Source organism: Pseudonaja textilis, chromosome 7 (assembly GCF_049901715.1).
Source record: "Pseudonaja textilis isolate UNSWEBS1 chromosome 7, rPseTex1.2, whole genome shotgun sequence".
In the NCBI taxonomy this organism is placed as follows: Eukaryota; Metazoa; Chordata; class Lepidosauria; order Squamata; family Elapidae; genus Pseudonaja; species Pseudonaja textilis.
In genome coordinates, this window is record NC_141996.1 from 61089551 (window position 1) to 61216562 (window position 127012).

Here is a 127012-nt window from a genome sequence, read left to right on the forward strand (position 1 = left end):
AGTTTGCTGTCCTTCACCACTGCTGCTTTCTTTGTCCCAGTGCCTGAGTATCTAAGGGATACCCCCTCATCAGTCAGCTTGACTGATTGGATGTCAATGCTGAAAGCAACTTGGGATAATGGATAAGCCCTACACTGGGACCTAAGCTGCCAAAAGGCATTTGAAACACTGAAAGAACTGTTTGGAAAAGAACCAGTGCTGAAGCATCCCGACCCCGAACTTCGCGAAGATTGCCAAACCCATAGTGATCTAGTTCAGGGATCTCCAACCTTGGCAACTTTACAACTTGTGGACTTCAACTCCCAGAATTCCTCAGCCAGCTAGCTGAGGAATTCTGGGAGTTGAAGTCCACAAATCGTAAAGTTGCCAAGGTTAGAGGCCCCTGATCTAGTTCATGCCTTAGCTCTCTTTCCTGAAGACTGGTCAGTTCCAGCATCTGCAACCTAGAACAATTACATCACACATGCTAATGGTCCACAATCCTGAATCTCTCAGTCTACCCATTTAGAGACACATTGATAAAATAATATCAGTAACAATAAGAACCTCATCACAAGGAAAATTGCCAACTTTAAAATCCCATTATATATCTAACTGAAGTTTTTAGTCATTTTTTCTCTGTGTCAATATAGGATTGCAGTTTGGATATATGGGGTTACAGTTCATGGAAATACTGGTAAATACTTCAGACTGTTTCCCCTTTCTTTGTCCTAATCAGAGAAGTTAATTAAATCAGAAAAGTAGGGAAATCGTTTTATTTTATTTATTTTTTTTACAGAAAAAGGTTACATTCAACGAACCTTCTAGATCAGGGGTGTCAAACTTGCATTATCATGTGACATATCACGACTTTTCCCCTCTTTACTAAACCAGTCATGGGTGTGGCCAGCGCGTGACGCATGCAGCCTATGGGTCATGAGTTTGACAGCCCTTTTCTAGATGTTGGAATTGTAAGATCCAATTCCATACAGAGTCTACAAGTCAGTAAAATATTACCATCTGTTGAAAGACAAATTACATTTTGAACGTTTATGTATTTTGATTGCATCAAAAAAATTAGGTGACTTTTTATTATTTATAAATCTCATCATCATAGAATCTTAGTTATTAAAATGATTAAAATGATTTTGGAATACACCTAGAGAGCATAAACAAACAACAAAAGGTAATTCTTGTTATTTCATCTGCTGTGTTCTTGCAAAGCCTCAATTTCAAACACCTGATCAGAGCTGTGAGAACCAGCTGTAGACTATGAGACAGAGATTAAAAATTCCTATAGCAACAAGGTTTTTGCTTCAATCTTACTTTGAAAAATCTTGCATGTGTATGCTGAACAATTTCTTTGCAGTGCGTGAATGCAAAACCTATTTTCATCAGAATGACTGTTGGAAGTGACTCCCCTTTCTTCTCTTTTACATTGACAATGATAGTCAATAACCATTCCTATTTTAGAAATTTAAGATTTTCAATTATAATTGTACTCATTTTTACCCCTTTCTTTTTGTGGCATTTGTTTAATATTGGTTAAACTAAAGTATTGATAATGTATAACCTTTTAATTTATAACAGGAGATAACTGAGTAGCTATTTTTCTAGCCTTAAGATTCTGCTAATCCTATGAATATTTACATGGACTGGCTTTAAGAGAATAACAAACTAGATGGCTATCAAATGTATCAGATTCTATACAATGACTATGTGCATATGTAGCAAGTTGAACTCTCCAGGAATTTAGGAATTTATTTTAAAATGTATAGAGAGCTCAGATAATTTTATTTGAAACATAAAATGAATTCTAATTTTAATGCTTTCAAATGTATGTTTAAGAAGATTTTTTCTGTTTGTTCTTTATACTATTTTGCATATTCACTATTATTTTTCCAGCCAGTGTCTTAAACCAGTGCCAGATGCATTTACTAATTCTGAATAAATGTTGAAGGCTGTCCTGTGTTCCTGACACTGAGCAGTCTTTGGATTTGATGCTAAACTTCAGCTGCAAAGAAAAACATTTTAAAGCACTACCTTTGGAAGTCAGAAAGTATAAATTCACCTTCTGTACAACATAGTGTTGATCTCTAAAATGTGCTGAAGATATCAGCAGAATGAAATGAATAGAGGAAACAAATTTGCTTTTCCTTTGTTGATATATATATTAGTCACAGAGGTATCACCCATGCAAATCATAGCTTGTAAAAAAATACCCCAAATTAAACAAACAAGATAACAGACAACCAAAGTTTATCCCCTGGAATGGTTCAGTTAGATCTACCAAGATGAAAAGTATGTGTTCTTTGCTTCTGGGAGAGGGGGAACCTCATACAATATTCAGGAAAAAAAGTATGATTTATAAATCACATTTATAAGCCACCCAGCTCTTTAAAACTCTGACTCTTGTAAATGCCCATTGATTGCAATTTTTACTTGCGTTTGAAAAACTAGTATGCTACAAGAAAGGGTTTGAGTCATGTGCTGTTACTTTTTATTATTATTCAAATGTAATTTGATTTACATTTTACATGTATTTTGTACATTTTTGCCATATAAGTGTCTAAATGTAAACATGATTAGGTTCATGTTATAGTTCCTCTAATCAATTTAGAGCTTTCAGTGACATTTGTTATCATTGGCTATAGCATCCTTTTTGACCATCTATGACAGGGCTGTCAAACTCATGGCCCACAGGCCGGATGCGTCACACGCTGGCCTCACCAACACCCGGTTTAGCGAAGGGGGAAAAAGTCATGATACGTCACGTGATGGTGCCATGACGACACGAATTGGACACCCCTGATGTATGCCAATTGAGAATTGAGGCACTGCTGTGTCGTAATTCTGTTCCTTCCTAAGTGGGCAATTCCAATCAGTCAATGATGAAAGAGAGGTTGACACTTTGGGCAATTCAATGTCGGAAATACCAGGGCTCAGTCCTTTCTTCTGTTAGAAGTGGTTTACGTGAATATCATCACTATAAATCACCACCAATGAAATGGAAGCCTTGACCTTGTGTCAAAATGAGGGATCAAAGGAAGTAGAACCGACTAACTCTGAATACCAACAAGATGAAGTTGCTGTTAGGCCTCAGGTACCACATAGGTTCAATCTATTGCTTTTGATAAGATTGTGATTCCTCTGAAGAAGTAGATGCATAGTGTGTGCAATTTTGACTTGCAGCTCTTGGACTGGGAGGCATTGAAGACAGTGACTTAAGTCATTGAAATTTCCTAGTTAGATTTCTGAAATTTATTCTGTGTGTGGCTGCAATTGACAATGACACAAAAGCTACAACTGCATGGAATGTGGCTGCCAGTCTGACAACTGATTAACTGATTAAGAAGAGTTATATCTACACTGTAGAAATTACATTGCTTCTAGCTTCAATGCAAGATATAAACTGCTTCTTATAAATACCTTTAAGGCTTCTTTGGGATTGCAAGACAATAGGTTCAAGTCAAGATGAAATGTCAGAAAGGATTTTATTGAAAAACATCAAGAGAGTTACAGAAAAAGAAATGGATATCAATACATATTTCTTCAGTTTCCAGAAATCCCAGAAAGGAGAGCACAGACCACCTAGACCCGTGATGGCTGACTATGGCACACGTGCCAGAGGTGGTACACAGAGCCCTCTCTGCGGGCTCAGTTCCACCGCACTTGTGCATGTGCCTCCTTCTGGCCAGCTGGTCTTCGTGTCTCTGCCGTGTATGCACCGGGATGCTCGGCATGCGCAGGGAGTGTAGTGCATGCGCGAGGATGCACCCGCATTGCATTTTGGGGGTTTGCATGAGCGCACTTTGGGCACTCGGTGCCGAAAAGGTTAGCCATCACTACCCTAAACCCAGCAATTGTGCAGCACCTTTTTTTAAAGATCTATACCAAGGTTCAACTTTCTTAGGGACTTGCTACTTTTTAATATGTTTCCAAAGTCAGGGTATATAAACATGGAAATGATTTGGTAGCCCACTTTTCCACTAACTTGGTTGAAACTTGAGACCTTTGACTTTCTGACAGAGATATTTTTAAGTAAAGCAATGCCCCTAAGCAAACTAAAGCAAAACGAAGTTGATGATAGTCCACTGATATATCTTGACAAAAAAAACTGGGAAATCAAACTTTGCAAACAAATTTGTTACATCCAAATTGCCTCAACTGGCTTAATACCCCTTTCTATATCCTATATGTCCAAAGGGAAAAAGGGCTCCACAACACTATCTTGCTATTCTTTCTCAATGCCAGAGTGGTCCTCATGAGGAAATTAGCAGGTAGAGAGCCAGAGGAAGGCCTTTTCAACAAAAGCCAGGTGACTTTGGAAGCCCAGGTCCCCTAGAAGCCAGGAAGACTGCCACCCTGTCAAAATTTTTATAGACGTTAGAAAGTCTATAAAAATGGGGGTCTTTTGTAAGCTTTCAATGTGAAGAACATCAATTAGGCAGAGTACAGAGGTGGAATTTTGAGTGTACTTTTAACTAATTACTGTTATTATGTTTTTATAAATGTAAGTTTTCTAGAATGCCACAAAAGGCAGCATGCAAATGGCTGCACAAATAATACATTGTCCATGTATCAAATTCACTGAATGGAAACCAATTAGACAAGGAATGATCTGCATTTGGTTGGTTAAATAAATGTCCTAGGAATTCCAAAATGAAATTATTTCACAATAGAGGGTGCATCTTTTCATGGTCTTGGTGGGGGTCTACTGCTTTATTATCTATAAAGATTACTTCAAGTCAACTTCTTGTCAAAAAGGTAATCAATTCACCATTGATTTTTCTGTCCATTTAGGAAGCTTGTATGGCCTTTTTCCAGCTGCAATGTTCTATTATTTCTACCGTTCCAATAAGCATGTTGGCTTATCTGAGATGAGTTATTCTGGACCTCTCTGCAGTTTTTATGAGCACAAACCAAATACCAGGCCCAAGTGCCTTTTTGGATTTTTCCACAAAATGTAAAATCAGTGAATCTTCTGCACGCGTTTTGGCCCCCTCATAACTAAAAAAAGTGCAAGAAGACATTCTGTCTATGATGATGCCTCTACAATTCTTTTCTAAGAAGAAATATTCTAGAGGCATCTCCAGAGGTAGACTGCGGTTTTGATAGCTAGAAATAGAATTTTGAAAGGAATTTTTAAAAAATAAAATTGAATTAATAAATGTAAGGGGATAATTGCAGGATAATTTCTCTGCCGGGGGTTAGACTAATCCAACTATACTATCTCTTACCTTTCTCTGGCAAAAATAGAGAACTTTTGCCCTTCATGTGCTGTACAGCTTTTAATTTTGTTCAGCTTTAGATTCCATAAAACTTGTTGATTTTTCTGTGGCTAGAAATAACCTTAATTGGCTTCTTGGGGCTTTTAATGTAGAAGTCATTTGCAATGCATGGTAACATACCCTGGGAAAATACTTCATTTCATTGTTCCTCTGCCAATATGATCTAATAATAATAATAGTTGTACCTCCCACCTTAAAGAGAGTGCTTTTATGGACTACTCCAAAGTGGCTTCTGTGGTAGGTTTATTAAGCTCTTCTTTGCCAGTAAACAATATTTGAAATAAATTACTCTTGACTTGAAAGTCTTTCCAGCACTGAGTAATACAAAAACCAGCTAACAAACCTGAAAAACAAAGCTATTTTCAGAGAAAACTGAAGATTCTTCTTGCTAAGGAAATTCTAGAACACTTGGTTATTTCTACAAACATCTTAAAGGCCAAAAACAGTCAATGCATGCAGACCTTTTTGCACAAAAAAATAATGCTGGAGCAATTGTTTCAGTATTTGTGCTGAGGAAAAGAAAGACAACTTATTCAAATGGCAACAGTTGGGAATAGGAGCTTTTCTTGACCAAATGAGAAATTAAGCTTTTAAAAACATATTTTATTTCCACTTATATTCTGCATTTACTATGAAGCATTCTTGATTCTTTTCCAAAAGTAACCTTATAGCTGCCATTTGAGAAAGGTGAATGATAGCTGATCCAAAATCTGGGATTTATTTTTAGGAGAAGAAATGGATTAAGAATTTAATAGAGTCTACATATTAAAAAAAATATTTGAAAAAAACCCCACATGTTTTACTGAGTAATTCCCAGACTGGAAGCAAGCACTCCAGGGCAGTATAAAAGGTATAATGAACCAGATTCAATTCTGAAGCTTGTAGGAAGAATCCCAGAAATAGTAGCTACTACACATATTAGCTGCTGTTTCATGAAGCTAGTAAGAATTTTTTTCACCTACATAATGGCAGTTCTATCCTCATAGCAACTTGGTTAGACATTTATAGTACAAGATTTATTAACCTGTAAATATTTGATGTCTTAGCTGGATCTATTTTAGTGTTAAATGTGTTTGTACTGCCCTAAAATAAAGCTGTCTTATAAGGGAACACAAGGGAACTTAGAATAAGTTTTTAAATGCTAGCCTAGCATAGCAAATACATCTAGTTACCTGGAGGGTAGGAATGACTTAAAAACAAATCAGTATCACCTATTAAATAATCCAAATACTGTATCTCATTTATAATGTTTATGGAAGTTCATATAGCCTGTTCTCATCCTGCTATTCTTTAAAGGTTGATTTTGTGTCTTAAATGGTTGGCATTTCATTTGACATTAGTCCACCTAAAGGAGAAACAAATACCAATAGAACATGTTAATCACGATGCTCTTAGATCCATTGTTTCTGCAGAAATTCATTTACTAATTAACTGTGTTTTGTTCAGGGTTCAAGGTGAAGCACATAGTGCTGTTTCTTGCTGTTTTGTACATCAAGATATGAAGATATGGGTAGATAAAAGATGGATTTACATGGTCCAGAGATTGAAGGAAGCATGAAAAAGAAATTCAAATCCATTCTACTTTTGTTTACTATGAGGTGGGACAAAGAAAAACTAGGATAGACTTTTAAGTTTCTGTTACAATAATAAAGCAGCATCCTTGGAATCCCTGAAATGTTTGTTTCTTGATATGGCCTATCTCAAAAGGCAGACATGTAGATTGGACTAACTGACCAACGTCACCCAGTGAACTTCTTGTGGCTCAGAGTGAATTGTAACTTTGTCTCTCTACTCCTAGTCCAACACCTACTATAAATCACTACACCAAATTGCCTTAGGATCTGTGAATTGAACATACAAATTATTGTGGAAATTTACTGCAGTCTTTTAGGCCAATCATCACTTCTTCAATACAAATTTTAGCTAGAGCGTTATCATTTGCATTATAAAAATATTAGGTAGGAAAGATATATTTAAAAGTATAATATGAAGAAGAAAAGATGGATATATTTTTCTCTTAAAAATTGGAATCTGGAATTATCAAATGAATTCGTTGATTCATGACAAATAAAATGTTTCTCAATGTCTTATTGATTTGCAACATTTGTGTCAACTACTATATCTAAAAATGTGTGTAATGTGGTCCTAAAGAATACAGCTGATTAGACAACTTCCGGTTTGAAGGGCTTAGGTGACAGACAGAAATCCGAGATCATGCATGGTTTCTGTCTGGGCTCGCTGATGGAGCGCCCCGAGCCAGCTGGTTTCGGGGCTAAGCCACCCTGTAGAGGTGGTGAAGAGGGGGGAGACTGCCAGCAGGGTTGAGGAGAGCTGCATCTCTCCTCCTCAACTGGCCATTACTCCCTTTCCCGAAGGCAGTTGCAGCGGTGGTCAGAAATGGCCACCACAAAGGAGAACTCGACCGGAAAAGAATGTGCAGGAGGAAGATAAGAAGTGAAAGTTTTGGCTGACCGGGTTAAATTGTAAAAGCAACAACTAAGGTACCCTGGAATTTAAACTTACAAAAAATAACATCACTCCCAAAGAAGAGTCGGAAGCAGCAAAGGAAAGTGAAAAGGAAAAGGAAGGGAGAGAAAAAGAATAAGGGCAGGATCTGGAAGAGGAGGAGACTGCCTGGAATTAAAAAGAATCTACAGTAAAACTTCAACAAGACTTCTAAAAGATACATTTTAACTGAAACTTTGCAACTAAATAGTAACCCCAGGAAGAGAAAGTGAAAAAAAAGAGCAAAAAAGAAACAGCTTGCATGTATTTGGATTATCTGGTGATCTTTGGATTCTTGGTTATTATATTTGAATGACTAAAACCAATCGGGTGGTTGTTTAAAAATTTATACAATGGCACCACTTCTGGATGAATTGAAAATGGAACCTAAAAAGTACAAAGAAGATGCACAAGAAGGGAAGGGTTCTTTTGGCTTCGTTTTCCAATTCTTAGAAATGGAGATTTGGAACTATGAGAAACAACAAGAAACGACTGCAAAACAAGAAGACTGGGACAAAGAAGAAGCCATCTTTAATGAACAAGCAATTTTATGTGGGGAAGAAAAAGGAAAGGGGGAAAAGAGAATGGAGAATTTAAGACTTAAAAAAACAACCAAAGAAAAGAAAAATAATTCAAAAAATAAATATAATACTGGAAAGCAACAGAAAAGGGGAATACAGAAGAGAGAAATAGAGGTAGAGAGACAAGGGGGTAAAAAGGAGAGAGAGAGATGAAGAGAGGGAAGAAGGAAAGGAAAAGAAGTTACAAAGGACCAGAGCAAGATATAGAGAAACAGGACCTATTTAGAGATAATGGGTGAAAATCTAACGGAAAAAGGGATTCTGTAAAGGTACATAAGATTGTATAGTTATATTAGTAATAGAAATAACTTTAGAAAATTGTAAACAACGTATGATTAAAATGAGGGATAAAATAGTGTAATTTAGTGAAATGTTTGTGAATAAAATAAGTGAAATAAAATAAATGAGAAAATTGAATTAGGAAGGAACGGGAACATTTTAATTAGTTAATGTTTTATAAAATATATGTGAAGGGGGGGAATTAACTATGGAAAGCTTATAATTGTTCCCATAGAAGTATGATATTTAATTGAAAAGTAATGTTAAAGATGTTAAGACTTTAATGAATATTAATATTAATGATAGAATTGAATTGGAATTGAATGTTGTTTTAATTACATACATTTATAATTTTTTCTTTTTTTAAGAATACAGTGTGTATTTTAAGAATACCAAGCAGAATCCGAATGGAAGTTATGTATTATATTGAATGTTACAACTTTAGGGAAAAGATATAAAGGCGTCATACTCCAATCAGTAACTACAGGAGAAATTTTGTTTAATGAGAAAAGATAATAGATAATTGAAACAGGACAGACAAAAAATATAAATACAATGATTTGAATTGAGATGAGATAATTAAAATAAAATTGAGAAAATTAAAAGAGGGGAGAAGCTATGCAGAAAATGTAAAATAGTAATAAGATATGGAATAGAATATAAAAATGAGCATGAACCTGAATTTGTGTCTGTACGAAGAAATGTAACCCGGGATTACCCTACTTTCAAAAAAGATGTTTTATTTGTATTTTTTTTTCTCTGTGTGAAAACTCAAATAAAAAAAAAATACAGCTGATTATGAAATTTCTTGAGATGCATTTCTTGAAATGCAATCGTTTGAGATGATTTTGTACAGTGTGCTATGATGGAACCATTTTAGATACAGATAAACTCTATAGAAATTCATCTTTACATAAAATACATACTCTAAAATGTAATTATAGATTATTATCTAATTTTAACCAAACATAGTTGCTTCCAAATCTACTTCAACCGAATGCTTGTGCTTATAAAGTCCTAAGTACCTTATAATGTACTTAAACTAGTAAAAGTAACAGTTGCCAGTTTCTAGGGAAAGAAAGATTTTTTAACAATTTACAATGGCACAAAGAGTAGGAAGAGAAATTGTGTGTAGAAAATTATAACAAATTCAGAATTCTATTTGTCCAACTTTTATAACATATATCATTTTAATTTATAGTTGTAAACCAACTTAAGAAATATTGAAATTCAGCACAATACATATTAAAAAGAATGTCACCTCTTAATACCCTAGTATCAGCAAGGTTCAAGATTAAGACAGTAAAAGTACTATTGAATCAGTACTATTGAATCAATTTGATAGGATGCTCCCAATCTTGACCATTTGTTGTCTGTTTGACAGGAATGCTTCTATCCAGTTATGCAGGTGTCCAGAGATACCATAGGATTTTAGTTTTAGCAGTAGTTTGTCATGTACCACTAAATCAAAGGCTTTACAGAAGTCCATGTAGATTGCGTCTATTGCTTTGCCCTGATCGAGTTGTGTAGTCCATATGTTTTTGCAGTGTACGAGTTGCAGATTATATGATAGTTTTTTCCTGAAACCAAATTGTTTATCAGAGAGTAGGTTGTTTGTCTCTAAGTGGAGGATAATGGATTGGTTAATAATTGATTCCATGACTTTACAGGTGACACAGCATAACGAAATTGGTCTGTAATTTTCAACTAGGCTGGGGTCTCCCTTTTTGAAGATGGGGATGACCATGTCTTGTGACCATAGGTTAGGAAGGGAGCTGGTCCTGAAAGATTTTTCAAAGATTATGCTTAGAGGTTCAGCTATGGCAGTGGATAGTTTTTTTTAATAAGTAGGCACATATTCTGTCCGGTCCAATAGATAGAGATGGTTTTAGATTGCGTAGTGCTTTTTCAACATTGTCTTCTGTAAAATCAATATGCATTAGATCATTGTAGTTGTCTGTGGTTTGACTAGGAAATAGTGGGCATGATCCATTGCTGTTTACAAACACTGAGCCAAAGAATGTGTTAAAGAGGTTGGCTTTAATGATGTCATCGTTGCAGTCTTTACCATTTGGTCCTTTCAGGGGTGGGATGGACCTTGAGTCTTTTAGTTTGTTATTTACAAAATTGTAGAAAGCGCAGGTAGAATTTACTTTTCTCTTTCTGCCATCAACCAACCCAGTTCTTGCTGATCTGACCCAGTGATTACAAAACCTTTTGATATTAGATTGAGGGCTTCATGAAATACTGCTTTATGATGTATATTTTTCTAATCATAATAATTGTGGAATTAATACTGAATTTGAGAAGAAATCATTATGTTTCAAGGAAACAGCAATCCATCTCGGAAAGCAGATACAGTAAGTAGGAACTACCTTAATTTTCTCATTCATCCCTGAAGCCCATTCTACCAACCCTCTGGATATGGTGAATCTCAGCAATAGTGAGTAATATAAGCAAAGAAAAACTTTACTTTTGAAGCTGATACTGAAAAGATCCTCCTTGTCTAAAAATAAATATACTGAAACCTAGGACAACTTTAATTACACCTTAGAGGATCTGCAGTCTTTGGCTTGATGATGTATTTATTCATCAGGAGAACTAGGAGGAAAACAACAAAAAGGAAATGAAGGGAAGCTGTTAGGGGAAAATGTGTTAAGACCAATTTACTCAAATAGCGTCTATAGCAGGCAAGAAACTTCCTGGAAAAAGAAAAAGAAAACTCAGGAGAGCATTAACTTTGCCTTTAAGCTACATCTCTTGGCATAATTAGTTTGTTTGTTTGCTGGCCATAATATGAGCAGTTACTTTTTTAAAAAATGGAAATCTTTATGTCAGAAGTTCAAAATTAAAACTGAATTCACTCATATAGCTAATTCAGACATAAACATTACTAGATATTTAAAGCATGTCAGTTTTATACTCTTCCCTATTTATATATTTGAAATCTAAAATTTTCTATATCCTATTCAAAAGAAAATGTACAGATTTTGAAAAAAATCTTGGTTAAATAACAGGCTCCCTCCCCTTCCAAATCCTCAACCAACTAAATCAGCTAGGAAAAAAACCATGCAGCACATGTTTGCCAGCCATTACAAATAAATTAGAACTTTATCAGGAAAACAAAAATGGCAATCCAAATTTAGCATCACAGAAATATGATTTAACAGACAGGGATTCAGAGTACTCATTTATGAGCCCAGCACTGACAGTCTAGATGGACAATTATTGCTTTCTCACCATTTTAATCTTTTACTCTCAAATTCTTTATTTTCCATTTACTGTATAGAATAATCTCTACATTTTTTTGAATTTTTCTTAAAAAACAGACCAAACTACTTATTATATATATATATATATATATATATATATATATATATATATATATATATATATATATATATATATATATATATATATATATATATATATATCTGTACTCACAACTAAGTATAAATTACTGTGCATCAGATGAAATGAGATGAGGCCGGCAAATGAAATTAGCCAAGATAGTTGGCTTCTTTACAATTTAAGTTGACTGGTCATCAGGTAATTTTGTTTACTAAATATTAGATCTCTGTTTACTGAATCAACACAATAAAAAAAATAAAAATAAAACATTGAAAACTACAATGAAAAATAAAACAAAAAAAGGTGTGATATAGAAACCTTTCAAATGCCATAAAGACGTATTTTAAGTTGCTTGCATTCCTAAGAACTGAAATGGCTATAGAGAGAAGGCTCAGTCCCATACTGAGTGAAACCCAATCTTCCAAGTCATATAGAGCTGCTGCAGTTTCATTCATAAAGGTGTAATGTGATGCTTTTTTTTTTGTTCTTCCAGGATTCACCTGTCTTCTGAGCTATGTGCGGATTAGCTATAAAGGCAATACACACAGAGTCCATTATAATACCCAACTGGTAGTTTAGAGTAAGATAAGTTTCTTCCAAGGAGTTCAGTTCACAAATAAATGGAAGTTGATAGAAAGCACTCCAGGCCACTTCTCAATCTGGGAACCCAAAAATACATTTTTAATTCCAAAGCATCCATGAATAATATTCATCTCCTTCTGGGAGAGTTTGGTTCTGTTCAGAACAGAGAGACTTGTTAGTTCTTTGGAACTGTGATTATTAACAGTGAGAATTTTTGAGCAATCTGGTTTCTAGTTCATATTATTAGTCATCTATTTATGTAGTCACTAAAAGTTGATATGGACTTGATGGCACATAATCAATCAATCAAACAAACAATCAATCAAGACATTACTAATCTCAGGCAAGCAAGCAGAAGATCCCACCATTATCTAAAAATGTTACAGAGAAATAAAGTGTGTGTCATCAGCATACTAATAATCTCCAGCTACACATATACTGATAATCTCCATCTGTGGTTTCATGGAGATATTGAAAATCACTAAAGATAGAATGGACCAACTCAAATAACAAATATGTCCAGAAATATCATATACTGTAGTTCAGCAGTTCGATTCTCAGCTCAAAGTTGACTCAGACTTCCATCCTTTCAAGGTTGGTAAAATGAGGACCCAGATTGTTGGGGGGCAATATGCTGATTCTGTAAACTGCTTAGAGAGGGCACTGTGAAGTGGTATATAAAACTAAGTGCTATTGTTTATTGCTATATTTGAGAAATACAGTAGGAATGGAATCACTGCAAAGGTATACCTCCTGTTCCCAGACCTCTTACATGGCCTAGAAGAATATCACAACAGATGGTATCAAAAGTCACAAAAAGTTATAAAATAATAAAATCATGCTTTTCCCAGCTTCCAAACCAAGAAAAACAATTTACCCATCTAACACAGTCTTAATCTCATTACCCTGTCTGGATCCCACTCCGGAGTCCAAATGATTTGAGATATTGTTTAAAAATAGAACTTAAACATATAAACATTTTTGTTCAACTTATTGTCTCAATCTCACCACTGTATATCGGAATTACAATAATAAACAAAAATGTATACATATTTGCAGGGAAGTTAAAGGACATCTTCAAACTTTACAGCCTGAATTGGGTCATTTTTCCCTCCTAAATTTCTGGATGATAGCAAGGGAGGGGAAGATGGCACAAGTCAGTTGTAACTATTGGTTGCCTCTGCTGTGAGGCACATCCTATTTCAAACAGTTCCTCACAATTTAATGGTAAAACAGAGTTGCTTTGGAGAACAAGAAAATAGACGGGTTTTATGGCATTATCATTTATATAGAGATATTTTGGGCTGTGTGAGTAATAATGCTAGGCATAATAATGCTCACCTAGTATTATTATGCCTAGCATTATTACTCACACAGTAATAAGTGTGTAATAATAGTGACCATCACCCCCATCCTTTGGAATATTCTCCCCCCAGAGTTGAGATGGGTCCCCCTTTTCCTGGCCTTTGGGAACCGTCTGAAGACCTGGCTCTGCCAACGCACCTGAGGCTTGCAGAGGCATGCACAGCCTTGGAATTGATTAGCCCCCCACCCCCCTCAACCTTTTAAGCTAATTATCCTAGTCTTGTTTTAACTGCCTCTTGGGGGGATACAATATTTATATGGTTTTTAAGTGTTTATGTTTTTAATTGTATGCTGCCCCGAACCAATCTGTGAATCAGATGGGTAGCTTCTAAATTTGATTCGTAAATAAATAATGCTAGACATTTTTCTGTAACATTTTTAGATAGTGGTGGGATCTCCAGAATGCTTTCCAAAAGGCAATTATCTCATTGGCCAAATCCTGTTGAGTGATTATGAAAGCTGATGTGCAGCACAACTACAAGGCCTGAGGTTATGGCAGGCTGTGCTGGAACAGTTGTGATCTCTAACAGCTACCTTTGATGTTAAAAAAGGGATGCCCTGTATAGAGCATTATTTTCAGTGAGTCGTGGACATGTACATCTTTCCTTCTTTTAGAAGGACAGGTAACATAATATTCAATTGTCTTATTGCTAATAGATGGAATGAAGTGAGGGACAAAAATAGTATCAGGAGCTCTTTCAGGGCAAACATAATACACAATGAATTTGATAACTATGGCAATGATATTTACAGAGGCTAATGACCTACTTGGATTCCTTCACATTTTATACTTTTCTCACTCAGTATCAAGATACTAACATTTAAGTTATGTATTGCAATGCTCTAGTCGAGGGGTATCCAACCTTGGCACAAGTCCACAAAGTCTTAAAGTTGTCAAGGTTGGGCACCCCTGCTCTAGTCTATAACATGCTTCTGCAATGCACTAAAACATTTTTAAACACTGTAATAGATTCTTATTTCGTAACTGATGAGGACATTTTGCCTTTTCCTCTTAATTCAATATGTTTGCCTTTGGAATATATTATTTTATATGCAGAGGAAATGACCTTCAGTCGCCAGGGTTATTCAACCATGGACCACTATTTGCAGCTGGCGGTATGCCTCAGTCCACATGTTTTTGCATCAGCTGCCCACTTACAGCCCCCACAGCGAAGCTTGAATTATTCCTGATGGATATTGATGTTGCTGAAGTAGATGGTTGGTGAGAAATGATGTTTCCAAATCATATATTGCTTGCTTCATCACAAAAATATTTCTAGCCTGATAACAAACTGACTCAAAACAACAAAATTTATCAAAACCTCTTCCCACACCCCTTCACCAGTCCCTTCCATGCTGGTAGTAAAAATAATTATTCTTTTCACGCAAACAACTTTATTTAATTTTAGCAACTGCTATAGCACATTGCTCAAAAATGGGAATTGATCATTTTGAATTCAGGTTTGGGGGCTCAGTTCATTTACTTATCTATGAACTGAGCATTTTCGGATACATCTTCAGTTATGGACAATCACTTTTCTTGAGTCTTGAAAAGACCACTTCCCTCAGGTTCAAAGGAGGGCAGTGAATGAATAATGCATGCCGTTGTCATCTACAGTACTTATCAGCATATACATACTGGAAATGAGCACGAAGAGCCAGATGGAGCATCAATCTTTTGAATGCTTAGAAAAGTTCTAACTAGCAGTTTTCCATTCTATTAAACATCTAATGTACTGGGCTACATCTCTTCTCATTTCTCCTCCAACCATCTAGAGGGAAATAGACTAATGACAAGGGAATGGAAATACTCTTTGTATGCAGTACATATTCCCTGAGTAAGCAAATACCAGGTTAGCAAAATCTACTTTTTATTATTATGGTTGCTTGCACGGTCAGCCAGATGTTTAAACTGGATTTGGCATTTTGGCCACCTATCAAATCCTTCTCAAGGGTCTGGGATGGCACATGAGATTATCTGATGGTGTTAAAGGTATCATCTCAGGGTTTAAACTGTTCCAAGTAAAACTGCCTTTTGCAGTTGACCTATGGCGATTTTATCAATGCCAATAGTATTCATGTAGTACACTAGATATTATATAACCTGGAGTACCTATTACTATTGGTACAATCTTTGCTTCTTTGCCACAATTCTTCTTCTATTTGCAGGTCTTTATATGTTGCTTCTTTTGCCACAATTCTTCTTCTTCTATTTGCAGGTCTTTCTGTTATACTTTGCAGACTCCAAGTACTGCCACATCCACTATCCAGACTTTTTTTTTTGTCTTTCCTATCAATAATTGTTAATTCTGGGTTGTTATGTGGCAGGTGCCTGTCTGTATTATAAAGTCTCAGAACACTTTAGCGTCTTCATTTTCTATTATACTGTCCATTTTGTTATTCCATCAGTTCTTGTTTGGAGACAAATGGTATTTCTTGTACATTTTCCAACACATCACTGCTGCTACTTTGTCATGTTGTTTTTTGTAATCAATCCATATGGTCTTCTTGCAGCAGTTGATTGGGGTGTTTCTTCTGCTTCTTTGCAGAGACCTCATTTGTTCTTTGTTGCTTTCTTCTCAATTCTGACTTTACATGCATCTGTTCTCAGTACTTGATCTTGTGAACCAAAATTAGCCCCTCAATTTTTTTCTTCAACTTTTCTGTGCTTGCCAGATCTTGTTACAGTAGAACCTCTGGTTATGTATGTTTCTGATCACAACCAAATCGCCTTCCCACCCAAAAATTCACAATTTTTTTTCATGGCCGAATTCTCCTTCCACACCATTTTTTTTGTCAGTGCCAAAATTCCAAAATTAGGTTCGGGTCACAACCAAATCGGGTTGTGACCAAAGTTATGGAACAAACTGTAGTCATGACCAGAGGTTCTACTGTATTTCATTCACCTCCTAATTTATTTATATACTGGCCATGTAATATTTTCCGTGTTAGTCTTCATTTTGTGTTTCTTATAGGCCATTGTTTTTCTGTTTGATATAGTACAGTGATCGTCAACCAGTGGGCCAGGGACCACTGGTGATCTACAAGAAAATTTGGGTGGTTCACAGAGAAATGTCACCCCCAAAGCACCCCCCAAAGCAATTAATCTAGGCTGCATGGGAACACAAGGCTGTGCTGCCCACATGGCCCATGGAACACAAGGCTTGCATCGCTTGCATTGCAAACAACATAAGGTAGTGAGGAGAGGGGGGAAAGGCCCGAAGGGGGAACTTGCCCCACTCACCCCACATACCTTACCTGGCCACCGGGCTGCTTCTTTCCACTTCTTTCTTCTGCTTTTGGCTGCACGCAAAGAAAGCAGCAAAAGTCTTTTTTTTCTGTCTCCCAAACTCCTCCAGAAATGAGTCTTTGGGACCCTGCAAAGGATCCTGCTCCAAGAGGCTGCGCTGGCATGACAAGTCTCACAAAGACTCGGGAATGTTCTTTCTGCACCAACTCAGAAAGCTCAAACTGCCCAAGGAGCTGCTGATACAGTTCTACAGAGGAATCATTGAGTCTGTCATCTGCACCTCTATAACTGTCCGGTTGGGTTCTGCAACACAACAGGACAGACACAGACTTCAGAGGATAATTAGGACTGAAGAAAAACAATTACTACTCACCTGCTTTTAATCGAGGACCTGTATACTGCACAAGTCAAAAAGAGGGCTGTGAAAATATTTATAGACCTCTCACATCCCGGATATAAACTGTTTCAAGTCCTTCCCTAAAAATGACGCTATACAGCATTGCACACCAAAACAACTAGACACAAGAACAGTTTTTTCCCGAAAGCAATCACTCTGCTAAACAAATAATTCCCTCAATACTGTCCAGCTATTTATAAAGTCTGCACTACTATTACTGTTAATCTTCTCATCACTCCCTATCGCCCATCCCCTCCCACTTGTGACTGTATGACTGTAACTTTGTCACTTGTATACTTACGATTTATATTGACTGTTTCCTAGTATGATTTGATTGCTTATTGTACCCTATGACTATCATTAAGTGTCGGACCTTATGACTGTCGACTCTTGATGAATGTATCTTTTCTTTTATGTATACTGAGAGTATTTACACCAAGACAAATTCCTTGTGTGCCCAATCACATTTGGCCAATAAAGTATTCTATCTATCTATCTATTTCTGGTAGTTTGGGGGAGAGAAAGAAAGACTTCTGCTGCTTCTACTGCTTTCCTTGCATGAAGCCAAAAGTCTCTCTCTCTCTCTCTCCCTCCCCCGAGAATGGAGCTGGAGACAGTATCCTGCGATCCCAAATAAAGAATGATTGATTGGTAGGAAAATGGGGTGGGAAATTTTCCTGCAGATGTTTTTTGGGGATTTTCCCAGGGTTTTGCTGCTTTCTGCAGAGATCTTGGGAAAATGTCAGCAAGCCACCGTCAGTCAAAATTCATATTAGTGGTCTGCGGGATTTAAAATTAGGAGTTTGGTGGTTCCTGAGGTACAAAATGTTGGCAACCTCTGATAATAGTATACTTTCCAGATATACCTTCAATGCTTTTTTAAAATTCTTTTTCAGCCTTCTGGTGTACTCAGAGCATTCCATGGCCATCTCCTTAGTAAATAGAGTCTTCAGTGTGAATGAAGAGCATGCTTCATTGTCATTATTTGTCTTCCTATTTTTCTTTTCACAATTTTCCCCTTTTGATTGTGAGAATGGCACATTTATCCAGACCAAACTGCATGTATATTCTGAGTTTTAAACAGTATTTCCATCTCAAATGGTGTTTTTTCCAAAGGTAAGATAGCCTGACTGGTGGGGTTTTGAGTTGATCAGTACCTGGTGTTGATTAGTTCTTTCTTCCTTGCCCTTTTCCCACCATTTCTGCTATTGTTAGAAGTTCTTTCATTTCAGCTTCTTTTTTTTCTACCTTCCTTGTCCAAGCTACATTCTTGCTGGATTGTCCCATATCTGTGCCCAGAACTGCACTGTTTCTTCTTTGTTGGCTGGTTCATTACAGTTTGTCCATTGATGGATGGGTAGAAACATTTTTGATTCCAATGAAGGTGGGAATTCTGCCTGTAGTGTGCAATTTGAATTTTGTATCTGGTGATTTTCCTGGCCTTGGCTGTTATTTGTATTATTTTCACTCCTCCCTTGATTTTCCTTGGGTCTAGCTGATATTTTTTTTATCTTTGGTCTTTTTGTTTTTCAGCTTCTTTTCTTTCATCTGTTCTAGTTTGCTTGCATGTGATCTTATTTTCCAACCCAATTTTGGTGGTGCAGTATTCAGTTTTTGTTTTTCCCTCCTTTCTTGTTGATTTTGCATCCAAGGTTTTCAGTTGTAACTGCAGCCATGTTGTACATCAACTGGTTTGCTTCTTGCAGTGAGCTGGTACTTATATTCACTATTACACTATTGGCATCTTTTAATTCCTGTGCTAGCTTTTTTTTTTCCCTACAAGCTTCAGTCCAGGCAAACTTATCTGTAGCATCATGGGGCTTCCAATGTTCTGGAAAGCAAAGTGTGTATAGGGTTTCCTCACAAGATGCAAGCGGGAAGATTTCCAGTTGGCTGGAACTTTCAGTCACCCTACCTCTGGGATTTTGTTTCTTTTTACAGAGGCCAAAGCTGAAGAAGAGCTTTATTATTCCACAAAAGTGGCCAGATTCCCTCTTCTCTGGTTGTAAAAAGTTAGCATGGCAGGATAAAGAGTGAGAAATTGTTACCTCTGTGTTTTGGGTTCTTTCACTGATTGGCTGGAGAGAATGAGAGTTGGCTTCAAACTTTGAAGAACATTGCATGAGAATACTTCTACTATATGTCACTGAATAGTAAAGTTGGTGGTATAGAAACTGATGTCTTTTGTGGTAACAGCTTCCTTTGCCAGCATCTGTAAATGATAAAGAACTACTCTATACCACCTTCAAGCCATTTTAAAAAAATAGTGATCAATGTCAAACTGTCTAACATTCTTCTTACCTCCACCCCTTCAATCTAATGCAGGTCATTAATGAACACTTATGAGTTCAGCTGCTTATCCAGCTGGTAATCCTCTTAACAGTGGTAACATTCAGCCCATTGTAATATTCTTGGTTACAGGGATAAAATGTGAGGCTTCAACAAAATTAATCTACAAAGTATATTGTTTTTTTTAATCTTCATATATCTGGATGGCCCAAATGTGTTTTTATTTTCTCCTAAGGGAATTCCAACATAAGGAGTGTAGGGCATATGTGTGGGGGGACGATTTGTTTTAAAGACAGAGATACCTGGACTACAATTACATAACACCCCAAGACCATTTATTTGGAACAGAGTTATCTCTTTTTATTTTACCTTGCAGTTGGAAGCATGTCTTATTTTCATTATTTTTCTTTATGAATTTTTAATATATAATGTAGTTTGATGTATGATTTGAATAGTAAAAACATACAGCATTTGACTTATCTCCAAAGAAAGCACTGTGACAAGAAGGTATATATTTTTTATTGCTTTCATCAGTTTTTCCAAATAAAGCAGCCACCTTAGTAAATTTTCTTCTTTTTCAGAAACAACACAAAAAGGCACTTGTATCAGTTTGGCAGAATTATGGAAACCCTTATTTAGAATATCACAGATTGATTTTTTGTTCAGACTCCACCAACAAATATTATTTGTTGTTGTGTCTGTTAAATCAAGGTTTTATTACAAACAACATCTTTTATATCAATGACATAGTTATATAAATGAGGCAAGTTGGAGGAAATAAATTTGAATTTAATAAATGATTAGATTTAATGGAGAATCCATCACATTGAATGTATGTATGAGTGTATGAAGTCAATGCTTTCTTTTATAGCTACCTATGTAGCATGGTAAGAATTTATGCTCATTTTAGATACGTAAAAGCCTTCAGTGTAATTTAGAATTCCCTGATATCTTCTCGCTAAAAATCAGATTGAATCCACTAGTGAATTTGCCTGAAAGCATTGTTCCCAAACCTGGACAAATTCCAGTTTTATGAATTTCCCAGATTTTTTTCAAATAGCATAGCTACAACAGGAGTTAGTCAGCACAATTGGAAATTGCCTAAGGTGGAAAATACTGCTGTAGAGGAAAGCATATCTATGTAGACAAACATAGGATTGGCATTGTTTGAAGGCCCTGAAAAGCTGTCATCAATTTTGTTTTTTGTTTCTCCAGAAATTTTGGCTAGAAATTAGGAGAAAGGTGTTAAAAGTATATTCAAGAAAACTGGTGAGCTTTTCTTTTTGTGAATGGTCTCAAGTATAGTATGGACAGCAATTTATTCCGGATATTCTAGTCCTTAATTTCCTGAATGATCAATTGGTTAGACTAATGTCCTACACATATGATTCCCTTCCACAATTGTTCTTGTTTCTGATCTTTGCTATAGGTGCTTTTCCAAAAGACAACTGAACTTTCTTGTTTTTTTTCCTTTCTTTTAAAAACAGTTCACATCTCATCTAAGAAACTTTGTCAGTTATTCAGAATTGAAGAAGCTTTTTGGATGAGAAGCAAAATGTTTTCAAAGAAAAAAAACAAGAAAGTCCAGTTGCCTTTTGGGAAAAGCATCTTTGGGACAACCATGACCTAGATGATTGAGAATCTCCATAAGACTGACCTATGGAGTCTCCTCTTGTCATATCCCTACCTTGCCTTCACAACGCTGTTGCAAGGGACTAGAGTATCTTATACAACTGAGTAGGGTATCATCTGAAAGGCAGCAGCAGGTATAGGATAGTCCAAAAGACTTCCCACTAAAATAAAATTCTAGTTCTATTTAAGAAATGTGGATTTCTTTTCATACAAACCATCACAATGAAGAAAATAATGCCTGCATCTATGGCATGCAAATTACATGAGAGATAGAGAGACAGAGAGAGAGATGAAATAACCTACAGCACTGACATAATAATCTGTTCATATGCAGAAGTTATCATGTCTCTTGCAATTAAGCATCTCCATGGAAGATTTTGGGGGAAGAAATTGTAGTTATAATCTAGATAAAGAAGCATTACTATGCGTGCTATTCATCCACATTCAAACTGGGTAAGGTTATAGAACAGTGATGGCTAGCCTTTTTGTCGTTGTGTGCTGAAAGTGCGCATGCGTGCATGCCTGCACCCAAAATGCAATGTGTGCACAATCCCCTGCCCCTGCACATGCACACACAATGCCCCCCCCCAGTGCATGCATGGGAGATACCCAACAATTAGCTGGCTGGCAAAGGTCGTGCATGTCTTTGCGCATGTGTGGGTGACCCCCCCGCATGCACCCCACCCCTCTGCATGTGTGTATGCGTCTCCCCCCATGCATGCACAGCAGATACCTGACAATTAGCTGGCTGGTGGGGGGACACACATGCGCAATGGGTCAGTTCCGGGCGACGGCTTGCGTGCTGGCAGAAATGACTGTGCCTGCCACTTCCAGCACACATGCTATAGGTTTGCCATCACGGTTATAGAGGAATCATTTGGGTTAGAGTAGCAGTGATGTGATTTAAATTTTTTGCTTTAGGAAAACTCTACTTGGTTTGCAAATTTGAACAACACACAACGTTTTGCTTAGTTGTTAGCTAAAAACATAAACCACAGATCAAGGAGGATCAATAGTAGAAATAAAAGCCATTTGCTTTTTCAAAGCAATCTTAGCTGCTGACAATTTTTTTTTCTCTTTCTTCTGAAAGTCAGCAGAAGTTGGCAAAGAAAGCAAAGTAAGATCATTCACTTGTTGAATGACAGACTTTCTGCCTTGTTTTTCTGGCAGGAAGCTAAAGGACTATGTTAGTCCCCTTGGTCATCCCTTATCTGTTTTCTCACCTTGATGTGGTGATGTTCTGCCAAGTATATCCAGTCTTCTAGGAGAGAAATGGCAACTTGGATGATATCTGCTGAGCAGTACCCAGGTGTTGGATGCAGCGTTGCTGACTAGTGCTCTGGAAAGTTTCTCATAGAACCCCAATAGCTACATCAGGAACTACAGAATGGAAAGTTTGCAACTCAAAGGTCTAACAACAAATAACGATATTTTGCCATCTCCCAGTATGTCTCCAGAGAACAGAAAGACAAATTTGGCAATGCTAGTACATTTTCCACATTTAAATTCACATTCACAACTTTTGGAGGCAAGTTGTTCCACTGATTAATTGTTCTAGCTGTCAAGAAATTTCTCCTTAGTTCCAGGTTGCTTCCCTCAATTAGTTTCCATCCATTGCTTTTTGCCCTGCCCTCAGGTTCTCTGAAGAAAAACTTGACTCCCTATTCTTTGTGGCAACTTCTGAGATATTGGAACACTGCTATCATGTCATCCTGGTTGTTCTTTTCATTAAACTACACATACGCAATTCCAGCAACCATTCTTTATAAGTTTTAGCCTCCAGTCCCCTAATGATCTTTGTTGCTCTTCTCTGCACTCTTTCTAGAGTATTCCAAGTGTGGCCTTAGCAAGGCATTATAAAGTGGTATTAACACTTCACGTGATCTTGATTCTTTCCCTCTGTTTATGCAGCCTAGAACTGTGTTGGCTTTTTTTGGCAGCTGCAGCACACTGCCGGCTCATATTTAAATGGTTGTCCACTAGGACTCCAAGATCCCTTTCACGGTTACTACTACTGAGTGATTTCATTTCTTTTTCAGCCTCAGTATTCTGATCAAAAAGTATCCATGCAGAATTTGAGTGCCTCTATGAGAATTCTGATTCTGAAACATTTTAAAGTTCAAAGAGGTTTTATAATTCTTGGGTTGTATCTTCATAGTGAAATCTATGGTACTACCACGTGAACTGCAGCCACTATTTACTTGCAAGAAGAACAATCAACTCTGGTTCATGTGGAATGGTAGAAGAGCAGCACAAGGAATGCAGATGGAAAAAATAAAGAAAAATATTAGAAAAATTAAACTTTCTTTTTGTTCATGATATCAAGTAACATCTGAATTCCTTGAATGACATGTCATCAAATAAAAAACGGAGTCGGTAGGATTTTGTTTGGGTGTTCAGCAATGCAAGAAGACCAAATGATTCAATCATTTAAGTTCAGAGGAAGCAGTAGGATTAGTCTTCAACTATCTTTTACTTCTCCAAGGGTATCTGAAGTAAGCATTTCCAAAATATGTATTACAACTGCAATGAATTCATCCAATGAATTTCTAGCTGGTAGCTTTGAAGAATTCTCATTAACATAATATCTAACTTGTTTTTCTCCATAATGTTGGTGTTAAATTAGTATTTTCTGATAATAAAAAACTTTCTTTCAAAATCCTATTTTTTCTAAGCATTTTATAAACAAAATCTGAGTTAGTTTATTTATTAACTCACTTTTGGAGAGGACAGCTATCCTACCAAGGATGGTAATTGGATTTGTGATCCGATTGCCATAAGTCTTGATTGAACTATTTCCTCTTTATTTAAACAACATATTATTTTGTCCTCATTTTAACAACTAAGAGTCACATCACTTTTTACCTAAAAAAAAAGGATGACCACAATGATGTCCAAAGAATTCTAAGTGGCAGAAAAAGCTCATAAATTTGGCACGTTGTTTTAGCATTTATTCTGATGAGATACATCCTCTCTTCTACAATGTGCCTTGTTGTTGTTTTGCAAAATCAATATGGCGGCAAGTCTGTTTGAAATCATTAGAATTTAACACTGTGTTAAAACCCTATTGATTTCTACAAGCCTGGCACTTTGATCTCAAACATATAATATGAAACATTCCATTGATTTGAACACCACCAATTATGGCCATAGTGATTTTATATATTACAGATAATGATCCCTTAAAGTTGTATATGTACAAAAGCTTGAAGAGGAGAAAAAAAAGCTTTACATAAGTGAAAGGAGCATTTCATGTGAACATAAAGCCTTTGTTCATAAACGAATGAGTGCTGAAAGTATTGAAATTAGTGCAATAAGATATGTATAAGTGAATAGGCCCAAACTAACTCCAGTATAAACTGTCTTTGTTTGCTTTTCTGGATCATCAAACAACAGAATTTTTTTTAAAAAATAACAAACTTAGTCCTTAAGAATATATCATCATCAACACCATTTAGGCATTGTCTATCCACTGCAGAGTGAAGGTCTCTTGGCCAAAGGATCTCAATGGAAGGTGATATAATAAAGTTAAATAAAGTCGAGTGGTATGTTAAATGTGGTTGGTAGGCATTTGGCAAGCTGTGCATAATTTCTAAGAACAACCTCCCTCTATGCCTGAAAAGTTTTTGACCAGTGTGTGTTACCTGCTTAAACATACACTAGTGAAACATGGACACTAACCCAGGGGTATGCTTCAAAAATTTCAGCAACCGGTTCTCTGCCCAGTTGCTGGGTGGGTGTGGCCATGGTGGGCATGGCCTAGTCAGTTTCCTGCACCATGGTGTGTGGGGGGGTTGCCTTCCCCAGACTCCAGAGGCTTTCCTTGAGCCTTGGGAGGGTGAAAATGGCCTTCCCCAGGCTCCAGAGGCCCTCCTGAGGCCTGTTTTTTGCTCTCACTGAACCTCTGCGTGGGCCCTGCACTTACCTCGCATCCAAAACAGGCCACATGGAGACTCCTGGGAGGGATGGAGCAAGGTGGGAGGAGAGGGGTGGGTGTGGCCAGCCAGGTGTGGGATTTGGCAGTTCACCAAACTGGCTATAACATTAGTTACGGATTCATCCAAACCCAGGCGATCCCATAGCAGCCCACCCCTGCACTAACCTCACAATCGACACAAAAGCTATAGAAAGATACATGCTCAACATTATAAGACAAGATGGAAAGATTAGAGAATTGGATTAGGGAACAAACAAAAGTATATCATATCATCAAGAGAGTAAAAGAATTGAAATGGAAATGAGCTGGTCACATAGAGAGAAGAACTGGTGGCGGGGGACCAAGGCAGTCATAGAATGTATACCACTTGATAAAAAGCATCCATAAAGAGACCTAAAACAAGATGGATCGATGACATCAGCAAGTATTGTGGCCCAATTGGCAAAAGTGAGTTCAGGACCATATTGGCTGGAAGAATATATAATACAGCCATTTTAAGAGTAGCTTAATTAAGCCCCCTTGGGAGACACGGTAGTTCAGCAGCTAAAGATGCTGAGCTTGTCAGCTTTCCAGTTTTCAAAACCTGAGTGCTTCATGACTGGGTGAACTCCCATGATTTGCCCTAGTACCGGTAGGTTAATGGTTACTTAGTGGTTGAGAGTATGCAAATGTGAGTAAATAAACATGTACCACTTTGATGGGAAGATAACAGCATTCCATGTGCCTCAGTGTATAGTCATGCTGGCCACATGGCCACAGAAATGTCTTTGGACAACGCTGGCTTCCTTGGCTAAGAAACAAAGATGAGCACTGCCCCCTCAAGTCAGACATTACACACCAAGGTTATCAGATTGATAAAATCCGGATGTTTGTTAGATCTCAGCAAAGCTAGTAAGTATATAGATCATGGTTGAATGGGGAATTCTGGGAGTTGAAGTCCACACATCTTGCCAAATCTAAAAAACACTTATCTAGGCCAGAGGTGGTATTCTACCAGTTCGCACTGGTTCGGGAGAACTAGTAGTGGTGATTCGCCATGGGTCGCCGAACCAGTAGTAACTTCTGGTTGGCCATGCCCCCAAACCAGTTCCCTGGTCACCAGTTGCTCAGTTGCCCTGCCCACCCGATGTTCACACACTCATGCAGCTCACCCACCCACCATTCGCCCCACCCAGTCACTCCTCCCTTCCTATGTGGCACGCTAGGCCCTTGTGGCTTGCCTAATCTGACTTCCACACGTGGTGCCTGCACTCCAACTGAGCAGCCCTGATCTGCCTGCTCACAGATAAGCCTGCAAGTCATGCTAGGCCCTTGCCCACTGCCTGGGGCCTTTCTGGGCCTCCCACCACCACCTGGGGACCTTCCAGGCCTCTGCCCCTCCACCCAGGACCTTTCTGGATGGGAAGAGGCCAAGGTGGGGTGCCATTTTCGGGCCAGTCCAGAGGATGGGTGGGTGGCAGCAGTGGCAGCAGCGCAGCTATGGAAAGCAGTACCAGGAGTTCCTGGCCTCCATTTCGGGGCACCTCCGCTACCCCTCTCAGCCCCAGCAGAGCCGAGAAAGTGAACAGCTTTCCATTCACTTTCTCCCTCCCTTTCGGGGCAACTCCACCACCACTCCCAGCCCCAGCAGAGCAGAGAAAGCGAACAGCTGATATAATAGTCTTATGCTAACCAAGCTCAACAATGCTTACCTTCCAAGCTCAGTCAAGATAGACCAACTGCTGTTACAAGTTGAGAATGGGATAATTTGATAAACCTCATGGCATCTTTTACTGTAAGGATGGAGACAGTGTACTGAGTTTGGATGGAGATCCTTACAGACCAATAAGATAGGATAAGATAATAAGGTGAGAATAACAAAAAGTAGGACTAAGACTAGAAATTGTGTTTTCCTCCATTTCCCTTTCCATGCATTATATAGTTTTGGTAGAACTTCAATTTACGTCTATCATGTGTTGCAGTCTCCATAAGTCTAAAAGAGCTGGTCTTCCCCTCTACCTCCTATGTTGTATGGTTTTCCCATCCCAAAAGGAGTATATTTGTTTATTTAGTGTATGACATATCATACATAGATAGTAATATGTATTACTATTTTACCTAGATTAGAAAAGCACACAAATATTAATGGTAAAAAGATCTATGTTCAAATATCTTGGCCATCTAACCATTGAAGCACAGCATCATTTATATATATATAAAATCAGATACTGGACCACTATATGTCCTCAGCTTACAGCCAGCCTCAATGTGATCCACAGCTTAATGTGAGACCCCACAGTCAGATTTTATACAGAGAATCCTGGCAGATGCCATGTGAGCTACGAATTCTATTCAGGATTGTCTATTGCTGATATGTCTGGCATCTTTTTTGTGGGGTCATTTACATGTCTTCCTATGTCTGGGCATTCAGGAACCCATTTGATTTTCTATTGGGAGTCAATATTAAAGTTGTTGGGCAGTTGTTGTGCTAGTGGGGCTTTCTGGATTTGAGTTTTCTGATTGATAAATGAGGAAGGTCGACATACAACCAGGGGTGAGATTCAAATTTTTTAACAACTGGTTCTGTGGGCGTGGCTTAGGTGGTGGGCCTGGCTTAGTGGTCATGTAACTGGGTGGACATGGCTTGGTGGTCAAGTTATTGGCTGGGCGTGGCCAACTCAATATCACTCACATCGAGGCACTCATCTCCTCACCTGGCCTCTCATGACTGTGGGGATGCTGCAACAGTCGTAAGTGTAAAAAATGGTCATGTCACATTTTTCAGTGCCATTGTAACTTTAAATGGTCACTCCACACAAGCAAAGTACCAGCAAAGGAAGGAAAAAAAAACTCCAGAGAAGTTCCTGAGACAGGAAGTCTAGTCCTGCCAAGAATGTAATAAGGGTTAATGGAGAAGCAGTTTCTGTAAGCAACACCAGAATGTTTCCTTTCTGCCTTCCTTACAGGATTAGGCTAGTAATTTCTTCTATCAACTGGTTCTCCGAACTGCTTAGACTGTTAACAACTGGTTCTAGCAAATAGGTGCGAACTGGTAGAATCCCACCCCTGCATACACTGGTAGGAGTGGTTCATAATTTTTCTGTATTCTCTCACTAGTGCATCTTGCCTTTGTAAAGCTGATGGTGCTATATGGCTCTGAACAGGAAGCCAGCAAGTCAGAGTGGTTTTAATACATCTGCTTATAATCCTGATGGTGTTGTTGAGTCTGGCATCTAGCTTACTAATATGGAAGCTGTTAAGCCTACAGGAGCACAGTATTCTGCTGCAGAAGAGGATGAGGAGTCGGCATATCTTATAGAACTCTGTATAACTATAAACACTGTACATGCCAAACTCCAGGTCGTATTGAAGCTTGTGTGTTTGGCTATCTATTATGGATGCATAGATCAGCCAAGATCCACCTCAGATTGGATATGTAAAGGATACAAGATTTCATACAAATTTATGCCTTTAAATTTAAAGTAACAAGAGTCATTTCTACCAGATTTAAGCTTCAATTAATTAATTATGTAACTGTAGGAACCATTAAAATGCTTGCAACTGCTTTTTTATGTGCCTTACAGCTATCTCAGAATGACTAGTGAGGAGCTTACAGAGAGTGTTAGAAGTGTTAGATCTGGGAGGATGGTTCAAGAACAGAGGCAAGACTCAGATAGCAACAACAGCTCTTTATTAGTGACTTCAGATCTGAGCAAAATATCCCAGCCGCAGCAGCCCCTTATATAGGGCTGGCTGCGGCTAGGCAGCCAATGAAGGCGATTTGAGTTTGCCACTCTTGGCAGGGCCAATCACGGCAGCCTGTTTACTGGCCAATCGCATCAGTCTATGGCGACCAATCACGATCGGCTATTCGCGGGCCAATCAGAGTTGCAGGCTTTCGAGCCTGCTAGTCCGGAACACCCCTCCCCTCTCGGTTCCGTTTAAGGGGTGGAGTAATATAGTCTCGCAGGTAGGCAGGTCTTTGCACCTGTCTACCTGACTTATGCAATTCCAATCGTCCATGTTCAAATTCGGGTTCAGATGGACTGTTTTCTGGATCTAGTTTTCTGGATCTAACCATGACCTGGTGCCATGGTTAGGGCTCTCCTCTGATAGAGTCTTCAGCTTCGTTGCTACTGCTATGGCTCCCCGGGCTCGCTGAACCTGCTTGGTTGCTGCTTCTCAGTGAAGTGTTCGTCTGCCCAGGTTCAACTACAGCTGGTGAGTATTGCAAGCTATGGTGTGGTGATCTCGGTGTTAGTTCAGAATAAACAGGTGTTGGTTCTATTTCTGGGCTCACAGCTTCCTCTCCCCCCCTGGTGTAAGTTAGGGTCAGGGGTGGAAGTTGTGGTCAGTCTGGAGCGTAGCTGGTCAATATGGCGTTTCCATGCTCTGCTATCAGTGGAGAGTAGACGGTAGGAGCGGGGACCCGTAACTTGAGTTACTTGAGCAGGAATCCAGAGGGGATCCCCAGAAATTTTTTTTGCAAATACAAGGTCTCCTACCTTAAAGGCACAGTGCTTGCTACTGGAACCCAGGGGCTTTTCCAGGGTGTAGGCAGGGTGCAAGCGGTCTAGAGGCGATCTGAATTTCCTGGCCATCAGGAGTTCAGCTGGGCTCTTGTTGGTCGTGCTGTTTGGTGTGATGTGTTGAAGGAGCAGCATTCTAGTGACTTTGTCGTGGATGTTACCTTGTTCCATTTTCTGCAGGGTTTTCTTTGTGAACTGAACCATTCGTTCAGCCCTACCATTCGCCACTGGATGAGCCGGCGATGTGAGCGCGTGTCGGATGCCCCGTTCCGCTAAATATTGTTCAAAGGCTAAGGCAGTAAATTGGAGACCATTGTCAGAGACCAGGACATCTGGTAGATGTGTGTGGCAAAGAGTCTGTTCAGTTTTTTGATGACTGCCTCAGTAGTGGTTGCTTTCATTTTATTGACCTCAAGCCAGTTAGAATACGCATCTACAGTTATTAGGAAAGTGTGGCCTCTAGTAGGTCCCGCAAAGTCAATATGAATGCAAGACCAGGGACCCCTGGGTGTTTCCCATTCTGCTGGTGGAGCTTTTGGTGGGGCTGAGTGGTTTTCTTGGCATCTGTTACAAGAGGCGTCCCAGGTTTCGATTTGTTTGTCCATACCTGGCCACCAGGCGTAACTTCTTGCCAGCGCTTTCATACGCACGATGCCCGGGTGTCCATCATGTAGCATTTGCAGGACTTTTTTTTGTAGCTTAGTTGGTATAATAACTCGGTCTCCCCATAAAATGCACCCTCTTTGTGAGAAAAGCTCTGTTTGTCTGTTTTTAAATGGCTTAAATGTTTCCTTAGGGTCGTAGTCTGGCCATCCCCTCTCCACCCAGCCAAGAACTCATGCCAAACAAGAGTCTTTTTTTTGTTTCAAAGGCGATGTCCTGGGCCGTTAGTGGAGGTGAGGGAATTGTCTCGATTTGAAGTACCGGGAGCATGGGAGCTGGGTCTTCCTGTGGCTCGGTTAGTGGCGAGCGGCTCAAGGCATCTGCGTGAGGAATAGATTTCCCCGGGCAATACTTTAATTGATAGTCGTAGGCAGCTAGAAATTCCGACCATCGCGTCATTCTGGGGGAGAGAATGTGTGGAGTAGGTTTGTCGCCCGCCAGAATGCCAAGTAGTGGCTTATGATCCGTGATAATAGAAAATGGTCTCTCATAAACATATTCATGAAACCTTTTAATTGCAGAGACAATAGCGAGGGCATCCTTATCTAAGTGGCTATAGTTTCTTTCAGTTTTTGATAGAGTTCTTGAAAAAAATGCAATTGGTGCCTCTGAGCCGTTTGGTAGGATGTGGCTCAGGATGGCCCCCACCCCAAATGGTGAGGCATCACAAGTAACAGTCAAGGGGAGTGTCTCGTTATATTGAATTAGTACTGCATCAGAGGTCTTTTACTTGCTGGAAGGCGTGTTCCTCCCGACATCCCCAAATCCAGGAGGCCCTTTTATCAAGTAGTCTATGAAGGGGCTCAGCAACAGTCACCTTCTGGGGTAGGAAGATGTTATAAAAGTTAATAAGTCCCAGGAAGGCTTGGAGGTCAGTTTTGTTTTTGGGTCTTGGGGCATTTTTGATAGCTGCCAATTTCTTTTCTGTAGGGTGGATTCCTTGTTTGTCAAGGAGGTAGCCAAGAAACTCCACCCTTTCTGTGCAAAGCTGGCACTTTTCCTTCTTAACCTTGAGGCCAGCATCTTTGAACCTTTGTAGGACAGTTCTGAGGCATTTTTCTAGTTGACTTTTTGTGGGTGCTGCTATTAATACGTCATCAAAATAGGGCACGACCCCTTTTATACCTTGTAATAGTCTCTCCATCAGGCTTTGAAAGATGCCTGGGGCTACGTTTACACCAAACTGGAGCCTGTTGCATTTGAATGCACCACGATGTGTGACTATAGTTTGGGCTTCTTCAGTCTCGGGATCAACTGGCAGCTGTTGATACGCTTGGGCCAGATCTAATTTTGAGAATATTTTGCCACCCCCAAGTGAATGCAGGAGATGTTGAACAACTGGTACTGGGTAGGCGCTCTGCTGTAGCGCGTGATTGAGGGTGGCCTTGTAGTCACCGTAGATTCTTATGGACCCGTCAGGCTTTATGGGGGTGACAATTGGTGTCTCCCATCGGGCATGGTCAATAGGTTCTAACACGCCTTGCGCAATTAATTTGTCCAGTTGCTCGTCAATTTTGGATTTAAGAGCAAAGGGAACTCGGCGTGGCTTTAGGCGAATGGGTGCTATGTCGGGGCGAAGATTAAATGAAATAGGGGACCCTTTGTACTTGCCTAGGCTTTCGTTGAACACTTCTTGGAAATCGTGGACGAGAGCCGCCTCCCAGTCATTGTCTTCAGTATGATGGATGCCAGCCATTCCGATTCCTAATGGCGCGAACCACTGAAGACCCAATAGACTTGGCCGGTCTCTGTCTACGATGGTGAGTGGTAGAACTGCATTATGTCCCTTGAAAGAGACCTGGAAATGGTGGGTACCTGTGACTGGAATTTGGTTGCCTTGATAATCTTTTAGTATGAGTCTCTGACTGCTGAGGTCTTGGTGTCAGATGTTGGGAATCAGCTGCTTGAGTGTTTTCTAGGATACCATGGATAGTGATGACCCAGAGTCGACTTCCATGATGCATGGTTTATTTTCAATGGTGACCTTTACACGGATTTTTTTAGCGTCAAGTGATGAAGCGTGGCCGATGGTGATGGTTTGATGAGCTTCCTCTCTTCTGGGTGTGCCGTTAAACCTTCGGGGTCTGCTGTACTGGCTCCACTGGTTGCTAGGGCAGTCCCTCTGTGTGGTGGAGTTGTCATCATTCCTCTTTGGGCTGCTCCCTCTCCATCTGGGGCTGGAATTTCTCTTGTTTCTGCATACCTTCGCAATATGTCCTTGTTTCTCACAAAAATGACACATGGCATCTAAAAATCTGCATTCGGATCGGGGATGGTTTCCCTCGCATCTGGCGCATTGGTAGTTGGATTTGCGACCCCACTGGTCCCGTTGCTCACGTTCTGACCGGAGCCTGTGGACTTCTTCTTCCTCGCTGTCGGAGGATGACTCGACATCTTCGTGATGGGTGGTCGATGTGTACTTGTCTGAAGGTTTCCCAGCATCGTTGGTGGGTTGGCAGTTGGTTCCGCTGGTTCGACGCATTCGTGCTGCTGATTTACGAATGGCTTCAGCTGCGGTGGCGTCTGCTATGGCATCTGCAAGCGAGATGTCTCCCTTAGTCATGATCTTGCTCTGGACAGTTGGGTCTCTAAGGCCAAGGACGATTCGGTCTCTCATGGCTTCTTCGAGATTGGCGAAACCACATAAACTACCCAGGTTCCTCAGGTCTGCCACGAAATCCCCAACGCTCTCACCTTCACGCTGGCCCCTCTGATAGAACTCGTGTCTGCGAATGAGAGTTGGTACTGCTGGGGCGTAGTGGTTGCGCAGGATGGGAGCAAGGGTGTCCCAATCCATGGTTTTAACTTCAGCTGGCTTGGCTAAGGCTTTAGCCATCTTAAAAACGGCTGGACCACAATGGGTTAGAAAAACGGCTCGTTTCTTGCTGGGCGTGGCATCTTTGAGGTTGTTGGACTCTAGGAACATTTGAAATCTGTCCATATATGAGTCCCAGTCCTTGCTAGCTGGATCAAATGGTGCGGGTAGTATAGCGCTGCTGGCCATGTCGCCGTCGTTGCGCTCTGTCAGCCACGTGCTCCTTCAGCTAGTTCAAATCAGTAGACTTCGTTGCCTCCGCATCCCATCCTCGTCGCCAGTGTTAGATCTGGGAGGATGGTTCAAGAACAGAGGCAAGACTCAGATAGCAACAACAGCTCTTTATTAGTGACTTCAGATCTGAGCAAAATATCCCAGCCACAGCAGCCCCTTATATAGGGCTGGCTGCGGCTAGGCAGCCAATGAAGGCGATTTGAGTTTGCCGCTCTTGGCAGGGCCAATCGCGGCAGCCCATTTACTGGCCAATCGCATCAGTCTATGGCGACCAATCACGATCGGCTATTCACGGGCCAATCAGAGTTGCAGGCTTTTGAGCCTGCTAGTCCAGAACAGAGAGGTTATGCTGATTCAACACAGAAGGTATTCTGCCCCAAACACTGTTTTAAAAATAAGCTTTTACTGAAGTCCATCATTCTTTAACCAGTTCTTTTTCTGGGCTACAATGCCAGGCCACACACAGAGATTTCAACATTCCTGCTATACATGGTGAGAAGGACTGAAGTACTCCCTTAGTATTAGTGCCAACTGAGTTGCAATTGCAATTTCTTTCTTAGCACTTATACTGATATAGTGACTGAAAACAAAAAAGCAGAAAATGAAAAGAAAATTTCCAATAATATTGCCCATAAAATTGCAAAAGTAATTTGCTGAAGTAATGAAGGCCTGGAGTTAAGAAGAAAAGCTTTTCATGAAAAAATGTGCTGTACAAAGTAGCAGATAAAACGAAAGAAGTAGATTGTTGAAGTAATTCAGCTTTTAACTGTCAGTCAGTTGCCTTTTAGGGATGGTTTGGGATTTGAAAAATTAGAATAGATACTTTTCACAGATATACCAACTTCTACAAAGAGATATAAAAATTACAGGAAACAACAACAATGCTGCTTGCAAATGCTAAATACACAAGCTGTAAATCCCAAAGTGAAATAACTCATAGCTAAAGCACTTTTGTAACAGATTATGGAACAAATCAATAAAAGTATTTATTTAGTTTTGTTAACTGATGAAACTAGAGATGAGCAAAGTGTTGAAGATTAGAAATTGTTCGCCTGGAAACTTGTAAACATGAAGATTTGTTGCTATGTTTTAAGTTTCTTTCACAAATTGCCTTATTCTTTCAGTAAGGACATTACTAGAACATTGAAATCAGATGAATTTATCCTACATCCTGCAGAATTAAAGACAAAAATATTATTTACTAAAAAATTATCCTGCTGCAATTGCTTAATGAGAAATGTTACAGTTATTATTACATTAAGTGTTCTTTAACTAAATATATTAGTTTAAAATTGTATGCAATATAGCCATATAGTGAGAGACTTGATCCCATTATTATTTTATAAAATGGATTTAATAATATTGGCTTTCCCCAAAAGCTTGACTCTTCTTTCATCACTAAAACTTTGCACTAAACTTCAACTAGCAAAATATTTGGCCTCAAGAATTGCACAAGTTGGCAGATTTGAAATACGAAACTGCAAAAAAATTGCACCTCCTCATACACAAAGGTAAATCAGCATATACCCAGCTCAAATGACTCCTTTTCTTCCTGCTCTCAACAATCCACTAGAAGTACCTGGTTACTTACTTCCATTAAGGGCAGGAAAACAAAGGAGATTGAACTGCATTGGGGATCAGTTCCTTCCACCTCCTGCTACTAATAGCAGCAGTAGTCCGCTTCATGCTAGCCCACAGATCACATTATGAGGGATGTTGTCGTGTTGCCTTAGCACCCCTCTTGCTACAAATTAAAGCACATCAGTACGTGCAAGTTATACTACCGTATCGACCAATATCAGGATACACCTGTTGATGGTGCTGCGTGGAAAGTGCATGTTGGCAGCTGCAGATGTTTTCCTTCCCTTCCCCCAGATTTTGAGTCTGGTTCCTGGCAGCTATAGTACATTTACCAGCTGGATTTAAGCCAGCTGGTATATAGGAGTATTCTGAACAGTTTGGGTAACTGGATAGATTGGAATTAGAAAAGATACATAGGTTGCTTGCATAGCAGGTTTTTCATCAGGCCTGTTTACAGAAAGATTTCCAAGTAGCTACTGTATAATCTGCTTCAGAAGGAAGTACATCAATTTGGTTACAGCTTTGAATTTGATCCAAAATATCTGGACTGTCTAAACACAGCAATATAAACCTGTTAGTGGACATATTAACAGGAATTATGAATTGGGGAGAAGATGGTGAAAGAAAATAGTTTGAGTGAAAATAAAAAGATTTAGCATTTGCTCACCAGATCCACTGAATATAGAGATAATTATGATATTCTCCCAAATGGTCCCAACAATAAAATTGTTTATTATTGTAGAACTCAGTAGTTAAATTTGTAGTTGTGAGGAGCCAAGTTAATGGTCTGTACATCTTAAAAGGACCATGGGATAAGAGTGAAATCATAGGAAAAAAGTCCTTTGGTTTAAAACAAGGGAAGCAGCTATTTTGTTTGGAATTATTGTGGTAAAAGGTGGTTTTCCACATTCAGCTGATTTATATTTTGAGCAGGATCTACCTACAGCTAAATCAGCTTTCTTTCATCTTTCTCTTTCCAAAGTGTTGGAATGATAATTGTCCTGTTAGCTGACAGTTCCAAGAATTGTTCTCTCCACACCAAAGGAAAGCACTTTCAGAAAATGCGAATAAAATTTGAATGAGTAAGGCCTATGCCCTCTGGATATACAAAGCTAAGTCTCAAATCCTGATCCTGGGAATGAGTAGTACCATTACATTCATTGCAGCTCTCAATTAGATAAAAATTTTAGGAGTGTATTAATCATGTCACAGTTCAGGTTTAGCCAACCACATATAATTTTAATTCTAAATGATTTTTCACTTAGGGTTAATATGCAAAGCCCATATGTTTTTTGATGAAAAATTTCTCATTAAAATTATAGAGAATGGGATTATTTCTGCACTGTGAATGTAGTTTACCAAAATGTAAGTTGTGAATTGGGATCCTAACCGCCATTTTTCAGAGTTGCACTTCTCATATAAGGGAAGATCAAAGAGTGGGAACACAATCTTATAATGTGTCTATTGAATTTGTGGACTAAAAGCCACCTTAACCTACCTATTCCTGTACACAGTGGGAGTCCCTTCTGAATAATGTGAACTGTATTTTGCAAATTTTAGACAGCAGTCTTGCAAATTTTAGACAGCAGTGTAGATATCACTCAGTAAAACATCACGTAGCAAATAGATCAAGCAACCTTGTGGTCCCCCAGTATCCAGTATCATCTTCCATTCATTTTGATGAGCAGGACAGGGCAGTCCAGCATAATAAAGATCAAGTTTGTTCTATATTAGTTCATTGATCCACTCAGGGTATGAACATAGATTCAGACTTCAAGATCACAACAGAATGATTCCTCAGGTCTTAAATCTATTGACAGCAGAAGTAAGGAAATTGAAAATGGGAATTACATGTATGCTGCACCTATACTCTGTCCTTGCCATTGATAAAATCCCTTCCCATGCATGAGGATAAACTAATGCTATGAATAGGGAATAGCAGGTTTAAGAGTGGATGTAAAATGTTTTTGCTTTGTGGATGGAAAAAATCTAGAACATTTAGAAACATCTAGACATGAGTAAAGTAATTAAATATGAGCCAGCAGTGTGCAGTGGCAGCCAAAAAAGCCAATGCAATCCTAAATTGTATTAACAGAGTGATACAATCAAGATCAAGTGAGGTACTAATACCACTCTATAAAGCCTTAGTAAGACCACACCTAGAGTACTGCATCCAGTTTTGGTCACCGCACTATAAAAAAGAATGTTGAGACTCTAGAAAAAGTGCAGAGAAGAGCAACCAGGAAGATTAGGGGAGTGGAGGCTAAAACATACAATGAATGGTTGCAGGAACTGGGCATGGCTAGTCGTCTAGTGAAGAGAAGAAGCAGGGGAGACATGGTAGCAGTGTTCCAATATTTGAGGGGCTGCCACAGAGAGGAAGGGGTCAAGCTATTTTCCAAGGCACCTGAAGGCCAGACAAGGAATAATGAATGGAAACTGAACAAGGAGAGATTCAACCTAGAAATAAGGAGAATTTTTCTGACACTGAGAACAATCAACCAATGGAACAGCTTGCCTTCAGAAGTTGTGGGCGCTTCATCACTGAAGGCTTTCAAGAAGAAACTGGCCTGCCATTTGTCACCCCTTGGGCAGGGAGTTGGACTAGATGACCTACAAGGTCCCTTCCAACTCAATCTGTATCTATCTAAGATACAGATTCTCTCTGATGTTTGGTGAAGTAATTGAACTGATTTTTCACCAAGGGGAGGGGATAGTCAGCAGAAGGGAAATGAAGTTAGGGAATTAATCAATTACTTTCCTTAATTTATCCTGGAATACTATAGCACTCAGACATTGGGACAGTACACTTTATGATGGCAAACTTTTCTACCAACTCAGAAAAGGAGAAGCGATTGTTAATATGGCTTTCTGACTGTGTCCTAAGTGTCTGGTGGAGAAGCAACCTAGGCCTAAATCTATGGCACAGCATTACAAATGCAGGAGGCAAATTTAAACATAAGCATAACCATTTCAAATCCAATGGGATAAGTTTTTTGCTTTTTTCCTTCAAAGCTAGATTGCTACATCCATCTACATAAGGTATCCTGAGTAACAGGTCATTTGAAGATGCACCCACAATAGCTGAATAATTTTGTATGTATAATTTGATTTGTGTGCACCTGCGTGGGAGGAAATGAGGTAATAAATATTGCTTTCAGATATCCTCAGCCTTTTCTAGAAGACACACAAAATATCTTCATGTGTAAGGAACTGAAGTTGCCAATATTTTCTGATTTGACTAAGTAAGCAAGATATTTAGGAAGTAAAGCTACCTGAAAAGTTGCAGATAAAAGCCTACAGGTGAAACTCAAAAAATTAGAATATTGTGCAAAAGTTCATTTATTTCAGTAACACAACTTAAAAGGTGAACCTAATATATGAGATAGACTCATTACATGCAAAGCAAGAAAGTTCAAGCCGTGATGTGGCATAATTGAAATGATTATGGCTTATAGCTCATGAAAACCCCAAATCCACAATCTCGGAAAATTAGAATATTGTGAAAAGGTTCAATATTCTAGGCTCAAAGTGTCCCACTCTAATCAGCTAATTAAGCCATTGTTAAGTTTGAGCAATGAGAGGCTGAACCAGAGCATGAGTGCAACAATACTTTATTATAACAATAAAGGGCTGACCGTGCTTGCCATGCCAGGAACTGGCTCGCAGCAATCAGCGACTGGTTGGACCCCGCAGCCTGCTTTTATAGCTGGCTGCTGGGGAGAACCAGCCAATGAGGAAAGGGGAAGAACGCCCACTCAAAGTGAGTGGACCTGAGTGAGAACTCCTAGAGTTCTCAGGACATAACACCCCTTCCCCCCAGATGCGAACATGCATAGTCTTTGAGGTAGGCAGGAGGTTTATGTTGGCGCCCGGAACGGCGTAGCTCAGGAACATCGTCTGTCTGTCCGGGGTCTGCCTGGGAAGGCAGAGTCGGCAAAGTGTCACCAGTGTCCCCCTCGGTTTGAGCCTGCCCAGGGCTCGTAGGGTTGATCACTGGGGATGTGCTCTCGAAGGCTGGATCGGGCTGGCTAACTGTCTGGGCGCCGCTGTCTGTGTTCGGGCTTTCGGAACCGGCTGCAGGTGTGAACTGATCGCCGGGCGTGATGTGGATGTGAGGCTGAGGATGAAGCCTCCCCTCGTCTAGTGCCTCTGGGTCCCTGCTGGCGATGGTGCTGAGGCGTCTGCGCAGTTGGTCTATGTGCCTTCTCCAGACGCGGCCATCCTCCAGTCTGACCCGATACGACCGCTGCCCGGTGATAAGCTACGATCTCGCCCGGGATCCACAGGGGGTCTCCAGCGAAGTTCCTCGCGAAAACTGGCTCCTGTAAGATAAAATGTCTAACCCCCGATGAGGAAGCGAGGGGAGAGTCAGGGCAGTATTGTGGGTGTAGTCTGTCCAATACAGTCCTCAGACGCCTGCCCATCAGGAGCTCCGCTGGGGACTTATTGGTGACTGAACAAGGAGTTGAGTGCTGGCTCATCAGGAACCGCGAGAGTTTGTGGTGCCAGTCATCCTTGTTGAACCTTGCCAGGGCTTCCTTAGTGGTCCTGACGGCCCTTTCAGCCAACCCGTTACTGGCAGGGTGAAATGGCGCTGTGAAAATGTGGCGGATACCCAGGTTGGCAGCGAAGCGGCTGAACTCAGTCGATGCGAACTGTGGGCCATTATCGGAGACAATGGAGTCGGGTAGCCTGTGCGTAACGAACAGGCGTGTTAACACGTTGGTGATTGCTAGTGTGGTGGTCGTGGATAGCTGTGCTACGTCAATCCATTTGGAATAGGCGTCCACGACCACTAGGAACATCTTCCCATGCAGAGGGCCCGCTAGGTCGATGTGAATTCTGGACCAAGGAGCGCTGGCATTTTCCCATCTAGTAGGGGTGGCAATGGGGGGAGCAGGACGGGATTCCTGGCAAATGTTGCAGGAACTTACCCAATTGACAATGTCCTCGTCTAGACCCGGCCACCACACGTAGCTGCGTGCTAACGCCTTCATTCTCACGATGCCCGGATGTCCCTCGTGCAATGCTTCCAAAACTCGGGTACGCAGTGAGGCCGGGATGACCACTCGAGTGCCCCATAGTAGACAGCCCTGCAGACTTGACAATTCCTGCATGCGAGTCTTAAAAGGTGTGAATTTGTTATCAACATTGCCACCCGGCCACCCCCTCCTCACCCAGTCGAGCACCTGGGCGAGTGTTCGGTCTGTCTTGGTTTTAGCAGCAATGTCCAGGGCAGTGATGGGTAGGTCCAACTGGGTGATCTCGAAAATAGTGTGGACAGGAGCAGGGTCTTCAGCCGGGGCAGGTAAGGGGCAGCGACTGAGGGCGTCAGCGTGGGACAGTGTTTTACCCGGGCGGTGTATAAGTCTGTAGGAGTAGGCTGCTAGAAAGAGAGTCCACCTTGTCATCCTAGGGGAGAGGACTTGAGGGGTCTGCTTGTCCCCGGCTAGGAGGCCCAGGAGGGGTTTGTGGTCCGTGACCAGCTCGAAAAAATGGCCAAAAAGGAATTCGTGAAATTTTTTCACGGCTGCAACAGCTGCTAGGGCTTCCTTATCGATCTGGCTGTAATTGCGCTCCGTAGCAGAGAGCGTTCTTGAGAAAAAGGCGATGGGAGCCTTGGCGCCATTGGGAAGCCTGTGACTTAGTACCGCCCCAATTCCAAAAGGGGAGGCGTCTGCTGCCAGTACTAAAGGGAGGTTAGGGTCGAATTGAATAAGTACCGCCTCTGACGTGAGTAGTGATTTGACGGTGTTAAAGGCATGGTCTTCCTTGTGCCCCCAGTGCCATGGTGACTTTTTATCCAGTAATCTGTGTAGGGGTTCAGCTACTGATGCTTTATGGGGCAGAAAGGATGCATAAAAGTTCAATAGCCCCAAGAACGCCTGTAGTTCAGTTTTGGAGGTTGGAGTGGGTGCCTCGTGGATTGCCTTAACCTTGGACTCCAGGGGGTGAATGCCAGAGGCGTCAATTTTATAACCCAGAAAGTCCACCTGTCTAGTGACAATGGCACATTTTTCTTTTTTCAACTTGAGGCCATGCTGTCTGAACCTCTCTAACACAGCTCGAACTCTTTGGAAGAGTTGGGGTCTGTCCCTGGCCGAGACTAAGATGTCATCGAGTAGGGTACTACACCAGGAGGCCCTGCAAAATCCGCTCCATGAGGGATTGAAAAATACCGGGCAACACTTACGCCAAATTGGAGACGCTTGCATCGGAAGGCACCCCTGTGAGTGACAATTGTCTGGAGTTCCGCTGTTTGGTTATCTACAGGGAACTGTTGATATGCTTGAGACATGTCCAATTTAGCAAAAATGCTGCCTGGTTCGAATGTGTGTAATAAGTGCTGGATGACGGGCACAGGATAAGCGCTAACTTGTAGAAATTTATTGATTGTCGTCTTGTAGTCCGAGCAAATTCTCAGGCTACCATCTTTTTGAGGGTGTGACAATGGGCGTCTCCCACTTGGCGAAATCTGTTGGCTCAATGACCCCTTGTTTTAATAGTTTATCCAATTCTGCATCTAGTTTTGGCCGAATAGCAAATGGAACCCTACGCGGTTTTAGCCTGATTGGTACTGCTTGGGGGTCAACTGAGAATGAGATGGGGGTACCGTTATAACACCCCAGCTCTTCGCTGAATACATCTAAGTAATCAGCGAATAAGGAGTCAGTGTCTGAGGTTGAGACAGCATGGACTCCTGTTAGCCCTAGGCCGAGATGGGGAAACCAATCGAGCCCCAATAAGGTGGGTAGATTGCCGTTAACTACCACTAGAGGTAGGTGACCTTTAAAAGCTTTAAAACTGACAAGAAACTTGCCTCTGCCGATTACAGGAATGGTCTTCCCTGGTAGTCCTTCAGGCCAAACTGGCATCTCTGGAGCCGGCTAGTGGATAGGCTTGGTTGGAGCCTCTTAAGGGTGTTCCACGAGATAATTGAGAGCGCTGACCCTGTGTCAACCTCCATGCGGCACGGTTTACCTTCTAGGGAGACGGAGAGAGAAATTTTACTAACAGTGTGGCAAGTGTGCTTGGCAAGGTGATGCGTGCGACAGTTCAATACTTGCCTCTGTGGTCCCGAGTGCGAGGGAGGGTGCCTTTGTGCCGCGCTTTGGGGGGCTTGGCAGACTCTCACGATGTGTCCCCTTTTATGGCAGTTATTGCAGGTGGCTCCTTTAAACTTGCAGGTGGTCCTCTGATGAGATCCCCCACAGGCTAGGCACAGGGTGATGTGCTTGGGTGGACCGATGTTTTCTTGTTTGGCTCCTACCTGCGGCCGTCTGTCGTTGGACAGGCGGTGGACTTCGCTTTCATCACTGATGGTTTCCTCTGTTACCACCTCCTCGGAGTGGACTGGAAGTGATGTCAGCTTGGCACTTGGGCCCTGGATTTCGGTGGCTGAGTTTGTTGCCAGCTCAGCTGCCAAGGCTTCCTCGACTGCTTGTGCGAGGTTGAGGTCTTTTTTTGCGAGAAGGCACCTTTGCAGGTGGAGGTCCTTGACCCCGCAGACTAATTGATCGAGGAGCATGTCCTCCAGGTAGGTTCCAAACCCACAATGCAGTGCTGCTGTTCTGAGAGGGGCCATATATTGATTGATGGTCTCCTTGCTCGATTGCTTCCTCATACGGAAGGTGAATCTCCTGGCAATCTGTGAGGGCCTGGGAGAATAGTGGTTAGTGAGAATTTCAAGTAACTCAGACCACGGAACGTTTTTCAACTCACGAGGAGCCACGAGCGCTGCGGCAGTATCGTAGACGGTGGCTCCGCAGTAGATTAGGAAATACGATTTTTTCCGATGCTCCCCCGCATCCGCCAGGCCAACTGCATCGATATAATGATTAAAGCGGTTCTTATACGATTCCCACTTCTCCTCGTCTGGCTTGAATGCCGGGAAGACTGGATTGGAACTCATGGTGCTGGGACCGGTTGAACAACCTGAGGAAAAAATCTCTCTGGGGCAGCAGACAATGTTTTAGTGCCCGTGGTGGGCAAGTGATTTCAGCTCGGGAGAGGCTGTTTGCAATCCTCTCTTTTCTCTCTGGGTTAACCACGTTAGGCTGTTAGCCGTTGATGGCGTTTGGATTCGTGCCTGAGTGGGCGTCAGTGACTGGCTACAGCGCTGTGCTGTACCTTTTGGGTTTGAAATTCAAATGACAACCGTTTGAATTTCGCGCCTGATACTGAGCGGCTGCGGCTCGCAGCGCTTCACTTTCCCTGTAGCTGGGCTAACAAGCGGCTACAGACGCTTCTAACTCTCGATTCTGACCGCTCTCTCTGGCTGCGGATCAGCGTTCGCTTCTTATCGCTTGCTGGCCGCTTTCTCTGTCAGCGGATCAGCGTTTGCTCTTTTTGTTTGCTCTTTTTGTTGGCTGACCGCTCTCTCTGGCTGCGGATCAGCGTTTCTCTTATCGCCGGCCGATCGCTCTCTCTGGGCTGCGGATTGGCGGCTAGTGACTCAGCGGTTGCATGGTGCTTCTGGTAGCCATCCCATCCTTGTCGCCAGTGTTAAGTTTGAGCAATGAGAGGCTGAACCAGAGCATGAGTGCAACAATACTTTATTATAACATTAAAGGGCTGACCGTGCTTGCCACGCCTGGAAACTGGCTCGCAGCAATCAGCGACTGGTTGGACCCTGCAGCCTGCTTTTATAGCTGGCTGCTGGGGAGAACCAGCCAATGAGGAAAGGGGAAGAACGCCCACTCAAAGTGAGTGGACCTGAGTGAGAACTCCTAGAGTTCTCAGGACATAACAGCCATAACACCTGCAAAGGGTTCCCAAGCCTTTAAATGGTCTCTCGGTCTGGTTCAGTAGGAATCACAATCATGGGAAAGACTGCTGACGTGACAGCTGTGCAGAAAACCATCATTGCTTACTTACTCAGTATCTATCATCTTGCTTACTTAGTCAAATCATTACCCTCCATAGAGAGGGAAAGCCTCAAAAGGTTATTGCAAAAGAAGTTGGATGTTCCCAACGTGCTGTATCAAAGCACATTAATAGAAAGTTATGCGGAAGGGAAAAGTGTGGAAGAAAAAGCTGCACAAGCAGCAGGGATGACCACAGCCTGGAGAGGATTATCAGGAAAAGGACATTCAAAAGTGTTGGGGACTTTCACAAGGAGTGGACTGAGGCTGGAGTCAGTGTATCAAGAGCCACCACACACAGACGGATCCTGGACATGGGCTTCAAATATCATATTCCTCTTGTCAGGCTGCTCCTGAACAACAAACAAGGTCAGAAGCGTCTTATCTGGGCTAAAGAAAAACAGAATTGGTCTGTTGCTCAGTGGTCCAAAGTCCTCTTTTCTGATGAGAGAAACTTTTGCATCTCATTTGGAAACCAAGGACCCAGAGTCTGGAGGAAGAATTGAGAGGCACACACTGCAAGATGCTTGAAGTCCAGTGTGAAGTTTCCACAGTCTGTGTTGATTTGGGGAGCCATGTCATCTGCTGGTGTTGGTCCACTGTGCTTCATTAAGTCCAGGGTCAACACAGCCGTCTACCAGGAGATTTTGGAGCACTTCATGCTTCCTTCCGCAGACGAGCTTTATGGGGATGCTGACTTCATTTTCCAGCAGGACTTGGCACCTGCCCACACTGCCAAAAGCACCAAAACCTGGTTCAATGACAGTGAGATTACTGTGCTTGATTGGCCAGCAAACTCCTGACCTGAACCCCATAGAGAATCGATGGGGCATTGCCAAGAGAAAGATGAGAGACATGAGACCGAACAATGCAGAAGAGCTGAAGGCCGCTATTGAAGCATCTTGGTCTTCCATAACACCTCAGCAGTGCCACAGGCTGATAGCTTCCATGCCACGCCGCATTGAGGCAATAATTGCTGCGAAAGGGGCCAAAACCAAGTACTGAGTACATATGCATGCTTATACTTTTCAGAGGTCCAATATTGTTCTATGTACAATTCTTGTTTTATTGATTGCATGTAATATTCTAATTTTCTGAGATTGTGGATTTGGGGTTTTCATGAGCTGTAAGCCATAATCATCAAAATTATGACAAATCACGGCTTGAACTATCTTGCTTTGCATGTAATGAGTCTATCTCATATATTAGTTTCACCTTTTAAGTTGCATTACTGAAATAAATGAACTTTGGCACGATATTCTAATTTTTTGAGTTTCACCTATAGATTAGAAATGCCTACGATACATATTTACAAATGCAAGGATATGCAATAATATTTTACTGCCTCCTCAAAAATTAAGTAATAGACAAACAGTTATGATACAAGTGTTGTGTTTTTCCCCACAGATTGGCAGAAATGTTCATCTATGTTTATGAGATGTCAGAGTTAAATTCATTCAGGGTTAAATTAAATGACTGCAGTGAGAGGGAAATTAAGCATTTTTTTCTCTCCTGCAAATAATATTTAATTTCACCATTTTTTTCTTGCTAGTAGTGAACATCATGGACTAAAAAGAAAATTTCTATATGTTCCAGGTTTATTGCTACTGTAATAGTTTGTTTTCTGTAATTAGTTGGTGTTTTCTTATTGTGTGGTGCAACTTTTAACAAGGAGTTTATCTCTGCAGTGTTGGTATGTTGAATGAAGTAGCTTAAGTGTACATTAAGATTAGTTTGGAAGCTGTGCCTTCTCATCTTTCAAATCCTACCTCCTCATGCTTTTGTACCCAACAATATGAGCTCTTCCACACACAGTACACATTCTTAAAAGTACCCAAGGAGAACAGGGAGTCCTCAATTTATGACCATAATTGAAGCCAAAATGTATGTTGCTAAGTGAGACATTTAAGTCAATTTTGCCCCATTTATGACCTTTCTTGCCACATTTGCTAAGTGAATCACTACAGTTAAGTTAGTAACACGTTGTTAAGTGAATTTGGCTCCCTCCCTGACTTTGCTTGCCAGAAAGTCACAAATGTGATCACATGACCCAAGAACACTGCAACCATCATAAATATGAGTCAGTTGCCAAGCATCTGAATTTTGATCATGTGACCATCTGGATGGTTTTAAGTGTGAAAAGCAGTCATGAGCCACTTTTTGAGTGCAATTGTAACTTGGAATGGCCACTAAACAAACTGTTGTAAGTTGAGGACTGTCTGTAGTTCATAAATGAGGGATCAAACAAAGCACATTCTACTGAAGAAGGAAATTGTAGGACAGTATTCCACCCAAAACCTAGCATGGATACTTGTATTCAGGACAATATCTATGTGATAGTGGAAGATCAGTTTTTCAGGTCCGAAGGTAGCTAAGGAGCTGTTAGGGAAAAAGAGACTTACTTCTAAGTCCAATTCCCTATTCCGGACAGAAATCTCCATACCATACCATCCCAGACAAATGACTATCCAAACTGCTTGAAAATCTCCAGTGACTGAGCACCTACACCTACAGAAGGTAGACTATTCTGCTGTGTAATTTCTCTTACAGACCTGAAATTTCCCCTTATTTCAAATTCAGATCTCCCTCTATAAAATTTCCATTCACTGGTACTTGTTCTACCCTTGGGAACTATGGGGAATAAAATTATCTTCCCTGTGACAACAAGTTGAGGAAGATCCTTTTGAAACATGAACCCATCTTCTGAAGTGCTAAGCAGTCCAAGAGTTCAGTTGGGATAATTTGATGTTCACAAGAAATGTTTTTTTCCAAAAACCTAGCAGACAATTTGACAGACAGACACTATCAGATGGAGAATACTGAAACTTAATTGACCAAATAGTTCAGAAATAAAGTTGGAGGAACTCTAATCAGTCAACAAAATCAAAATCTAGTGGCTCAGAATATGAACTACTTCTTGTTAAATTTCACTAAAGAAAGCAAACAAAATCATGAAGATCATCATATTCCATCCAAATATGTAGTAAGATAAGAGATCCTATGGATTAGATCTGAAAACGTGCCTTACGAACTCTAGACTGATATGTTAAAATATGTTGAAAATAGCTGAGGAAAGATGAAAAGAGCTACAAAAGAGTTTACCCAACTAAATGTCAGATTTTAGAGAATGCTGTGAAGAAACAAGGAAGTCTATCTAAATGAACAATGCAAAAAATAATAATAACAATCCAATGGAATGGACAAGACATTTATTTCAGAAAATTAGAGAAATTAAGAAAAACTTTTATAGAAAGATGGACATAATAAAAGGCAAATGGAGAAAAAATGTAAATACATGAAAAGACTCCACATAAAGACCCCCAAATCATTAGTATATATAAAGGTATGAACACTAAACTAAAACCAGACATTTGAAAAAGCCACAAAAAAACTTTGATGGTTTATGACATAGAAGATTTCCAATAGATCTGCTTCTAAGGTCATAGTTTCTTGCAGTTTCTATGTTGGCATGGAAAACACAGAACTGGCCAGAGGACTGGAAAAGATTAGTCTTTATTTCAATACCAAAAAAGGGAAGAGCTAAGACTATTCAGACTACCGAACAATTATACTTATCTCACATGCTATGAAGATGATGCTCAAGATTTTGCAGCCTGGACTTCAACAATATATGGAACAAAGAGCACTGGAGATACAATCTGATTTCAGCAGCAGCACTGCGGATATCATTGCAAATATCTGATAGATAGTGGAGAAGCCAAGTGAATGCTTAAGACATTATTTTCAGTGCTGATTCTACAAAGGCTTTGATGCAGGGGTTCAACAACCTCAGAAGTTGTGATTAAACTACTTTGGAAGCTTAATTTTTATTGAAGGTGAAAAATGAGAGTATCGAAGCCAGTGTGGAAGCAATAACAGGTTTTACTTCCTGAGCTCAAAAGTCTACAGAAATGATTACTACAATAAAAAATAGACATCTGCTTCTTGGGGGAAAGATTATAAATAAGATATTAAAGTATAATGACATCACATTACCCCCCAAAATCTGTATTGTACAAAGTCACAAACTATCGTAATATATGGCTATGAAAGCTGCACTATCAGAGAGACTGAATAAAGAAAAATCAATGCATTTGAACTGTGGTGCTGGAAAAATTGCTGAGAATACCTTGGACAGGAAGAAAAGCAAATAATTCAATACTAGATTAAGTAAAAACAGTCAGCAGTGCTCATGATGAAATTAAGACTTAAATATATTGGTCACTTAATGTGAAACCAAGAGTCTTTGGAAAAGACACTGGTGTTTAGAAAAATAGAACAGAAAAAGAGACCAGTCGAAGAAAAGAAACCAGATATCACAAGCATGAGCTCATAAGAGCTCAAAGAAGTGATATTGACAAGCAATCATGGTGAGCTGTGTGTCATATCACAAATAGTTGGATGAACAACAGATGTGACACCTGGATTTGATCAGCATTTTTTTAAATTCTTCCATCTCTGCTAATGGTAAGTCTGAACCATTTATTGTATTTGCAAATTGCTGCGCTGATCCAGAGACCAGCAGCTGAGCCATAATGCTCTTCCAGAACAACTGGTTCTCCACAATTGTCACTGTCTGTTGAGTTGCGGCACTGAAGTGGATTACCTCTCACTGCTTTACTTTGGTTTTGTTGCTGATAAACTAAAGAAAGGAGATTTGTGGACAGTTTTGCTGTGATTGCTATGGACAAGAAATGCTGTGCCTCTAAAAAGTTGGGGAATGCTCTCTCTTATAAAGCTCCATTCCTTCTGACTTCTGATCACCATGTAGCCCACCCAAATTATAGTAATACATTGTTACAGGGCCAAGCAAATATTTGAATATGTAAGCCACAGTTTCACAGGTTTCACTGAAAGTGAGATGAGGAAACTTGTGTACTTTTGTTAACCGACACACATAAAATGAGAGCTAAGCAAGCTCTTTGGTTATAAGCAATTGGGAAGCATCTGCATCTTTCTAAATCAGGGGTATCAAACTTGCTTCATCATGTGACGTATTGGGACTTTTTCCCTCTTCGCTAAACGGGGCATGGGCAACATGTGATACATTCCAGCCTGCAGTTTGACAGCCCTGCTCTAAACTATAAAGATGCATTTTTGAAGAGAGCCTCTAGACTTGCTAAAATTTGGTGTAATAACCTCTTAAATCGCAATTCTCACACCTTTAAGTTAATAGGACAGATGGGTATTATGGGAATTATTCTAATATATCAAGAAATGCCAGGCTGAAAAGGCTCATACATGCAATTCATTTTTGCTTGATTGAAACTAATTATGTCCACATGTTATGCCCACAAATGATATTTTTGGACAATAAAAATAATCAAAATTCCTCATGAGCTATAAGTGTCCTTGTCTCTATGCTGAGAATAAGGTAGGTGAGAAACCAAATTATTTAACCCATTGTTTAATATAGGGTAAGAGATCTGGAAGAATCTCATCAAAAGAATTTAGCTACATTAAAAATATTTTGCAGTAGTTCTCATGCTGCTATTCTTCCCCCATGTGCAAATTGTATAACAATCAGAGAGTAGTAAATATTGCAATCCCCAATCTGGCCCAACTACATAAAGCAGGTGGCAGGGAGAGGAAATACATTGTGCTAAAACAGACACAGGAGGCAACTCTGAGAGTCGGCAGATGCTGGAAAGAAGCCCACCTTCACTGCCTTTTTTATCCTGTGATCTCATCAGAGAAGATTACTATTAAATATCTGGCTTACATGATTGTGCTGATGTCATGAATTGGCTGGATAATCTTTGATGTCTGCCAATTAATCTGTAAGTCAATTTTCAACTGCAAACAGCATTTAATAAATAACCCCTGTGTGGAAGCTTTTGATTAATTTGATATGCCCAGCATTGGACACCGAATGGCATTTGGCTGCTTTGCAGCATTATTACTATCAGCATCAATGATATATAAGTGATACTTTTTTTTCATATTTATTTGCCTTTTTGTAATTGAAATAAATTCAGAACCTCAGTATGAATATTCTTCTATCTTTGCATTCAGAGAGAGATTAAGGCATTTGAATGGACCCAGATTTTGCCTTGATATTAATGGGATGAGTGCTGGAAGCATCCCTGATTTAAATGTTTCTACAATTATTGTGACTATTTTATCTTGGTTCTGTCTTGTATTTTTCCACAGGAAGAAATCTTGCTAAAAGGCACGTATTCAGTTCAGAACATTATAGAAGGAAAAAGCACTGACAGGAAGGGAGTTAATAAAAAGATTAACCTCAGACAAAGGATGTGTATTCCAAGAAGATATGCCTGTCTATAGCAGTTACAAAATAGCAGCTACAGAGTATGTGGCTCATGTCAGGTAGACTGGTCTAAAAAGATTAACATTGTATCTCTTTACCTTCCTGTAAATTTCCTCTCTCACCTCCTCCCTTGAATTAGCACAATAAAAGAGGACAGCAAAAAGCCTGGGGGAGGAGAAAAAGGAGCAGAAGAAGCAGAGAAGCCCGGACATTTTCCATCTGTTCCAGGGCAGCCAGGGAATCCCATCTCCCCCAGGCTCAAAGTGTTGCCTCATTTTAAGATCAAAAAAAAAAAAAAAAAAACGCAACAAATTATTGTGATGAAAACCCAATTTTTAACTATTGCTGGAACATAAATTTATTTTTTAAGGTCTGTGTTTTAATAAATCTGCATGAGAATTAATCTGTGTTACATGTTTACTTCAAACAGTTATTTATATTTTACTTTATTATTTAGATAAAAAGAAGAACATTTGATTGCAGGCATATTTCCTCTGTGAATTGCCGGATCTACTATCTGAAAGAACAGCAAGAAGATCTTTTCATTTAAAGCTTCTCTGATCTACTTCCCATAAAGCTGTGAAAGTTTCCCATTTGAAACATGGGGTAACTGCTGATTAATACTAAAAGCTAAATAATCTGATTCAACATGAAGAAACTTATTTCTATGGATACCTTCATCATACTTCCAAGGCCTGTCATCTTGAAAATGATGAAGTTAAGGTAATAAAAAGTTTGTGACAAGCCATTGTTTCTCTCATGTCAACTATATATACCATCTTCAACCATATATACCATCTTCATAGATGTTATTTTGGAGTGAGCTCCAGATAGACTAGATAGTGTTTAATGGGGGAAACTATGAGGTAGAGACTAAGACTGAGAGCCAGCCTTTTTCTCCTGGAATTTTCTGAATTGAGATTGTATCGCCACGGCAGCTTTCTCTGTCTTTGGTGCATCCATGTCTATCCTTTTTGGAGAATTATCCAAGCCTCCTCTTAAAAAAAATACTTTGCTATTTAGTTGCTAGGAGCTCCACATAGTCCATAAACTGTAGGCACCTTTTGTGCCTCAGCTTGAGAGAACCATGTTTAAGTAGTTGGGGGTGCCAAGGGCAGAAATGCCACTCCAAAATTTGTAGGGGTTAAAGTATCTATTCAAAACTCCATCATCATCATCATCATCATCATCATCATCATCATCATCGTCGTCGTTGTCGTTGTTGTTGTTATTGTTATTGTTATTATTATTAGGTTCACCAAACAAGACAAGAAAAATATATGCCCTCATTCCTCAGAAAATAAATAAAAGACAAAAGCGGACATTTGCATTGTTTTAATTTAAAGCATTGGATTTATTGAAATAATATAAGAATGCAGCTCAAGACTGACCAAATTTCAGTAATTTCATCCTAATATTTTATTTTAATATCAGGTAAAATGTGGTTTACAGAAGAACTGATACTGGATATCAATACAGAGACTAAGCCATAGCATATGCATATTTATTTTGATACCTGACAATTGGGGTTTTAAATAGTGGTTATTCCTGTACATGCATCTAAATGTTTTAATTCATTTCCAGATAGACTAGGAAGTGTTTAATAGGGGAAATTATGTGGTAGAGACTAAGACTGAGAGCCAGCCTTTTTCTTCTGGAATTTTCTGAATTGAGATTGTATCGCCACGGCAGCTTTCTCTGTCTCTGGTGCATCCATGTCTATGTCAAAATCCTCTGGAACCTTCTTTTGTGCATCTATATCAAGAAGATAAATAAACATAAACAAAAATAATTAATACACGTTTAAAAAGAAAATTACCAACATGGATTCTGATGAGAAGTCAAGCAAAGAAACCTTGTGAACTCTTCTCTCCTATTTCCATATATCGAAGAGATCTCACCTAATCACTAGATGGACAGTGTTCTGAGACATGATGTGTGGCTGAGAATTGGTCGGCATTTTTCAACCTTGCCAAGTTTGAGAAACACTGATCTAGACACCATTTTGAATATCCCACAGATTAAAACTATTGTTTAGTATTAGCCTCCCAGCTTTGCTTTAAATTTGAGGCCAGAAAAAAAAAAGGCTAAGGAAGGCCAAGAGCAGACACCAGCTGTCCAGGAATGACCAACATAGCTGTCTACCTGGAACAAACTAATTACAAGGATTTTTTTTTCCAACTTCCTAAAGTTTTGATAAATAACTAGAGCAAGTTATTTGTTCAATGTTTCGAGGATTGAGGCACATTTGGGAAGTCAAAATATTTGATTGGCTTGCAGAAAAGATGATTCCTGTGGAAAAAAACTTTCAGACTAACAGGGCTGTTGTGATGAGCATGGTCAGTCATTGGACACCATTTATCAAAAGGCAAACTAGCTTTCTTGGAATGCCAAAGTCATTCTTGCAAATAAATTACACTGCAAAAGGTTTGTACTTTGCTCTGCAGCATGTCAATATCCTACTTAAATTAATTAAAATTAATTATTGTAAATAATTAAAATAGTTTTAACAAGCTCCAAGGGAAGCTGAACTTGTTGGGCACCAGGGGAATTGTCTTGAAGCACACTGAGGCCTGAGGGTGGGTTATGGATTCTTGGCTGGCATTATCTCTTCCAATAATAAATTAATTGACAGAATTTTTCAAAGAATTAGAATTTGCTCCTAATGTTTTCTCAACTTCTTTAATTCTCAATTATTTTTTTAAAAATATTTATTGACCATATTGATAGTGGTATTGAAAATCTCATATATCTATGATGGCAATACTAATTTAGAACAAATGGACTAGAAACCCAATTCATTTACTCTATTATACAACCTCTTACTCTAAATACTTAGAGCACAACTTTTCACAAATCTCACTGAGCTCTACTGCTTTATTTATAAACCAGGAGGGCCTGTGTTGGAAAATTATAATTGCTTTGTTTATTGTATATTTTTATCTATTTGGTGTTAGCTTTTTAAAAGCAGATTTTTTTTTCTATGAAAATTTTTCAAAAATATGTTTGCTGTGGTTCAAATATGTATTTAAAATAGATGATATGGATATTGTTTTAATATGAAATAAGTCTTGTGAATGAATGAATGTGCCCATCATTTCATATTCTATTTTACATTTGTTTGGAGACTCTGACTCTTTAGCCCTACTGGGGAAGGCTCATATTACTAAGAATGCTTCAGGTATTTGTTCAATGTTCCTCTTTCTTCAACACCTTTTCTAGAAAATCTCATTTCTTTGGAGCCTTCCAAAGTCAGTAATGACTATCTTTAGAGTTAATCTTCCATGGAAATTGGAGGCAAAACTGAATTTCATACAAGAATCCTAGATTAGGATTGGAGCACTGGAGAAATTTGTTCAATTGTTTTCTTTGTTCATAACTTCATCTAATGAAAATCATCTATATGGAATGTGAGGACATAGGTTGTCTCAAATAACAGATCTGGAAAGGTGCATATTTATCTATTTGGAAAATGCACAGAAAATGTTAAATAAAACATCGACAGAACTGCAGTTTCACTCTAAGTTTTCTCATGCGCATGCAAACATAAATACCACCATTTCCGACACATCACTGGGAATACAAATACTAAATTAAATTGAGAAATTGAAACAGCTGTTTCCCCAAAAGGTAATAGGGAAGCACCTCCACATTGTTGTACTGAAAATGCATGGATTTATGTACATAATCATCAAAAATCAAGCTTAGCTTAAAAGATCCATATTTGTTTTGATTTGTTTTCTGTTTTTTGATAGTGTTTTAATTACTATAAGCTGCCCAGAGTTGCTAAGATGAGATGGTGACTATACAGATCAAATCACATAAATAAACCAGCAATGCTGGCTGGATTGCACTTTAAAAGCAAGAATAATACAGGTAATAAAGAAGCCATAGACCTCCGGAAGAAAATAATCAAAATAAAACAACTAAAAGTCCAACTATCCTGGCTCTTTCCTAACTTCTGCTTCCTTCTGGACTGTTCTGACCCAGGCTTCATAAACTGTAATTATATTCACAACTTGTTTTAAAAACAAAACCTACTTTATTGCAATGCTGGGAATTGTTTTCATTTCCAGCCGGAATTAATCTTAAACAGTCCCCCAAGATAAGCACACACCTTTCAGTTCGGTTGAGTGCTGCCAAAAACAGAAGTATCCAATTAACTATAAAAGAAATCAACTGAAGTACAAGAAAAAACCAACTAAAGTATACAGAGCTTCAATGATGATTTGGAACCGATCGAACTACTTTGCTTCCTGCAAAGGTTTCATCATCTAGGCCTAACTTTTATCCCTTATGGGAGGGGCAATCACCTTCCAGCCTTACTCCCAAGTCGCTCCCTTTGTTTCAGCTGTTCTCGCCTTCTAGCAGCTCTGTGCACACGCGCACTGGGAATAGGCTCCTCTGGGTCCTCTGCTTTGCTGCTGCCAGACTCCAAAGGCTCTGAAGGCAGCAACCCACTCCCAGATGGTCCTGGCCCCATCTCTGCACTGGATGCAGGACCCTCATCCTACTCTTCTCCAGATTCCCTGGCTGGTTCCCTTTCATCCTCGCTGTCTGATTCCACTGCCATCTGCACTGGCTGCTGGAGAACAACAACATGGACTCCATCCTAATAGCATAGCTCTTTTCTGGAATATATTAACTCCCAATATTTTGCTGCTGAAGGAAAAATGGGCCATAGGTGATATATCTCTTTCTCTAGATACACTCCATACACACTCCAGACATTAGCCAATGTTAAAAATAAAAGATTCCTCTGGAGTTTTGAACAAAATAGTCACTACAAAATTTTACATCTTATGTGACTGTATTGGGCCACGTGGCAGTATAGCCCTGGCAGCTATATCTCCAGACTGCTTTGCCAGTACCCAGATGCATTAGTAATTATTGCTGGTAATTTCAATGCTCATATTGAAGAGTCAGATGCTTTTTTACAACTCATTTTAATTGGTTTCTCCCTTCAAATGAAATAATATTTCCTTTATAGGCTCAACAGTCTAAAAATAAAAATAAAACTATAATATGGCAGGCTTCAGAGTAGACCAGCTTAGATGTGGAACTAACTTTCTGAAGCTCCAAAGGAGCAAGTGTATTTGATTATTTTATGGTTCCACATACAGTATTTCATCTAATAAACCCAGATAGTGACTATTGCCCATTAATCTGCCATCTGTCCTAAAGTAATTCTTAAATTCCTAACTGTCCTCTGAGGCCACAACAAAAAGACTCACTCAAAAGAAATGGTCTTCTAGAATTGCAAGAAACTTGTCCACTCTGTTAAATTCATAACCCTTACTTCAACTCCACTTCCATCTGTTTAGCAGATTCTTCTGAAAAGATATTGTCATATTACCAATCTATTATCCACACTCTCAGGCCCTGTTATTTAGGGTTTGTTTAACAAGCTGGTATGCAGTTTAAAAAGGCCCTTCGTTTGCAGAGTATACTTTTCAACCTAACAACTCATTAGGTTCCCTTCAGTCACTCAGAGAGCACAAGACGTTTTATAAATTACTTATAAAATCTAAGAAGGACAAACACTGAAAGAGAACTGGGGGGAAAAGCTAAGTTTAGAACTCGTCCTAGTTATGATGCCTATAAGTAGTATTTTATATTTCATCTGCCAAATACCTGCAGATTTTGAACAAGTTACTTTCCGAACTTTTAAAATCCAGAAATATTAAACAAATAATCAAGTGGTGGTTCCTCACTTAGTGATGACTTCCCCTGAATGGCTTCCTGAGGCTGAGTATTTCACTGTATAACTGAAATCTGGAGAAGCTTCTGGAACTCCCTCCAGAGGTGCTGAAAAAAATAAAAATAAAGATTGCTCGGCCCCAATGCTCTTTTAGCTTATATTAATAGCACAGCACATTTTCCTTCTGAATGGAATGAGGCCATAGTTATCCCTCTTTAGAGGATCAGAGGAAATAGCCTTAACTCTGCCAACTATGGGCCAATTACCTTGCTTAATATAATAAGCAAAGTATATGCAAAGTATTTTTATTTCAAGTGTTGGATTGTGTCCAAAGTAAAAATAATTAGAGTTAAGGAACAAGAAGGATTTAGAGGGGACCGTTCAACCTTAGTCCATTATTCTGGTCTCACACCATTTAGCTTAAAAATATTCTTCATTATCAAATGGCACCCCTTTTGCAGCCTTTATGGATTTCAGACCAGCTTTTGATCTGATTCCAAGGGAAAGGCTATGACAAAAACATCAGGAATCTTGTATGGATAAAAGATTGTTCCTTCTTATCTAGACTCTCTATTCTGACATCTCACTGAGAGTCAAATGTTTCCCCTAGGTGGAGTTGTTTCCATGAAAAGAAGGATAAGGATATCTAAGTCCCCTTACTTTTTAAATTATACTTAAATTAATTAAATTCATTAATTCAGCTTTATCACTTTCTAGTCATCGCTCTCCAATATTATTAGATTGTCCAATTTCAGCCTTGCTATATGGAAACAGTGTAGCAGTATTATCTATCTCCCAGGTGAGAATGAAAAGGCCATTGGGGACATTAGCTTCCTTTTGCCTAAAAGAACAACTTATAGTAAATTATTAAAAAGTTAGAGTTCCAGTGATTGCATGATACAACACTAGGTTACTTAATGGAAAATTAATGGGCCTCCAATAGAACAGGTAGTGTTAGATATTACAAATGAAGCATAGGCTTGATTCAGATTCAGCAAAGTGGCAGGAAAATGGATAGCTGTGATTGGCCCTGTAAAAGAGGGAGCTGTCAAACAGGCCTTTGCTGGGTTGTTTTGTTCTTGTTACAATAAAGGGCTGTTGTTACTTGAAGATCTGGCTCCTGTCTCTTCAATCTCCCACTAGTCTACACTGGTAATGAAGGTGGGATCTGAAGAATAAGCCAAAAAGAACTGATTAGGCCAGATCACTGAAGGAGCAATCAGGGATGCTGAGGCTCATCCAGCTTTTCCAAATACTCAGAGAAGCCGACAATGACAACCTACACCCCACCAGCTCCTTTCAACCCAGCCACGGAGCATTGGGATTCCTACATGATGTGTTTTGAGTGTTTCATGGAAGCTAACAACCTCCTAGAACTCTCCAACAATAGGAAGAGGGCCCTCTTCCTCTGCTATTGTGGATCTGAAGTCTTCGAGTCAGGCAAGGCTCTAGCAGCACCAGTAGCCATGCAGGAGGTGTCATGGGAAGACACTCTGGACATGCTTTGCTCTGGTTCTATCTACAATAGTCAGGCACAATGAGTACTATCAAAGGAACCAAGAAAAGGCTCAACCAGTACATAGCCACCCTAAGAAAAGCTGCGGTGCACTGCAAATTCAAAGAGCTAGATGAAGTACTGCAAGATCGACTCATCTGTGGCATCACAGACCTGAGCCTGCAAAGACACCTCCTGGCTAAGCCTGATCTGATGCTGCAGACAGCAATAGCTGAGGCCCAAGCAACCGAATTGTCCAATAAGGCAACCGCAATGCTGAAGAGTGACAGCCCGCCAACCATGTGAAAATCAATCAGCATGCACCATGAGAGCACTGAGCAAGGGGAGACAACAGATGAGGAAGATGACATATACCGAACACAGGTCGAAAGGAAGAGGCAAACCCCAGAAATAGAAGATCAATGATCGCTCTGTGCAGGTTGTGGGGGAAACCATCCCTGAGCAACATGCCATTTTAAAGATGCCATTTGCCAGTGCTGCTATAGAAGGGGACATTTGGCCAGGGTCTGCCAAAACAGTCAACCTCTAGTGCACTGGACAACCAGCTTCCCAGGCAGTTGCCTGGAGAATGTTGTTCAGAAAGCCCAGACAGAAAGAAGACCAAGCTGCAGAGCCCAGAAGAAACTACCAGACTACTATTGCCCAAGCCAGTTTCCTCTGAGCAAAAATAATCTGGGTGATGGTACAGATAGAGAGGAAGCTATATTCCATGGAGGTAGACACTGGATCTGCCATGACAATCGTACCATGGAGAACAATTCAAAAAGCAATGTCTGGGATCACAAAGACTTGGCTGAAGAGGCAACGTGTACAACGTAAGAACTACCAGGGAAACCACATCCCTGCCTTAGGAAGCGGCACCTTCCAAGTGACATTCAAAAATTTTGCAGGACCACTGACCCTGACAGTGGTGGAAGGCATCTTGCCAAACTTTCTCAGCTTGGATTGGTTCGAGTCCCTGGGCCTTGGAGTGACTGGCATCCACATCATTCAGAATGACAGCAGGGATGAGCTTGCCAGATAATTCACAGACATTTTCAACGAAGATATGGGCAAGTATAAGAGGATCCCATCTCATTTAGCCTTGATTCCAAAATTGTCCCAATTAGGTTGAAGGCCCTCAGGATTCCATTTGCACTCTGACCCAAGATAGACAAACAATTGGATAAATTAATCGCCCAGGGCATATTAGAACTTGCAGATCATGTGTGCTGGGAGAACCCTATCATAACAGCAGTAAAACCTGACAGGTCTTTGCGCATCTGCGCAGATTACAAATATATGATAAACCAGGCCTTATAGCTGAGCGTCTATCCCATGCCAATAGTTCAGCACCTATTGCACTCATTGGGAAGGGGAAAATATTTGCAAAATTAGATTTGGCCACAAGCATACCAGAAACTGCCTATGGACGATGCCATGGCAGAGGCTCAAACAATTGTCACACACTGAGTGGTATTCAAATGCCGCTGCATACAATTTGGAGTCAGCATAGCCCCTGGGCTATTCCAGAGTATTATGGAACACCTGTTACGTGGCATTCCAGGGATAGTACCCTATTTCAATGATGTTCTAATATCAGCTAATAATAAACAAGAATTATTCAATAGTCTAAGAATAGTCCTACTCTACAGGTAATACTTATAAATATCTTGGGTGGCAGTTTCAGAGTTCCTTATCTTGGAGCACACATATCTCTTATTGAAGAAGTATAGCCCAATGTAGGCCCAAAGCTGTCTTCAGAGTCTTCCATTCAAAGAGGGCACATTTTATTCCTGCAGTCTGCAACATTTTCTTTGCTAAGTTCATCTCTCAGCTACTTTATGGTGTTCTAATTTCAATTTTTATAAAGTTTAATATCCTGGAAGCTGTCCAGTCCCAACTTGTGCGGGCAATACTTGCATTCCAAGAAACATTAACAATGCTGCCTTGGAGTTAGAGACAGGTTTGGTTTCTGTGAGTGTCAGATTATTATTATTTATTTGTTTGTTTGTTTGTTTAATCAAATTAATATTGCTTCCCATCTCTTTCAAAGGGGACACTGGACAGTGCACAACAATAAAACAGCCAGTATAAAACAAAAATCTAAAAGCCACAATAATAAATAATATAAAAACAAAAATACTACACCTGGGCAAAGAGTATAAAAACACCTCAGCAATGAAGCCATCAAGACAGATCTGTAGTTCCTTCATTTCTGCTTGAAATTGATTTTTTTCCCTGCAGTTTTAGCTCCTCTGGTTCTCAGATGCTGTTTTAAATCAACCTGGCCAACAAGAGCCAATAGCAAATCCAGTCCTCAGGACTTTCTTTGGAAAGTTTCTGTCCATTAGGGCTTGAAAATGCCAATAGTCATCATAAACAACAAATCTGGGGTATTGATTTTCAAACCAGTTTAAACCTAAAAAACCCTACAGTTTTTGGATTCTCCCCAAATAGGCATGTGTCATCATCTTATGTCTCTTCAGTTCTAATCCTGACATTTTGTCAGCATTTCACATTGGCCAAGATAGTGTGGGAGGTATAAAAAACATCCCATTTCAGCATTGTGTGTGCCCATGTGGAGATGGTTCTGTGGAATTTCTAAGGAAATCAAGAATACATTTATCCCATTTTGAAGGACTACCTTGGTAGACAACACAGTGTCTATCTATCACTTCTATCTGATCAAGACCCTGGCATATTTTTCCAGCTTGCCCAATTTTGTACAACAAATTGTTGTATCTGTCCCATCTATGATTGAAGTTTAGCATAAATGTTGGTGGTTGTACTATAGTTACTATAACAATGTATATAAACTTACTGTATTTTTTTAAAAAATGTTAAGTATAGGTCTATGTATTTTATTGTGGCACTTTCCTTAAGAAAGATTTGATTGGCTAAGCTAAGCCACAACTGAGCCCAACAGGACTTACATCTGAATAGCTGTGTATAGACTTGTGCTATTAGTATCTTTGCTGCTTTTAACAACAGCACTCTGGTCTGTTTTTCACTTATCCAAACTATAATGTAACTTCTTTTCCTGAGCCAATTCCACCTTGCAGCAAAGGTATAGAAGCTGGAGGACTAAAACACACTGTTGGAGGAAAGAATTACCACCCACCATCAGCTTTCAACCTCCAGGTGGAAAAAGAACTACCATTGAAGTTTGCTTTGCAATGGAATAGGATAGGTATTTGCTGGTATTCTCTCTTTTTTCATGTTCAAAAAGTAAATTTATAACTTATGATTACATAATCATAATCATTACTTAGAGATCATGAGAAAAGCTGAAAGTAAATAACAGCTAAATTAGTTGGTCTTCTTAGCTGCCCATCCCACTTCTTATTTTAGCACTCAGCAACTTATACAAATAATATAGCTGTGGAATTAAATGAGCTATTCATTCCAATTGCACAGCAAATAAGTTATAATGTGTTTTTGCACGGGACAATCAATAAAAAGGAATTGATGGATGGCAAGCAAGCTCCTGAGAGTGCAAGTGTAATTACTCATGACCAAGCCTTCAGCTAATTTCTTGATTTACTTTTAAAGTCAGAACTGAAATGAGCAATGGCAGTACTCGTAAATGAAAAGCATTCACCATTTCTCTGGAGGTATGAATACCAAATCACTTGTGCTTCCATATGTATGTGAAACAATTATACAAACCTTTTTTTTTTAGAACAAAACTTTGAGGACAAAATTATGCTACCAGGATATATCCCAGTGGTTCCCAAACTTTTTCAGTCCACCGCCCCCTTGGTGCTACAAACTCATCCTCGGTGCCCCCCACCCAGGGGTGGGATTCAAATTTGTGGGCATAGCTTGCTGGTCATGTGACTGGTGGGCATGGCTTGCTGGTCATGTGACTGGGTGGGCATGGCTTTCTGGTCACATGACCGGGTGGGTGTGGTTTAGTGGTCATGTGACTGGGTGGGCATGGCCAGGTGACTGGCAAACAAGTGGTCCTCAGTTAATAGCCAGTTGTTTAGCAAGTATTCTCATTTATGACTGGCCTCCCCAGAGATACTTGACCTGCTTTTGGAGTTTTGACAGCCATGAACATACATACACACACACTCTCTTCTAACCCTGCTGGAGCAGGTCATTGGACTAGAATTGACAAAGCATCTCTGATTAGATTCTAGTAGTGAATAAAATCTAATCAGAGATGCTTTGCCGATTCTTGTTGATTTGATTTATTTGTATCTCTTTATTTTATGTTGAATTGCATTGACGTGTGTCCCTTCTTGTGCACAACCCAGAAGCTTTTGTGATTCTTTGCAGCAAAAATTACCGACCTCTGGCTTTGCTCTACTTTTCAAACATGCCGCCACTGCCGCATTCTAGGTGCTGGCCCACAGGTCCACCCCATTGAGCCCACTGCACTGGAGGGACCTGCCCAAGCAAGTCAAGTCAATGGGGTGAGCCTGAGAGAGGGAAAGAGAAAAAGAGAAAAGAGAGAAAGAGAGAAGGAAGAAAAGAAAGAGAAAAGGGAAAGGGGATGGTGGAAGGAAGGGACAGAAAGAAAAAGAAATAAGGAAGGAGGGAGGGAGGGAGGGAGGGAGGGAGGAGAAAGATAATGAGAAATCTATTTAAGTCCAATTACCTGCTCCAATAGGGTTAGAAGGGAGTGTGTGTGTGAGAGAGGGGGCGTAGGTAGGTAGAGATAGATAGATAGATAATAGATAGATAGATAGATTGATAGATAGAGAGATAGATAGATAGATAGATGATAGATTGATAGGCAGGCAGCCAGGTAAGCAGGCAGGCAGGCAGGCAGGCAGGTAGGCAGGCAGGCAGATTTTTTGCATGAATGTATGGATAGATAGATAGATAGATAGATAGATAAGTAGATAGGTAGGTAGGTAGGTAGGTAGATAGATCTATATTGGTAGGTAGGTAGGTAGACAGAAAGACAAGCAGGCAGGCAGGCAGGTAGGTAGGTAGGCAGGAAGACAGGCAGACAGACAGACAGACCTTTTGGATGGATGGATGGATGGATAGACAGAACGAATGAATGAATGAATGAATGAATGCGACAGCAATGGCACTTTGGGAAAGCAGAGCAAAGCCAGAGTGGGAATTGAAGTCCACACAAGTTGCCAAGGTTGAGAAACACCAGCTGAATATATCAACCCAGCCATTCTGGTTAGAGTTTAGCATGCTGTTTGATTCCGGCTTAGTCAATAAACCATGGCTAAGATCTTCCTGCTCCTTAATGCAGCTGCACCTCTGCCCCTTCTCCAGCCCCCTGCCCCAGTTCTTTCTTTGGCATCCAATTTTGCAATGCTCTGTCCAGGAGAAGGAAGGTGTGTGGAAGCAGCGTAGACTGGCGGAGGTGGAGGGAATGATCACTCGGAAAGCAAGCAAGCAAGCAAGCAAGCACAGGGCTTGGTCGGAAGAACCAGGCTGCAGAGGGAGGCTAGGTTCTAGGTCCGGGCCTGCCACATAGAGCCGAACTGAACCAAGCCATGTGCCTTGGAGAGCCACAGCTGCACCCACCCGCATCCTGCGTGCAAGCCCGGCTGGCTGGAGAGGAGGAGGCCGGGCAGGCACTATGCGCTCCTTTGTTCTCCTCTGAGGAAGGGGCCCTGGTGCTGGAGCACCCACCCCTATACTGCGTGCCTTGGGAGGGTTTTGCTTTTGGGCCTTCTGGCGTGCCTCTGCCGCTTCCACTGGAGAGGGCAGCCTGCGAGCTAAGGCACCCTCTTTCCACCACCTCCCACCTCTCCCCCGCAGGCTTGGCAAGGCTCGCCACTCATGGGTTCCGCATTCGGGGCACCGGCTACAGAGCGATGAAACAGTCAATGGGTTGCGTGGCTAGCAATCAGTGAGCCTTTGCAGCCTTGAATACCCCCCTGCTGCCTCTTAGTGCCCCCCTGCTGGCCCCCTTGCCTCTTATGGCACCCCTAAGGCATTCCACTGCCCTCCAGGGGCAGTACTGCCCACTTTGGGAACCACTGATATATCCCATCTCATTCCCAGATTTCATCTTACTGTAACTTATCTCTGAAATTACCTTCTTCACAATGATCTAGCAGTGTTCTAATATCTAAAGGGCTGCCACAAAAAAGAAGGGGTCAATCTATTGTCCAAAACATCAAAAGGCAGAACAAGAAGCAATGGATGGAAACTAATCAAGAAGAGAACCAACTTAGATCTAAGAAGAAATTTCCTGACAGATAGAACAATTAATCAATGGAAAGATTTCCCTTCAGGAGTTATGGGTGCTCCAACATTGAAAGTTTTTTAAAACAGATTGGGCAATTTTTTGTCTGGAATGATATTGGGTTTCCTGTTTGAGCAGAGGGTTGGACTAGAAGACCTCCAAGATCCCTTCCAGTTCTGTTATTTTGTTATTCTGTTATTTCAAATATGAAGTTAATGAAAAAAAAAGGTCATTTGCCATTTAATATCCCAAATATTTCTCCAGCCATTCAAATAATGGGCATTGAGCAATTAAAGAAGATGGAATGCTTCTGATGTCCAAGAGACTGGGACTAATGTAAAATGAATCATGTGTTATATGTTCAGCTGCATCCATAATCAATGTTTCAACCAGGTAATATCTATCTCAAAATGCTTCACAAATAACTCTTCTACTGTCAATTGTTTAGTTGCTATCCATCTTTTTAGTCAGAAAATGGAATTTTGCTCCTCTTACCCGCATTCCCCAATTATATATTAATGTTCAGATGAATCTGTAAAACAATTGCAATATGATCTAAGAAAATATTAAAAATATAAAGGAGGAAGGGAGAAAAGAGAACAGAAAATCAAAATCCAAGCACAAAGAATTTACCATAATCATAACTCTTCCATTTAAATTAACTGGACATCAATTGACTATAACCAATCTGAGCCATTTTTAAATTTTTCTTTTCAACTAGCTAGTCAACTTCATATCTTATTATTAGGAATACTGATACAATCATTACATGAACAATTTGGAAACATCATATGAAGAGAAATTACTCTCTACATCCCTAAAGTAATTAATGATATTAATCATGTAGACAGTTAGGCACTATTTAATAATCTCTAAGGAAATATTTCTGGTTGAGAAGATAAACTTAGACTAGCATTTATTTCTGTGGCTTTTGGAGTTTTGGGGGGAAAAGTGTTCATTTTTTACCTGTTATTATTTTATTTAAAACAAAGTTAAAATACAAAAAAACAGAACAATTAAATAAAATACAGAACAATTGTTAAACAACAATTCACTAGATACAATATTAAGAAACAAACATGGATATTTGACTCAGGAAGATTTGTTTATAACTTTTGGGGTGATTTGGGATAGATAAGATGTAGTGATAAATTTTCTACAAGTGGATTACAATAACAGACTGTTAATAATTTTGAAACTCTAATTTTGTTTTGTTTCACTAATGTTGTTTTTCTTGTTAACTATTTGGTCATTAATATAACATATAGAAGGTCAACAAGTTGCAACTATGTTTAGTAGTTTAAAATTTTTGGAGTGCTTGTTTTGCAAAAGGTGGGAATGGTAATATATTAATTAGTATTCAGCTAGAGGGGACAATATGTGTATAATGTCTTTTTTCTTTTTTGATGCATATTTTTAATGCATTGGTTGTTTTGTGCTTTGTGTTTTTCTCCTTTGTCCTTTTGAAAAAGAGTGTTCTTAAAGATGTAACATTTCAACTTACTGAGGGTGCTCGTCCCAAAATGACAATCCCTGATCCCAGACACTTAATCTGTTAATTGTATATCCTGTAAATGCACAGGGAATATATCTGGTGTACAGAAAAGTATAAGAAATATACTGTTAAAATATCAAAAACAATGTCCTTAAATGAAAGGAGCTGGTGATACAAACAAATGTATAACTTTCTCCTGATGTTCAACTTTGAGTTATTTAGGCAGGGGTCTGTTCTCTGAGCTTGCAGTTTAACCCTTGCCAAAATGTACAACCCGAGCTACAAATATTATCAACAATTTCTAATCAAATTATTTTTAATATATAGATTTTGAAACATTCCCTCCCAAAAATTACACTTATATATAAAAAAAGAACTCTTACTTGGGCAGTGTAGTATTCTTATTATATGGACAATTGTTCTTATGTGCAGTATAATAGTTGCTAAGTATTAACATTTGTCATTATTTTAGTATATCCCTTAGAATTCTTAATCTTTTCTTCAAGAAAAAAGGAGAGGCAAGCGCATATATTTGCACATGCACATGCACACAAATATTATAAAATAAATAGAAAAAATAATAGAAAAAATCAGTGACTGATGTCGCTATTAAAGTTATTCCCAATTCTTTCACTGACCACTGAGATGATGACAAACATATAGCTTTCTAAATTTTAATGTAAAGGTTTAATGTAAGGTTGTTAATTTCAATTTTTTGCATCTCTTTGAGGATTTCAGAAATATTAATGTCAGCATTACAAATTTGGATAGTCCCATCAGTGTGCATCAGTACTACTTGAAGTCAGAGAGAAACTACAGCGAAATCTAGTATTACTCCATGAAAGCAAAAATGCATGCAATGTCTATATTAGAATATATCAAATTGGGACCAAACAGGCAGATCTACGAAGTATATCAGCACTTTGTACAGCAAAAGATGTACAAATGCTTCATCTCTCTCATTAGTGAGGCAGATAATTATGCCAATTTTAGAGTACCTATGTAAATCAGGATAATTCACTCAGATGATAATGAAGCAGAAGGTTTAACATACCCTTAATGTCATTTGACTGTGGTAGGCTACAGAGGCACCAATTCAATAGTATAATTATACTAGCTATAAAATCTTTACCTTTTAAAGGGACAATTAAATACATAATTATGTATTTATATTTAAATACATAATTATGTAATATATATTTAAAAGATAATTACCATTAGAAAATGAGAGAAATTGTATTTTTATGGAGTTACAGGCCTGTACGTATTATAGCTTTGCATGCTATCATCAGGAAATAGCTCAGCAAAAACAGATCTTGAAGAGATTCTGCATGGTGTCAGGGTAGTGTTGGATATTTACATTTTAATAGTGTGAGCAGAAATTAAAACAAACCCTTCTTATATTCCTAACCATCTGTTAATATTTTATTTTGCCAAGCTGGATGACAATCCCTTATAGACTCAGTCAATAATTTCAGTTGTTACAGAATTTTGAAGAGCTCACAAACTGACTATGTAGTAATAAGGATACTTGTTTTCCAGTTATTGCCAAGGACAAAAGGAGAACTCACACAATTAGAGTTTTTATTCAATAATGGAACTGAGGCAGTAACAGGCAGGCAGAAACTTAACTTTGTAGCTGTAAAATAGAGTAAAATCTGCCTGTTCGCTGCAATGAAAGACATATTCTGTTTAGCTCTCTGATGTCATTTTACTGTCTAATCTGATTAGCTTTCATATGCATGTAAATATTTATTTGCAGTCTTTTTATTCTCTGATAATGATTGTTCCCAAAGAACTTGTATTGATTCAGACTCACATTATGGAAAAACAAGAGACAAGGAGTGGAAGAAAAAGAAGCAAGGGAGATCAATTAAGTGGTAAGCAGTAAGATTGAGCTGCCCTTCTTTTTCTGAAGCTCTTAATATTATTTGTTTTGTTTTGCTTGTTTTTGCTCAAAAATGCAAAATGCATGGTCCATTGGCACCTTCTTTGCTCAAGGAAGACAGGACCAAAAAACTTTGGGCTGGAACCTTGTCCAAACCCACTTTGAGAGTGTAACTTTCCACATTGTCAAAGACAAAACCTGATGTAGCTCTTCAGCCAAAAGAAGTCATATGCTTTAGTTGATGGAATTGCTGTGGCAATGGAACCAGAATTCCTTCTACCATCCCAGGAAAAGTGACAGAAAAAGTGGAGTGTTTTATGTGAGGGCAAGGGGCAAGTGAGTTCCTTGCAGCTGTTGCTTCTTTGACCAATGTCAGTACCGAGACTGATTTTCCTTTGTCACACTGGTCTTGCAAAAAAAAAAAAAAGTACGCAGAGGATCTAAGGATCCTCTGTTCTCAGCTTATGAATTAAACCAGAGCTAGCCTGTCTTCAGTTCTTGATTCTCAGAGCTTCTATCAAAAGTAATAGGTTGAATGCTGTTGTGGCATCAGCATCTTACTTACATGATTGATTGTTGCTTTATTTTACTCTAATGAAAAAATGTCATTTTTTAAAAAAAATATGAAAATGGTCAAAGCCAAGGATCAGGAAAAGAAGCACTTCTGGACAAACAGCCAACAATGCATCTTCATGCTGCTACAGAATAAATCTAGAATGTCTGATTCAGCCTGAGGTTGGAGGAATCAGCTTACTTTTCTCAGAATGCCATTTATCCAGATGTTGGTTGGTGGAAACATGGCGCAGTCCTTTTTGATATCTGTGTTTTAACAGTTTGGGTATCCGTATTTCCAAGGTGCAAAGGCAAACTGGCATTGGTCAGGCATGATTGCTCTTAATCTGGATGAAATTTGGAAACATACCAAACACTTCAATCTAATGAAATAATGATAATATGACTCTTTAAAGAACATATTTTAATTAAGTTGATTTAAGTCTTATTGTGAGGATAAGCACTCAGTAGATTGATGTGCCTGTCAATTGTCCATTGCTTTAATTCTTTTTGAATTGAGTAAACTATGATATATTTATGTGGAAGGTCTAAATGCAGTTGATCCATTTCACTATCATGCTCCCACTGAAACTGGAGTGATCAATTCTGCATGGCTAATGGCAGCATCTATGCCCAAGAAGGAGGTGTCAGCACAATTAAAAAAAATAAAGGGAAGGAAATGAAAGGCACAAAACAAAACAAAGTCTCATGTCTGATAATGCCTGAGAACAAACAGTAACCCCTCAATACTGAGTCACTTGGATAGGAAGAGGGAGGAGCAACAGAAATTGCCAGCAGAGCCAGCACAGCCAGAAGTGTAGGAGGTTTTAAAATGTCAGCTGTTGTGAGAGCTTAGAGAAAAGGCAAGGAGGCAAATCAGGGTGAGTAGGAAAAAGGAAAGCGTATGGTCCTTTCTCTGTTATTTGACCTGTTTCTTTCCACTTCCTCCCCTGAGCAAAATGAGAAAAAAAAAGATGGGTGAAGAAGTAGAGATAAAATGTAGAGATTCATTGCCTGCAGAATGAATTTCCAGGCTGACAATAAGTTTAAAAAATGTGTACATTCACAGGCATAACCAATAGTAAAGAAGAGGAAGGGTTGTGTTCACCTATATCAACCTACAAATTCCTACTCAATTTTCACTTGAATGAAAAGTAAGAAAAAGTTTTTGGTGAATGAAATTCACTTCTTCTATATATGTGTTTAATTTCTTAAAGTAATCTGAGACAATGCCCCTATCTCATTCGGTGACACAAAGTTTAAAATACATTGCTTAAAATAGTACTGCTATTCATGCTGAGTTTTAAAGCTCATCATATTGCACACCTGACAAACATTCTGGGTCTCCCAAGATCACATTACCCTGAAATGAAATGGCAAAACACTATTTTCTATTAATTTGGGGAAGAAAACCTCCTATACGCTTAATACATTCTTCAAAAGTAAAAAAAGAAAACTCCTTCATCATCAAAAGGGGGGAAATTGGTCCATATGTTCTAACCCTTTCCTCTTGGATTACTTGAACTTGTACCTCTTAACTCTACAAAATAAATAAGATTAACTTTAAAAATGTTGCCTGCTCTGGCTGAAAAGATAGACACATTTTCTTGAACTATTTTGGTAATACCATGCCATGTAATTACTGTAACCTCAATACTCTATGTCCTGTGGAGATAAAAAGACAAAAATAAGGGGGCAATAGTATTAAACCCATTTACTGTAGGAATAAAGGTCTCATGTCTATATCATTGGAAGAGGGTGAGAAGGAAGCATTAAACATTTTAAATATATCTCATGGAGATTAACATAGATGAAGTTATGGGCAGGAAATTTATGTTAGCTAACAACCCTTTTAGTTAGACATCAATCTATATTGGCTAGCATTTTAAAAGGTGATTCTTACAATGGATTAAATCCAAAGCCATTAAAGGAAATACATTTTCTTAAAAAACAAATGATGTTATTTTAGGAGCTATGTTGAAAAAGTCTGGGGTGTATGTTAACAAAAAGTATATGGAAGAACTAGATGTTATCCATGTATAACATTTTTCTATACCATGCTGCCTTTGTGCCATGCTTGCATCAAGCAGAAAAATGTATAGATCAGAATGAACTGTCCTTGCTTGATGATAAACAAATGAAATGACTGGACTAATGACTAGAGTATCCATAGAGGTCAATGGTATCCATAGAAGCAGTTCAAAGTGGTGCAGATCGGAGTTCCCCAAATATAAGCTCATATAAGTGTTTTTGAAAGATCAGTATGAATTCTGCTTGGCCCCTCTCCTCCCCTGCCCCGAGATTGTCTGTAAAAATGAAACTACTAATAGAAAGGAACAAAAATACGTTAAGTCATTGCCTGCTTATGTGGGAGCAGAGAAAACTTGGAGAAACAATGTGTATATTGGGAGAGGCAAATGAAAATATGGGGAAAATGCAATGTTATGCACCTCAAATACTGTGTTGTGTAGAAGTTATTGTGCTCAAGACAGCTCCATTGTGTTAACGTTACTACATGTGAATATGAATGCTTTAATTTGTGCTCTACACTCAAGCAATATTTGTTTGTCTTCCTATTCTTGTATATTGTATATTAATATACAATTAATATTTATCACAGCTCTTTTTACTCTACTTGGTATTCATTATCCTCACCTGGGTAACTAGTTTCAGATGGATCTTATTTTCAGATTTAGCACCATTCATCAATCGGTCTTTGGATTACCATTACATATATACTTGGCCTCTCTGGTGTATTTAAAGCAGCAATTACAGCTTTCAAATAAATGGAACAAATTATTATTTCAGACTAAAGAAGAAAAGTCAGATAGGTTACAGTAATTTTAGTTAATTTATCACTCCTATTGATTTTGCTGATGACAGGGATGGTTTTGTTGATTTTCTGCTTCTTTGAGAGATATTCTTTTTATTTCTTGTGTACTTTCTGCTCACTAAACTTTTATACACCTTTTGTGTATTGCAGACTCTGGAGGGATCTGGACTGGGTTGTAAAAGAGTGTTGTTTAGTCCCCTTATTGTTGAAAGCTATTGAATCATCTACGCCAGTGCTCCCCAACCTTTCCAGCTTGGCAGCCCAGCAGAGTGGAGAGAGAGGATGGTTCTGTGTGGGTGGCAGATGCTTGCACAAGTGTGCACAGTTCCATTTGTACAAGCAGCAGGCACATGTACCTGCCACTCACCCCAATGGAGCACAAGTTCCCACTGCTCATGCAAGTGGAGCTACACAAGCTTGCCAGCCACTTGCGCTGCCCGGTTCTGAATGGGCTGCAGCCTGGGGGTTGAGGGCCCCCTGATCGACACAACTATTCCTCAGGAAGACAACTCAAAAATTGCAGTAAGAAATTTATCAAAATATAATTCCCACTTACACATTTACCTATTTTTCTAGGAGCAGCTACACATCTTTATATATATATATACTGTATCTTCACATACAAATAATTGCTGGTAAGCTCAAAGAAATAACAGTGATGATTAATACTCTTGGAAGATCAGCAGCACATGAATCAAAAAGGGCACGACAACACCCTTCTTAACTGCTAGCTCATTACTTAGAGACAGTTGTTACACTGTTGGGCCAAAGCCAAAAGTCAATACTACAGCTCTGTGGACTTCTCTGACATGTCTTTTTTATCTGTATGTATTGAAGCAGCAATGACGGTGGAGGATAATGCACTTTTTTTCCTTTCCTTTTTTTTTTTTTTGTATGCCTTCATTGCCTAGACAAATTCCTTTAGTTTTTTTGGCAAGGTTTGCCATTGCCTGTATCTTGGAGCTGAGAAAGAATGACAGATCCAAAGTCACCCAGCAGGCTTTGTGCCTGAGGTGGGACTAGAACTCATGGCCTCCTGGTTTCTAGCTTGATGCTTTAGCTACTACTTGAAATGGGTTCTCCAAGCTTTTTTAAGCAGTTCAGATTCCTGGGGAAAGTCAAGCACAATACCAAAAATTCTAAAGAATGTTTTCTTCCGCTGAGATTTAATATACAAATATTTCTCAGGTTCACTTTTGTTATTATTTGCCTTAACATAATTATTTGTAGAGGACAGCAACCTTCATTTTGTTCTCCAAATTATTTTTTTCCTTTTTTTTCCCCAGCCAGGTTTTCTCTCTTTGTGCTACTTTCAGATAATTCTTTCCTTTCTGATTTATCCAATTATTAGAATGTAATAATATAACAAATCAATCAAATGTTGCTTTTTGCTGATATAAGTAATGGCAATTTAAAGTATAGCGTGAAAAGCGTTACTTGGGTCACATTAGTATTCTTTGCAAATAATAGACTGCAAAATAAGTACTGTTGCGTCTCTTTCAGAAAACGTTCTGGGATTTCCATTTTGATAGGATTTTTGCACAGTGTTACTTTTTCAGAAGAACTACAATATTTGAATTATTTCAAATTATATCAAATAATTACAAGATGCTTATAGTGCCACATCCCATAGGACTTGTGACAGAGGTGCCTCTGGTAAACCACTATGGTGAACTAACATCACTCTGCAGTAGACAGACACACTACGGCTGAAAATGGTTCTCGGATATGGGATTCAGGATGCCAAGTTTTCTCCAGAGTAAGGAGAGATCACAATATTATCCATAAACTCCAGATAGCTATTTATTAGCAGACAACAGGAACTGTCTTTTTGAGTTGATCTTGTGATCGGCTGAGAGTTACAAGATTCCATCAAGCTTATTGCCTCTAATGTTGCTTATACAGATGCTCAATTCAACTTAGGGTCACCTCTTAATTACACTGACTTTTTTAAAACTTGAGAACTTGACTTTGCTAAGTTTTATTGAAACCACCCAAATGAGAAGTAGTAGAAGAGAGTCTTTGCAACACAGAGTTTTCCCAGGGAAGAGAGAGTACATTCCACCAGAGAGAAGTCCAACTTAAGAAACTACACGGTCATGAGCTGGAGGGGGTAGCCAAACCCTAGAATCAGGGAATTTAATAATAGTACCTGAAAAGAAAGAGATGGGAATAATGGATTTATAAATGAAATAGGATAATGATCTAGTAAAAAGGCATGCAAATTAAACCAGAGAAATGATGTGGATAATTTTTTAACATTGGATTTACAAAAGGGATTTCCTGAAGTCGATGCATTGGAATTTAAAAAAGTATCTTGACAAAGATGCCAAAAATTTTGGGATAAGAGGATGAGAAAGCAGATATTAAAACTTTTTTGGAAGAATATAAAGATTGTTGGGAGAAAGAAGGAATATAAATATATAACCGATTTCTTTAACGTTTATATATTGCTTTGCTATTGCTGATAATATTTCATGATTTTTAGACTGGGACTGAATGATGAAGTTTTAAAGATTTTGTTTATTTGAAAGGAGGAAAAGGGGAATATACTTAAATAGAAAATATATAAGGAAAGATTCGAATTGGGTTTAATAGAGATCATTTGTAATAATTATGTATTTCTGATAACCCTAAATGACCTTTTGCTGATAATATGGAGAGATGAGGTTTTAGAGACTGATTTATAAAGAATGGTGTGCAGTTTGGTTTTACTTTAGGATATAGTAATAAGAATTATACTTGTTGGGAATGAAGGGGAAGATTTCATCTTTTTTTCTTTCCTTTTCTTTCTTTTGTACTTTTTAATATTTTTAATATATTTCTATACTATGTAGATTGTATTCATGTTATGTGTATAATATATAATCAGTACAATTATTGGGGGAAAGGACTCATGGTGGTGTAGAAAAAAGCCACAGTGACTAATAGAAAAGGAGAAGAAAAATCAATAACAAAATAATACTTTCATTAAAACCAACACTTTGTATATTCTCAAAAAATACCCTTAATTTTTATATTTGTGACTTTTTTTCCTGATTTGAACAAGTCTGATGTAATCAAACATATAACAAGACTGGCCAACTGTTAATACCATAGAGTAAATGATTGCCTACATAAAAATAGCCTACAATAAAACACTTTCTAAGGAGTGAGCTCCATTAAATACAGTAGGATTTACTTCTGAAAAACACAAATAGGATTGCATTGTTAGTAAGGCAGGTAGAATTTTTGGCTTCCTTCAGAAGTTTCCTAACATGTTAACCTACATCTCAGTTGCTTCATTCTAAGTTGTATTTAAAAAAACTTATGATTACTTTTAGTCTTTGCTTCTAAAGTAAACATCATCTGTCTTTTCTGGAAACAAAATGTTTCAGAATGATTCATCATGGAAATAAGAGAATACATTTTTATTCCTGGCCTCATTCCATCCCCTCTGAATAGTAGCTTTCTCTTGGGTGCCCTAGACATCAGAAATGTTGTGGAGAATTTGTGAATATTTGCCTGGTTTCTGTCCTCTGTTCTAGCAATCTTGACTTCAAACTTCTGAAGGTTTAAAATCCTTATGTTTCTATCCATACACTATAGTTTGCCAATGAGTGAATAGTCCATGTGAGGTGCCAGGTAACCTCTGCAAATAAATGTTATGCACATAATTTTCAAATTTATGCATACCCATTTCCTTAAACTTATTTAGTGCAATTAGTTGTGAAAGCCATTTTGGTAGATCAGCTATTTTCTACCCTATTATTGATGGGTGGAAAGTAGTATTGTCAGGCAGATTTGCATCTAGTTGAATAACAACACTAAACATTGTTAATGGCTTCACAGCAAACTGGAAGGAAGCATTAACTGGGATTAGAGCTTTGCTCTTGTTGTGTGCTATTATGCTATTAAAGGAGTACTGTACAGAATGGCAAGAACCTGGAAATCCAACCCTATAGAGAATGGTTAGAAGACTGGTAACTTGAGAAAGAGAAGGCTGATGGGAGATATTACAGCAGTGTTCTACTATCTAAAAGGCTATCAACTGCATAGGCAAAAAGGGATGCAGTTGATTATTAGCACAAGGCAGCTGTTAAAAACCACCATGAAGCAACCAAACAATCTGTCCAGATAATGGTGGACTCTTTTCATTGCCCATCTTCCAACAGGGTTTGGATGGCTGCCTCTAGGGATGGCTATCCCTGTGAATGGATTCCTAAACTGAGCTGTGATTTTTCTATAGTACCTGACATAGTGTGTCAAGCTATATTTTTGCCAACATAATGGATTTTAGGATTACTTCCTAAATTACAAGCCACATCTGGCCTTCGGTGTGCAACTTGACAGTGAATGGTGGCCATTGCAGTGGAAGATGTTTGTTTCTAAATAATAGGCAGAGAAGAGATTCATACTTTTTTTGCAGAAAAAATAATAATTTTAGATGTTCTTCAAAATATGGAAGAATCCCTTGAATAAAACAATCAAATAACTTTCTATGAATCTTAGTTTTCCCCTCTCTGCCATTTTATTTACCTTGGTGGATCTATCCAGTGTTGCAGCTTTTAATTCATTGAATAAGGATTGTTGACCGGGGGCAGGGGGAATCCCATTCAATTAGAAGTACAGATTAATCTGACATTGGGTTTAATGTATTTAAATTGTAATTGGCAAAGATTTATTTGTTCAGTCCAAGTCCACCATATTATTTATAACTTAGTTTCTATGGAAAATAATTTAGGGAAGCATTTAATGTGAAAGTTACTAGAGAGATAAGTAGAACTTCTCAGTTCCTGAGGGAATGTTTTCTGTTGCTAGCAATGAGAGCATAATCTGTCCTTTCTTTCTTTACCTCCTTGCCTAGAACACTGAGATATGAAGTTTCCTAGGGTAATGGGGATTATGTGCCTTAATATCTAGCACACTGGGGAGAGGGGTGCCATGTCAGAGCAAGCAATTTAAATAAGAAAAATAAAGCTATAAATAGGCTAAAGAATCCAGTATAGTTTTAACTTCCTTCCTCTCTCCCTTTTTAAACTATTCCCTGTCACATTGCTATCCAACATTTATGTAATACTAATATAGGTTCTGAAGTTCATGTACGCAGTGCATTGAAAATTAAACATTCCCAGAGTTTTATCGAAGATAAATACATTTTGTGTAAATGATGGTTTGCCAGGTTGCTCCTGTGAAGAATAGTGAAGTAACAGCATGGGGATATGGATGCACTGATGAAAAAACTTATTTTTTTAAATTATCAAACAGAGATGTTACAGCTGTAGTGGTCCTGGAAATAACCATCACATTAATGAGTGTTTTGCTAGCAGTAGATAAAGATGGAAACAATTTCTTGCCAAGCTGGTTTCCAGAATCTCTTAATACTGTGTATACTATAGCTTTCATACTGAATAATCTTTTTTGAAAGATTCTCCCCACCAGCTCACCACATGAGTCAGAGGAACATTTTGCATTCAGCCTGGATGAATGAGCATGTCTCTAAAACAGATTGGCCAGGCTCTCTCAGTTGACAGCTTGCTGGGAAGTCCATGTTTTAGAGCAGACCATATTTCTTTCACTCATTAGTGTTGCAATTTCCCTCAGGGAACTTCTTATCGTATCTATTTTTCTGCCAAAAAACTGTATGTATGGGCTGCCAACTCCCTGCAGGCTGCAGTTTCATTCCGAAGCACATTTTAGAGCACATTTAGAGTTTTTTCTGGGTCTGAGCTTCCATTCACATTTCAATGCCAATTAGGACCCCTGGAAGTTTATGCTGTTTCCACATATCAGGAGGCAATAGTTTGGTGAGGACTGTTCTAGAGCCCACCCAAACTACAGAATATATGCTACCCATCTTTATTGGCTATCCACCTGAATATTTGGGAACTAATTCTGAGATGAGAAGAGCGTATGTGAGGGTGTAGTGTCAGTCTGAATATATGTGTAGCATGGCCTGCAGTAATGAATTTGTTAACCGAAACTTGAAATAAAAGGTCAGATAAAAACTGGTGTAATTTGCTTTTGCAGTGTCTCTGACCTTTCCTTTTGTGTGTGTGTGTGTGTGTGTGTTTGCACTGCTGAACTTTGATTATCAGAATCTTCTGTGAATCTCCCCACTTCTATTAATGATCAAATATATTGGCTATCTGGAGGAACTAGAGAAGACAATACTTATCAAGAACAGTTAACAATTGTCAACATTTGTTAACCTTTTAGTTTAATATATTCAGCAACTTGACTGGAAAATGTCCTGATTGTAATCCAGGTCTGACAAGCTAAAGTTGTGGTCTGGCTTACAATTCTCCCCCGTCCTGTACCACAAATGGCAGCAAATCTCCTGCAAATCAGTCGGTGCTAATTTTTCCAAACCTGGATATAATTCAGGTAAATAAATAAAATATTGCTATATTTAAGATAAATAATTTTAAGAAACCCATTCTCATTTTTAAAGGCCTCCCCTCTACCAGTCGAGAAAACTTGGAGAGTAACTCCAGTCAGATGGTCGAATATTCCTGCTTGGTGAAAAGCAATTTGTGGTGTTTTTTCTTTTGGACTAAAGAAACAATGGAAAGGCACAGCAATCTGATATCTACTTTGTTTTAAACCTCCAATTTCATTTTATGAAGAAACTTGTGAATTTTTGTAACCGAGCAAGGTTTTTGGACAGGTGAAATTTGACAAAAGATTGTGTTGTACCAGTATTTCCAGTATCTGCTAAAAGTAGAGAACCTGCCCCCCCGCAACTCTGCTTCCCCGGCATGTTTTGAAAACAAAGATTGTTTTTTCTTCTCCAATGACATCATCCTGGGCTGGTGAATTACTTGCTTTCTCATTGGCCAAGCTGCCTGCCATGACATCTCCCATTCCGTTTTACTTAACCCAGCTTGAGAGGCAAAGTGTTGCTGCTTGCTATTGTCAGGAGATAAAAGAACCCTGCTAAGAGAAACCTATTTTGCTCAGCACTGGAACCAGGCAGCAAACTCCATGAGTGCCTGAAGCAGAGGGGACAGGTGCCAACTGGCTACTGGTTAGTTGTGGCTACTGGTTAGTTGTGGCTGAGCAATGATTGACAAAAAAAAAATCCTCTTTGCAAACTCTAGGCTCAGGTTTAACGCACATGGGATCTATAAATGATGAAACCAGAGGAAGAAAACTGCTTCTAACATGTTTTGGACTGGCTGGTTCATTGATCTTTCACATTCACACAGGTTATTTTTAGTTATAGACATTAATGTCAGGAGCCATTTGGTTAAAAAAACCAAACTCTTTTGCCTTGCAAATCTTCTCAGAAAATACTATATAGTTCAGAGTACATGGTTTAATTTCTTTTATACAAGGAAAATCAGACCTTTGAAGACCTTAAAGCACAAAGCCTCCTGGTTTACCTGATTAACATCTTTTGCAAAGAAAATCTATTTCTTATAAACATAGTGAATTGTAAATCATCTCCTGTGACTAGACTGCATTACTTAGTGCAATAAAAGAATACTAGGAAAGGCACTGACATACCATTACAATTAATTCTGAAAGTTCATCTTCCTGGAAAAGTTCATCTGAACAAAAGCAACAGTACTCTTAGCTAGTCAATGCTGCACCTATTCTCACACAAGTCAAAGGATGAATAGACAAATTTGCTTTTATGTCTGCATATTCAATGCAGAAATGTCTGCTCTTTTACCAGAGCTAAAGCTGAATATATTGTAGGCAACCCTCATTTTATGATGAAATCTTCCAGAATGAAGTGAAAATTTAGTGTTTTCACTAAATTTGAGGTCCATTCCTCTGGCGTGCCAAGGGATTTTATTAGTGAGCACCATCACTCTCATGATTGTTCTTCCCAATGAGGCAGGAAAGAGACCTGGACCTCATAGATATAGTGGGAGACCTTCTTCCTAGCACTTCACTTAATTGCAACTGGGACATGACATCTCACCCCAAAACTGCTCAACAACCAAGATTCCGAGCCCAACTGCAGTCATAAATGGAAGGTTACCTGTAACATTTTTATGACTGAGGGCTGCACTTAAATGCTTTTGGACAGGATGAAGTCTTCAATTAAAGGAATGATTTGCAAGGGGAAGGGACTGAATTATATATTTGAATAGGGATTCCCATTTTTAGGGGAAAACGGAGGTTAGTTACCCCCTTTCTACTTTTAATTATGCTAATCCTATTTGGAGGGTTATATTTTAATTTTCTACATTTCCCATCTCAATGCTACAACACTGTAGATTGAACTTTGCATCTGATGGGTAATTGGAGTGAATTCTCAGGACTGAAATTTCTGTGGTTGTCAAAAAATTCATGTCACATCAGCTTTACATCAAAGATAGAAGAACATTTTATATGCTATAGAAGAAGAACTTATTTTCAAGAATTCCCAGATAGGAGGAAAGGGTTTTTAAATATATTTCCTCCTAAAACTTGATATTCAAGATTCAGCTAACTTGTCAGTTTCTTCAAGGGTTGTGCTAGGTTATTGTTTCTCACTGTGGAAGTGCAAACTGTCCAGATATATCAATGTGTTCTAACAACAATGTGGATTTATTGGTGGTATGATCGATATGAGAAAGAAAATGTTGAAAGGCTGTCAAAATGCCTTTCTTCTGAGGATTCGATTTTCCCACTGGGAGAGCTCTGGCGCAAGGATACGGACAACTGCTTGAAAGCTGGATCTTTTTATTTTTCAGGAAGGCGAGAGATAGCAAGAAGTCTGCGTTCCTGGGCTAGCTACCTCCGAATGGTAAGTCCCTGATTTTTATACCTTTTTCTCCTTTTGTGTGAGTGCTTGTGTTTGTATTTCTTAATGTTTTAAATCCTGTCGGGGTTGTCTTTCTTCCCGCTGGAGGGTAAACTCCGCGGGGTGCGGAAGGCAAACTTTGCGGGGTGGTTTGATTGTTTTATCGGTTTCATCCTAATCTTTTTTAGCTTAATGGTTTCTTATATTTGTTTTGTGGCAATCTCCTGTCTGTCTCCTTTGTAATATATTTTGTGTCTTTTGTCTGTTTGTTTTGCTGATTTGGCATGTCTTGTGTTTGTAAGGGTTTTCTTTTCTTGTTTCCCTGGTTTTCTTAATTATTTGGGCTTTTGTCCAAGGGGCTTCTTTAATACCTTTTATTTGATTCCTTTTTCTATGCAAGTTTGTTTTATGGCTGGCCTGATGTTCCCTTTGAGCTTTTCCTGCTTGGGTGACACCACTGTCCTCGTGAAGTTCCCTTTTCACAAAAATAAAGAATATAATTGCATTATAATTGAATTTATGGAAATGTGCATACTTTTACATTTATTTACATCCTTGCCATTCACAATTTAAAGATTTTTCATATAAAAAGGAAACATCTAGATGTGTGCTTTCATGAAACCCAAGAACTAGCAAAAGAAAGGCATTGGAGAGAGAATGAATAATTTTTAAGAAATTAGGCAAGAGTATGCCTTTCAAATCATTTTTCCTCTTAGTTAGATTACTTGGCAGAGACCTCCATGGCTTAAATGCCAGAAGAGAGAGGCAGCCCTGACCTATATCACTGCCAGCCATACCCTCAGGCATGATAATTGCAGCAGCTATGCAGATTGGAGGAGATTTTCTTTCCTGGGCACACAGCTCTGCATGTTCAAGAGGGACAACTTAATATCCCTCAGGTTTTCCACAGTGATTACTTCAATTAAGCTGTTAATCTGAAAAGTTTGCAAACTTCTGCCATTTAATTTACTTGGATATGGATGAACAAATTGAGCTTCACAGTCTGTTGAGCATCATATAGGCTCAGGATTGGCTGTAGGGCCATTTCTACATAGGAAGTTTTTATTTTATTTTATTTTATTTATTTACTTTATTTATTTATTTTTGTCAATTGCTTACAAGATAATAGGTATAAGTAAAAACATAGTTATGAATACATGGATACATATAAGAAAAATAAAAAAAATAAAAGAAACAATAGGACAGGGACGGTAGGCATGTTGGTGCGCTTATGCACGCCCCCTACAGACCTCTTAGGAAAGGGTTGAGGTCAATAGTAGACAGTAAGGTTAAAGTTTTTGGGGTTTGGGGAAGAAACCACAGAGTCAGGTAGAGTATTCCAGACATTGACCACTCTGTTGCTGAAGTCGTATTTCCTGCAATCAAGTTTGGTGCAATTAACTTTGAGTTTGTATCTATTGTTTGCTGTTGTGTTATGGTTGAAGCTGAAGTATTCATTGACAGGTAGGACATTGCAATGTATGATTTTATATACTATACTTAGATCGGACCATAGGCGGCATAGTTCTAGGTTTTCTAGGTCTAGAATTTCGAGTCTGGTGGCATAAGGTATTCTGCAACGAGTACAGGAGTGGAGAACTCTTCTTGTGAAATATTTCTGGACTTTCTCAACTGTGTTAATATCAGATAAGTAATGTGGGTTCCAGACTGATGAGCTGTATTCAAATATTGGTCTAGCAAATGTTTTGTATGCCCTAGTTATTAGTGTAATATTACCAGAGAAAAAGCTACATAAGATTAGATTAACAATTCTTAATGCCTTTTTGGCTATGTAATTACAGTGGGCTCTAGCACTTAGGTCCTTAGAGATGAGTACTCCAAGATCCTTGAGAGAGTTTGGATCATCAACAAGGTCTTGACTATTCAGCCTGTATTTTATTTTCTGATTTTTTTTTTTTGCCAATATGTAGGACAGAGCATTTATTTGTTGAGATTTGAAGTTGCCATTTGTTTGACCATTCTGATACATAGTCGAGGTCTTTTTGAAGGGTAGCAGTGTTGTCTGTGGTGTTGAATAGCTTTACATCATCAGCAAAGAGAACGCAGTTGCTCTTAATATGATCACAGAGGTCATTTATGTAGAGTATGAAGAGAGTTGGTCCTAGAATACTGCCTTGGGGGACACCACTGTTGACAGGTATAGAATTTGATAGGACGTTCCCAATTTTGACCATTTGTTGTCTGTTTGACAGGAATGCTTCTATCCAGTTATGCAGGTGTCCAGAGATACCATAAGATTTTAGTTTTAGGAGTAGTTTGTCGTGTTCCAAAGGCTTTACAGAAGTCTATGTAGATTGCACCTATTGCTTTGCCTTGATCGAGTTGTGTAGTCCATATGTTTTTGCACTGTAAGAGTTGCAGATTACATGATAGTTTTTTTCCTGAAACCAAATTGTTTATTAGTTGAGGAACACATTTTGAGGATGCACTTGGAAGGCCAGATTGCACCAGAGATACCACTGAAATATTCAAAATGTAACATTATAAACCCAAATTTTTGTTGAATTTCAAAATATATATAAACTTGCCTGGGTGTGGTAGGTAAAACAAATAGCTTAAGGGAAGGAGAAAATAATAATATGACCAATACAATATACTGGGGAAAGTTGCTGATAATACAGGATAATGAAAATAACTGAACCTTGATGTTAACTGAACTTAACTGCTTTCTCCCTAATGAGAGGAATTGCAGTGTGGATTGCATGAATTTTCTTCAAAACAACATGTAACAATAGACACATATTTGCTCCTGATTTGTAAGTCTTCTGCTGTTCTAAATTCTGTCACTCTTTCAAGTGGAGTCTTCCTATTATGGCAAATTACATGGTAATTTTGGAGCATCAAGCTAAATGTATTAGGCTAACTGTTCACATTAGAAACATAAAAAGCTTCCAGATTATAATCATTAACATCTTATATTATCAGGAGGTTAAGTGACATCAGTTTCAAAGATTTTCAGCTTTGATCAAATCAAAAGCATACCACTTTATTTTAAAAAAGGGTCATGTAGTAATGTTGTTGTTTTTTTTGAAGCTGCTCTTTTTAAATGGACATTGTTTCTTTCGCCATATATTTCACCATAACTAGAAAGAGAATATCTGGGCTTTATAAAGTTCACGGATTGCATAAAGAACAGAAAACTGGTAGCTTACTATATGACAAGAACACAATCCTACACTATGGGAAGAGTATTTTGCCACACCTTCTAAAGGTAAAGTTTCCTCTCATACATATTGCTAGTCAAACCTGATTCTAGGGAATGCCTTCTAGCCTGTTCTCTAATAATGATGAGTTTACATGTGCTTTGGAATGATGGTTTTTAGGAATGTATCATTGGTATTGTGTTGTTGGGACTATGACTGTATCTTCATTTGCTTCTGAGCACAGCACAAATATGATCTGGCAGCATCTTTTATGTTTCTGCTGGGTTTCCATGCTCTTGCCTTCCTCCAACTCCCAAGACTGGAAGACAGGCATCAGCTGCCATTCAACAGTCTCTCCCAAATTTGTGAGCAGAGAATTTGGATGGCTGATTTTCCCAAGTTCCTACAGGTTGATTAATTTGCTATTTTTTAAAGGACATGAGTTTCCCTTAGCTAGGTCAGAAGCACTTACATGTTCTGAAAAAGTTCAATAGGAGGAAGTCCCCTTCATGTTGTCTTTACTTGAGATAAAAAAAAATCCAAGCATGGAAAGCCACTTGAAAGATAAATATGGAAAGGAAGACTAGACACTCACACCCAAGAATTTCTCTGAAACATGCTTGAAAGAACTTTAAAAAGAAAATCTAAATCTCCAAACTGAATGGGAATGTGTATTGCCTGTGATTTACTGTTCAGATGGAAGAGCAAAACCTGACCTAACATGGAGGGCAAAAACAATAGTAGATGGAGACTGGGAACTCTATAAGTGAAAAATTTGGGGATAGACAGTCAAATAAACTTTTATCTGGTGTGAAGTTTCAATACACCAACAGATTATCCAAATCACATACATTCAAAAGACACTGCATGTATAACGGGGGAGGGGAGGTATATTTATTTTGGTAATATTTATCAACAAATTAGTGAACCATTTGTTGTTTTCAGCAAAGATGTATTCAAGGTCCCCTTAAAGTTTGTTAAAATTGTTGCCAAATAAGGAGCATGCTAAACTCAGGAACCAAACTTTAGCCAATTTTGAATGGACATGCACATCATCTAAAAATATAGGACTACACTTAGGAATACTTCATGAATCTCAGCACATACAATGATGGCAGCTACAATAATTGTGAAACATCTTGAGTTGATTGAAATTAGTAACAGCTGTAGATGCCTTACAACCCATCTTACAATATATTTGACATGGAGGTTGAAAAGTAGGCAAAAATTGACAAAAGTAAACTCTCCCTTCAGTCAACCTGGATTCCTAGTGACTATGTGGCTGCATCTATCTTGTCTTCTTGGCAACAATACACAAATGTTTTGCCACTGCTTTTGTTTGGATTGTTTTTGTACGATTTCAATCTAGGCTACAATTCTGATTTTTTTTCCCCTGGGGGTCTCCATTTAAATATGGGTGAAATCTAACTCTTTTGATCAGCCAAGATTTGATTAGGTGCTGCCTTCTGCTGTGACATACACAGTATCTTTTGCTCTTTAATTTGTCTGAGAAAACATCTTCAATCAGCTTTGGCGTGGATATGTATGCGCATACATACAAACTAAAATAGAACAAAGCATAGGAATTTGCATTCTACATGGACAGCATCTGACTCATCAGCTTCCACTATAGAAAAAGCCAGTGCAACAAGTATGCAAGTAGTCCTCAACTTATGACCACTTCTGTTGCTAATAAAGGGGATTGTTAAGTCAGTCATGCCTGATTTTATGACTCTTTTTGCCATGGTTGCTAAGTGAATTGTGTGACTGTTTAAATGAATCTGACTTCCCCCATTGACCTTGTTTGCTGAAAGCCTCTAGGGAAGGTCACAAATGGTGCTCACATCACCCTGAGATGCTGCAACCACTGTAAATCCAGGTTGGTTTCCAAGTGTTTGGATTTGGATCATATCACCATGTGGATCGAACAAAGGTTGTGAGCTCAATTACTAAGTCATTTGCTTAGTACTATCATAATTTTAAACATTTGCTAAAAGAATGGTCGTAAGGCAAGGACAACCTGAAGAGAACAAAAGATATAGGCTTGATTTTGCTTTATTTTTTAAAAGGAGCTTGCCTTCCTCTGATAACCATTTATGTTAGTAGCATTCTAGGATTCATGCTTGCAAAATTTGTCCAAAAATGGCTGAATCTGGTAGTCTGATTTAAATCAAAACAGTTTCAAGATATTTCAAAGCTGAAGAAAGCATGCACACATACACAAACACAAACAAAGGAAGATCTCAGAGTGATATACTCATCCAATGTCATTGCCAGTTACAGTGAATATTTCATTCTATAGCAACATAAAACTAACTCTGAGAAACACGTTCATTACAAATACCAAAAATTTCTCCAGAACAAACCTGTTGTTTTGTTCTGGGGAAATATATTTCCCAGAACAAAATAACAGCAAGAGCCAAAATAATACAGCTGCCATTTTCAAAGTTGAATTCCACCAGGCTTGAGGGACAGCTTTTCACTGTAATAGTTCAGTTTTTAAATAAACTATTTTTCCTCACACCAATTTCAATGGGAGGAAAAATACAGCAGATTCAGACTGATGTAACTGTACATTTATTTATTAAAATTCTACACTGCCCACCTCACCTAAAAGACTATCAAAACCACAGCTTTCTCCCAGTTATGCCCAGAAGTAATAGGGAGTGTTGTTGGTAATTATAAACGTGAAGTGATGTCCTTGATTACTCTATCCTTAAAAAGTGAATCCTGACCTGCATCTTCAGGTCTCTCCTGTGACACAAAGACTGCATAATCTCTATTGGTTCAAGGGGAGCCCAAAGTTTGCATGGCATGCACAGGGCAAAACATAGGCATAGCCAGGATCCTTTGGGGAAAGAAGATTCTGAATTCTAAATGCAGAAACTGCTAGCATTTTGCTCTGACCTAATCTGATAAACTAAAAGCAATGTTGGTAGGCTGTACTGGTCTACATCTTTACATTTATATGCTGTATAAATGGGGACAATTCCACATAGCATATTTTTAAGTCTCTGCAATACAGTTTGCCTCTTAATCAGCATTTGATGTCAAGATAGCAGAAGTATGGCGAAGTTCTTTTTAATAAAAAGTTTTAACATTTTAATTTTCCTGCACCAATCAATACTTGGTTTTCCTCTTAGGCAAATTATTAGAAAGCTATGGAAATTATGATCTAGCATGGATTAATTTTATAATCTAAACAAATAGCTATTTAAAAGGAATTTTCTTGGCCAAACAGGACACATCCCTTTCTAAAAAGAAAAAGAAAAGCAAAGGAGAGGAGAGGAGTTAGTAATTCAGGATTGCAATTTTGTAAGCTTTGTAGAATAAATGACCTGGCAAGCCACACTTTACTGGTTTTGATGCAGCTTTCCACTTATAAAATATGTGAGATGGTTTGTATGGCAATCATTTTTTAATTACGTTAGAGGCATAGAGGCTGGTATGAAGGCAGGTGACTGACAGGAAGTGCTGAGCAATGGAAAAGGTGCTTATGACAACATGGAGAAATTTTAAAAGATGGTTGTGCGAGCATAAAGATTACGAGTTGTGGAGTATGTCCTCTTTCTTGGGTTGCAGTTATTTTCTGTGAAAAAAGAACATCACGCACATGGCCAACTCTACCTGCCAAGGTGTTGAAGACTGGAATATTCTTGTTATTTGTCCTAGAAAGGCAGATTCTCCAGCAAGTACACCTGCCCAATCAAAATAGCTATTGGGTCTTGCCAAAAGGCACCTTTTATCTTTTTGTTGTCATGGAAAGAAAAATTAAATATTTAAGAACATTATGTTTCACTATTGTGTTATATAGCACAAAACAGCAAGTCACCCAATCTTAAGCAAGTAAAACCAACTCTTGCATTTTTAATGACTTAATCTCAAAATGTAAAATGATGCCCTTTAAAAAAACAACAGATGCTCATAAACCCAACATTAGTTATAACTGCCTTGTTGCAGAGCTGAAGACATGAAGAGACCCTAGAATATTTCAGTATCAACCTCCTGAAATGGAAGGGCACTTTAGGGCATTCAAACAAAACTATAGAGGAAATACTCCAATACAGGGGTGGGATTTAGCAGGTTCAGGATGGTTCAGGTGAACAGGATGTTAAATGTACACATGGCTCACCGAATTGGTAGTTGAACCGACCGGCTGACTCCTCCCACCCTTCCCCTCCCCTCCCCTCCCCTCCCAGGAATCTTCACATTGCCCATTTTGGATGCAGGTAAGTGCAGGGTCTGCGCGGAAGCTCTGGTAGGTAAAAAAATGTCCCCCCCAGAAGTTCTGGAAGTCCTGAAAAGGACCTGTTTCTTGCTTCCAGAGGACCTCCAGACCCCAGGGGAAGCCATTTTTGCCCTCCTAGAGGCCCAAGGGAAGCCCCCGGACTCTGGGGAACATGAAAAATGGTCCCCGTGGAAGTTCCGGAAATCCAGGAATGGGCTGTTTCCTGCTTCTGGAGGGCCTTTGGACGCTAGAGGAGGCCATTTTCACCCTCCCAGAGGTCCAAGTGAAGCCTCAGGACCCTGGAGAAAGTGAAAAACAGCCCTCCCAGAAGTTCTGGTAGGCCACACCCACCATGGCTATGCCCACCCAGCAACCGGGCAGAGAACCGGTTGTTGGGATTTTTGAATGCCACCCCTGCTCCAACACCATTATAAAAGGCACCATGGGTGGAAAACCTTCTGAACCACATTATCCATACAGATTGCCTACATCTGGGGTGGTTTCCATGTGTGCAATATTTTCCACTTCTTCAGCTCAGTGATGCACACTCTTTCGAATGACTTCCCAACCAATCCCAATTACAGGAGATGAAAGTCCAGGCGAGTCAGCTAATTGATCTGCATAAAAAGTATACTTCAGTCTAATGACTGAGATAATAGTTTGCATTGTTTTAATGGAAGGAATTATTTCCTGTTTACCTCAAAAGGTGGACAAATCCAGGAGAAGAGGATGGGAGGGAGAAACCAATCGACTGCTAATCCTTTCAGTGTCATTCAGAATCATCAAACAAAATATTTTTGTGGGATATTTAACTTACATATGATGGATTATCATTATGTGGTGGATCTGGTTTGGTTGAACAGTTTTATTTTGACAATTGCAGAATAAGACGACTGGAATTGAGGAGAAGAGCACATAGTATTGTTGCAGATTTCAATGCATCTAATAACTATTGAGCTAGGGCAGGCTATTCTCTTTAAAAAAAATAGACAACTTTCTGAATAGCTCTGACAGAAGAAAGGGAGAAATTTTGGGTGGCTATTTATTTATTTAATCAAATGTATATCAACTGCACAAATAGCAACTCTGAGATAAAATAGCAACAATGTACAACAATGAGATAAAATAGCAAACATAAAAACAACAGATAAAAATATTAAAAAATTGTATCAGTAAAAATCCTCCAAACCAAAAAAACAAACCTTAGGTGAAGGGAGGATAAAAATCCCAACAATAAAGCTATCTATGCAAGTCTCCAGTTCCCTAGGAGTCCCAGGCCTGATATATAACAAGCCTTTTCAAAAAATCAAAAGGGATAGAATTTATTTAATGTTTCTTTTGGGGGGAGGAAGATATTCCATAAGATGGACATCACAGCGGAGAAGACACATCTCCTTGGACCCACCAAATGCAGGCCCCTAGCCAATGCTTCCTGTAGCATGCCTTCTCTCCCAGAGCTAATGAGAGATTTAACCACAGCAAATCTCAGTACAAAAATATTACACTTGAGATCTTATTTTGAGCATACTGTTCAAATTGAAAAATTGTCCATTGTACCTCAAGCTCTTCTCCAGTGCATCTTGGAAACAGCAGGTGCCTTTCTTCTGGGTAGGAATAGTACAGCTGACTATCAGGAAGAGATTTTTTTTTTTAAAAAAGGGCAAGCCATTGTTGTTTGGATATCCCTTTTGCTTCCCACACACCCCGCCGCTTCATCTTCTGGTACCAATTGTACAAGGTGAACCCACCCAGTCCGTGAGCTGAGATTATTTCCTATTGAGAACAGTTACTACAACAACAACAACAAACATGTTCTCAAAAAGGCAACTGCTAAGCTCACAACCCTGAGCTAGCTTACTTGCTCATTGATTCACATGACACAGACCAAATCAGCTCCGGTCTATTTATTTTTCATCTGAGTCAGCAAGCAAAATCCTGCTGCATATGGCAGATGAGAAGCAAGAGACAACTTGACATGGTATCTGACACGGGCAGGATTTACTGCAGTTTAATACAGACTTAAAAACTGCAGTATTATGCTTTTAAACCACCATGCTATTGACCCTTTAAATAGCAGACCTCTACAGGACATTATCCAGAAAGATCTATGCATACACCAAGAATATAATACACAACATCTGATACCATGATTCCATTATTTCCCCCAAAGATGTATGTGTTTGCATATATAACCTGAATAGCACCATTGATATAGCAGAGGCATTTTTAGAAGACTTAGGAAAGCCTCAAGAGGTATACAAAACCTGCACAGGCGGGGAGGAGGGGGGAAGAGGGCAAAACCCCAATTTCCTTAGTGAAAATATTCTTGGTGATCACAGAATGATAAATTACTACTGAAGAAAAATGGGTGGAAGAAAGGTTGGAGCTGCAACCTGTTTGCTTTGCTATCAGTGGTGGACCATAGCCATGCTGGTGCTAAGTCTGACCTCTGCAGTGGTGGGATTCAGATATGTTTATCGCCGGTTTGGTGGGTGTGGCTTGGTGGGCACGCTTTGCGTGCATGCCCATGCCAAGCACGCACTTTGTGCAGGTGCAGAGGTGTTTGCGCAGACGCAGAGGCATTGTAACTCATCTCCTGCAAGCCTGCATGATCCCGGTCACTTCAGCAGCTGTCGCGCAGTGCTATTCTGTGCCACGCAAAGCAGCTGCTCTTCAAATTCAGCAGATAAAGGTGAGCCTGGGCGGGCGGGTGGGCCCAACAGCAGAGCGGCAGAGGGAACCAGTTCGGTCGCTGCTGCTTATCACTGCTACCAGCTCGGCAGAACTGGTAGAATATCACCACTGGATCTCTGGTGGTGGGATGAATGGGTCTTAGGATGGCAACAGATCAGGACAATATCCCCTTCCCATTTGAACAAATTTACAAATCCATAGTTTTCCACCTCTTACAGATACATACAGCCTTCCCATAATGCCTTGTCTAACACTGACACTAAGCTAATTGAGGTCAACTACTCTATTGTGGAAATTCTATTAGTTCAGCTCTTTTGGATATTATATTTTCTGCCAATATAGCAAGTGTGGCTGTGAACTTAATTTTTCTAGAATCACCCCACTCACTCCAGCCTGTGCCAACAACATGCATAAGAATATTTTTAGCCCATCATAGACAGACCAGAAGAAGTGCTACTTCCACATTCGATTCAGTTTCCCCAAGCATAAGGTATGCTGCTTGCAATCCTCCAGAACTTCTAGTACAGTGGTGGCTAACCTTTTTGGGCTCCCGTGCCGAAAATTGCACACGCACTCGCATGCATACACTCACATGCCAGCACCCAGAAGGTAATGCGTGTGGCGGGGCCCATGCCCCCATGCCTCCAGCACATGTGCATATGATCCTCCCATACCAGGCATCTCTGCACATGCATGTGCGATCCTCCACGTGCACTGCATGACTGTGCATGTGCACGAGACACCCTTGTATACCATGAATCTCTGTGCATGTGCATGCAACTCCTGCCCCACCCTACTCCCTACGCCTGTGCACCAGATACCCAACAATCAGCTGTTGGGTGGGCAGCGGGCACGCATGCGCAGTGGGGCTCTTCCGGGCAACCTCTCATGTGCTGGCAGTAGTGGCTCTGATTGCCACTTCTGGCACGCATGCCATAGGTTCTCCATCACGGTTCTAGTACGAAAAGGAAACATGTGTTGACTAGAAATCCTTGGATCTTCATGGGAATAAAAAAAACCTAGCTCTAAAAAAAGAATAACTAAACCCATGATGTTTTCCAGTTGATCATCTCTGCAACTCTTTTTCATAGCAACCTGCTATTTAACATGCTTAGAGAAGCAATGGAGTGTGAGAGCCATCTCTACAAAGGTCCTCAGAATCACATACCCGAAACCTAACTTACAGAACAGGACTTTCTGACAACACAGAGGAAGAGTTATTTAGGTGCACTTTTGCCCCATCATCACTGCTTCATAATTCATGGAAAAGACCAGGCTAAAGCCTTTCTGAAGCATATAGTGAAGGAAGGTGAAATAAATGAAGATAAACGGAGAAAGAAATAAAAAAAGGTAAAATCAAATTCTAAAACCACAAGTCTCATTTTTAAATTGCATAAGCAAAAATTTCATCTTTTATGAATCATTTACATTATTTAAAAAAGAAGACTATCAAGACTTAAATATGTCTTTAAAGGAAGAGTGACTCAGAACCAGTTAACTAATTTTTAAATTTGTGAACAGAGTTTTGATAAAGCCTTCTGTTTAAAGCAGACTTGCTTCACATAGCAATTTTCTCTGTGTTTAGGGTTTTCTGCAAGAGCTGGTGCAATGGAATATAATCCAACTATTCTTACCATTTTCATTAGGGGCCTTGCCTTTTCCGTTTGTTGCTCCAGCACCTTGTCTCTGAGAAAGGAAAGGAGGAAAAGAATGTTCATTAGCAGTTTGTTACAAAACTATATTAGAAAAAAAAAACATTGTAATGAACCTAGTACCCATTTCCATTCATACTAAGCATCAGTGTACCGTCCAAACTTTTTTTCTTTCTGTCAAGATTTCTGTGTTTGAATCCTTTGGCCTTTGTTCCTATGGCTGCCAATCAAATTCTAAGACTCTCCAGCAAATGTTGCTCTGAGCCTTAATGTGACCTTTCAGTGTAGAAAATAATACAAGGCTTCATAACATATTTATCTCTAAAATGTGTTTAATTAATTTGAAAGCCATCTAAGTTGATTGTCATCATTACCCTTTTTTTGGCTAAAGAATTCCATAACTATACCAGGTGTGAAATTCAACCACCTCTGCCCAGCTCAGGAGAGGTGGTAGGAATTATTTTAATTGGTAAAAAAAAAATGCTCCTGGTTGCTATTATTATCATACCAAGCCACACCCACAGCCATACCCACAGAGCAAGTAAGGAAAATTTTTGAATTTCACCCCTGCACTATACATTGTGTGAATCTGTCTGAAACTCGCACTATTTAGTTTTCTAGGATGAACTCACATTATGAGATAGAAAGCTATTTCCTACCCTCATGTGTTGTATTCCACCATATTCATCTGGCAAAATTAATTTTGACTCTTCAATGATTCCCAGACACCAATATGATTTTCTGTCTTTTCATTATAGCTACATGCTATATCAATATTTTCACTGAATCTCTTGCTCTAGTGTGGATCATGAAAAAAACCTAACTGAAGGAGGACACTGTCTAGATCAAGAGATAGCTCACAGTGCAAATCATTCCTTGCTATTAAATAGCTTTCTGAACTGGACCTGCAGAATTAAATTCGATACCCTTTCTGACATGCCCTCCTCAAATTTTTATTTGATCAGTGCATAGGAGAAAATAAGTTGATCTTCTGATTAGCATGAAGAATTTTTTTCATATTTCGGCTATTGAAAGGAAAACCAAAGAAGAGAATGACATTACAACAGAAGTTTAGGAACTTTTCAGTCAAAACTGAAGGGAGCTAGCTTGAATTAGCAGTATTTGTACAACAAATAAAGCTGGCACGACGTGTTGCTGAAGATAATCAGCAATTATTAATGCAACCAGCTTTCAGCTCAGAGACCAGCTGCATCTAAGACTTTCAAAAATGGCACTGCTGTTACAACAGTTTTTCAGAGAGTAAAAATTGTGAAGTAATTAGAGTGTATATTGGGAAGAATGAGATTCCCCCAACCACAGTATTAAGCTATTCATTGACTTTAGATCCATCCATAAGGGATAGATTCAGTGAAGAGAGGAGAAAGCAATGAATGCTGCCTGAATGTCTTGGAGATCAGCAATGCAAACATGTAGTTAAAAATAAATGTTTAAAATCTTAATGAGTGTTTCTCCCTCCAGTACAGGACCACTTGCCTCAAGCTCCTAGAGCATGGAAACAATTGTTATAATAAATATGTTAGTTTTTAAAGTGCCACAAGATTTTTTATTGTTTTTTTCTGAGTCTATCTCGTCAATAACTATGAGAAGTATCATAAATTGCCTTTGAGACTCCTGCATATTGAATGTCTGATTATGATTAGTGGGTAAAGAATGTTGGGAAGACATTTTTGAAATATAAATCAGCATCCTCCTGGTGTTTAGTAGAGTTAATATTCCTTCCATTAGAGTCACTTCTTAAGGATAAAGAGATGTTTTTAAGGAATCAAAGCGGCTGCTTTCCATTATGCCCAGCTGGAAAATGGCTGGTTTAAGAAAAGAAAAGCGCACACAATATCTCCATTAAGTTCTGCAGTGGGACATAGTAAGCCATGTCACATACGCATAGTATCTTCAATTATTTTCTGCAGAGGGACTTACTAAGCCATGTCAGGTATGTATAGTATCCTTTATGAGAGGAAAAGTAACATAAACCATCTTTTCCATATTTTATTTAAGCAATTTATATCCAGGTCCTGGTTGGTTGACAAAATTGCAGTTATAACTAAACCTGGTGATGTCCAACCCAAAGTCCATTCAGTTTGAAAGGCACTTGCAGTGGGCAGACATCTTTGGGTAAGGGCAGGAGCAAATTCAAACTGGCTTTGCAATGAACAAGCTATTTGCTAACTAGAGGGAAACAATCTGGTCCATTTCAAAGTCAGAAGTAGTTTACTCGTTTCTTCCATCAACTTCTATCCAATTGTATGTTTTAATAATGATTTGCATTAGTTTTAATGGCTGAAAACTGAGAATACATAAAGTAAGCACACTAAAATGACACCAGAATCATCTCCAAGCAGATGAATTCCATATGTGTTGGACACCTTGTCCCATAATTGTCATTTTTTTGTAGTCAATAGAGTTCATGGGAGTTGTACTCCAATACATCTAGAAGCCGCCAAGTTGCACAAAGCAAATACCACTTGTCATGGTAAAGAAGGCAGAAGCATAATTTCTTTCACTTGCTGATTATTTATCTCAGCTACAATTAACATGAATATAAAATCACAATGATTATAGATTTAAAAAGATAAACAATGTTGTTGTTATGAAGCTTAGAAGGTAATGCAGTTTATGGCTGCTTGGGGCCATATAAATTTTTAAGTTACTGGTTTTGCAAAACATCAAAGAGACATCATTAAAAACTGCACAGAAAACCAAACTAATTTTAAATCTGTCATTATAAAAAAGGAAAGTGAAAAGTATAAATCAAGCCAAAGATATAATATAAACCACAGAGAATGATATTCATTATCATAAGAATTATATGGTATAAACCATATGTTTCCATAATTGTCAAAATTCCATTCCTACATCTGAAAAAAATGAAATTCTTCTTTGGAACTAAAAAGGCCTTAATCTATCTCTATTAATTCTTTTCATCTATTTCTATCTTTACTATCTTCTCTTCTAATTGTCTTTTTTTTTAAATACCAAGGAAATTGCTGCTGCTGTTGTTATTTTTGTTTGGCAAAGTTCAAATGGCAAAGCTCTGTTGTTGTTGGATAGGTGGAGCAGAACAACATTTTTATGTTTTAGGTGTTGAGGGATTAAAAAGACAACACTGGTGTATGGATCTTGCAGAACCTTTTGCAGCACATCCCTTTGGAGTCTTTTCATTTTAGGGAAAAAATGCGTCAAATAATGCCATCAGCATAATTTGGAACTAGCTGCAAGGCTAAAAAACATGGGCTATGAGATTCCACACCCCTATTCTATGCGTCTTTTTTATTTTTCAGAAAGAATGTGCACTGTATCTCAGGGAGCTGCTACCCAGGGCCATGATCCTTCTATAGGACAACAGTTGTCTGGACAGAAGGATTTTTCTTCCACTATCTTCTCTGAAAAAGGGGAGGGAAATATCTGCTTCCATGTCATCATCCCATCAATTCCATCATGCTGGTCCCCAAGCTTGGATGAGATAGGAGGAGGGTAGGCATCATACTTTGCGACAAGTTGGCTAAGATTTCAATGTTGCATCATTATGCCTCGAACCCAAAACAACGCTTGATATGCTGACATTCAAGATGCTGCAGACCAGACAATGTGGCAGGCGAAATGCAAAATTGCAGACCCCACGATATGGTGGGAATAATGCAAAGAACAAGAAGAAGTCGTCATCCCATCCTCATTGCCTATCAACAGGGAAGAAGATGTCATAATTTAAACCTTGCACTGAATCTCAGTACATCACTATCAACACAGGGAATGTGAAAGGAAATGGGAGTAGTTTCCCATATTTCAAGGGAGAGATGTGGGTGATGGGAAAATTTTAAGAGTAATTTTTTTCATGAGAAGGAGGAGGAATAGAGATGACCAATGTGCATTTTTTTTCATAATTAAACTGCAAGCACTTGGCATTTAAACCAAAGTGAAGACCATGAGAACATGGAACTGACAGAGATCCATGCAGGGCGTATGAGTATATAGTGCTTAAGAGCCTGATTTTCAAGCTCTGTATATTCAGCCAATATTTATGTGGAATTCACTCCTAAATTTGGATTGCTGCCATCTCCAATTTTCTGACAGGCTCCTCAATATAGTGATCTGCTATATTGCAGGGAGATATAATGAAGTCTTACACTGTCTTAACTGAATTTAGCCAGTGCAAATGGGAGAGAATCTAGTTTATTTTTAACAAGAACTTACAACAATTAACAACTTTCACCCAAATGGCCTGAGAAGATACTGAGATTTTTTTTTTTAAAAAAAAGCAAAATAGATAGATGGTGTATAGAGCCATTCAGAAGTGAGTACATATTTTTCAGTATATTTTTGGATGAAAACAGTAATTTTTCAGGGACTGGTTTGTGAACCAGGATAGCAGTATTCTGTGGTAGATTTCTGCAGTATTTGATGCAACCTATCCTTTTTTTCTCTGCACAAGCCTAGATATTGATTTTAAAACAATTTAAGTTAAATTGCTAGGGCAAGTACTTGGATAATCCAAGTACTGTATGTCACCCTTAATTTATTTTCATTTTAACTCAATTACAGTCAACCTATTTTTGGATGCCTCTGAAAATCAGGACACATGATTTATATTTGCAAGACAACTTCCAAAAATGGTATCCTTTAAAACAGATAGAAAAAAGCAAACATAGAATTCACATTTTGTAGTCTGGTGAGGTTCTTATGCAGGCTTGCAAAAATAAATCATGAGCAGCTTACAACTAATAAAACTATATAAACAGCATAAAATCAATAGCAATAAAAGTAAAAACACAAAAATTTGGCTCCCCAACCATACTTCTCTGATGCCCCTATATTCTAAGATCTTGTCCTACCCCAATGCCTGGAGAAAAAGCCAGGTTTTAAGTGATCTCCAGAATAATAAAAGGGCAGGGGCTCAGGGGGAGGGTATTCCATAGGGCAGGAATTGCAATGGAAAAATCACACTTAGTGGTAATGTTTAAGGGAAATAACTTGGATTGTGCCTACGCTCACTGCTTTAAGACAAATGGTATTGCAGATAACCTGGCCCCATGCCATCTAGCACCTTAAATTGCACCTGCAAGAAAACTGGGAACCAGTGTGGCTTGCACAACAGATATGTAATAAGGACAAACCTAAAGACGCTCAACATCGAGTGTGCTGCTGTACTCTGGAACAGCTGTAAGTTCTAGGTGGTCTTCAAGAGCAGCCTTATGTAAACTGTGTTGCAGTAATCTAAATTATTAGTTATGGGTTATGTAAGGTTTAGGAGAAACATGAGATCAATCGGAGCTCACCTGCTATTTCATAACACTATCCTTGTTTCTGTTCTAGTATAAGATCGGTGGATATACCAAGCGTTGTGGGACCATTGTAAGAGAGAGAGTCAGCCCAGGTTTTTTAATAAGAAAGTCAGAGATAGAAAGTCCAGTTGCCTCTTGAAAAAGCACCTTTGGATCAGGGATCCAATCCAATACCTCAAATACTTGCAGTTAAAATCTATCACTCAACTGTAGAGTAATACAATCCACCAATATTGCTAATAAGAAAGCATACCCTCTATACTGTTAAGTAAACTGTAAATGGGAATACTGTAATTTCTGTTCCTATCAGAATAGTGGGAATGAAATAGAAATTCAAGCATTGTAAATACAACAAATTTTGAAGTAAGCCTGTTCTTTGGTAGATCCAGATTCAAGGATCCTGGGATCAGAAATATCTCTCCTGTAGAAATTTAATAGTATTTGAAAATGATTTTTGCAAACAACTGAAAAGGTGATTCCCTGATGTCCCAATTCCCTTGAAATATCCATGTACTTAAATAAAACACCTATATTGCTATTGCATGCAAGATCAAGGTCTTGCTTTTATGTACATTTTGGTAAATACTATATGCTTCCTTTACTAAGAGTAAGTGCAAAAGACATAGTTAACTGTTCCTGTCTTCCCACACAGAATGGATTGCTGTTATTTCTATCCTATTCTAAGAAAGGATGTGGTCTTTATTCTCATTAGAGTGAAAAAGAGGAATTGGGTCCAAATGAAGTATTTTAAATTATAGTATATTTACACTATAAACAATAATATTTAAAAAGCTAAATGGGGAATGAGCAATTCCTTAAACGTATTTCATAACTGACATTTATCTAGCAGAATAAAAGAATTTCTGAAAACTTGAGGCCTATCATCATGTTACCTGTATGTTGAATAAAGTTGCAGTGTCATGTACTGCTGCTACATTGCCTGCTGTATAATGTTAGAACACAGAGAATAGAATAACAGAGTTGGACTGGACATTGGAGGTCAACTAATCCAACTCCCCGCATTAGCAGGAAAGTCTAGGCCATCTAGTCTCTTCTTGAAAACTTCCAGTGATGGGCCAATTTCTCAAGGCAAACTGTTCCATTGGTAAATGATTCTCACTGTTAGGAAATTTCTCCTTAGTTTTAGGGTGTTTCTCTCCTTCTGGTGCTTTGGAAAATAGGCTGACCTCGCTCTTCTTTGCGGTGGCCCCTCAAATACTGGAACACTGCTATCATATCTCCCCTAGTCCTTCTTTTCACTAGACTAAACTGTTGCACGGTTGCACTGGCACTGCTTATAGTGCCAAAGTACTACAACAGTAGCCCTCCCTCAAACATTGCAAGCGACGGTTGCCTTTGGGTTGTTGTGTGAAGATGGAATTTTACTTGGAAGTAGCAAGGATACTACAAAATAGTTTGTGATTTTTCCTGTCTAAAGGGCTATCTCTCCCACTGTGAACCTGCCCAGCTGTTAAGGCGATAGGAGAACTTTTTCTGAAGAAGCCCCAGATGTCCAAGTCCATCATCATCTACAATCTTCTCCTGCACTGTCCCTAATCTATGGAGCACTTTTCCTTTGGTCCCCACTCTCTCAGAATTTCAAAATCTGTAACAATGCATCTACCATGTTTCTCCAACAATACGCCTCCCCCCATAGGAAGACCCAGCATGTTTTCTAGGCATAAAATGAAATTAAGCCCCTCCCCCCAAATTTAGGCCTAATTTAAAGCATGCGAAATTGTGGGGGGAAGCAAGGGGGAACTTGCCATTAGGAATGCCCTGCAGGCAGCTACGCCTCACCATCAGCCGCTCCTAACAGCCAATCATGGGGGAGCACCGAGGGCTCCCTTACCCCTCCCTTACCCAGGTCAGCAGGCGGGCGGCATCGGCGTGGATGTCTGGCAGCATTTCAGCCACTTCTCAGGCTTCCGTAGCTTCCACAGTTCCCACCGGTGCTGGCGCCTCTCTCACCAGTGCCGTCTTCAACAACAGTGTCTGAGTCACTCCCGCTTTCCCCCCATCCCTGTAACAACAGGGAAAAAAAGATTTTGAGGTACCTGGGAGTTCTGTGCGCTGTGTTTTGGTTTAATCCCAAGCAGCTGGGTGGGCGTGAGAAGAGCCGAGCGAGCATCTCCACTGCTGCTACCCTTGGTGCTCTAGCCTTGGGCTCTGCAAGTTTGCAAAAGTCCCGGTGTGCAGCCTGTTCCTGCATTCCAAGCGCCCAGGCCAAGCTGCAGCTGTCCCTCTCTCGCCAGCGCCATCTCCAATAACAGTGGCAGCAGCGGTGGGAACCGTGGAAGCGTTTCAGCTGCTTCTTGGGTGGGGGAGCCGCCTCCGTAACTTCCACGGTTCCCGCCGCTGCTGCCGCTGTTATTGGAGATGGCGCTGGCAAGAGAGGGACAGCTGCAGCTCGGCCTGGGCGCTTGGAATGCAGGAACGGGCTGCGCACCGGGACTTTTGCAAACTTGCAAAGCCCGAGGCTGGAGCATCAAGGGTAGAAGCAGCAGAGACGCTCAGTCAGCTCTTCTCATGCTCACCCAGCTGCTTGGGAGTAAACCAAAACGCAGCGCGCGGCACTCCCAGGTACCTCAAAATCTTTTTTTTTCCTATTGTTACGGGATGGGGGAAAAGTGGGAGCGACTCAGACGCTGTTGTTGGAGATGGTGCTGGTGCGTGGGGTGGGGAAAGAAATTAATTCACCCCTGAAAAGACGTCCTAGCCATTTTTTCGGGGCTCAAAAAAAAAATAAGGCCCGGCCTTATTTTGTGAGAAACACGGTACTTTGCCAGGCTTTTAATTGTTAAATGGTTTTGTCTTGGAATATCGATTTTAGTTTATGCTTTTAACTTTTAGATGCTTAACTTTTAAAAATTTTGTTCCTTGAGTACTCGTTGGATTATAAAGGCAAGGAATACAAGGAATAAAAAAAGAAAGGAAGCAAGAAAACCCTGTTTTTGAGAGTTGTTGTTCAGATAAATATGTTTTTCGTCATATATGTTTTTCATTTTAAAAAGCCCAAAGCTAACATATAGTTGTTGAGAACAGAGTTAGGTTTGCTATGTTTTTTCCATATACTGTATATGGGTCCTAAACATGAACAAGACATGAGTGATGTTTGATTACAATAATGTGTACATCTACATTTTTATTTAAGTGTGGTGTTCAAAATTCAGAATATTCACATTCCCATAAAATCTGTAATGGAAAATTGAAATCATCTACAACTTCTAACAAGAATTCAGGGATGATTCCCATATACCAAACATGAATTAATCATTCTGACCTCAGACTCATCCTATCTTCTATGATGTACAGTATACATGAAATCCTGTGAAGCTATATCAATGGGAAAGTTCTCTCTACTCTTTGATTGCTTTCTGTGTATTTAGATGCCTTGTTTACCGATGTAAAAATGAGAGAAGGCATTGTCTGTCTGTTGGGCCTTTCCTTTCTACAAGAGGTGGTAATATTGAGATATTGAAAAACAAACAAATCCTAGTCTTTCAAGCAGTAATTTGTATTGCCCATTTGGAAGACAGTGAAATGTGAATTACATGCACAAATATGAAACATTAGCTAAATAATCAAGAAAACAAAGTTCAGGAAATCAGTTTTACCCAACTGAATAGGGCAGAGTATTCAAAACTCTCTCGCTTTCTGAGGAAGCTAGGAGAAGGTGGAGAAGGTGTAGCCTTTATGCAAACTGAGCTTGGCCTCAGGATACCTCCCAAAAACATAAGGCAGATAAAAGACAGACAGGAGAAAGTATAAAGGGAGGTGAGCTAACTAAAGTTGACAAAGAATAAGACAACAGAGGAACAAAGGAGAGAAAAGCCAGATAAACTCAGTCATGTAGCAGCTTTCACAACAATTATAAACAGAGAAAGAGTGAAGAGACAGTCAAAGACACCGGGCAGAGAAAAATTGTGTTCTTTTCCAAATGAGCTCATTACAATTTTCCAGTACAGATTCCAGAGAAATGCAGTTGCAGCCATCCTGGAAGGCTTGGCTAAATCCTTGTAAGGAGTCCTTTTCAGCAAGCTTCGCCAGTTGTAAAATTCTGGCAATAGCAGCACAGCAGCAGCAGCAGCAATAGCTGCTTTCCAAGAAGCACCTAGTAAAAGTTTTGAAAAAAGTGGCAAGGCCCAGATTGGTGTTCTTCTTTGCTAAATCACAATCACATCAGGTCTCCAAAACAGAGAGGATCTCGTGTTGTAGCATGGAGCTTGCACCTGCTATGCTTCCACACATCTCATGCTGGAGTGTGGCTTTCATTAAATAGCCAAATAAATAATAATAATAAATAAATAAATAGCCCCAAACCAGAAGTAGTTGGGTGTTAAAAGCAGCACAAAATAGAATTTTTCAGACCTTGAAAGAAAAAGGTTGAGTAGTACTGGAAGAGGCTACTTTTTGAGAGATGCAGCTAAGTGCAATTGATCCCATCATCCTTCATATATTTAATAAGTTTCCCTTTCCGTCACTTCAAAAATTATAATTCAGTACCAGATCTGGGAAAGATTCCGGGCACACTCAAGGCTCTAGGGCAGTGCTGGTGAACCTTTTCGGCATCTAGTGCCCAAAGCATGTATGCGCAGACCCAAAATGCAACACATGCATTCCCTGTGCATGCGTGTGCCCCTGCACATGCATGCCCCCTCATGCACCCCACGTACGCACCCCACACATGCGCAGCAGAGACTCAAAGTGTAGCTGGCTGGTGGGAGGCATGCGCGCATGTGCGGCAGAACCAAACTGGGGCAACGGTGCGCGTGCCCACAGAGAGGGCTCTGCATGCCACATGTACCATAGGTTTGCCATCATGGCTCTAGGGCATTGTTTTTCAGCCTCTGCAACTTTAAGATGTGTGGATTCTCCAGCCAGCATGTTTGCTGGGAAAGTGTTTTGAACACAGCAAGAAGTTTCAGTGGCACATTGGATAACAAAGAATGAAGTGCAGAAAATTAATTTTGAGATTAATCCCTAAATTAAAATAGCTGGCAGTTTAATTCTGGCATGCTGCTTTAATAATAATTTATTGTGTCTAACACCTAACATTTTTGAGGCAGCAAACAATGATGCAAAACTGTAAAATACAATCACAGAAGTAAACTATTCTTATCTTACTTGCCTCTGAGCCAGACTTGCGCTACTGTATACAGGTAGTCCTCAACTTACAACCACAATTGAGCCCAAACTTTAGGTTACTAAGTGAAACATTTGTTAAGTGAGTTTTACCCCATTTTGTGACTTTTCTTGCTAAAGTTGTTAAGTGAATCCTTGCAGTCATTAAATTAGTAATCTGTTTGTTAAGTGAACCTGGGTTCCCCATTGGCTTTGCTTGTCAGAAGGTCTCCAAAACTGATCACATGACCCTAGGAAACTGCAATTGTCATAAATAAGAACCGGTTGTCAAGCTTCTGAATTTTGATCACATGACTAAGGGGATGCTGTCATGGTTATGTGAAAAAGGGTCATAAGTCACTTCTTTGAGTGCCATTGTAACTTTGAATGGACACTAAATGTTGTAAATCGAGGACTACCTGTAGTCTATGATGTCTGGAAGCCCTGAGAAAAAGACATACTGAAATATAAAGGACAATTCAAAACCTGCTATGGGGATTGTGGAGTGAACTCAGCTGCCAGATTCACAGCGAGTGCTGAGAAAGGTGTAGAGGAAGAGAAGAAAAGCATTAGAATAGAATAGAAATGATCCTTCAATGGAAGAAAAGTTTGTTTTTGTTTTTACGGGGAAGACTTGAGCTATGAACAGAAAGAAAAATGAGATTAGAAGATAATTAAATTTTCCAGACAGCAAGTCCAGCTGTTATTTAGTCAAAAGCTGTCTTCTAGAACAGTACTGTATATTAATTAACGGCAAACACTTGTCCCCAATAAATCATTTCATATTAATCCCATTTTTATTAAAGAGAAATAAGGACTGCTCTTTGTGACAGTTTGGGGGTGTTGGTTGCTAACTTTACTCAACATCTTATTTTCAGCAAATTTTGGAATCTGCCATTCCAAAGGCCCTGGGCCTCAAAGAGGAATCTAAAGTCCTGAATGCCTGTCATTGCAGAGAAATGAACGTCTTTGTTTCAAAAATACCAAGAGCAGCAACCAACTCAGAGAGATTGTTGTCACCATCAGGTATTACAGCATGGTGAGTGCATGTCGCCTAAGGTCTCTATTCAACGGACGTTCCTTCATTTGTGCTGAAGATCGCTTAAGGGATGGAGGACAGAGTTGGGGTTGCAGACCTTATGGCACCAGAAAGTCTTTATGTAAGGTGGGAGGAAGGCTGGCTTTTAAATCTGCTTTTCTGCTACCGCAGGGATATAAAAAGAGGGTAATTGCTCACAGAACATTTGCCTTTCATTGTTTAGTGGCATTTAGGAAGAACTTCACAGAACTCCAGATCAGAATGAAAAACTATCCTTTGGTTGCTACACTGTTCTAACTAAAGTTAGCTCACTGAAATAGACTGTATGCAGAGGTGGTATTCAGCAGGTTCCAACAAGTTCTGGAGAACCGGTAGCGGAAATTTTGAGTAGTTCGGAGAACTGGCAAATCCCACCTCTGACTGGAGATTTTACAGTATCCTTCCCTTGCCACGCCCACCAAGCCACGCCCACAGAACCGGTAGTAAAAAAAATCTGAATCCCACCGCTGATTGTATGCCAGTAGAAAAGAAATAAACGTTGCAAGGAGATTGCTGTGGTCAAAGGTCCACTAGTGCCTACTGTTCTCAGCAACTTCAGTTATCTTGATTTGCAGAGCCCAGGTAAGCAATACAATCAGGGCTCTCTCCTCTGTGGGGCTATTTCTGCTGTGATGTCTTCCATAGTTCTTCATTTCACATGATTTTAACCTGGGAGATGGCCCAGTGAGGCCTGGAAGGAGAGGCAGACTGATCGGTCTACAGAAGGCAGGTTCTGAAATCAGACCCTCCCTCTTTATGCCCTGATTGGTAGATAGGGAGCTGCTGAAAGGGGGAGGCAGGAACCTCTTCCCAATAGGGCACCTCCTGTAAAATGCAGGTAGTCCTCAACTTACAACAGTTTATAAATGCAATGATTCAGTTAATAACCATGGCAAGAAAAACCTCAAAATGGGGCAAACTCGCTTAACAAATGTCTCACTTAGCAACATAAATTTTGGGGTCAACTGTGGTCATAACTTGAGGACTGCATCATTCGATGGTGCCACAGGAGAGGTGCAATACCGACAGGATAGGGATAAGGAAAGCAACTTTTATCCCTACTGGATGTCAGTTTAAGCTAGAATTGGGGGGAAACTGCTTTTGAATACCATCCTGCTTCAACCCATTTTTTACAGTTTTGAAAATGGTTTCTCTTCTTATTCTCTTCTTATATTTTGTGCAAAAGGACCTGGTGGGTTATTTCTTAAGTGACAGAGGAAATCTGATACCACATTATTTTCAAAGTTTGTGAAGACCATACCGTAGGAGGAATAGGGATGGCAATTTTGCAAACTATAAAACATTACAAATGCATCCCTTGTTACCTAGGTGACTGCTGGATATTCAGGGCAACGAAACTCGAATGCCCCCAGGCTTGACAAAATTACAGTATCTTTCACAAATGGGGTCACTTTTATTTTAAGCACCATCTGCGTGTATAAGTTTCCATGTATTCATGATGTTAACAGCCTGGATCTTAGCCAATTTATTATGTATAGATTTTCAGAGCATTCTTATTAGCCCGAAGAATAGGAGTAAAACATATAGATTCATCTCTTCAGTATGTCAGAACTTGCTCAAATAGCATTTAATATCAATAAAACTGGGGAGGGTAAGAGGTGGGGAAAAGGTAGTATATGGGAAATAAATTGAAATGTACATAACTTGCTTGAGATATTATCTAATTTTCCGGATGTTTTCAGCAAGCAATTGCTACAGAACAGCTCCCAAAGACTGTACCTCCAAGGGTGTTACAATACAATTTCCAACTTCCCTAATTGGCATTGCAAATGAGCTTGCAGGCTAAGGACAAGGTGCGTGAATTCTGAAGGGTCTGGAGGGCATCAGCTTAAGGAAGGTACCATATTCTCAGAGCTTTGCTTCACTAGCAGTGGAAAACGCTACTGGCTTAATGATGATGCCCTGACTCTCTTTGCTGTCCTGTTTTCTGGCTACAGCTATTTTGTATAATGGAGAATAGCACGACAGAGCAGCATAACCAGTAAGTTTTGCATACTGTGAAAGAAGGCCAGAAAACAAGGGACCAGAAGTTAAAAGCCCTTCACGGCACGGATCCAGGTTACTTGAGGAATTGTCTCATGATTCCAATTACATTGACCCTCACCTGATCAGGCAGGGAGGGTATATCATGGATCTAGTTGGTTAAAAAAAAGTCTGACTGGTGGTGTCTAGGAAAAGAGCCTTCTTTGCTGTTGCTTCTGCCCAATGAAACATCTCACCTCCTGAGGTGAGGTTGGTCCTCACTCTTCTGGAAGAGTATTAAGAACTGGTTCTGTCAATTGACGTGAGGATCAGGTTCTATCAACTCGCAAGTGTGGTTGGTGGCTTCAGGACATTCTCCCTATTGTGCATATGTTTGTAAGGGTTTTATGGTTTTATTATAGACTGCTCAGTCACTGGAAAAGCGGTATATAAATTTTATTAATAAATAGAGCACTGTTTAATGCAGAGAGAAGCAAATATTTGGGGAGAGGGGACTGCACTTAACATTTTGGAACACTAAAGAATACACTACATAGGTTAACAAAGCCAAGTCAGGCATTCACGTAGGTGGATATTTTGAAGAGTAGCCTGTGTGTTGTTGCAACAGAATTGAAATAAGTAAGTGAATAAGCCCTTTAATTAAGGCTAGAAGTCCTTACTTACTACATATTTGCTCATCTGTGTATTATGTATATAATATTTAACTGATTAAAGCATCATTTCTTTTTCTTCCTCTTACATTATGCTGGTTTGGAGTAGCAAGCAGTAAGCCCATTGCAAAAAGCAAGCACCAAAAGGATCAATATCTACTACCGCTTTATATGTTGCTTCTGAATTTTAATTTTATTTAACTTCCACTATTAAGTGATATTCTTAACAAAACCCAGCTGGGCACAATAAGCAATCCATTAATATTTTAATTACTTACTCAATGCAACCATGTTCAAAAAGAGAGGCTTCCTGCATGTCCTGGAACTAAGCTAACTTTCTGCTTAGTAATGGTGCCTGTCTCTTTCCTTGCTAAGTCATAAAGAGAAGGAGTTGGGGAGAATTCACATTCCCCAAGAGGCAAGTTGAAACTCTGAAGAACAGACTCTAAAGCTTAGCAATGGGTTTCTTCTTAGAATATGGATCTAGTTTCTAGTAGAATCCTGTTGCTGTGAACAAGATAGTTCATCCCAACTAGTGGCATAGGCCTTGTTGCATCTGATCTGATTCAGCCTCTGGTCCTATGAGTCAATATCTTGAAAATAAAATTGGTCAAGCATATGTAACAAAACAAGAGAAGAAAATTTCATCTGAATGGATTTCTGCCTTTGAACTGCATGGAAGTATGGTTCATTCTACAAGTCTGTCCAAGAAAATTTTGCTCATCAAAATAAAAAAAAAATCATGGACCAAAATTCCATGCCTTAAATAAAGAACCAGATTTGGCTTCCTATCTCCGTAAGACTGTTAACCTTATGCAAAATCTATGAGATAAGCAATATAGTACTAGATTTTTTGAAAACATGTATCAATATCACTCATAGGGATATTTGCCTTAGTAATAGATTCATTCATCTGTTTTTCCCTTTCCCCTTCTCATCTTTAATAGCTATAGGAAATAAATACAAGAGCTGTTTTTTAAAGGTCACTGTTCCCCTGCTTGCAAATTGCAAGCATAGCAACATTGAATTCTTTGGTTTGTTTCCAGGAAAAAAAAAGTTGTCAGAAATAAATCATATATCCAAAATTGTGGCATTATAAGATAGAACCATTCACTAAGATTTGGGTGGGAGCAAATGGAGATTGAGAGATTTTTTTTAAAAGCAAGGATAGGAAGGAGTTAATAAGGAGTTGGATAACTTGTGTAGAAGTTGAGCTAATAAAAATATTGCTTTGTCTACTGTGTTTTGCCTGTTTAAAATCATCTGGGCACACAAAATCTGACTGTTGAGTGAAGGGAAAATTAAATTGCTCACATTATATGTCACTAAAAAGACTTCCTAATGGCTCAAAATCAACTCTGCGCCTGCTACTTCCCTGGTCTCTCTTTCCTACACTTGTTCACAAGCAGCACCAAGCCTTAATATGATTTATTTGACTTTCCCTTAGTTATGTGAACATGCTATGTTTATAAACCATGGTTTATAATGTAGCTTGATAAAAGAACTCTGTGTGGTTGCATTAATAAAAGAGTTGCCTTAACGATAAGATAGGGCAGCACATAAATTTAATAAATAAATAAAACATGATTAACTTTATTAGAGGATGTGAATTCGATCATTAGCTTCAAGAAGGCTAACTAGCAGCAGAAATAAGATTTGTTTCTAAGCTCTAACAAAGGACTCTAAGCAATGTTCACAGTTTTCATTGCCTGCATAAACTCTGGGAAGCCTTGTGCTTTTAATCCTCATAATTAAGCTTGTTCAGAAACTTTTATTATAAAAGGTTAAGAACTTAAGCTGCTAGCTTTTCACACACTGCTGGTGATTTTGTTTTGCCTTGTCCCCACCTTCAAATCATGATAAATTTGCAAAGGTTTATGCAGGAACTGCTTTGCACATGGAAAAACTCTAGAAGAAGCCCAGTATTTTTCCAAAAGCTGCAGAAGGAGAAAACATCAGATTAGATGGGATTGGATTTTGCCTACCGATACACAATAGCATTAGCATTAGATATTTATCAAAAGGTTCAGAAAAGTCCATAGACAACGAATCACATTATAGTATTGGCAGAAGCAGAGAAACCCAACCTCAATGAGGCAATGAGGTCCAAGGAGATTTTAATGGAGATTTTCAAGGTAATTTTTAAAAACAGACTATTTTGCTAATATTTGTTTTGGGGGTTGATTTTAATGATTTTTATGTCAATGTAGTAGTATTATCAGGACTAGTGAGTTATTCTCACCACAACCAAGTACACACTTTCTCTTTAGCACCCTTGTCAACTGCATTAGTCTTTACAAATATAATTATCACACCAATAGAAATAATGAGCTGCCCAAAGATATAAAACCTATCTCTACAACCTCCTTTCTCCATCAATGGAATGAAATTTCATGACTATGCTGATGTAGCTATACTTGAAGCAGCTGGAAAAATATATGTGGTTACTTATCTTTTTAAATAGTTCTATCAGCAAAACTTGGAAGGGTAACAAATCCTCAACCTGTCCCAAGTTAAAGCGTAGGCAAAGTGACAACTTTAAGATATCTTTTGCTCCCTTTCCTCAACTGGCAGGTTCCCACCCATCTAATAAAGGGATGTCAGCTCAAATTATTAAGTGATCTTTCTTTGCTTTCCTTCTCTCACCGCACCCCACCCACCTTATGTCAGCTGCAGAATTCTTTGTCAAACTGGTAAGTGCCCCATTTGTCTTTAATTATAGCTAGCTGTACATCCAAGGCACTAAAGAGCTGGACAGCTTGTGTGCACATATGAGGATCCATTCACTAAGTGATGCAGTCAGGAAAGTTATCCCACTCACAATTTGGGCATCATAGGGTCTTAGCTAATTGGCCCTCTTTTAGCTTCAGATTGAGCCCTGTTGACTTCGGAGGGCTCCTGTATTGTTTCATATTGGGGAGAGGTGCATTCATCTTAAAATGTATTTTAAAATGGAGTCAATACATTGTAAGATACTGTTATATCTTTTTCTGCTGTTTTTTTTTCAAAACTAATTTGAGATTTAAATTGATGTTTAAATTCAGTGGTTATGAAAATAGAACCGTATTGACAGTCTGGCTTTTTACTGTTATATATGTTTAATCCAAAGACTCAGTATGCATTTTTCCCCCTAGCTCCTACCACATTTATCCTTATGATGCAAAAAGGCTGATGGAAGTGTTAAGCTATGGATAAAGTCAATACATAGGAAGGAAATGAAACTGATCTGGCTGCCTTAACTCTATCTCTACGTTTCCCTGACTTATGTTTAGGACTCCATGCTGAATATGCAAAAGCAAGCAGTGAAAGTTAGATATACAGATATCTATAGATATACAGATAAACACACATAGAAAACTCACTGGATTGTATAGATACTTTGAAAAATTGTAACACTTTGAAAAATTGTGTGTGTACATGTGATATGTGTATTAGTTTTATACAGTTATTATTAAAAAGAATAAAACAAGTTCTGATTTCCTGGACAGCCACCCAATTGCATATATCTTGTCCTTTAAATTTCTTATAATCATACTAACTATTAGATCAAATTCCAAGGGAACCTTTAAAAAAGGAAAAGAATAGGGACCAAATTAACTGACAAGAAAGTAATAGGTCAAAATAAGGAATATGTTACTATGCTGTTCATTTTTTCTATAACCATAGAAGACTAGCAACATTTATCCCCATCATAAAGAAATTAAATTAGAAAAATCATTAAATGCAATGAAATAAATGAATTGAGAAGATGAGTTTTTCTGAAAATCCTAGACTTACTTGGAAATATAAACACCTCTACTATGAAATCTCTTCCTTTGGTCCATTCTGTTTCAACAGTATTTGGAGGCAATATTTTCCTAGCCATATTTGAATTACTAGGTTCAGTAAAGTATGACAGATTTCATCTCATTAAACTTGGAGGCAAAATAAATTTAAAGATCAGTTCACCAAATTAATATTCTATCAAATGCACCACCCCAAACAGAAAGCTCAAATAATTGTAATTCTCCCTGAGAGGTGTTTTTGTTTCCTTTTATTTTAAAAAAAGCACCGTTTCTCCTTTTCATTGATTTCTTTTTCCCTTCAAATAAAAGACACTTATCAAAGGTTATGTTTTTTATATTCTGTTAGATTTTTCGTACAACTTTTTTTCAGAATTACAGAAACTTTGGATTTCAAAATATCTATAGGATAATGTAAACTTATCATTGACATTGTAAACACTGATTCAGTCTTTAAATTAAGCGGAATGATTGGTAGAGGTTGATGGGCTCTAGCTCAGGGTCCCTTATGGCTGATGGAGCCTAAGTTTAGCAATCTAAGTTTCTTATTTTTGCTACAGAGTTATTTTTGGTGTATGAGAAATTCCAGTTTATGCTGAACTGAAGGGGAAAAAGATTTTATCTGAGATGAGCTAAATGTATATAGTAGTATTGTACTGTGAATGACAATTTTATGGACAGTTGGTGGCATCAGGAACAAAATCAGATTATAACTGTGGACCCGAGAAGTCAAGTATGGTTTAAAAAGAATTTTTTTTTACTTAAAACAAAAAGGGCATGTGGCCAGATCAATTAGCCATTTAATTTGCCATATATAAGAAAATACTTTTTAATGCAATTAAAGAAAAATGCTGACCTTTTCAAGTTTATTTATTCAGCTGTAGGCTTAAATGTTCAAAACTGAACAATATGATCACATGGCTCTCTTAACTATGTACTCAGTCAGTCCGTGGAAATCCAGGAGAGGAATTTCCTGGTCCTAGGGCAGCTCTGTCCCCTGGGATGGGTATGCTGCCAGAGCTCCATAAAAAATATCAGGTTATGCCTACTAAAAAAGGAATATTTCTTTCTTATAACTATTGATTCTACCCTCCCTTTCTAGACAAGATGGTAGATATTCCTCAAATAATAGATCACAGTATTCCATAACAATATCTGCTTCTGCGTATATACTACGCAAAAAATTTCGTGGGCTGGAAAAAAGTTAGGTTTTTGCCCAAAATGACCTTTATAATGGAAACACCTATCCAATCAGGCTTAGGAGATGTGGTGGGAGAAATATTGTTCTATTAAGTAGAGCTTTCATGACATTTTCAATCAAGAGCTACTTACGGCTGCCTTGATACTAGAAAACCATTTCACTAACATAGATACATAGAGAGGCAGCCACACTTTTCTATATTTTAAAAACACAATTGCTACTGATTACCATTGAAAAGCAATGTAAGGTAGGCAGTGGAGAAGCAGACAAACAGGATAATTTTGGGATCTATCCCAAATCATTCTGATTTCCATCTAACTTTTGTATACCAGAAGCCTGATTTGCCTTTTAAGTTCACAGAACAAGAACTGAAATACATTATTTTACATCCTCAGCACATGATGCATACCTAGAGAGCTGTCATTTAAGTATTTCCTAAAAATGAGAAACTAAAGCCCCACCCCCCTCACCCCGGTCACCCAGTGAATTTTTACAAACTGCAGAATTGATGCTTCTGAGTTGGCCGAAGTTCCTAAGACTAAGCATAGGCAATGCATTTAATTAAGTTTCTTATCAATTCATCTCTGCTCAGAAGAGGTTCTATGGCATTTCATTGTGTTTATTCATAGTTACACTGGTATAGGATTAATGTACTATTGAAGAATACTTACTGATTTTAAAGCAGCACATATTAAATTCAGTAGTTGTACATAACCCACTGTCAGAAAAATAAAATACACACATACTCTAACAACAGTTTCAAACAATACATTCTTCTCATACTAACATAGTTCAGTCTTAAATATTCCAAAACTGATTTTTCTGTTTTTAGCCTCATAGCAGATTCATGTCTTATCAACTACCCATTTCTCTGTCTCTCCTCATCTCCTAAAATAAAAAGATTTCTTCACTCACCTCACTCATAATGATGAGTTTGAAATGAGAGTTCGCAGATCCTCACTTCCTCAAGACAGAGCTGCTGGACTACAAGCTCTCTATACTGTTTCTAGCTTTTCTCTTTAAAAGGGTTGCTCGGAAGCATCATGCTTTCAATAAACCAATAAGGAGCTGTTACCTGCTGAAGCCCCTGGCATGTATCAGAGAGTGCAAAGGGCCACCTTGTGGAAAGAATAAAAAATGCATCCTTCAAAACCCTGGGAAAAGAAAAAAAAAAATCCAGCAGAGAACGCAGATGTCAGAACTGAGAAGGTGGACGATGAAGTCTCTTGTTGTTCACTGACAGAAATCATATCCATGAGAATCATAAAAGGAAAATGTTACCCAGTTCATTAGAACTCATACCAAACTACACCCCAAAATTTGCATCCCATGTTTTTCCCCAAGAGAAATTCCTGTGCCTTGAACATGTGCAAACTGCAGCTGGTGATACATCCCTTCGTTTCATATAAAGAAAACATGAACACGAACATTTTTGGGGGGAAAGTTTTATTTGGGTTTTAACAAAAACAAAATACAAATAAAACATCTTTTTTGAAAATAGCACGGTCCCAGGTTATCACTTCTTCATACAGACACCAAACTCAATTTCATGCTCATTTTTATATTCTATTCCATATCTTATTACCGTTTTATATTTTCTACATAGTTTTCCCCCTCTTTTAATTTTCTCAACTTTATTTTAATTATGTCATCTCAATCAAATCATTATATTTATACTTTGGTCTGTCCTGTTTCAATTTCATATTATCTTTTCTTATTAAACAAATTTTTCCCTGTGGTTACCAATTGGAGTATGACACCTTTATATCTTTTAATTTTATCCATTCAAACTCTTATTTAAGCTTCAGTGTATACCTTTAAGATTATAGCATTCAATATAATACATAACTTCCAATTGAATTCTGCTTGGTACATTCTTAAAATACACACTATATTCTTAAAAAGAAAAAATTACATATATATATGTTGTGGCTCCAGGCTTGGATTCAGCTCCTGTGATTGATATGAGTTCAAGTGAGGAGGTCATGGCAGAAAAATATGAGCCGGCCTGGCTTACTGATTAGACTAATAACCAGGATGAGGAGATGGACGTGACAAAGGACGACAGACCTGATGTATTAGAATTGTCAGGACCTTTGACCTCCTCTGGTTCCTTATCTGATCAACAGCCGGGAATGGCTGACAGGGAAGTTTTGAGAGAGTCTTCTAGTGGAGATGAGAACTTGGAAAATTTGTGGTTAAATGTAAAAAATAGAAGACGGTTGAGAAGGCAAAATCAGCTGGAGCGAATGAGAAGAGCGAGTCAGTAAATTAGCACGTTGCCTCAATGAGTATAAAAGGACACAGCTAGGCTGGTACATTTTGCCAGGAACAAAGTGACTATTTGAGTGAGGACGTTACAGCAAGGAGCTCTGAGACTGGAGATTTATTGCCAGGACTGGTTTGCCGGACAGAGTAAAGATTTATGCTGTGGTTTCTGCCAGCCGTTATCTTGTAAGACTTCTTTCCGTTTGATTTAATTGTGAAACGGCTGCTTTCTGTTTTGTTTGTTTGAATTTTGAAGGGGAGTCATAACATATATATATATATATATATATATATATATATATATATATATATATGTAAATAAAGCACACATTCCATTCCAATTCAATTCTATCATTAATATTCATTAAAATCTTAACATCTTTAACATTTCTTTTCAATTAAATATCATACTTCCTTGGGAACACTTATAAACTTTCCATAGTTAATCCTTTTTTTTTCATATTTCTCACTTATATTTTTATAAATCATTACTAATAATTAAAAATGTTCCCATTTAATTCTCTCAATCATTTTAATTCATTTATTTATTACCAAACATTCAACTACATTACAGTAAATATTTTATCCATCATTTTAATCATATTTTCTAAAATTATTTCTGTTTATAATATAACAATGCTATCTTATGTACCTTTGCAGAATCCCTTTTGCAATTCAATTTTCACCCATTATCTCTAAACAAGTTTATGGTTACAATCCTCATATCTTTTCCCTGTTTCTCCATTTCTTGTTTCTCTCTTTTACAACTTCTTTTCCTTGCCTTCTTGCCCCTCTTCTTCTCCCTCCCCTTTTTACCCCCTCGTCTCTCTACTTCTAACTCTCTCATCTGTAATCCCCTCTTCTGTTGCTTTCTAATATTATACTTATCTTTCAAATTCTTCTTCTTCTTTTTGGTTGTTTTTTCTAGTCTTAAACCTTTCACTCTTTCCCCCCTTTTCTCCCCCCCCACACTTAAAATTATTTGATCATTAAAGATGGCTTCTTCTTTGTCCCAATCTTCTTGTTCTGCAAGCGTTTCTTGTTTCTCATTGTTCCAGATCTCCATTTCTTCTTTTTTTTTAAAACAAATTTTATTAATTTTACAAAACAATATACAGACAAACAAAACATAGGTTATAATAACATAAGAGATCTTTTTCTGAAAAAACCAATAAGACATCTTATTTAAAGACAGAATAATTCCAAATTATCACATTTCCATATGAACACAATTTAATATATATATTTACCTTATCTGTTCAACTTCATATCTTATCCCAACTTCTCTTTATTACTCCTTTTCCTTCTATTTATTCAAATTATATTTCTTTTACTTTAGATTGTATACATTTTTTATATCCATCTGTCTTATTTACAATTTCATTGTTCTCTTCCAACATTCTTCTTACATTCTTCTAAAATTTTATTAATTCAAACGTAGACGTACAAAACACAAAACATAAATACCTAAAACTTCTTTTGGAAAGCGGCTTACCCCGGGTTACCTCTTTTTATACAGACATAAATCAAATTCATACTCACTTAATATACTGTTTCATATCTTAATTAACATTCTGTATTTTCTATATATTTTCTCTCCTCTATTCACTCTCATAATTCTATTATATTTATTTCATCTCATTTTAAATAATTATACTTGTATCTTTTGTCTGTTTTCTTCAATTATCTATTTATCTTTTCTTTCTAATACAATATTTCTCCTGTAATCACTGGTTGAAGTATGACAACTTTTTATCTTTCCCCTAAATTTGACACTTGAAATAATTCCATACTGATTCTGCTTAGCACAAAGTACTACATTTTGAAATAGTGAAACAACAATAAAAAAGGGATTGAATTTATAGTATAATCAAAACAATATTCCATAGAGAAATAAACTCTTACTTTTAAACATTTTGTATATTCCCTTTAATACATTATTAACTCATAATATTTCAATTTTCTAACTCAATTTCAAGTACTAATATCTACAATACAATCTTATATACTTTTGCAGAATCATATATTAAATTATAATTTACCCTTTGTCTCTGAAAAAAACCTTTTTTTTAATATCTTGTTTTAAACCTTTATGGCTTCTCTTCCCTTTTTCCCTCCCTTTCTTATCAATTCTAGTCTTTTTACCCCCCCATTTCTCAAATTCCACTTTTTTGATTTTCCCTCTCTGTAGTGTTTCTCTTTTCTGTTGCTTTCTGGTCTTGTATCGATTTTTCATCTTATTTTCCCCTTTCTTGGTTGCTTTTTTAGGTTCTGAATTCTGCATTTTCTTTCCCCCCTTATTCTTTTCAGCTATGATTTTTTGTCCATTAAATACTTCCTCTTGAATGTATTGTCCATTAAAGATGGCTTCTCCTTCTTCATCCCAATCCTCTTGTTCTTGTATTTCTTGGTAAGTAGAAATCGCCATTTCCAAAAAACAAAAGATAGATCCAAGAGAGTCCTTGCCTTCTTGTTTATCTTGTTGTAGCTTTCGAAATTCCATTTGTAATTCTTGCAAAGATAATGCCATTTTTTTATTATTATTATTATTATTGTTGTTGTTGTTGTTGTTTTTTAAAAGAGCAACCCAAATGTTTCTGGTCTTTCAAGAAATAGTTCCCCAAAAGTCACAAAGCAATCCAAAACAAAGCAGACTGTTCCATTAACACTTTCTTCTTCTTCTTCTTTTTTTTCCCCCTTCCTCCTGGGGTGAAATTCAATTAGACTGTTTCAAAATAATTTTTTAGAAGCCTTATTGTCATTAATTTCTAATCTTATAAACTTCAAGCAGTCTTCTTCAATAAAGTCTTAAGATTTTTTTTTTACCTCTTCCTTCCCACTTATAGCAATAAACTTTTAATTTTTAATTCCAATGTTCCAAAATCTTTTATCCCCTTGGCTTTAATTTTTAGGTTTATTTACCTTCTTAGCCCAAGCAGGTTTTCCAGATTTCCATCAGCTACTTCTGTAGGGAAGGAGAGTGAAAAGAAATAACTTTCCCTTTCACTTTCTTCAGCTGCTTACACAGTCTTTCTGGGAACAATGTAGCAATAGAAAGGCAAATTCCAGGTTTTAAGGGCTCCTCTTTGTCCTGGCTCAGCCAAAGAAAAAACTTTCACTTTTTTCCTCCTGCACTTTCTTATCCAGCTGCGGACTTCTTTGTGGCGGCCATTGCTGACCGCCGCTCCACCGCCTTGGGAAAAGGGGGTTTTGCCGGCTGGGGAGGGGGTCTGCAACACCCCCAAAAACCTGTCCAGATCCCCCGGTCTTCAGCTGCCTCTACGGGGCAGCTATATCCCCCAAATCCACTCAGATCAGGGGCACCTCAGCAGCGAGCGCAGCAGGGATCGCGCAGAAAGGCAAATCCCTGCTGCTGCCGAAGCCTTGCAAACCCCAGATCTCCATTTCTAAGAATTGAAATACGAAGCCAAAAGAACCTCTCCCTTCTTGTGCATCTTCTTTCAATTTTTTAAGTTCCATTTTCAGTTCTTCTAAGAGTGATACCATTTTAAAGACTTTTAAACAACCACCCGGTTAATTTTAGTCATCCAGATGCAAAAAACAAAAATCACCAAGTAATCCAAATAATCCAAGGCTGTTTCTTTCTGCTTCTTTTTTTCCACTTTCTCTTCCTGGGGTTCTATTATTTTGTTACCAAGTTTCAATTAAGATGTATCTTTGAGGAATCTTGTTGAAATTTCACTGTAAGTTCCTTTTAGTTACAGTTCCATTCCTTAGTTCCAGGCAGTCTCCTCCATTTTTTCAGATCCTGCCCTTTTATTCTTTTTTTTCTCCTTTCCTGCTTTTAAAAACTTTTAAATATCCAGAAATCTTTATTATCCCTTTGACTTTTATTTTCAGCTTAGATGCCTATTAATGTCAAAGTGGATTTTTTTCAATTTCTTGCTTAAGTCTCTTAGCTGTCAGTATAAGGAAGGGAAGAAAAAAAAACCCTAATCCTTTCCCTTTCCTCTCTCCTTTGCCGCTTCAAAATCTTCTTTGGGAACAATGTTATTAAATTTAAATTCCAGGGTACCTTATTTGTTGCTTTTGCTGTTTAACCCGGTCAACCAAAACTTTCTCTTCTTATCTTTCTCCTGCACATTCTTTTCCGATCGAGTTCTTCTTTGTGGTGGCCATTTCTGACCACCGCTACAACCGCCTTCAGCTGGGGAGGAGAGATGTGGCTCTCCTCAACCCTGCAGGTAGTCTCCCCCTTCTTCACCACCTCTACAGGATGGCTTAGCCCCGAAACCAGCCAGCTTGGGGCACTCCAGTGGCGAGCACGGATCAAAGCCTCACAGAGATGAGGTTTCGGTCTGTCGCCGAAGAAGCTCAAACCAGAAGCCATGAACACGAACATTTTGAGTAGAAATCCTGGACTGGAAACTGAGAGGGGAAAAAAAACCTGACAGGAAGTTTATCTGCCTGCTAAAATAAATGCCCAGAGCCAGAGTCAGACCCAGGAGGGGAAAATCAACTGCACTGTTTCCAAGCACAACGCACATGTACACAAACAAGCAGAATTATCAAGTCTGTTACCGGAAAAAGACTCAGAATTAGCATTTCACATGCTTGAGCAATTGTCAAGTTTCCGGCAGCTAGGTTAACTGGATTCCACTTAAACTTTCTGGATTCCTGCTTCTGGTTCTCTGATTGGCTGGAAAAAAATCATGAGATCATCACCAGATTAAGAAAACAATAATCCCAAATAGAGTTTGAAAAAGTTGAATGTCACCAAAATATTGATTTATTCTATAGCTTCTGAGATTGAGAAGTGAAATACTTGTAAAACAGCTCTAAATAATTATACTTTGAGATATTGTTTCAATACAGTTCTGCACCATATCATGCAATATCTTGAATCCCCAGAGACTTGTGCCCAGATCCTTTTGGTAGACTTCAGCCCAATATTTCTCATCCTGGCATGTGTGATAACTTTATGAATAGTGGAAACATCTCCTTTTCCCCCTCAGTTGACATGATTTTCTACAATTCTTCTTCGCACCACTCATGAGGGAACTAGCAGGGAGAAGGAAGAGTTAAAGTTTTCCCACTCACCTTTCTTCCTACCTATTTTAGGTATCTAGCTGAATTTTAGGCAATAGCAAATCTTGCCATAACAGTAAGCCATAATGTTGCTTGTTTGGTTTTTGTTTAGCATATTGAATAAATTGTTGTTTATTCAATAAACCACAACTAAATGAAGCAGTACTGAGAGCAATGTACAGATCCAGCTATATAGTTTTGTCTTGGCTAATAGTAATGGTAAACTCAATGTTTACCTAATGTATTCCTTCATTGTCTAGGTATACATGAATTTGTACTCTATTCCATATCTTACTCAATATTTCATTGCCAATATAAGCATTTTTCTTTCTCCAGAGCTTATCTGTCTCAATAGCAAAACCTTATAAGGAGAAACATCCTTCAGCTGAGAATACAACTCGGAGCTTCAATTTCATAAACATGATTGGATGTGGCCACCATTGGCATGGGTGAAATAAAATGTTAACAAAAACAGCTTCTTTTTTTCCCTGGTACTCTTAAAACACATTTATAAATCTTGGCACAATATATTAAATGTCAGGGCAGCAGCATTGCAATTAAGGATTAAAATAGTTGCTGGTGAAAAAATGACAAGCATTTCTTTCTTTAAGGGCAGACTTGCTTGCTTGCTTTTTACTTAATCTGTTCACTTTTGATCTGATGTTGCCTTACTCAACATTATGTGTGCCTTTCAATTATAGAAGTATCCATAACATTCTACGTAAAACCATGAAAAGTAAACTGTGAAATGGGTTTAGGGAAATATCAGGAGAAGCTAACCATGATCAATTTATTACAAAAAAAATAGTACTGTGCCAGTGGTGGGATTCAATTTCTTTTACTACCAGTTCTGTGTGCGTGGCTTGGTGGACGTGGCAGGGGAAGGCTACTGTAAAATCTCCAGTCAGAGATGGTATTTGCCAGTTCTCTGAACTACTCCAAATTTCCACTACCGGTTCTCCAGAACTGGTCAGAACCTGCTGAATACCATCTCTGTACTGTGCCATGATGAGTACACTACATAAATCCATGTTGGTTTAATGTGGGCTGGTAGATGGGCATTTTCTGACTAATCAATCTAGGGCTGAGCAAGATTGACTGGCCTAAAGTCACTTCAGGTATCTCTTAATATTTTAAAAGTAAAGCAAATATTTTCACTGATGCTGCCTTCTGAAGTTGATAGAGCATGGATGTCAAACTCAATTGCCTCATGTGACATATTGTGACATATTACAATGTTTTTTGCCTTTGTGGAGCCAGGGTGGGCGTGGCCTGAGTGTAATGCATCTGGTCCACGAGCCGCCAGTTTAACACCCCTGTAAAGCTCAGCCAGAAGGAAGGAAGAATTCAATATGTCTGCGTTTCCATTATTAACTGATCCTTTACTGGAAGAGATAGAGGCAGTGTATTTTTTCTTGGAATTTTAATTTTTAATTCATGGATTCTTTCTATATCTTGTGTTCCTCCTAGATGGCCAGTTACCGTAGCTACCAGAAGGAGCCTAGAAACTTTTGAAAGTAGTCCCTAACAGCTTTGCACGGCATTCTTAACTTGTTACTAGTTTGCAGGATAATAGCCTGGGCCTGCCAGGGCTTGAATAAAGTGCCAGCCTATATTGTAGTCCCTGTTTTAAAAGCATATTCAGGTCAGTTAATTTCCTAATCCCCAAACAGGAAAAAATAATAACATATGTGGTCTTGGCATTCTGTTGGCACACAAAAAAAAATCGCATATAACTAGAAGGTATTCATCTCTACAATTCTGATACTTTATACTAAAATCATGTATGCATTTATTGGAGCAGAAGGGGGGGTCGCTTTTTAATGCCAAGGGGATGTATTATGATCATGAATGTTTTTGTCATGAACCAGGAACAGGCTGTGACAAAGAAGTGGATGTGCAAAACCTAAATTTATGAGAAAACATTACTGGGAGAAATGTACAACTAACCGCATATATTTGTAAAGGCTAGACTTTTACATCAATGCAGCCTGATTAACTCTCCAGAGTCACAATATTAAATTAAGCATTAATAAAATATTAATTCCAACTTTGCTATAAATATAAATTATACATGCTCTTAGAGAATCTAGGTAAAGGTAAGGTCTTCTTTGAGTCAAGCTCAGTTCCTGATGACTCCATAGACAAGACTTGTGCTTCATACTACTTCATCTGGGTGATCTTCTGACCACAATATTCTGGCCTGGGGTCTTCTGCAGGAATGTTCCAAAAAGGTAAGATTGTGGCTGTACTGACATAATCAAAGTCTGCCCTTTTTACAGCATATGTTCCATTTGTACGTACATATGCTTGTTTAAAAAAGGGCCGGAGTTTCAATTGCCTGACATGCCCTTCTCTTCTCTTATGTCTCAATTCAGCCTACAGCCTTGCTATTTCCTGGTGCCTTCTATACAAATACTGAACATCTCCCAGACATTTGAAGGATAAACTAGCATGTAAATTATATGATGTTGGATCTGGAAAATGTTGGACTAAATTGCTCATGACATGAAAAGCAAGCAAATTGATATTCTGTTTGTTCAGAGGCAGTGTCCTTCACTATTTGAGTAACCATGTCCATATACTATATGAAAAGAATGGTTGGTTTAATTTTGCTATAATTTATTGTATAAAACCAGTCTATGGGTTTTGTAAAACCATGGTTTGTAAAATAGCACAGTGTGTGGACTCGGTGAACTGCATTACATTCAACCTATCATGGTTAATACACTTAGCTTTAGGCTAATCTGCAAACAATTGAGGCTTATTTAATAAATGTGGTTAAAGAAACTATACTTATCAAAGTGTGTCAACCTAATCAATGAGAACTAAGTTCTATTTGGGTATGGAATTTAATTCTACAAGAACACTAATATTCTCTTTCTGCACCACCACTTAGCAATGACCTACTAAATGCAGATGTTTGAAAGAAAACTTACACAGGCACATACTGTAGCTTTCGGTATAAACACACAAACAACTTTTTACACTGTGACAGAGAGGTAATATCATTTGCAACTCTTTCTTATACAAGCATCTAGTCTGTGGAAAAGCAGCAGCAGCTGATGAGAAAACAGAGGTTTGGTGTAAGCATTTTCTTTATGCAGGAAGATGCACACTCCAAGAAGCTTGTGAGAATTAGTCTCTTCTTTGCTTGATGTCTCTGAATTGACTCTTCTGGCTATAACATTTGGGAACTTATGCAACTGAGACCAGATGATTTAATAAGAGCCAATCATTCTCTCAATAGATACATATCTGGTTTTTAGAGCTGTTTTTTCAAGATGGAGAAAAATAATAATTGTTATATCTGTTATATTTGACTGGAGAAGCTAACAGAACTATTATGCTGTTTTACTGCTTAATCATAACAAATCTGTTCAGTTCCTCTGTTTTAAATTGAGTGGGAGACTAACTTCGGAATGAACGTCAGGGTTTTGTTTTGGGGTGGGGGGGAATCAACCTTAGAGAAAGAAGGGAGTGGGATGGGTGATACAATGAAATGCACACACACACACACCCTGCATATTGTAATTGCAGGCTAATTTATTCATAGAAAAGAAAAGAATCAACAAATACTATGTGATAAATATTGCTCTCCAATTATTTAATCAGTAATTTTTTTGATAAACTCCAAATATTCAGAAGTTCAGAAATTAAAATCAAGCTTCAAAAGCAGAAAAGAATTCAAATACAAATTCTACTTTTCTATCCCTTGGCAGATTGTACTATTATGTTACAATAAAATATTACTGTTTTAATTATGATTTGCTCGTTAGATGAGTGGATTTGCACTATGCATCCTGTGATAAACTGTCATATAGAAAGAATAATCATTGGGCTCACTTCATTTAGACAAACTCAAGGCAGCCACAACATGGTTTATATAACAGGCTTCAGACGGCATTTGCTTCGTTCCTCTCTCTTCCTTAGAGGACAGGTTTGCCTATTAGACTTTGGTGAGGAATTCAATAGAATAACAGCAAACAATAAAAACTGGCACAATAGAGCAGGTCACATTTATTATGATCTCTGCTCATCTGTATCCCTAACATCCTCTTAATATTTTTATTTATTCATTCATTCATTTATGCATACTTATATTCATATGCATAAAATTGAATCCTGCTATTTACACTCAAGCCAGTTTGAGACTAGTATGGAGCACAATTATTTTTGCAGTCTGAAAAGCTCTACACGTTTTAGACTATGACCCACTTCCTAAGGCTTTGAAAAGATCCAGAGGTCCATGTGTAAGTTTAGATATATGGGCTTAGTTTCCTTTAGCAACAGATTATTGAAGACATATAAAATTCACTAGTAGTTGATTATACCATAGCAATAGCAGTAGCACTTAGACTTATATACTACCTCATAATGCTTTACAGCAGTCCTCTCTAATGGTTTATATAGAGTCAATATATTGCCCCCAAAATCTGGCTCCTCATGTTACTGAACTTGGAAGGCTGGAAGGTTGGCAGAGTCAACCTTAAGGAGTCGATATTTCCATATATAGAGGGTGATATTTTTTTTTTGCAATTCTTGTTCTAATTGCTAAGACTCTAAGCAATGTACAGCAAAACAAGAATAAACATAAAAGAAACATGACAATAAATTAACCAGACACTCAAGATAAGCACTTCCGATCAGTTCAACTGCAGGATCTGAAAACATGTGGGGCAGTGGAAAACATGTAGGGTAGACAACATCCTCACAGTTTCTCCACTTAGTATATATAATAGGTCTGGGTGTTTGTTCACCAGCATGTCATAGATCAGGGGTCTCCAACCTTGGCTACTTTAAGACTTGTGGACTTCAAGTCCCAGAGTTCCTCAGCCAGCTGGCTGAGGAACTCTGGGAGTTGAAGTCCACAAGTCTTAAAGTAGCCAAGGTTGGAGACCCCTGTCATAGATGACTCTAGTCTTATTCCATTGCTTTTACCAGCTGCAGCTGGAAACCAACCATTTATCCATTTGGGTTCAGGACCGGGGCAATCGCCAGAGAGATACACATTAATATGTGTCCCCTTTCCCACTAACACTGGAAATAATTAACTAGCTTCCATTAAAAAAAGAAGAAGTCAGCTCAGTGGAGAAGCTAAATAACCCCATGTCTTACATTATGCACGAACTAGGCCTGCATGTTCTTCATACTAGAGAATCACTTGAAATGAGGAAGAGTACCTGCTGGAAGACACTAGCCCTTCCCAAATCCCACATAGAATGACTTTGAGAATAGAGCAGCAGCTCTGTGCCTTTCTGATGTTTAGGTTGCTATTAGTCCTGAGAAAGGGGAAAATGTCATGCCTGATAGAAGGTGCTGAGCTGCAATTCACTGGAAAAAAAGATTATAACTTCCAAAGACAATGCAATAAGCACATCATCGATCAGAGTGGATTTCCTCCCCTCTAATTACTGAGGAAGCTTACCTAGCAGAGTCTCCTCCAGTTTTTCCCACTACAATAAGTCTAGTTGGCTTAAAGTTATCTATTGAGTTTTCATAGATGAAAGCAGACTTCAACTTGGGTTTCCACACTGTCATACCAATACCTTCATCACTATTGTGCACCACATCAAGATTTATGATATTAAGTCAAATCCAAGAGTGCCTGGTGTTTGATGCAAGTAATGGGATGACAGCAAGCAATGTCTCAGCACTTACCCATGACAGTTGACTTTTAATTAAAAGGGAATGAGACATATCAATGATCAGTTAAATGATCATTTTTAATTTCCATGCGGAGAAGAGAACGTACAGGAAACACCCACACACTCTTATTTCTCTTATTTTCTCTTAATTTCAATTAATTTCAAAAGCCTAAAGCTAAAAGTACATCTTTTCTCCAATTATTTGCGATTGACACTTGGAGAAGTCAAGGCAGAAAACAAATTTCATTTAATGTCTCTTTCTCTATGTCTTGTTTATTTAGCATTGTGGAATTCTAAAATAAAGTTTCTTTTAACAAGTAAAAGAACTCTCTTCCATATTATCAAAAACAGGCTTTGGGAAAAGATAATTTTTCATCTGATAATCTTTAAGGTAAGATGAATTTATATACTGCTCCCACATATCCATATCTAATTGCTATATAAAATTTCAGTGATATAGCTTTCTGATTCTGATAATGGGATGCAGACTGATGGCAAAGCAACATTTGAACTGGGCTCAGAATTTGCAACTGACCCTTGTGACTCAATTGACAAACACTGTGAAATAGTGAAATGACACAGAACAAACATAGATCACCATGCCTGTTCCATACTTACAACAGTTCATTGAATGACCGTTTGAAATTACAATGGCACTGAAAAAAGTGAGCTATGACTATTTTTAATCTTTATGACCATCACATAGCATCCCCATGGTCACAAGATTTAATGCTTGACAACTGGTCCATATTTATGACAGATGCAGTGTCTTGGGATCATGTGATCACTTTTTGTGACCTTCTGACAAGCAAGGTCAATGGGGGAAGCAGATTCATTTAATAACCAGGTTGCTAGTTTAACAACTGTAGTGATTCGCTTAAGAAATGTGGTGAGAAAAGTAATAAAATGGGACAAAACTCACTTAGCAAATTTCTCACTTAGCAATATAAAATCCAGGCTCAATTGTGATAGGAAGTCAAGGACTACCTGTACGGTTCCCATTCTTTACCTTCATAGAATTATGTGGACAGAAAATGCAAGCAACATGCTGCAGATGTGATAGCTAGAAACTTTTAAAAATAGTTCTAAGCTATCATGCCTTTTTTGTTTTGTTCATTTAGGTTATACCACATGCTTTGATTTTACATGTTGTGCTGTATAAATACAGGGTTACTGTGTTTCAAATTAAAGCAGTATTTATGCATGGATTTGTCTGCTCATGATGCCAATCAAACTGTACCATACTGAAAGGTACATCTTCAAATATTTGTAGCTGAGACAATGCTGAACAGAAAGCAGAAACAATTATCCTAATTCTTGAATGCTAGAATTTAGGAACCTAGTTACTAATTATATTCTGAATTGATGTGAAGTCATCTTATAATATGACTTTATATTCACCAGGTAATAATAATTTAACATTTAATACACAAGCCAAAAGCATTAGCAGATTTATTGCGGAAAGTGAGTGGTATAAATTTCATTATTAACTTTTATTTTTCTACTTCATAATGCAAATGAGCCCAGCATATTTTTAAAACAAATGCAATTTTCAAAACAGGGTTGCAGAATGCTAAACAGCATACACTTAAGTTGAATGGGATCAATACAGAAGAATATATGACTGCATTTTAACGCTTTATGTACAACTGCTATGGATTTTTTAAAATATTCTTTTTCTCCACATAGTTTCTTAAAAATTCATATAGATGTATTTGATAGTGGATGACATTAAAGCCTTTCTACACTTGTGATTTGCTGTGGCTCCAGAAAGTTTCCTCTCCTCCAATTTGTACATCATCTACATGAAAAAACTCCCTAGTTAAGGGTCATACCTACTCTCTAAATGTGAGGAACAACAGGAGTCCTTGACTTACAACAGTTCATTTAGTGACCATTTAAAGCTACAATATCATTGAGAAAAGTGACTTATGACTGTTTTTCACATTTATAACTGTTGCAACATCACTTTGGTCACATGATCAAAATTCAAACACTTAGCAATTGACACATATTTATGACATTTGTTTGATCACTTTTTGTGACCTTCTGACAAGCAAAGTCAATGGAGAAGCCAGCTTCACTTAATCACCAGGTAACTAATTTAACAACTGCAGTGATTCACTTCATAACTGTGGGAAGAAAGGTCATAAAATGGGGTGAATACACTTAACAAATGTTTCACTTAACAACAGAAATTTTAGACTCACTTGTGGTTAAAAGATGAGGACTAACTGTACTAATAAAGCCTTCATTTGCTTGTCTCCTGGGAAATACTTTTCCTAAAAGGTGTCCTCAGTGAGGTCCAATCCCAGCATTTGAAATGTCTTCCATTTCATTTTCATCCTTTGTGCAGCTAATTCAGCATGTCACTATATTTATGTATTTTATTTATTTATTAATTTTTTATTTATTTTGATTTGTCAATTGCTTACAAGATAATAGGTATAAATATATACATAGTTATGATTACATGAAATGGGTACATATAAGATTTCTTCAACTCTTTTGGAAGGGCTCTAAAACAATGTTATTCTACTACAGCTTGCACTGCTTTCGAAGATTACCTCTAAAATATGAGCTGAATTCCAAGAGCTTGCACTATCTTCTCTCTCCATCCTATTTGCTTTGGTAGCACAGAATTCATATAATAGTAAAAATATATTATAGAAATTATTAGAGCCATATAATTTAAATAACATTTTTAGAAATGTTCACTATTATGTTGAGTTACGAAGTATTATATTAAACAGTTTCATCTACAATTGATTTGGTGAATTGAATTGATGATATCAGGATATCATGTTTTGAAGGATATAGAGTCCAATTAACTTCTTCTGACACAAAGATTTGATTGGTAAAATTTTGCTTCTTGAAAAGATTTTGCTGAGAATTATATTTAACTGAAACCTTGTGCAAAGATCAATGGACATCAGCTGACAGTTTATCTCTCAAAAATTTATGACTGTGGCCAATTCTTAATTTAGAATAATTATAAAGCAAACATTCACTGAGATATTGATTTATTGAATTTTGCACAATGAGTTTTGTTCTGTTTAATTCCTCTAACTTCACTGCAGTTTCCTTTAGAGAGGTGAAATTGTAAACACAACATTGTATTTATACTGCTTGGATACGTGTTACTTTCCCTCATGGCTTTCAATTCACAGTCATGAATTTTCAATGTTTGGAATGAGATTAATCTTTAAACTGCAGTCACGGGAAACTCTTTACATACGAAATTGGTGGTAACTTATACAAACTGCATGTATATTGATACTGAAACTGCACATTTTATTGTTGTTCAAAGTTCCTTGTATTTGCCAGTCAGTTCATTCATATTTGAAGTGTGATAGGGTCTGTTGCATAATATATCATTATATTTATGCTATCAATACCGTGAGTAGCAATCACCAGCAAGTTTGAAATTATACATTAGTTAGCTTAGAGACCCACTCAAAATCAAGATGCTTTCAGCCGTCAAGAAAAAAAAACCCAGTGGAAAGTTAGCTATAAGCTATTTTTAAGTATGTGGGACTCAGGTAACTTATTCTATGTGAAATTCAAAACTGAAAAAGAAAACTTGAAGAAAGTTTATACAGGTCTGAAATCCTATATGTTTGTGTGACATTTGTCTCTAGAAACCCAAGCCATTAGTTAAACTTCCACTGGTTTTTCAGTATTTGGTAACAATACTATTTTGAACAAAGAAAATTTTTAAAAAATCATGTCAAAACTGCATGATTTGTGATCTATATGCTTATTGGACTTCACTACACTATAAATATCTCAACAGGACTCATCTTAAACAACAAAAAGAGGTTATACACATTTGTAAGGTACACCAAAGGCAAAAATATAAAAATGTTGACTTCATTTCATTTTTGCAATAAATCTATTTATTTGTTTAAAGAACAGTAATGCTTATCCTGGGA

At 38.6% G+C, this 127012-nt stretch overlaps 1 protein-coding gene across 1 annotated transcript; it reads right to left on the bottom strand.

Annotated features, from left to right (window-relative positions):
• Positions 1–51697: 51697 nt before the first annotated feature.
• On the bottom strand, positions 51698–111164 carry PCP4 (Purkinje cell protein 4). Its single transcript, XM_026721290.2, has 3 exons — positions 111028–111164; positions 90959–91010; positions 51698–52132 (listed from the first exon to the last, which is right to left on the bottom strand). Exons 1-3 carry the CDS (start codon positions 111034–111036, stop codon positions 52005–52007), a joined length of 189 nt encoding a protein of 62 aa, XP_026577075.2. The 5' UTR covers positions 111037–111164; the 3' UTR covers positions 51698–52004.
• Positions 111165–127012: the final 15848 nt, after the last annotated feature.

Coding starts and splice junctions, on each gene's coding strand:
- PCP4 (XM_026721290.2), bottom strand. Junction 52,133..90,958: donor CAAGGCCCCTAATGAAAATG/GTAAGAATAGTT, acceptor TTCTTGATATAG/ATGCACAAAAGAAGGTTCCA.